Source organism: Sarcophilus harrisii, chromosome 2 (assembly GCF_902635505.1).
Source record: "Sarcophilus harrisii chromosome 2, mSarHar1.11, whole genome shotgun sequence".
Lineage (NCBI taxonomy): Eukaryota > Metazoa > Chordata > Mammalia > Dasyuromorphia > Dasyuridae > Sarcophilus > Sarcophilus harrisii.
Window position 1 is genome coordinate 99,226,494 of NC_045427.1, and position 144,179 is coordinate 99,370,672.

The following is a 144,179-nucleotide window of genomic DNA, read 5'->3' on the forward strand; positions in this document are numbered from 1 at the left end:
TCCTAGTATAAATGAATGTCAAATGAAACAAAAATATATCCCTATTTTCCAACTGTTTTGTTTGATTTCATTCTAGAAAATAAATTATGTAATAAGAGGATATATATAAAAGAGATGAACAATAACAAAGAAGAGAAAAATAATCAAATTTATATAGATAACATGATATAATTTTAAAAAATAAAACAATATATGAATCAGTGGTATTGTACAATTTTGGTGAAAGACAAAGTAATCCAAAAAAATTATCACCATTTCTATACCATTTCTGTGCATTTTTATACACATCTCAGGAAGAAATCACACAAGAATTTCAATCCTTTTTATTTTAATAGGCCTGAAATATCTAAGAATTAACTTTCCAAGACACATGTAAAGTTTATTTAAATAAAACTACAAAACGTTATAGAGGTAAAAGAAGTCAGTGCAAACCAAATATAATAAAGACGATACTAACCAAACTAATTAAGACATTCAGTTTTATATCAAATTATCAAATGGATACTTTATAGAACCAGAAATAATAACAAAATTCACTTGGAAGGACAAATTATCTAGAAGATCAAGGAAAATATCAAACATACTAGAGACAGATGAATATTTCTTCATTGAGCCATGCAATCTTTAGACTCACATCAATACATTTTTGGAAGAATTAAGCATGATTGAAGGATTTCATTCTTATTTTCCAGAGTTCATCAATATGAAAAAATTAGTATCCTAGAGCCTGTTATCATCATATCATCATCATCACCTTCACCCTCATCCACATCCTCATCCTCATCATAAGCAGCACCAGTAGTAACAGCAATTGTTATTTACATAGAGTGACACTATGCTAAATACTTTACAAATTGTCTTTTTTGATCCTCACAACAAGGAAGGTACTATTATTATTCCCAAATTACAGATAAGAAAACTGAAGTAATTTGTCTAAAGTCTTGTAGTTAGGGAGTATCTGAAGTTGAATTTGAATTCAGATCTTTCTGATTGAATGATTTTGATTCCAATCTGAGATCATTTAGCAAGCATTTTGTAAAGTGAACTGATTGCTATGCAAATAGGATGCAGGTTTTTTCTACCCAGACCTTCACCTGACCTCTCTTTTCTGTTTTCTAAACTTATATCCATATCCCAGTCATTAACTCCAGGTGTACTCTATTGCCCTGTCTTAGGCCCCCTTCTCCTTTATATCTGAACTCTCAGTGACTGCATCAGCTCCCAAGAGTTCAATTAAAATCTCTATGCAGAGACAATTTACTTTCAGATCTACTTTTTCAGTCTTAGACTCTCCCCAGAATTCCAGGACTACATCAGAAACTTCCCATTAAATAATTCGTACTAATATCCTAGAGGCATCTCAAACTCAACATGTTCAATACAGAATTAAATATTTTCACCCCAGATCTTCCCCTCTCCTGAACTACTCTTTTTCTATTGAGGGTTTTATTATCCTTATAGTTACCCAAGTATACAACCTGTTTTCCTTCCAGATCTTTCACTCTCATACCATATATTCAATCAATTTCCAAATCTTGTTATTTCTATTTCTATATTATTTCTCACCTTCACCTCTTTTCCACTTATATAATTACTGTATCCTCATTTAGGTCTTAAGTATTTTTCCATCTGTAATATGACTTGCTATTTGGTCTTCTCTACTTTTGATCATCAAAATGATTTTGTTCAAAATAAAAACTAGGTCATGTCATTTCCTTACTCTACCCCATTCAATAAATTCCATTTGCTCTGTTAACTCAAAGATCAAATCTAACCTTCTGGACCAGAAATTAAATTCTCTTCACAACCAGACTCCTTTCTACCCTCCCAGTTTTCTTATAATCATTTACTTTTGTGATTTAGCTAAATGTGCACTTTGTACACAGGATGCTTTCTCTTATAGCTCTGTGCTTTTCTTTGCATTGGCTTGTCTCAATACTTAGAAATGCCTTCCCTCCTTCCCTCTTGGATTCTCTGATCTCCTTTAAGACTCAGATCAAGTGTCACATCTGCATGATGCTTTTCCTGATTTTCCCTACCTGCAAGTATACTTTCTTCTAAATAAGTAAATATGATGATTTCTTGATTGAGTCCAGTGCCAAGGGCAATGCGGCACCACAGAAATGAGAAGCTTAAATCAAGTCCAAGCAGAAGAAAGAGAAGGTCATTGGTAAAACAATGAACTTTGGTCATTACTCTCATTTTTGATGATTAAAACATCTTTAATAAATGGAATCCAAAGCTAATTTTTGGCTTTCTACTATTATTATTGTTTAACTCTCCTAATTCTTGAGACCAGAGATAATTATATCATAGATCCTGAAATGGAAGAGACCTCAGAGGTCACTTAGTCCAATACCCTGTTTAAATATAAGCCTGTTTAAATATAAGAAACATGTCTTCATGTTTCTTCAATCCATCCTTTTCATATAAGCTAAAGTAAAAATGTGATAAAACATCTTTATGTCCAAGACCTTACTTTATGCACTGAAAAGTAGTGGTTTGGGAAGATACTGAAGTCAATTCAAATCAATGCCCTTCATTGAAATAAAATATTAAATTAACTGGGTCCATTAAATCTAGAATAATATGGACATGTCATAATCTAACAAACTAACTTAACTAAACTAACAAACTAAACTCTTAGACTCAAACTATGAATCTTTTGATTAATTATCAGATTAGGATCAAAGAGGCATATGCTACCTGAGGGAGGATAAACATTTCAATTTATTTCTGCAGTTTCCTATCTCCCCTATGATTTTACTATAAAAATGGGAATAAAATTTTATCAGCTCAAAAAATTATTTTGAAACAGAAGTTTATCAAATAGCTTGAAGCCTCACCTTAATTCCAAAACATTTTAAAAATTCCATGTAATACTTTGGTAGAATATTATTACTGAAGTAGTGACCATCAGATTGCTCTATGAATAAGTCATTTTATATTTAATGATAGCTACTTTAATCTTTAACTTTGAGGTCCCTTTCAGTTCTGGATCTATAAATTGGGGGTAATAAGAGCACAAACCCTTCAGGGGTTCAAAGGAGAAAATATTTGTGAACACTTAGCACAGTGTCTGGCATATATAGTAAGTATTATAAAAATACTAATTATTGTTATTTAATGATGATGATGGTGTTCAAAATTCATTGTTTGAAAGTATGCCTCTCCAGGCAACAACACCTACATAGCAATACTAGCTTAGCTGCAGGATTCAAGGTTGTCTTGATCTGGCTTTGAATCCTCCTTGAACTCCCCTAAAAATATCAGCTAGCAGACTGGCAAAGACTAAGAAGAATTAAGAATGAGTGTGTTGGGTGTGTATCATAAATCAGGATGGCAAGGAGGTGAAGTTGTTTCTATAGAGAATGCCTAGTTTCTACCAGTATACAAAACATTGTCCCTTTATGCACTGATTTATTTATCTGCTTTATGTTTCCTTAGTAATTTTGTGGTTTTAAGGCTTAGATATGGAGAGCATTGACACAATAAACGAAGAGTCTTGTCTTGACTATCTACACCGGTGTTTTCTGTCTTTTCTTGCTTTTATGGTCTCTGTAAGAGCTGATACAGTTAGTCTGTTATTGGCATTTCACAAAAAGCAGATAATGCAGTAGAGAAGAAAATGGTAAAACAAGTACTGAACTAATTGATAAAGGGAGAAATTTATCTTGAGGATTGTAGAGGTTGCCAGGACCTGGACTAAGTGGTAAAATTTGATAGAATGAATCTGAAAAGAATAGTTGTCAACACTTCTGGGCTCAGTGAGTAGAAGGTTAGAACAAAAGGTATCTCTAATACCAGAAAAGAAGGTCTTGGAAGAAGTCTGGATGACTTGGATGAAAGAGGTCTCTGTAAGTCAGAAAGTGAAAAGAACATGGGTGGAAGAGTTGTAAAATAAAAAGATATTTGTCAATTCATTGTTATCATATCTATTTGGCAGATAAGGAAAAAGGCTCCACGGTCACATTGCTAGTTAAAAAAAAAATTAGAACTCAGATCTTTCTGGCTTAATACCCAGCATATTGTTCAGTATTTTACCATACAGCTCACTTGTAGTATCAGTGGGTCCTGGATTTAAAACTGAATAACTACTTAGAGATTATCATTTAACATATACGGAAACTGGAGCCCACAGCCTCCAGAAGTCACATAGATATAATCTTTATGAGCCAGTATTTAAACCCAGATTCTCTAATTCTTCAAAGGCTACAAGTAATCTTTTATCTTTCCTTAGGTCACTTTCTTTTTCAATTTTCTAATATTTTAATTAGATAATCTATGCATTTTGTTTTGCAACTCTGCAAACTTCTAGTTTGCATTCTTAGTTTTAATGAAATAGGACATTGGAAATGTGGTAATGAGACTGCAGCCTATAAGTCATGTGACAGTAAATAAGCAAGGCTGTTTTATGATGATTTCCCAAGATTGCTAATAAAATGCCTTGTAGAGGTAACTCAAAAAAGCCTCCTCCCCTTATCTTCATTGGGATTATAACTGTTTAAATTATTCCCTACATAAACTCTTGAATAGGAAGTTGGGAAAAGGAAGGATTTGCATATTTGCTTTGTTTATCCTCTAGGAAGAATTAATTGGAGAAAACCTTTAAAAATGGATCAGAATGCAGTGAGTTAATATAGGAAGTCACAACTGAAAAGACTATGAATATTCATGCTTAGTTTAAACACTTCCAGTCCAAGATGGATCTTGGATGAAGGACTTGAATTCTGTTGATTTTATTTAAAGCCCAAACATGGTCACCACAAAGATATAAAAAAGGCATAATGATATTAGAGCTGCACTAAGTAACTTTTGTTTACAAGATAAAGCTTGAATGTGGGTGGCATAAATTCATAGGGAGAAAGTACATTATCATTTTAATGGTCTTACAGCACTGCTTGGAGCTGGGGTTTCTTCTGCTCATCTCTGGCCAGATTTTTCAGTTTTGAAGTAGGGAAGCAGTATGGTACTGCAGTTAGAAGTGCTCTCAAGAGTTAGGGACAGATCTGGATTCTCTGATTGAACTTAGGCAGGTTAGTATCAATTCCTCTAGCAATTATTTAAGTTTAAAAATTATAGAACAGTTGTTGATCTGGCTTAATAAAGGAAACTTGCTTCTTGGGAAATTTCTTCCTCAATGAAATCAGAGGTCGTTAAAAAAAATAAATAACCCACACAAACACATAAGAACAGGCAATATGTGTTGAAAGCTGCTGGTGACAATCACTGAAAACTAGTAGGAATTCAGGACTTTTAATAAACGATTATTAGAGGAAGTTATATGGTTTGGTGGATAGAGCACCAGCTGTGAAGTCAGGAGGACATGAGTTCAATATGGCCTTTGACACTTGACATTGACTGGCTATGTGAGCCTGTGCAAGTCACCTAATCATAATTGTCTTATCAATAAAAATAAATAAAATGTTTATTGAATTCTTTTGACTTGGTTTCATTATGATAAGTTATGGTTTGTAAAACTGAGACTTTCAAAATTGAGAGTGGAAAGACAGAGAACATAAGTTTAATCCTATCTCTGTATTTTTCAAGCTGATGGGCTATCACTCTGCACTCTGTTTCCTATTGTACCATAATTTTTTTTATTGTTTTGCCTCAGTTTCCCTAAATTGTTCTGCCTGCGTTCCTTGAATTTTTCTGCCTCAATTCCCCTGGTTGCAATCCTCCTTCCTGGACCATTAGGACTGAGATAATTAAGGCTAGGACCCCTAAACCATTAGCATTCCATAAAAACCATAAAAATACAACTGGATCATTTCAGATCTGGGAAATATCTCTTATTCTAGACTTCCTGTCTCTAATTTGACTACCCCCTTCACTCCCAATGTATCCGAATTTATGGTCCTACCCCCAACCTGTTAGAACAGATGGTCCCTTCCTGGAAATTCCTGCACACCAGTGTTCAGACTTCACCCTTGCCTTTGTCTCCCCTGATTGCTAAAGTCCTATAAAAATCATTGGAATCTCACATTTGATGCTGAATTCTTTGAGATGAAAGTCCATTTCAGCCCTGGGGCAAAATAGATTCTGCTCTGCCCTCAGACAATCTCTCCCTTTCAGAAACTCAAATAAAATATTAAAAACTCTCTAATTTCTATCTTGCCTCACTTTCTCTGGCATTACATTATATAAAATGAGAGGTTTGGCCTACAGGGCCTCTGAATTTTTTTTCTAGTTCTCTATCAGAAATCCTATGACACATGTAGTCCATACCATATCTGAAAAAGGTTCACATCCCCCCCACATTTGATCATTAATAACATTCAACTTTAATTCCTGCATCCAGATTAAATTTTGAAATCTCAGTGCATTTGAGTTGTGTAAAGAATGTGACATTAAGAACTGTTCCTTTTTTTTGGCATTTTCCTCCTTCCTCCTTTGCTATTCCCTTCCCCCAACATACTTTTAAATTAGCATCTGAATGAGTGTCAAGTATATAACTTCCAATCCAAAGCATTTAATTTTGCTCTCAATCATAATAAGGCATTATTTAATTATTTCTGAACTTAATATTGACTGAATTATGCTGTATTATGAGTGTGATTCTTTTTTTGAAGTTCTATTTCTCTCATTGTTTGGCACCTGGTTCCATTTTTTACCATGGACTTTAGCAGCATGATGACTTGTGAAAATGGCCTGAGTTTACACCCAACCTTGGTGTAAACTTCTGTGAAGCTTGATTAAATCATATTACCTCTGGGACTCAGTTTACTTCTGTGTAAAAAGGGTGGGGGGAAGAGTTCAGGTATTCATTTGGTAAATGTTTAATAAGTAATTCTCAAAAAAAACCACAAAGAAAGTATTTACAATATACTTTTTTTATTTTAGCTTTTCATTTACAAGATATATGCATAGGTAATTTTTCAGCATTGACAGTTGCAAATCCTTTTCTTCCAACTTTTTTCCTTCTTCCCCCCACCCTTTCCCCCAGATGGCAGATTGACCAATACATGTTAAATATGTTAAACTATAAGTTAAATACAATATATGTATACATGTCCAAACAGTTATTTTGCTGTACAAAAAGAGTTGAACTTTGAAATAGTGTACAATTGGCCTATGAAGGAAATCAAAAATGCAGATGGACAAAAATAGAGGGATTGGGAATTCTATGTAGTGGTTCTTGATCATCTCCCAGAGTTCTTTCGCTGGGTGTAGCTGGTTCAATTCATTACTGCTCTATTGGAACTGATTTGGTTCATCTCATTGCTGGGGATGGTCACGTCCATCAGAATTAATCATCATACAGTATCGTTGTTGAAGTACATAATGATCTCCTGGTTCTGCTCATCTCATTCAGCATTACTTCTCTAGGCCTTTCTGAAATCCTTCTGCTGGTAATTTCTTACAGAACAATATTATTCTGTAACATTCATATACCACAATTTATTCAGCCATTCTCCAATTGATGGGCATCCACTCAGTTTCCACTTTCTGGCCACTACAAAGAGGGCTGTCACAAACATTCTTGCACATACAGGTCCCTTTCCCTTCTTTAAAATCTCTTTGAGACATAAGCCCAGTAGTAACACTGCTGGTACGCACAGTTTGATAGCTTTTTGAGCATAGTTCCAAATTGCTCTCCAGAATGGCTGGATGTATTCACAATTCCACCAACAGTGTATCAATGTCCCAGTTTTCCCTCATCTCCTCCAACATTCAGCATTATCTTTCCCTGTCATTCTAGCCAGTCTGACAGGTGTGTAGTGGTATCTCAGAGTTGTCTTAATTAGCATTTCTCTGATTCATAATGACTTGGAGCATTTTTTCATATGGCTAGAAATAGTTTCAATTTCTTCGTCTGAGAATTGTCTGTTCATATTCTTTGACCATTTAGCAATTGGAGAATGGCTTGATTTCTTATAAATTACAGTCAATTCTCTATATATTTTAGAAATGAGGCCTTTATCAGAACCTTTAACTATAAAAATGTTTCCCCAGTTTTTTAGTTCCCTTCTAATCTTGTCTGCATTAGTTTTGTTTGTACAAAAACTTTTCAATTTGATATAATCAAATTTTTCTATTTTATGATCAATAATGATCTGCAATTCTTCTTTGGTCATAAATTCCTTCTTCTTCCACAGGTCTGAGAGGTAAACTATCCTATGCTCTTCCAATTTATTTATAATCTCATTCTTTATGCCTAGGTCATGAACCCATTTTGACTTTATCTTGGTGTACGGTGTTAAATGTGGGTCAATGTCTAGTTTCTGCCATACTAATTTCCAATTTTCCCAGCAATTTTTGTCAAATAGTGAGTTCTTATCCCAAATAAGATATACTTTTAAAGTTTAACATGTATTGTTCACATTTCAGAATCTTTTTCTTAAATTTAGACAACAACAACAAAAAATCCTTAATTTATACTAGTTGTTCATTTCTGAGAGGTAAATATACACACTAAAAATTTAACAACTGGTTCTTAAGAGATGATTTGAGCTGGCTTTAGCACATTCCTGGTAGAGCTGCACTAGACAACATTCATGGTACAATGAAAAGAGCCTCTGGAATCATATGAACCTTATTCATATCCTGCTCTAAAATATACTACCAGAATGACCTTGGGTAATTTACTTCTTCTTGGTACTACATTCTCTCCTCTGTAAAAATAAAGGGATTGTACTAGCTGGTCATAGAGGTTCCTTCAATGTTGAAATCTCTGATCCAATGATTCTTTAAATTTATTATCTTATGATTCTAGACCTATTAAATGATGCCCTTATAAGCAAGTTCCTGTTGTGTCTACTGCTCTTTCTTCAGTAGCCTGCTAAGTAAGCTAATAAACATCTCCTTGGAGGGTAAGAGTCTGCTTTCTCCACAAGTAAGAACATTAAAATCCCAAAATGAAGCATTCTGTGATTGTTTTTCAAAGAATAATAACTCACAAAGATATATCACTTTAGTTTTATAGTACTCTGTATTCACTAATTTGAGCCTCACAACAGCCCTATAAGAAAGGTAGAGAAACTGTTATTGCTACTATTTTACAAAGGATAAAACTGATATTGAGAAGTTAGGTAATTTTCAGAGTATCCCTTTTTATAAGGTGAATAAGAGGCTTAAAGACAGATTTTCTGATTCAAAATGCAATGCTTTTCTCATTGTATCATGCTGCTTTGGAATACTGGAAAAAGGGAAAAAATAATGAAAGATTTGCCCTATTATCTTTTATTATGTTGCAATAATTTGAGAGAATATTTTATGGTTGGTTGTTTTATGTGGTCAAAGGCTTTGCCATTCATTAATAGATCTTAACCATTTTTGTACAGGTATGCTATAAATAATTTTTTAAAGGATCATGATATAAAGACATTGTCATCGCATTCCTTTTGATCTGAACATCAGTTGATATCTTTAAAAAAGACTCTATGAGTCAAAGAATTCTAGAACAAGTGATTAACTATGCACTGAAAATAATTCTAATATGCAAAGTCAGCCATTTATACAGAATCAGTTTGAATGACCCCTTCTATTTAAAATCTTGCTTAAACTGGGTACATGAGCAACCAGTCTGCATGAGATGATGGTTGGAAATACCCTTGTACATATGAACTTAGACATGGGAGAAAAATCTGAAGTGCTATAAAACTCATCTTTTCATGATATGTGTACTAGTCAGCATATACAAAGGCTGTCTTTATACAGAGATTGTTTGCTTATGTCTATAAAAACCATGCAGTTTAAAATCTGAGCTGACCACACTCTAATTGCTCACTATCTTGCTAACGAATAGTTTTGCCCTTCTTTTCTTAAGTTTTTCTTATTGACCAGAGTGAGACTTGAATCAAGATTTCTTTCTTTTTTATCTCCTGAGGCAAGTGGGGGTAAGTGACTTGCCCAGGGTCACACAGTTAGGAAGTGTTAAGTGTCTAAAGTCAATTTGAACTCAGGTCCTCTTGACTTCAGGACTGGTGCTCTATCTACTGCACCAACTAGCTGCCTCCAAAACCAAGATTTCTTTTAGCACTAGATCATGTCCACAGTGAAATAAAATCAATAGCCACACAAGTTGCTAAATTAGGAGCAATTGGATAAATCAGAATTTATGAAATTACATAAGACTTATTTCTAAGTCTCCTGGGCTAGAACAATTTTTTTGCAGGATGCTTTTTCAATTTGTTGTGCCTGACTAAAATTAAAATGTATGAATTTTCCTTTTATTTTTAACGAATAAAACTTCTAAATAAGCAAAATGAATTCCTATAAGGTAATATTAAGTCTGGTGACATGGGAAAAAAACTAAAAAATAAAAATATTCTACCTTCTTTTTCCTCCAACTTTTCTCCCTCCACATTCCTTATATGTCACAAAATTCTACAAAACTGTTTATAAAGAAGTTTAACTTCTTTTTTTTAGGGCTTTAATTTTAGGGCTGAAGAATATTTTTAATCTTAATGAGAAGTTATATACCCTATAAATATTGACTTTTGTGGTTTAGAAGAATGAATTTTGTAAACTTCAGACTCCTCTAGTATCTAAATGAGATGATACTCATTGAGATAGGTAGAAAAAATTGCTCTTGATGGCACTGCTTGTTTGCCTAACAATCAGTCACCTGATAACATTTCGGGTGCCAGACAGAGGATAAAAAGTCTGAGAGTGTAAAGGATTCACATAATCTTTTACAAGGACTAATTACATGTACAGTAGCATCTGTTTTAACTTCTGTTCAAATGCTGATAATATCTCAAAGTAGGCCAACTGTAGCTTTTGATTAGTCTCATCACAAAGAAAAGGTGGTCTGAGAGCAGATGGGTTATGTCAGTGATAGGACTTTTGAGGAAAGAGAAGAGTTCTCAGGAGACTTCTGACATTCCAGGAGCCATCCATTGATTGTGATGAGTTTTATGGACCTTGGGAAGTGATACTTTGAAAATTTCAGAGATTGAAATTCTGTAATTCAACTCACACCAGCTCTTTCTAATTAAGAAAGATAAGCAGACCAATCCTTCTCAAACATAAGCCTGTGAGAATGTTTGATTTTTGTCTACAGGGGTATGAATAGTTGAAGAATTAATTGTGTCATGACATTTTCATACAGATGGGAATGGGGAGTGAAAAATTCAGTATTATGTGTTCAATGTTACTCTTTGTGCCATTAATTAATTCTAACCAGACTAGTAGATGAAACTGTGATTTGTTTATCCTGTAATTGTGTTGGAAGAATTAATCACTGAACAAGATTTGAAAGTGATAGTAGAGATCAATATACATCAAATGAGAATTTCTAGATAGTTTTCTTCCTTGGATTCTGAGGACACTTTTCTGTACTGGTTCTTTTTGTATAACTACTCTTTCTTAGGCTACTTTGTTGTATCACCTATTCCCATCCCTTTGGTGTGGTTAAGCCCCAAGACTATCCTATTGATGAGATTTTGATTATTGTCCCCAGTCCACCCCCAACCCTGAGCCTTATAGAAATCATTAGTCATTGGCTCACTGGAATAAAGAACAGGCCAGCATATAACCAAGTCAGCAGGTTACCGCATAATGGTGACTACAAAACATAACACAAAAATTAACCAACAAAAAACAGAGAACCAACAGGATGTGGAACAGGTCATTGAACTGCAAACCTCACTAAATCTTTTCCCCAATATTGTGCCTGCAGTTTCTCTTCTTTACTGCCCTCAGGTGCACCTATTCTAGTTACAATATGATTACCATACATTAATACCATCCTAAGTGAGCTTTTCTGTATGCATTCTGGGTAACGACAAGCACAGTTCCACCAAATTCTACTCATTAGCAAATTCCTACTATAATTTCATAGTTTACATAGCTTGTGATGTAATCGGCACCATTTACTCCATAAAAATCTTTGCCTTGCTTTGCTGAATTGTTGACTCCTTCCAGAGGCTTGGTCTGCTTACTAAATGTGTAAATGCCATTTAAATGCTTTTTTTTTTTTTGGGGGGGTGGGGGTGGTTGGAGACTGTCTGAACCAGAATTTTTTCAGAGGCAATAACCACAAAATATAACTCATTCCTCAACATTATGATGTCTTCTTTAATTTTCTACTCATTCCTGATAATCATGCTAAATTATTTTGGTTTAATTATCTTAATTAATGCTGATTATTACTGGATGGGGCACTTGATATGGAGTAATGAAAACTTGAGTTCAAATCCTGTCTTAGATGCTTAGAACTTTGTGACTTTGGGTATATTTCTTTATCTCTCTGAGTTTCTTTATCTAAAAGTGAGGATAGTGACACAAACTTGTTATGAGAATTAAATGAGATAATGGATGTAAACAGCTTTGCATATTTCAAAGTTCTATATAAATGTTACTTATTATTATTATAATTATATGATTAGTCTCTCTCTCATGAAGAACAATCGTATATGTTACCTATCACTTGCTGAACATCTCCCTGTGCATGTTCCACAGAAATTTCAAATTCAGTATGTGCAAAACAGATCTTACTATCTTTTCTCTACAATTAGTCCTTTTCCTGACTTCCCTATATTTCTACCAACTTCACTAGCATTCTGTAATTTTGCTGATTTGCTTTAAGTTTTTCCTCTTGCTCTTTTCTGAAAGGAGTGGTTCCCTGGGAAATGTTTTTGATGAAAAAATTAATGCTATCTATGTTTTTAGGAAGCCTGATGTGATACCTTATTGGCATATTTATTAATTTGTACCATGAATACAGTCATCATTTCAGAAATATAATAAGAAGGCAGAGCCAAGATGACAAAATAAAGGCTAACGTTCTCCCCCAAATATCTACAAATTCCTTTAAATAATGACTCTAAGCAAATTTTAGAGCATCAGAATCCATAAAAAAAGGAGTGAAACAATTTTCTGACCAAACAATTTAGAAGGTCAACAGGAAAGGTCTGTTTTGCCAGGGTGAGAGTAAGGTGTAATCTGGTGTAGGCAGCACCAGCATGGCCCCAGCAAACCAGAAATCCTGGGAACCTCTGAATCAGTAGCAGTGGTGATTACCTATAGAGGGCTGGAACTCTGGAAGAGTATAATTGAAACAAGGATACTTACAACAAGGTGTTAACTCAGTGAAATTAATGAGATGATGGTTCTCTAGTTCACATATATACTTAGTATGGTGATCTAATGGTTCTCTAGTTCACACATACATAGTATTCTGTAATGATGTAATTATATCAAGTTATTTAAGGGCTGAGAGGACTGGAAATGAGACATCACATTTTCTACCATCCTCCCAGTGACTCTCTTGCCTCCTACGTTCTTTCACTAAGATCGAGGCTGGTCCTGAGGTCCTCCAGAAAGCTAGCCCAAACATGACAGCTACCAGATCTCTCATTTCATAGATACCAAAGAAAGACAATTTAGAAAGTTGGCAGGAAATGTTTGTTGCACTAGGGTGAGGAGGAATCCCTGTAAACCAGTGGGAGCCACTGAATCAGCAGCAGCAACAGCAGCTTCTGGAGCTCTCAGACCACAGACATTTAAGGAGTTGAACATCTGGTAAGAAGGACATTACAGGAGTCTTTTTGCTAGTACTAAAGCAGAATTCTGTTGCTTTGCTCGTGCTCAGATCCTGGATGCAGTCCTGGTTTACAGTTCCACAGTAAGGAAGAGCACTAGTATGCTAGGACTTTTAGCCACATTAGATTAGGGATTCTCCTCACTGTTCCAGGGCAGAAAAGAGTACATATGGCCACTCAAGAACGTAGACCACTTTTCCTTGGATCACACTACCTTGGAAGAACTTGTGGGTTCCTTGAAGGAGCTCTGAATTAGTAGCACAAAATCACTGAAGTTTGGGATACTGAACACTCCACGTGGAAAATAAAACCCTACTTTAGCAGATTTAAAAATCAATTAATAGGCTGCAAATGAACAAACAATAGAAAAAGATTCTAATCATAGAAAATTACATGGGGACAAGGAAGATCAAAATGAATACTCAGAAGATAATAAAGTCAAAGGTCCTATATCCAAATCTTCCAAGAAAAATAAGAATTGGTCTAAGGCTATTGAAGTGGTCAAAAGAGATTTTGAAAATCAAATAAGAGAGGTAAAGGAAAAGTTGAGGAAAGAAATGAGAATGATACAAAAAGATGTACCAAAAAAAAACAGTAAGAAAAAGAATGCCTTATAAAGCAAAATTTGGCAAATGGAAAAAAAAAAAAAGGTACAGAAAGTCATTGAGGAAAAAATTCTTCAAAATCAGAATTGAACAAATAGAAACTAATGACTTTATGAGAAGTCAAGAAAAAATAAAACAAAACCAAAAGAATGGAAAAATAAAAAAACAATATAGATGAAGGGGAGATCATTTAAAAATTATTGGTCTATCTGAAAACTATGATTAAAAAAAAGAGCTTAGACATCATCTTTCAAGAAATTATCAAGGAAAACTGACTTGATATTCTAAACTAGAGGGTAAAATAGAAATTAAAAGAATCCATTGATAACCAACTGAAAGAGATCCCAAGATGGAAACTCCCAGCTATATGATAGCCAAATTCTAGAACTCCAAAGTCAAGGAGAAACTATTGTAAGCATTGAAAAACAAGTAAAGTATTGTGGAGCTGAAGTCAGGATAACTGACTTAGCAACTTTTACCTTAAAGGATGAGAGGGCTTGTCATATTATTCTGGAGAGTAAAGGAGCTAAGATTATAACCAAGAATCACCTATTTAGAAAACCTGAATATAATCCTTCAGGGGGAAATGGTCATTTAATGAAATAGAGGACTTCCATGCATTTTTAATGAAATGACCAGAGCTGAATAGAAAAATTGACTTTCAAATACAGGATTCAGGAAAAGCATAAGAACGTAATGAGGAAAGGGAAATCTGAAAGGATTTAATAAGGTTAATCTGTTTACATTTTTGCATGGGAGGATGATACATGTAAATCACAAGAACTTTATTATTAGATAAGGGAAAAGGTATGAGTTGAATATGAAGGGATAATATTTTAAAGAATATTAAAGTCATCTATAATTATAGGAAAAAATGTTCTAGATAACTGTTGATTAGAGAAATATAAATTAAAACAACTCTGAGGTACCACCTCATACCTCTGAGATTGGCTAAGATGAGAGGAAAAGATAATGAGGAACGTTGGAGGGGGGATGTGGGAAAACAGGGACATTGATACATTGTTGGTGGAGTTGTGAACTGATCCAACTATTCTGGAGAGCAATCTGGAATTATGCCCTTCGGGCTATCAAATTATACATACCCTTTGATCCAGTGACTCTGCTACTGGGTCTCAATCTCAAGGAAATCATAAAGGAGGGAAAAGGACTCACATATACAAACATGCTTGTAGCAGCTCTTTTGCAGTAGCAAAGAATTGGAAAAATGAGTGAATGACAATCAATTGGGGAATAGCTGAATAAATGGTACATGAAGATAATGGAATATTGCTGTTCTATGAAAAATGATGAACAAGCTGATTTTAGAGAGGCCTGAAAAGATTTATATGAACTGATACTGAGCAAAACAACCAGAAGCAGGAATATATTGTACACAATAACAGCAAGAATGTATGATGATCAACTATGAAAGACTTAATTCTTCTCAGAGGTTCAGTGATCCAAAGCAATCCTAATAGACTTTGGACAGAAAATTCCATCTGCATCCAGAAAAAAACAAACAAAAAATAAAACTATGGAGATCAAATGTAAAATGCTATGTTCACTTCTTTTTTTCCTGTTTTTTTTTCTTTTCTCTCTCATTCCCCCCCTTTCACTATGATTTTTCTCTCCTAACATGATGCATAAAGCAATGTGTATTAAAAATACATAAATTAAAAAATAACAGTTAAAAACTACCATAATAATATTTCAAAAAATTTTTAACAATGAAAAAAATAAAATGAGGTTAAAAAAGGAACAAAATTAAAGGATAAAAGAGGAATGTACTGGGAGAAAGGGAAAGGAAGAGTTGGAATGGTGTGATTTATCTGGCATAAAAGAGGCAAGAAAAAGATTTTACAATGGAGCTAGAGAAGGGGAAATGAATGAAAGTTACTTTCATCAGAATTGACTCAAAGAGGAAATAACATATATACTCAATAGAGTATAGAAACCTATCTTATCTTATAGGTAAGTAGGAGAAGAGAATACCAGAAGGTGGGAGAAAGATAGAAGGAAGTGTATTTTGGGGAGGAGCAGTCAGAAGCAAAACACTTTTGAAGAATGACAGGCTAAAAGGAGAGACAGAATAAAATAAATGGGGGATACAATTAGCAATAGTAATTATGAACAGAATTTTGATAGAACTTTCTCTAATAAAGGCCTCCTTTCTCAAACCTATAGGAAGCTGAGTCACATTTGTAAAAAAAATAAAAGGGCATTCCCCAACTGATAAATGATCAAAAGAAATGAACAGTTTTCAGATGAAGTAATCAAATTATTTGTAGCCATACCAAAAAAAAACAAACAAACCCTATTGATTAGAGAAATGCAGATTTAAAACAATTCTGAGGTTCCACTTTATACCTAGTAGATTAGCTAATAGACTAGTAAAAGAAAATGACAAATGGTGGAAGGACTGCAGGAAAAATGAGACATTCATGCATTGTTGGTGGAATTGTGAACTGATTCAACCAGTCTGTAGAGAAATTTGGAATTTATGGCCCAAAAGGCCATAAAATAATACATATTTAACAATACCACTACTAGGCATGTCTCCCAAAAAATTTTTTTAAAAAGAAGGAAAAAAGACCTATATGTACAAACATATTTAGAAGCAACTCTTCTCAAAGCAAAGAATTAGAAATTGAATGGATGTTCATTAATTGGGGAATGGCTGAATAAATTGTGGAATGTTGGAATACTATTGTGTTATAAGAAATGATAAACAGGATACTCAGAAAACCTGAAAAAAAAACTTCCATGAGCTTATGCAAAATGAAATGTACTGTGCCCAAAGTAACAACAATATTGTAAGATGATCAACTGTGAATGACTTTCCTATTCTCAGCAATACAATGATCCAAGACTACTCTGAAGAACTTTAGAATGAAAAATGCTATCCATACCCAGAGAAAGAACTGATTATATCTGAATACAGATTGAAGCATGCTTTATTTTTTATTTTTCCTGAGATTTCTGTTTTGATGGGGAAGGGGGGAATTTGTTTTTTTTTTTTTGTTTTGTTTTTTGTTTTTTGCAACATGACTTTTATGGAAATGCTTGGCAAACTTCACATGTGCCTTCTCAATGAGGGGGGTTAGGGAGAGAGAAAAAGAGAGAATCTGGAACTTAAAGTTTTAAAAACAAATATTAAAAAAATATTTTACCTGTAATTGGGGAAAATAAAATATTAAATAAAAAAACACAAAGAAAAGAGAAATATAACTAAATATTACTAATGTCTGACACAGTTCATGTTTCCTTGTCCTATCTCTAAGACTAATTATAGTGTAATACATAATATTAAATACATAATTAGTCAAATAGATTAGACTAATAATTGAAACAGAACCTTAAGCTAATCAGAGAATGAACTGAAAAGGAAGACTTTAGGTAAGAAATAATTAAGAAAATATGCTGAGGCTGAAGGGACCACGTAGTACGGTGGATAGAGCACTGGACTTGGAATCAGGAAGACTTATCTTCCTAAGTTCAAATCCAGTTACAGAAACTAGTTATGTAGTCCTGGACAAGTTTCTTTACCCTGTTTTCCTCAGTTTCCTCATCTGTAAAATGAACTTGAGAAAGAAGTGGCAAACCACTCCAGTATCTCTGCCACAAAAGAGTTGGACACTCCTGAAACAACTGAACAAATTAAGGCTGAAAAATCTGTTCAATGTTTTATTATCTACATATAATCATGGTGACCGTCTCTAACCCATAGTGATAGCACTTTCTATAAAAAAAAAAATCATCCTAGAATAAATAATGGTAAAAAAAAATTGTACTTTAAGGTTAAAAAAAGGAAAGTTTTCCTTTTTAACATACAGAAGTTTCATTTCATGACAGCTTTCTATGTAGAGCTAATTAAAAAATTAATATTTTTGTACCTGGAAAATTTTGGAAAAAACGAACTCCTAAATATTGCTGTGGAGTCTCTGATGGTAATGTGAGTTGATGTTATTTGTGAGAATAAACCTTCAAATCTTAAATAATCTTTGTCTTTCAAGGACAAAATTTTAGTATGCTATCCTCAAATGATTCGAATCAGCAAAATTTATTTATACAGCTTCTATCTTGTAAAATTTTAAAAAATGATAGAATATTGTCTACCTAAAATTGCTAACAGGTTTTTCTCCAAAAAAGTTTGCTTTATCCTTGGTATTTCAATGGGGGGAAAGTTATTCTAACCTCTTTCCAAAACTTCAAACACTTTATTTTACATTACCCTCCATTCATACTGTCAGTATAAAGGTACTCCACTTTTCTTTAACATTCTACTTATTTAAATTTCCTCTTGTAACTTTTTTCCCTTTTAGTGAACTTTGATTAAAGGCTTCCTGCTTCAAAATTGATCTTTCATTTACACTATGATTCCTCACTTCCCTTTACCTTCACAACTGTTCTTAAGTCCACTTCATTTTATTTTGCAGTCATACTCTATTTTAACATTCCACTTAATCTATCCTTTTCAGATTTCCTTATACAATATCAATTAACTTTTACTTTTACTTCTTAAGTTACATAGTCTATTTCAATATGAGAGATTTAGCTACTAATTTGACTAGCAATTAAGTTATATTAAATCATTTCAAATAAGCTTCAATTCTGTTCATTATCTAGTAGGTGAAATCTCTTTTACTAGAATAATACATCTATTACCCTCTAGGAAGGGAGACACGTGTGCTGTTTGGGTTAATCTTAATCCTAATTGAAAACTTCCTAATTCATCAAGATGTTTTACTAGTTATAAAAATCTTTAAACCATAATTTGAAAATTTTCAGCAATAATATTATTTCTTCTTTACAACTGTTAATCTACAGTTTATAATGCCACAAATGTAGACATATGAGTAAAAATATTCTGTTACTTTTCTTAATTTTATTTCAGCAATCTCCAAGTTGGCCAGGATTCTGAAGGCAGAAAGAAAGAAAAGATTCAGGCATTTTTCCTCCTCATCTCTCAGTGAAAACCTAATCAAAAAATCAGTGAGAATAAACCCCTGCTTAATACTGCAGATAGCTAGGAGAGTTGTTTTAGGTGTAAGGCTTCATTTGTTTTCTTCGCCCAATTCTTATGGGTGATGATGTGTTCTTTTTCAAAGCTTTCCACGGTAAACAAGACCTTGTAAACAAGACCTTTCTACATAGTTTCTGAAATGAGAGACCCAATTAAAATCCACCTCACTGTCTGCCAACTATAAATTTCTCTTAATAACCTAAGGCCATCCTAAATGAATGAAGGCATAATTAATGTTCACCAGGGTATCTGGAGATCTACTGGCCAATCACACACTGGGTGCATTGGGAAAGTTAAGGAGAAATCCAAGAAATGAAAGAGAGTAAAAAAGAAAAAGCTATACTCAAGGACCACTGGTCTAATTTTAACCAATTTTTTAGGTTATAGTAACTGTTTACCAAGCCACTGAGTGATCAAGTCAAGAAAATTACTTATTTGCTGATCAGGAAGGTCTGAGAGAACTTTAACCATGCTCAAGTCTTTTCCTGGACCAAGGGCAAATACAAAGCCCCTTAATTTTCTAGATGTCTGTGTTAAACTTGAACCCAGGGAATTTACCAGATTCTCTCTGGATTCAACAAGATCCTATGTTAGTAATCCCCACTCATGCTCAATCCTAGAAGCACAGAAATTTATTCAACTTCCATGAGGAGCCTTTGACTTTATTTAGGTGAATACTTCTGAAACCTTGGTGTTGTTCCCAAGAACTAATCACTAAAATAATTTTGGGGAAAAGATTAACTCAGTCATTTGGTAGAAGAGAGTGAGATAGAAAGGACTCAGTCATTTGGTAGAAAAGAGTGAGATGGAAAGGAAGTGTGACTCTCTCTCCCAGGTTCTGGATTTATAGGATTTTGACAAAGATATTCAAACATGAATCACACATGGATAATATGATAAAGATATTGCAAATGAATCATACATTAATCACATGAAGAGAATTAAAAACACAAGCCTGAATGGACCCAAAATGATTGATGAGTATGGACACCTGAAACAAGAATGCTTTGAGAGGCTCAGGACCTCATGGAACCCCATAGTCTTTATAGCCATCTCCAGTGTTCTGATCATCCAGAGATCAGAATAACATTGGAGTACAGTTTCCAAACATATAAAATTAATTTCAAACTATTAATAAATGATAAATAATAATCCACATCAGAAATGGGGACATATGTGTTTATATGTCTGAGAGTGGGAAGAGTAGAGAGAAACTAATAAGCAGATAGGTCATAGATTAATTTACCTGAGTATAGCTGCTAGTTTGTTCTATAGTAGCTTCCTTTTAAAAATAATTATTCTTTCTAACTAGGTGCTAAGCTCATGGGACAGCTAATAGTGCCAGTGCACTAGTCATTCCTCATTCTAATTTTAGCTCTTCATCTATATTTAGAACATGTATGTTATTGACATTTTTTACTAGCCTATCTTATTTAGGCTGTGCATTCCACAATCAGTGTTGAGTACTGGTTGGCCTAAGTCTGGGCTGATGAACCTGTATTAAACATTATCAATATTCATATGGAAATGTTACAAAGCATGCTTCCTATCACAGAAAGATTTCTCTTTGCTGTTTGGCAGATATTTCCAGAGGACTTCCTAGGAAAGTCTCTTCTCCAGTTCATGGCCTAGTCTGACATGTTACATTCTTCCATATTCAGAAGTTTTTCATGTTTCATTACCTTCTTCTCTGGAACAGAGCCATGTGTATGTTTAGGGTTTTCCATAGGGAGATATAAACAGGTGATTATATTGTTGTTTTTCCTTTGTTCTTGAAAAAAACCATGATATCAGGGAGATGATGCCATGAAATGCAAATGAATTGGTTTTAAATGAGGAAGGGATGTGCAAGGTCACCTGCCTCACTTTCCCCTATAGCAGTATCTGGATCCAATGACCAGATATAGATCAAGATGACTAGTGATAGCTCTAAATACCTTTGGGTATTTATGGGAGACCTTGACCTTTATAAACTAAGGTCTTCAATAGGTCTCAGTTTGACTGAAGCTAAACTCATTTTGAAGAGACTAGTCAGAGTGATGACTTGAGAGAAGGTGAAGAGACTATTTTATGCTTGTTGTGGTGTGTGCCACAGTTTCCTTTTATTGTCCTGCTTCAGTTTCCCTAATTGTCCTGCCTTAGTTTTCCTAATTGTTCTGCCTCAGTTTTCCTAAATTGTCCTGACTCAGTTTCCCTGGTTGCAATCCTCCTTTTCTGCCCATTAGAACTGATATAATTGGGGCTGTGGAGATCTGACATTCCAGAAAATAAGACTCCAGTTGTCTTATATCAGATATCTAAAAATTGGCATTGTTTATAACTCTAAGTTTCAGACTTCCTGGCTCTAAGCTCCAATTCCCAGTTTGTAAGAATTTATGGTCCTACCCCCCAACCTGTCAGAACTGGATTGATGGTCCCTGCTTGGAGATTCCAGCTCACCAGAGTTTGAATTCCACCCCCTGCCTTTGTTTAGCTAAGAGCTATAACTATGTCATTGAACACTCACATTGGCTCCTGGATGCTTTGGACATCAGTCCTGGGGGCATCATGCACCCAGCACAATCTGTCCCTCTTAGAAATCCAAATAAAATATTAAAAATTCTCTAATCTCTATCTTGCCTCAGTTTCTCTGGTATTACATTGGGAGAGAAGCTGGAGAAGACAAAATTAAAGAAAATAATTATGTCTTTCTTGACTATTTTAACCTTTATTTCACATTCAAAAAAGGATAGAGTTATTGAGAAGAGAGTTTGTTTTTGCTGTCTTGAGTGAACAAAACTTGAGGATTTGGTTTTCAGAATTTAGGAGGTCATTTGTAGTTATGATGACAATTTAAGTTGATTCTGACTATGAAATTTTTACAAACTATTATAAATTATTGTGTCTTTGTATTATTATGTGACTACAATGTTATTAAATATCATAATCAGTAACTTTAATTTTCATTTCATTGAAGATTACTTTTGATGGTTCATGCCATATATGAATATTGTTCTATTGATCTGAGAGCTATATGAATAACTGCTAATTAAAACATATCATGATTTAAACTTTTATTTTGCTTCATCAGATAAATATTTAATAAATCAGACCAAACTTAAATAATTAATGATAAAGATTGATGATAAAGATGATAAAAAATTAATAATAGTATACCATAGTCCTCATGATCCTGGAATTTGGGATGATGTGAATGAATGTGGTAATGTGTCAAGTTGTAGGCTGAATGAATACAGTTGACTGATAATCCAGTTATATTGTATTTTAATGGACTGTGTTCATGAGATCTTGATATAGTGGAGTTGGTTCTCTGTAGAAGTAGGTACATATGTTTAAATTCTGTAGATAGCATTTACTTAGTATATAATCAGTCAACAAGTAAACAATATAACAACTAGACATCAGTGTATAATAAATGTATAAAACATCTACCCAGTGTTGTAAGTACTAAAGGACATCCATTCTCAAGACTGGAAATATATCAGACCAAGGACTGAATTATATCGAGAAGTTCTGGGAAACCATCCATTAGCATCTTGACAGTTTGAGTCTGTTTAGTTTTCCACTCTGTTCCCCCTTCAAGCACACTAATATTAGAATGCCCATTCCAATGCTCAACTCATTAGACAAAGAAGCAAAAACTCTGGGTGACTTCTTGATGTGGGACTTGTGGCATATGGAGTAGACTTAGGACTTTGGATCCAGTCTGAAAGGGCAATTGGGTTGGCTTTAGGATCTTGACTTATTCAGTGGTAGGAAAGACAGCCCTGGCTATCTTATCACTGGTAACAGTCTCTAACCTCTTCCTGGCATAGCTAAGCCATCATGGTATGTGTGAACCGACTTAGCTATCATCCCTGGCAAGGAAGAACCCTTGAACTCCTAAATTCTGACATTTGTCAATTCTGATAGCCTCCTTACTCTAATCCTGAAATTTATTGCAGCATCCTCTGCAACAATTCTCTTTTCTCACTTTTTATTGCCATCTCAAATCAAATGATAATTAATAACATTATAAATGTGCATATTTTGTTTACTTTATTCTAGGCACCATACCAAATCTTTTACAATTTGATTCTTATAACAGTCCTAGGAGACAGATGTTATTATTTTCTTTATTTTACAGATGAGGAAAGTAAGACAAACAGGATTAAGTGACTATCACAGATAGCTAGTAAGTGAGACTAGAATTGCACTCTGGTCTTTTTGACTTCAGCATAGTGTTTTATCCACTGAGCCATTTAGCTAGCTACAAATCCTATTAATCTGTGCAAGAGGATAGGAGAAAAAGTGAAAGGAACTCTGTATACATACATTTTCTAATTGGTGATAGCAATTTTTTCTTTCTCTTCTTAGCTGTATGTGAGGCACTAAGACACTAAATGACTTGCTATAGATGAGTGTCTTAGATGAAATTGAAATTCAGTTGTTTTAATACTATTTGTATTCTCTTGACCTGGCAAAGTGAGAAAAATCTCACAGAAAATGAAGTCACAGGGTATAATTTCACATTCTGGCACTTTTATTTACCACCTGGCCTTGGACAAGTAATTTAAGTTCAATGAGCTGTGGTTGCCTTATATATAAAATGAAAGTGGTGGAATGGCTCTTGTCATTTTATTTGTCTTTCATTTTCAAAGAAGACCAATGACATCGAAGGTCCATATATTGACTTGCACATGAATTGGATTTAAGTGAAACAGGGTTGCCAAAGTTGTCAGCTTTATTTTTTACTTCCTGAATCACTGAAGTCCAGTGGCAGGAAAAAAAAATCAAGATGACTGTTAATGATTCAGGATATTGTGCATGATCTTGGTGTCTTCAATGTCTGGCCAAGCTCCACAGCACCAGATTAATACACAAAATTTATATGGTTCCCAGTCAGTCCTTAAAGAATTCATACAGAATTCCAGAGTAAAAAGAACATGAGGGAGAATTTAGGGCACTAAAAAGATTGCTTCATCAATCCCTATTTTCCCATATTCATCAGTTAACCAGCCTTTGTGAAATTAAACTAAAATAATGAAAGGTGCCTCTAATTACATCTAAGAATGTTTATGGACCTAGAATTATCATCCTATCATCACAGCATGCAAAATATTGACTAGCTTCTAAATACACTTCCATTTTAGGGCATCTTTTCTGAAGGCAGAAGGATTTCTTTTCCTGTACACCTCACACATAGGATAGTTTATTTTTTAATCATCCTACCTAATGCCTGTTCCCTTTAGTAGTCTAGACTTTTCATTTATTTCAGTCTCCCCAATCTGATAGAGCTGAAAGATAATTCTGAATAGCTACAGGAATTTTATCCTCTTTTAAAATATTAAATAGAGACTTGAATGAACTTAACCCAAAACAGACTTGAAGTTTAGATGATATGGAATTCATTGCTCTGTTTGTTTTATTTGGATGGTTGGATTTAGAATTAGAAGAGAGACTTGGAGCAGAAGCATAACAAGGGTAAATGTAGGACATATTTCCAACATGAATTTATTAGGATAAGAATCACATTGAATATTCTGCCTCAGATGTAGAATTAATTACTTACAATGATGCTTTTTAGATCAGCTAATCCAATTATGGGGTAGCTAAATGGTTCAGTGGATATAGTACTAAGCCTGGAGTCAAGAAAACTCATTTTCCTGAGTTCAAATCTGGCCCCCAATACCTACCAGCTAGGTGATCTTGGGCAAGTCACTTAATTCTGTTTGCCTCAGTTATTGCATATATAAAATGAGCCAGAAAAAGAAAGGCAAACCACTCAGTATCTTTGTCAAGAAAAACCTAAATGGGATTTCAAAGAGTTGGATGTGACTAAAAATGACTGAACAACAATATATCCAATCATAACATTTATCAGATGATGAAATTAAGGACCAGAGATAGTAAAGATCTGGCCATATGGACACACCTAGGGAGTGTCAGAATTTATGAACAAAATTCTCTTTTCTCTTAGCTTAGCACTCTTTACAGAATTCCATAGTACTTTTCGAAGGGGTGTGTCAGTTCATACTGATTCAAGAAAGCTGGTTGTTAAATTTTTAGTGTAAGTAGTTATACATTGGAAATTGGCAAATGCTACAAATTAGGACCTGAATTATTGTTTTCATTGATTACCTAATCTTAAAAAAGTGACAGAGAATAATGTTAATAATGCAGATTAAACCTGAAAGTGAATTGTAACAAAAGTGTTGAAGAGGAGTTAAAAGTAAAAAAGAAAATGAGTTTTAAAGGCCCATTCAGGGAAAAAAAAAAAAAAAAAAAACTATGACAACAACAGCAAGAAACAAACAAAAAAGCTACATACCAGGATACTGAAAGATCTGGGAAGCTGAGTGATTATACATTTCTTTTGAGAGAAAATAGACAGGGCAGCTAGATGGCTCAATTGATTGAACACTGATCCTCAAGTCAGGAGGACCTAAGTTGACTTCAGACACTTAATGTTTACTAGTTGGGTGACCCTGGGCAAGTCACTTAATTGCCTTGCCCTCTCCCAACACCCCCCCCCCCCCAATACAGGCTAAAAAGAGAAAATGGACAATAGAGATTGGGATAGAGTTTTTGTGGTTTACTAAATAGGATATGACAATGTGACCATCTTATGGCTAGCAAACTCTCTTATCTCTCATATCATCCTTCCTAGACCCCACATTTATATCTTTTCCTCCTTTGAGATTTATCTCATCCAGATTTATCATTACCCAGATTCTGTTTATGTTTATCTACTCCTTTTTCCTGTGTTAAATTTCTCTCTTTTCTGGCAGACTTCTGAATCTGGCTCCTAGATTTGTTCTATAATCTATCCCTGCCCTTACATTTGGTGACTTCAAATATATATATATATATATAAATATATATATATATATATATATATATATATACATATATATGTTGTTTTAAAATTTTTATTTTTGTTATTTTGAGCTCGACAAAAATTAAGAGTATTTCTTATACAAAGCAATCCAACTATATTGTACTCACCTTGTTCCTCCACCTCACTAGGCATGCTTGTATTGCTAATGTGGTTATCTTTCTACTCTTTAAAAAGTTAGTGAGATGTGTCAGAATATTTTCAATCATATCATCTGATAAATTTATTTATAAGAAAACCTTTCAAATTCGTATAATGGAAAATGAACATTTCCATCTATTGTTTTGGTCAAGAATTCACTCCCTAGTCATAGCCATAAAAAGTATCTTAACTGCTTCTTTTCTGATATTTTTGTGGGGTGATATTTAATATTCAGGTTCTATATGCCTTTTTAATTATTGTGGTATGTGTCATAAGATAGTCTAAACATAATTTTAGTTCAGCTGCTTTCCACTTTTCCCAGTAATTCTTGTCACAAAAGAGGCTTTTCTTCAACCATAAAAATGCTTCTACAGAAATAATTTGTGGGTCTTCTTTGTGTCAATAAGAAAATCATATTCCTTTAAATATCAACTGTTTACTTTTCCTGTATTGGCTTGAATTGAATCACTGGATGAAGCTCTATTACTTCTATCTATAACCAGAGAAGCGTGGCCTAAGCTTTCCTGTGGAGCACAGAATATAGAGGACTTGGAAATTAGAAGGAACACACTTTGGTAGATTCTGACAGTACTTACATTTTTTCTTAGCATCACAGGATGAGAAATTTAAAGCTGAAAATGACCTTCCTTCTTACATTTGAGGCAACTTATAATAAGAGAAATGTTTAATGATTTGCTCAGTTGGTGACCCTGGGAAAGTCACTTAATTAACACAGTTAAAAGTATGTGAATGACAGTAAATAAATGATTTTGACATGATTTCATCTTGTGTGTTTCTACTGACACTAGATTAATTTGATATTTAAACTTTCCCAGATCAAATTTTCTTGATCTAATTTTTTCCCTTTACTAAATGTTCAAGCTAAAATGAAGAAGGAAAACTGAGTGTTGAGAAAATATAATTTTTTTATTGACACAAACCCACTTTTCAACTAAAAGCTCTATGAAAATACTTATTAGATGAAATTTAGGTGAGCTCATAAAATCTGGTCATTCTCATTAGATTGTAAAATATCTACTCAAATAAATATTTGGGAGATTAAAAAAAAATTTCCAGTACATTTAGATGTTTTCTCCCATAGGAAGAAACGATTGTTTCAATTGTTAAATTGTTAAAACAATCAAAACAATAAGAAAAAATGTTCCAAAATTATGGAAATCCTAAAATGTAAATGGAACATTGCAACATGCCTTTTTATTATGCCACCATGAAAGGTGATATCTAAGAAATGTTGGTAAACATATTTTAGTGGCTTGAGAATTTGCCCAAGTTAAGTACCACTGAACCATTGAAGACCATAAAGCATTAATCAAGGCTAGACTTTTAAAAAAAATCACTTTTTTCAGAAAAGCTATGATCAACATTTATTGTAATAAAAATGTAGTTTGATCATGAAGTATTAAAGAATATTTATCAAAATTTTGTGAATGCAATATTAGATCCTGAAAGATCAGATCAAACAATTGATATTTAAAGGAGTATGATTTTCTTATTGACATAAAGAAAAAAAATGATTGCCAGTAAATGTGGGTATATGTTAGGAAGTTTTACAAATTTAAAAAAAGATGTGATACATACTGTAAATTATTTTCCTTTGCCCAAAGTAATTCAGAAACAATAAAAGTTTTTGACCCAGGTTTTCTTACTATGAGCACTTATACTATGATTTTATCATATCTCTTATCACTTCACTTCCAAGATCAGGTGTCTTCCATATACTTTTCAGTTGTAACTGAAATGATTATTCTACCTTCCTTTTTTGTAGAAACATAGGACTATCATGCTTTTAAAACTTAATAATTAAGCATCAAATGCTATTTTTTCTGTAAACAGACTCCATATTATTGCATAAAAAGTAATTTTATTTTCTGACTGCCTAAATTTTTATGATTGTTAGAATTCTATCATTTAAACACTGATAGAAAAAGAAACTTCTTAAGATAACTACCAAGTCATTTCTTTTCTTTAATTGATTATAAATGAGCCCCTATTAAGCAGACATTTGTCCACTAAATCCCAGGCCATTGCTAGTTGTCCTGACTTTTGTCTTGCCACCCGACTTAGATAATTCAGGAAGAGTGAGGCTGACAACTTTGCTCAGCTTTGCCTCACTTAAATCTAATTCATGCACAAGTCTAAGCATCATCCATGATGTCATTGCTCCTTTTTGAAAATGAAGAGTGCAACAATCTCCCAACCTAGTGCCCTATCCCCTTCACTGTGCTTCATAGAAACGATAGAATGTCCCACCAAAAAAAAAAAAAAAAAAAAAAAAAACTTAAAATAGAAAGTTGACAGATGGGTTAGGGGAACCCCTCTCCACCTTGCTTTGCTCCCAACTCATCCAACAACCTTCTCAGCAACAGACCCATGAAAGTGTTCAAGCATTTTTGGATCCTGGATTTGGTACAATGTTTACTCTTCTACTCTCTCTGAACACACACATATTACCTCTTGATTTAGCCTGGGGTTTATATGCTTTTCAGGGGAATACACATACACACTTATATACATACACAATAATCTAGTTAGGCTTTAATCTTTGGAGTACTTAGGCTTTGGGCAATGGAAATGCTGATTACAGAGGAAAATAATGCATAAAGAGGTTAGTCACACAATGAGAAAGGGGAATTGCCTGAAGATTTCAGCCAGCTAAGGAACTTGTTGATAAGTGCATGGGAGATGGATCTGAAGAAGCTGGTAGAAAAGCTTTGTAATTGATTACAATTTGAGTGGAAAATATGTACTATTGGCACTTTTTTCCAGCATGAATTCTATGGACAGTGCTATGGACAGACTTTCCACCCTGCTGTTGTGTGTACTGACTTCATTTTTGCCCTGGTCCTGGACAAGTTTATTCACACTATTTATTGTTATCTTCGCCTGTGTCAGCTATATTAATAAGACAATAGATCCCCATTGTTCTTACAGAGAGTAAAAGTTTTATTTTTCCCTCCAGCAAAATCTTTTATGACCTTTCTTGTGTCCTTTATTATGGAAGAAAAGGGGACACTAAAGAAATCCTAGCACTCTTATTTTTCTTATCACCTGTAGCCCAATAAGTATGTTCTGTTTGGGTCTTGCCAGAGCACAATAACAAGGCATAAAAATTTGCACAAATAAGCATAAGAACAGCACTAGTCTAAACCTTCTTGAAAATGATAAATACTATCATTGTCCTTTATATTTCCCCGTATGTGCTCCTCTAAAAAAACAAAACAAAAACAGCCCAAGCCACCATAATATTTTATTTACAATTCTAAATAATATGACAAAATTAAATGTTTTGAGTTTTTGTTTTGCTTTTTAAACCTTTATTGTATTGTAGAGATTGTTAAAGATAGGTTCATAATATAGCAGATGTAGAGGAAAGGAGCGTAAAAGTCATCTAAAAAACTCCCCTTATTTTGAGTAACTGATGCCCTAGAGTGAGGAAGTGATTAGTTTATGCTCACACAGGTAGTAAGAAACAGAACTTTCTCTGAGGCTCTCCGATATCCAGTCCAACATTCTTTTCATTGCATGATGTTGCCTTCTATACTTCAATAGGGCAGTGAAGGGAGTTATAAAATCCCAATTATTTTGAAATGTCATGGGTGTTCTAAAACAATTTCATTGGAAGATTACAAACTCTGAGGGGAGGAACTCTATCTTTTTTGATACCTAGTTTAGAGGCTCCTGAAAAGCACATTTGGTAGAATATTATACCTAGAATCTGAAAGACATGAATTCAAATTTGGCTTCAGATATTTGATAGCTATTTGACCATGGGCAAGTCACTTTGCTTCTGGCTCTTTTTCCTCAAGTATAAAATGGGGATAAAAACATCTGTCTCATAGAGTTGTTGTAAGGATTAATTAAGATAATATTTATAGAAACACTAAATATTGTGTTTTACAGATGGTATTATATGAATACTTATTTCTTCCTTCTTTGTCTACAGGTTCTTGAACATAGTAGGTATTTAAATATTTGTTGGATTGAACTTAAAGTAAGAGTTTTCTCTCAATAATGAACTTTTTATAGCTTGATTTGTCTCCCAAATTATTTTTATCTAATGAGGTCAAATGTAAAGGATTTTAAGTCTCCAACAAATATTCTATGGAAAGCTAAAGTGTAAAAAAATGATGTTTGATTAAAAAAAGGACACTTTACTGAATACTATGGAAGAGACTTTCAAGAGCATGACTATCCTATTATACTAAAAGTGGTATCTAAATTGTTACCTAGATTCTTAACTTTTGTAATAATGCTACAGAGCTGCTAAATTGGTAATCACAATCAGCATTCCCAAGAGCACAAGTTCTTATTGCTAACTTCTTTTGTACAATGGAAAGAACTTTGAATCTCTCTGGGTTCAGATCCTCTGACATTTAAGTGTGTGACTTTGGGCAAACCAATGCATTTCTCTGTCCCTCAGTTTTTTGATCTGTGAAATCTTCATTTAGACTGATTTAGACTGAGATGACTGGGGCCTTTTCTAGCTCCAGAAATTTGATCCTTTATCCTCTAAGAATGATATTCTTCTCTTCTTCTCAGTTCAATAAAAACAAGTGACATCATGAAATTTTGTATTCCTGCTTTATATACCTATAGACCTGAGGTTGCATAAAAATTTCTGGGTGAAAAGGGATCTCAAATGAAAAAATTTTGGAAGTTCTGTGGTAGATGACCCCTGATTATGTGGTAATGTCTAGCTGAGCAGTTATCTCTTACCATGGAACAAATCAGTCCGTAAGGGTCCTATTCTAGTGGAATGTCATACAACTGCATCATATCCTTAGTGCTAATTAGAAAGAAAGAAATCTCATTGAACTCATTGTGCTACTGTATCAAAAATTGAATCTACCATTAATATGCATGCAAATAAGTCAATAATTTCAATATTTCAGTAGGGAAGACATTGTTTTCTTCCTACACTGTTGTTTAACTTGGTGCTTCTCTGTCTTTTGTCAACTCATAGAATTGCATACCATTTCAGCTGGCAGATTCCATATGATGAAACTACTGTTGCATCCAATGGAGTCACTAATGGTGGCGTTTGGAAGATAAGAGTTCGAGGAAACTTGAGGGACCTTATCTATTTATGTCTGCTTTTTACATCAGCAATTAAGGGAAACTTAAGGTTGGTGTTTTAGAATAAATCATGATTTTTCTGAAGCTGAAATGAAAGAAGGTGACTACTAAAATACTTTCTGCAGAAGTGCTTTTGCTGAGATTAGAGCACAATATTCTGCTTTTCATAATGGCACTAAGCCACTAGATCATTTTAATTCAGTGAGGACAAATGCGATGAGGCAGCACTAAACCTCAGATCAAAGAAACAATAAATCACAAGCTACTGCAGGCCACCCACAACAATGATGGATGCAACCACTGGCTCCCAATGGCATTGTCTGAATGGGAGAGGCACTTGTGTATACTTATTCCTATATTCTACTCCATTTGTGGTTGCTGGTAATATTATAAAAAGCTAAATGGCACCCAAGGAGATAGTAGAAGCCACTTAATTGTGATATAAAGTAAAGGGAAGGTTCGCTTGAGTGGGCCAAATGCTAAGGATGTGAATTAGTCTAATCTTCCATGGCTTGCCATTTTATTGATAACTGGAATTTGCAAAATGTTTCAATTGGAAAGACTTATGGTCATTCCATATGGCATCAATTGTTGAGTTCTGGCTTAAATTTCCTCATTGTCTTTTTTTCAGTTTGTTTCTTGGTGTGATCATTTACTCCCAAAGTTCAGAACTGATAATTCTTGTTTTAAGAAATAAATTTTATATCTTCAACAATCCCAAAATTTTATTAGTCACCTGAGCATAGTAGTAACATAGCAAAATTCAGACAGACAATAGTCTCATTTCGTTTGATGTCATGTGCCATAAATATTAATGAACTATCTCTATTAGATTAAGATAATTTCTTAATTGGCAACTTTCAGTTTCTAAGAGGCTATGCAAATTAAAGCAGGTTATACTCTGATCATTATGGATGAATTTATTGTATCTGGTGATTGTTCTATGACTTTTAAAGAAAAAATTCTCCATTCTGGAATCAGCTTTATTCTGATCAAGTAGAAAACAAAACTGTCCTCAAAAAATGCAATTATAGGACTTAGTAAAATCATGAAATAAATGGAGACAATAAAGTCTAAAAAAAAGACAACAAAATGTGTTCATTTTTCATTTAAGTTTACACCGAGCTGATCTGTTCTTCACTACTTTACATCTAGTCAGTCAATAAATATTTATTAAATGCCTAATATGGACCAAGCCTTGTGCTAGGCACTGGGAATTAAAAAAAAAAAAAGACAAAAGAGAGTCCCTACTCTCAAAGAGCTCTTGGTAGGTAGACAACATGCAAACAACTATGAACAAGCAAGACACATATCTCAATCAATAAGGCCATCCGAAATGAAAAACCTTGTAAAATATCTTCTCTGGAAATCACACTTTAAAAAGAAAAAAATGATGCTTTCTGGGGTATGTTGAGGCTCTAGAAGGGTAGGAATGGATTTGTGTCATATAATGGTAAATTTGAAAGGGACTTCAGTGATTGTCTAGCTCAGATCTATCATTTTGTAGATCAGAGAACTAAGCTCTAAAGAGGTAAAAGAGCTAGTCCAAGATCATATAATGAGAGCCAAATTGTCTTTAATATTAACATTTTTCAAACTCTGCTGCAAGAAATCCTAAGACACTTCAAAGTTTCTTTTTAATGAATCATTATATTTGTTAATATTCATTAAAATGATCATTTTAGAGGATTTTACTGTAAAGGTTCTGCCAGTTTTATTTAAATTGAAGGGTTCTATCACTGTAGAAAGGTACCATTGCTTTATCTTATTCTCCAAATATTCTTATTTATATGTGTTTATCTGTCCATTAAAACCTTTATCTCCATGCTAACTTACTTCCTGCTAATATTCCAACCAGAAGCAGAGTACCAAGCAAAAGCATTACTTTGAATATGGAAGAACAAAATACAATTCTTCAAACAAGATTGAGACCACCTGTCTATTTGCCCTACAACTATACTCTGCAGCCTCTTCATTTGCCTTGTTGTTGATCTGTCCAAACTTTGTCTTATCAGTATAGGACACTGATCCTATTACAATCCTGAGAAGGGCTACTAAGCCTCTTTATCTTATTGTTTATTTCTAGAATTGTGAAATTAAATGTAAATTCTTAGAAAAGAATATCTGGCTTTCTTTTTAAATGTAGCAGAATGTATGATATACAGTAAGTTCATAAATACTTTCCCATTCATTTACATTTCTTTTCTGTTCAAAAATTTTCAGTGTTTCCCTTTTGCTTATTGAGTGAAACTCAGATCCTTTTATTGTCTTTGCAAAATTCTCCACAATTTGGCAAAACTTGCATTTAAAAAATTATTTTTTTTCAATTTACAAGATATATGCATGGGTAATTTTTCAGCATTGACAATTGCAAAACCTTTTGTTCCAATTTTTCCCCTCCTCCCTGCATCCCCTCCCCCAGATGGCAAGTTGACCAATACGTGTTAAATATGTTAAAGCATAAATACAATATATGTATTTATTTGGAACTATGCTCAAAAAGCTATCAAACTGAGCAAACTTTTGATCCAGCAGGGCTTATATCCCAAAGAGATCTTAAAGAAAGGAAAGGGACCTGTATGTGCAAGAATGTTTGTGGCAGCCCTGTTTGTAGTGGCCAGAAACTGGAAACTGAGTGAATGCCCATCAATTGGAGAATGACTGAATAAATTATGTCTGAATATTATGAAATATTATTGCTCTGTAAGAAATGATAAGCAGGATGATTTCAGAAAGGCCTGGAGAGACTACATGAACTGTTGCTTCCATACAGTTATTTTGCTGTACAAAAAGAATCAGACTTTGAAATAGTGTACAATTAACCTGTGAAGGAAATAAAAAATACAGGTGGACAAAAATAGAGGGATTGTATTACTTATACATAGGATTGCTAATGATATATATATATACAATGTATTTATTTTTATTCTACATCTTTCCAGGTTTTTTTTCTTAGTTAACTCCCCTTTTAAAGTACATCATATCATCTATAAAAACAATAAAGTTATGTCCTGTTGTTTATGTTTATTCCCTCATTTTTTCTTATTATTTATTTAGCTAGAATTTTTAGTGCTATATTCAACAACATTAGTGATAACAGTTATCTTTGATTTATTCCTTCTATATTTCCTTCTATAGTTAGATAAAATACTTACTATTTAAAAAAATCTATTTTTTCAGTGAGTTTTAGACTTTTTAATAGAAATAGTTGTTAAACGTTGTTAACATATTTTTCATCATCTATTTATATTATATTTTTATTTATGATATCATTAATATGATTTGTTACATTTATATTCTTCCATATTATTGAACTAATTCTATAGACCTGGTATAAACTCACATTGGTCATAAAGTATATTTTTAGAGGTATCTAGATAGCGCAGTATCTAGGTAGGTGTATCTAGAACACCAGTCCTGAAGTCAGGAGGACCTGGATTCAAATTTAACCTCAGATACTTAACACTTCCTAGCTGTGTAACTCTGGGCAAGTCACTTAACTCCAATTGCCTCAGCAAAAATAAGAAAAAAATAAAGTATACTTTTAAATATTATTATTGTAATACTTTAAATTTTATTTAATTTCTTTGGGTCATTTTTTAAGGGATATTTACCTGAAGATTTCTTTCTTCCTAGTTTAGGTATCAAGACCATATTTTATAGTAGAAAGAGATTGAAAAGAAGCTCACTTTTCTTATTACTACAAATAATTTATTTAGTTTGGGAATTAATAGTTCTTAAAATGATTGATAGAATTTATTCAGAAAACATATATATATATATGTATATATATATATATATAAAACTTTTTAATCTCTACCAGTATTTACCATAGTGCTCTGAACAAAGCGTTTACTTGCCAAGTTTAAATCATTGTAAAAATTAGAATGGAAATAATAGGAAGAAAGAAGATAAGAGAAATAAGGCTTATAAAGCAATTTTTAAATAAATAGTTTTTATATGTAACCACAGCAGATATTTAATATAACATGTATTATTCTAATGAAGTATTATATTTAATTGAACTACTATAAATGAAATCTTCAGAAAATTGGAAGAATGCTGAAGGAAAGAGAATTCAAAGTTCATAATAAGAAGACTTAGTCAGGACTGAAATTTTGGCACTACAATTAGGACTTCTGGGTAACATTGGCCAACCAATCTCACTTCTCTAAGACTAAGGTTTCTGATTTATAAAATTATAAAATTTATAAAATGATTACATGACTTCAAAGTTTTAGACAATTGTTAGAGTCATCGATTTATGAAAAGATCTTGAAAGGCCATAGTAATAAGCTAATTCTAATAGATGAAATTCAAAGTCTTATAAAAGTTTCTATGAATGTGTTTTCCCATTTAATAATATTTTTTCCATTTCCATTTACAGATAGTTTTCAACATTCATTTTTGTAAGATTTTTGAATTCCAACTTTTTCTCTTTTCCTTCTTTTCCTGCCCCCTTTCCAAGACAGCAAACAATTCAATATGGATTGTGCATGTACAATCATTTTAAACATATTTCCATATTTGTCATGTTTGTAATAAAAAGGAAAACTTCAAGAAAGAAAAATTAAAAAATAAATAAAAATAACAAAGTATGTTTTGATTTGCATTCAGTCTCCATAGTTCTTACTCTGAATGTGGATGGCATTTTCTATCCCAAGTCTATTGGAATTGTCCTGGATCACTATTTGCTGAGAAGAGCTAAGTGTATCAAAGTTCATCATCATACCGTGTTACTATTTCTGTGTACAATGTTCTCCTGGTTCTTCTCATTTCACTCAGCATCACTTCATGTAAGTCTTTCCAGGTTTATATGAAATATGCCTGCTCATTTTTTCTTTTAGAATAATAGAATTCCATTACATTCATACACTACAATTTATTCAGTCATTCCAATTGATAGGTATCCCTTCAATTTTCAATTCCTTACCAGCACACACACACACAAATATTACAAACATTTTTACATACATAGCCCCTTTCCCCCTTTTAATGATCTTTTTCAAGTAGTGACATTGCTGGATCAAAGGACATGCACAGTTTTATACCTTTGGGCATAGTTCCAAATTGCTCTCCAGAATTGTTAGATCAGTTCATAACTTCACCAATAGTGTATTAATATCCCAGTTTTCCCACATCTCCTCCAACATTTATCATTTTCTTTTTCTTCCATCTTAGCCAATATGATGGGTATGAGGGGGTACCACAGAGGTTTTTAATTTATTTTTTTCTTAATAATGATTTAGAGCATTTTTTCATATGACTATAAATGGCTTTAATTTCTTCATCTGAAAGTTGTCTGTTCATATCCTTTGATCATTTATCAATTGAGAAATGACTTATTTTTTATAAATATGACTCAGTTCTTTATATATTATAAAAATAAGGACTTTGTCAGAAACAATGGCAGTAAAAATTGTTTCTCAGTTTTCTGTTTCACCCCTAATCTTGGCTGCATTTTTTTGGTGCAAAACCTTTTTAATGTAATCAAAATTATCCATACAAAATGATAATTTTGGTTACATTAAAAACGTTTTGCACAAACAAAACTTATATGTGTATGTTTGTGTTTAACATCACTTAAGTATAGGACAGGGTAAATATTAGAGAAAAGATGGTTAAAAAAGATCTATGGGGGAAAGACTGATGCGATAATGTAAGTCAACTGTGTGAAGTGGAAGACAGAAAAACAGGAACTTAACAAAAACAAATAAATAAACAAACAAACAAACAACCCCCTCCTTCCCCCACAAAACCCTAATGCAATCTAGGGCTTTGTGAAGTCTAGGAATAAGAAATGGATAGTTTTGCTGTACTCTACTCTAGTCACACTACATCTAGAGTATTTTATCCGCTTCTGTTTGTCAAAATTCAAGAAGCATTAGTTGCTAACCTTTGTTCTCAGAGAGCCAAAATAATATCATATATTGGGTCCAAGGTACCCTGTGTCCAAATGTAATCAGGCCAACGTGAACTTGGAACACTCTACCACAGGTCAGGCACAAATAGTCCATCTAAATATTTAGAGCTGAGCTATCTCTAAATTTGTGCATTTCAGTGTCTTTTGAAGCACTGCTGTTTTGCTTTGCTCATAGAGCACCGCACCTTCTTTGATGCTGGCATGCCATGCTGGGCAGCCCTTTGCCAGTATCTCCCATGGCTTCTAATTGACTCAAGGTTCTTCAGAGAGATTTTGTGAGTGTCGCACTTCCTCTGACCTCCTCAAAAGCTCTTGTCTTGGGTGAATTCTTTATAAAACAATCTTTCAGGCAAACATACTTTTGCCATTCAAACAGTGTAGCCAAACCATCAGAGTTGTGGTCTCTGAATTTGTTTGAATGCTTGGAAGTTCAGTTCAAGAAAGGACCTCAGTGTCTGGTGACTTATCTTGCCAGGTGATCTTTGAATCTTCCTAAAACAATTCAAATGGAACTGATACAGGGTTTTCTTTTAAATTTTTTTCCCCCATGGTGCTGGGATACTGTCTATAGGCTTATAACAATGAGGTCAGCAGAGTGGCTTTTTATACCTTCAATTTGGTAGGCAGCCTAATACCACTTCTCTCCCACACCTTCCCCCACTTCTACCCCCAAGGAGATACAGCAGGATGTGACTAAACAAGAGAGTGTTCAGAGGAGGAAAACTAGGATATCCTTGTCAAATTCTGAAATAACTAAGGAAGTTTAGCCTGGAGAAAATAAATCTTGTTGGGGGTGAGAGGAAGAGAGAGGATATCTATCTTTATAGATTTGAAATGCTTCCATGCAGAGGGTGCACTATGCTTGTTTTGTTTGGCCCCACTGGGTAGAACCAGGAGCAGTGAGCAGAAAATGGAAAGAGGCAAATTTAGATTTGATCTCAGAGAAACTTCCTAAAATTAGAGCTGACCCAAAGTATAAAGTAATAATTTGAAAAGTTGTGAATCTTCCTTATGGAATTATATAACATTACCTAGAGGTCTTTAAGCAGAAATTGATTTATGACTTGTTAGGTATGTGAAGTTTGGGCATAGGTAGCTAGATGGTGCAGTGGAAAGAACATGGAATTTAGAGTTAGGAAGTCAAATTTTATTTTAGCCATTGATATTTAGTGACTGTAGGCCTTCAGAAATCATTTATTCTTAATAAGCCTCATTTTTCTCATCTGTTCAATGGTGATAACAATAACATCTACCTTATTGAGTTGTCGTGAAGATTAAATGAGACATATATAAAATGCTTTCAAAACCTAATGGGCTATTAGAATGAAGATGATGATGGTGATATATTTCATGATTGCTTCCTATCATAGATTTATGAAGCCCCTTTCAAATGTAAATTCCATGTTTTGTAATTACTAGCAATTTTAATATTTGAATGTACTCACTTTCTCATACATATGAACTGATTGCAACCTTATTGATAGATTTGTTAAATTGTTAAAGACCAAACTCAAATCTAGCCTTCTACAAGAACCCTTTATTTTTCTTTTTCTGCTGGTAATACCTTTCCTCTGAAATTAACTTCCATTTATATTGTATATATCTTGCAGTTCCATAGTTATTTTCATGCTATCTATTTATTATAACAGGACTTCTTTGATTTTCTCATTTAACTTTTCTTTGTGTTCTTAGAACTAGTACTAGGAAGATAGTAAAAACTTAAAAACTCCTTATTAACTTATTGACTGAGAGGAAGCTTTTTCAATAATCCAGTCAAGGAAAAATGAGAACCAAAATTAAAGTGGTGACCATATGGAGAGAAAAGAAAGCATACACGAAATGTTGTGGAAATATAATCAATAAGACTTGAAAAATTATTGAATTGTTGAGGGTGGAGGATGTTGAGGGCTTGAAGATTACTCCAAGTTTTCAGAGCTAGGTAATTATAAGGATGAAGTGGAATGCCCTAAACAGAACTAGGAAAGTTTAGAAGAATTGGTTTTGTGAAACAACTAATGAGTTGTCTGGGATATATTGAATATTTGATATCTATAGGAAATAAGTTTTTAAATGTCTACTGGATCATTCGTGATGAGTAATTGAAGCTCAGGTAAGAGGCTAAGGCTAAGACTATATATATATATATATATATATATATATATATATATATATATCCTCTGACAGAATAAAAGATAATGATATCAAAATAAAAGGAAATTTAGAGAAAGAAGAGGTCCCTGGAGGAATTTGGGTGGATATATTCTCCCTATTAAGGAACTTGATATAGATGATGGTCTACCAAAGGAGACTGTCAAGTGGTCAGAATGGTATAAGAAGCAACAAGTAGGTAATTCTATGAGACAGTTAATGATGTTTTCCATAACTTTGCATGTGCCTTCTCAATGCTAGGTGTGAGGAAGAAGAAAGAGAATTTTGACTTGAAGCTTTAAAAACAAATGGTAAAATTTTTCTTACATGCAACTGGGAAAAAATAAACCTGAGCTCTCCCAAATTTACCTTCAAACAACTATAAAATAATGCCTCAAAATGAATTTTTAGAGGTAGAACCAATAAAAAGATGGTGTAAAACAATTTTCCAGCCCAAGACAACTTAGAAAGTTAGCAGGAAAGGTCTGTTTCACTGGGGCAAAAAAGGAACGTACACCAGTATATGCAATATAGTCTAGTAATAGACTATCTCCCAGCAAGCCAGCAGCAAGATTGAGCTCTAAGCAATTCCAACAAGTTCCTGTAGCCCCCAGCACACCCCAGAAGTTAGATCCTATGGCCCCTGGACCTTAGTACAGACCAACAGAAAAGCTCCATGTCTCCATGCAAAAAGTTTGGGACGGTTCCTTCTCCAAAATAGGAGCAGAAAACAGCTTTAATATAAAGTTCAAAGTTATGAAATAGGCCAAAAGAAATGAACAAAACAAAAGCAAGAACAAAAAAGAACATGACTTTAGAAAGTTACTATGGTGACACAGAAAATCAAAACACAAGCTCAAAAGAGGATAATAATATCAAAATGCCTACTTGTGAGGCCCCAAAGCAAAATGGAAATCATTCTCATGTCCCAAAAGAACTCTTGAAAGAACTCAAAAAAGATAAAAAAAAAAAAAATAGAGAGGTAAAAGGAAAAATTGGGAAAAGAAACAAGTATAAGAGGCCTGGTCTCAGGTAGTAGGTGGCAAATAGTTTTGGTAAGACAACAAATAATGAGATTATCTGTTTATTGCATGAAAATCAAGTATTAACTCCCAGTGATCTCATCTCATTTTTGATTCTGGAATGAGGAAATAACAAGAGGAAAATAATCATATTGGGTCACATGCTGTTTCCTCAGTGTTTGAAAATGGTCCAAATACTTCTTATCATCCTCTTGCTCTTGGGGAAGCCTGGGTACAAGGGAAAGAATTTTGAGAGGGAAGAAGTATGAGGGCATAAGAATTCATGGCATCATTATCTCAGAAAATTATTGATTTTCCTTCCTTCTATCCAACTCCATTATGGTATAGTTTTGGGTAACGTCTGAGAATCCTGTACTCTGAGTTTCCTATACAAGATAAAGGGCCAGGAGAAAGTATTCATGGTGCATCAATTTATGGCAGATTTTGTTCACTCCTGATCTTTGCCTAGGGCAAAAATTCATCTTGCTCCACACTAGTTATTGCTTTAATATGATGTTTTTGAAGGGAATAATGTAGTTTAGTTTGAGTATAACAGAATACATAAAGCAGTAATACTAGATAAGCCTGGGGTAGTACCCAAATAGGGAAGAGTTTAAATGGTAGGGAAAGATTTAACTGAAGAGAACAGTGAGTGATTATATTTGAGTGCCTTGAGTATGAACTGTTCAGATATTCAATATATTTTTTTACTCATTGATGTCTTGACATTGTACTTTATCTGCTCTTTTAGTCTAATGTTGAACAGATGATGTATTCCTATTGTTCAACATTAGTTCTAACACAAGCAACACTTCTAGAAGCATATAAATAGCAGTCTTCTCCCTTTTTCTTTATTAGTTGATTTTATGTTAATTAAATATCTGTTTCCTTAAACTGGCAATAACCAGTCCTATATAGAGTATCAGCATTTAAATTTCTACTTTAGCTATCATGGAGTACTCCTCATTATGACTGCCTGACATGTTTTTCTGTAACACACAGTTGGTGGATTTCCCATATGATATGGATGTTGTTTTGTATTACATTGTTCAATTGTTTCACAAATAAAAACAATGTGCTTTTTAGCAGAGACTTGATCTGCTGAAACTTGACAATCTGAATTATTTATGGATGATTTGAATCATGGGATAATTTCCTGCTTGAATATTTCACTGCAAAATGAAAGCAGACAGAATTATAAGCTGCTTTTTTTTAGTCTGAAACAAATCTAGGCTCCTAGTTCTAACTTCTCTTGGGAATGCACGGGAAATGAGCAGGGTTGATTGCTGAGGGCTGTGACGAGGGTCTATACTTGGACGGTTTTATTATTTTCCATGTTTCACTGTGTGCTCCCAATGTATTTCCATTCTCCATCATTTAGAACCATCTGTCAGATATTGTGTTCCAAAAGATCAGCAAGACTGATCATATAGGAAAGATAAATCAATAATAAAGAGAACTTTATTTGACCAACATACATAATTTACTGGCATTTCAGAAACAAGATGCCCACCTTCCCTCTCTATATAAAGCTTAGTTATATAAAATTTCTCCAAAATGAAAAGTTACAATAACATATAAAAAGCCCAAAAATATCCTGGAGGAAAAATTTATTCAAAGACAAGGAACAATCAAATTGATGTAAAAAAAAAAAAAACTTCAAAATTTCCTGAATTAGACCTAGTCAGTAATTTAAACTAATGCCAAAGAGTTCCTTTTCTTACCTCAAATGACCTTGAAACTGTTGATAGCATTTTTTTGTTGTTGTTGTTGCTTTTTGCTTTTATTCAGAATCATCCTTTCCTCAATGAGATGACTCTCAGTGTGGGAATTTTCCTCCACTAAGACATCATGACCATTACTTGCAATATTGGAATTGATATTAGAATGTTTCTTTATACATATTTCAACTTGTTTTTCTTTCAGTAGAGTGTGAATACAGAAGAATGCCTACAGTAAATATGGCAGAAGAGGCAAAATTCAGGGTTTTTATTAAACTATAACAACAGCAGTAACAACTGACATATATGTAGCATTTATGGGATTACAAAATTCTTTACATATATTATCTTGTTTAAAAATGTGTACATGATGCCAAATACTGAGTTACAAGGTGAAAAATAGACCCATTTCCTTTACATTTTCATGTCAAATGAATAATTAATTGACTTTTTTTTTTTTTTTGATAGAACTTCCCTTCTTTTCTGTCACGTAGACAAAACCCTATGGGTACTGTTTTTTTAAAATATATAATATTATTTAAAACATGTTGTATTGGAAAGAATCCAATGTTTAGAGTCAGGTGACTAGAGTAGGAGACTCAGTCAAAGGACCTTAGGTGGAATTCTGGTTCTGCTACCTACAGTCTCTGAACTTATTTCTCTGATTTCATCTCTCTCAGCCTCAGTGTTCTTTCTGTAAGAGTAGAGGGCTTCTAAAGTCCTTTCCAATCCTTGTGGTTTGAATATAGGGTCTGTTGCATGTAACCTCTAAGTTATTGGGAAAGGCTCTTAATCTCTAGGGGCTTCACATGGGAGAAGACTGGAACTATTCCTCCATAACCCCAAGCCTTCACAATTTGGCTACGCATTGCCTTTCTAGTCTTTTACTATTTCATGAACTAAGTTACTCTTACTCACCATTCCTGTTTTACTATTTCCACATCTTCATTCAAAAAGTCCTTCATTCCTAAAATGGTAATTATTTTCATCATAATAATTATATGTAATGAGAGAGTCATCAGTATATAGTGGTGCCTCATGAGTTATAGGTATTCATATCTGATTTTAAGGAGGGAGAATAGATATTTCTGACCTATTCTTCCTCACTCTTCTTTAAGAAACACTAATTTTTGTCAGTATGGGAAGCTGGAGAGTGAAGCCTCTCTGCTCTGCTTAGATGGGGTACCAAGCTAGAATTTTATCTGTCTTCTGGCTTAAATTTTATTTGTTCAGGGAACATTATCAGGCTCAATCTGATTTCTAATCATTATGTCAACATTTTTGGTGAGAAGAATGACCCCAAGCTCTATAGCCAAGACTTGGCCTTTTTTCTACCTAATATCAGTTTTACAATGAACACACAAAATGAATAGCAAAGAAAACCTATTTAGTCAAATTGGTGCTATTATTTCCTCCATTGTACAGATGAGATTATGAGGCAAATTGCCCATGACCATCCAGCTCATTAATATTTGAGGTAGGATTCAAATTCAGTTCTTCCCAACTCCATGTTATTACTATGCTATTTCAATAATGATGACCTGACTCTGCTGAATAAATCAATTCAGAAAACAAAAGCATTTCTTGAATGCACTATATAAATGATTCTGAAAGTAGAAATTGTTAGTGGGCAGGTTCTGACCCATGGTCAATTTTAAGTTTTGTTTTAAATGAATGGGTCAGATCCCGAGCTTCTTACTACAAAATTCATAGCCACTAGACTACATAACATCCCTTAGGAATATGATAAGCAGGTGATGAATAGATTTAAATGATTAAATCTGTGCAGATAGTATAACTGAACAACTATATAGAGGTTCACAATATTATACAGGAAGCAACAACAAAAACCTTTCCAGATAAAGAGGAAGAAAGCAAAATGGGTTGTTTAGTGAGGCTTTACCAATAACTGAGGAAAGAAGGAAAGGGTAAGGGAAAAGGAAAGGAGGAAGAGAAAGATATACCCAACTGAATGCAGACTCTATGAGAATAGCAAAGAACATTATGAATGTTTTCTTAAATGAGAAATGCAAAGAAATAGAAAACAATAGAATGGAAAAGACAAGAGATCTCATCAAGAAAAGTAGAGCTATGCAAAAATGGAATAACAAAAGACAAAAAATGATGAGGCTTAATAGAAGCAGAAGAATACATAACAGCATTGATAACCATGATGATGAAGTTACTAATCCTGGAGAATATAAACAACTGGACCTTAGAAAGTATTACTAACAATAAGGATAATGGAGATGTAGAATTCCAAACAAGCTATATAAAATCCTAAAAGATGATGATATTAAAGTGCTGCATTCAATATGCCTATAAATTTGGAAAACTCAGCAATGGCCCCCAATCCTAAGGAAAGGTGATGTTCAAATTACTGAACAATTGTAATCATTTTACATACTATGAAGTTATCTTTAAGATTCTGAAAGCTAGACTATATCAATATGTGAACTAAGATTTACCATAAGAACAGACTGGTTTTTGTAGTTATAAAGGAATTAGAAACCAAATTTCCAACATTTGATGGATTATGAAGAAAGAAAAGGAGTTCCAGAAAAATATTTACTTCTGCTTCATTAACTAAAGCCTTTGTCTCTGGGGATCTCAAGAAAGTATGGCAAAGTAGTAAATTCTAAAATGGGATGGGATAGGAATACCAGATCATATTACTTGTCTTTTAAGGAACTATAAGTGAGCCAAAGAGCAATAGATAGAAATGAATATGAAATAGCTGATTGGTTTAAAATGGGAAAAAGTATAATGGCTACATTTTTTAAATTTAATTTTTACCTTATTTTTTAACTTAAATGCGGAATACATCATATTGAATCCTATGCTGGGCAAATCAAAAACCAAAATTAAGGTTGCTAGGGAAAATATCTTTCTCAGAAATGCAGAGGATACCATTCTTATAGCAAAAGTAGAAGAATTAAGAAGTCTCTTGATAAGGGTGAAGAAGAGTGTAAAAGCTGACTTGAAACTTAACACAAAAAAATAACATCTTGCTAACTGGTTTCATCCTTTTCTAGAAAATATAAGGAGAAATAGAAGTTTCAAATTTCAAATTCTTATCCCAAAGATCATTGCAGATGGTAACTGTAACCATGGAATTAAAACAAACAAAAAACTTGTTCCTTGGAAGGAAAGCAATGATCAATCTGGAGAGCATACTAAAAAGCAGACATCATTTTGCTGACATAAGTCTGTATGGTCAAAACTGGTTTTTCCAGTAACAATATATTAGCCATAAGAGTTGAACTATGAGGGAAGCTGAGCACTTCAATAATTGTGGCATTTGGAAAAGACTTACAGAAGGCGTTAAACAACAAGGAAGTCAAATCTGTCAATATATAAAGAAATTAATTCAGATTATTCACTGGAAGGCCAAATATTTAAATTGAAACTTACATATATTGGCAAAATAATGAGAATCCATAGCATCCACAGGAAAAGACTTTGATGTTGGGAAAGATGAAGGCAAAAGAATAAGGGAATGCTAGAAGATGAGATGGATAAATAGTGTTATGGAAACAAACATGAATGTGGATAGATTTTGAGATATAGTGGTATGTAGAAGGGCTTTGTATGCTATAGCCCATAGAAACACAAAGACATACAACTGAATGACTGAAGAACAACAGCAAAGGTTCTGCATCTCATAGTACCAGTTTGGAAATCAACATAACAATTTAGAGAGAAGAGATCTAGTTGGCTATCTAGTCCAATCCACACTTTGAAATGACTTTATTTGCAAGGTATCTGATGAACATTTTCTTGGCTTTCTTTGAAGACCTTTTCAGAGGGGAACCCATTGTCTCCAGAGGCAGACTTTAATTACTAGGATTGATTTTATTTTTTTCTTTTTAATTCCAAGTATCTGAGCATCTTTGACCCAATGCTCCTGCTTCTGCCTTATGGGACCAAAGAGAAAATACTTTAATTCTTCTTCTATTTGACAGTCCTTCAGATCCTTGAAGACTTGTGTTATTCCCCTAAAGTGTTCTCTTTTTGAAGCTGAACAATCCCAATTTCTTTAACTGACGCTTTTAATGGCATGATTTTAAATCCTGCCACAATTATGGTTAATCTTAGTTTCTTCATCTGCAATTATATGGGATTAATATGAGATCCCTTTCTACCCTAAAACAGAAGGTATTTAAAAATATTAAGTTTTATTTTCCCATTTTTAAATATTTACTTTTTTCTCCTTTCTACATCTTCCTGTCCTGATGGGAGAAATTATCATATTGGTCATGTCCAAAACTGGATGATTCATTATGCTATTAGCCTATCACCTTTCTGTCAGTAGGTGGGTAGTATTCTTCATCATCCATCATTTGGAATTGTATAAATCATAAAATAATTATGTGTGATACTGCCTGTCTTTGCTGAATTTTTAACAGCATCATAGATGTATATTTCTTCTTTTGGGTTGGTTACCTCAGATACATATTAATAAAATATATAATTCTATGGATAGAAAAAACAGATGCATTGATAGATTCATCCATCAATCCATATATAGTTGATACATAGAGAATTTATTAAATACTTGGAAATTTTGGATACAAACACAAGCAAACAAGATATTTTCTATTCTCCAGGAATTTAAATTTAAACGGGCAGAGACAACACATAAAGAAAATCTGGAAGGTGGAGGAGGAAGGATACCAATTTGAAGTGTGACCTTTGGATCAGAGCTGAGAAAACTGTTGAAAAATGGGATTATGAAGTCTAAACAATTAACAGAATCAGAAATAAAAACTACAGTTCATCAGTAGCAACCTTTGTAGTAGTTTGAAGGATGCAAAATTGATCATTCAAAATGATCTTCTTGTTGTGCCACAATTCCCTTTTATTGTTCTGCCTCAGTTTCCCTAATTACCCTGCCTCAGTTTCCCTAATTGTCCTCCCTCAGTTTCCCTAAATTGTTCTGCCTCAGTTTCCCTGAATTGTTCTGCCTCAGTTCCTTGAATTCCTCTGCCTCAACCCCCCTGGTTGCAACCCCTCTTTTCTGCTCATTAGGACTGTGGGGATCTGACATTCCAGAAGAGAAAACTCCAGATGTCCTATCTCAGATACCCAATTGGCATTGCCTTTATCTCTAAGTTTCAGACTTCCTGGCTGTAGTTGGACACCTCCTAAGTCCTCCCAATTTGTTTGAATTTATGGTTTTACCCTCAACCTGCCAGAACCGGATTGATGGTCCCCTTCTTGAAGATTCCTGCTCACCAGAATTTGGACTTCAAGCCCCGAGCTTGGAGCTAAGTGTATATGTCATTGAGAACTCACATTTGCTACTAGATGCTTTGAGACAACATGCCTCCAGCACTATCTCTCCCTCTCAAATAAAATATTAAAAACACTCTAATCTCTATCTTGACTCAGTTTCTCTGGCATTACATTCTTGACTTATTTCATTTAAATATCCACTTTTGGCATTTTTCTATGAAAAAATGAATAGTCCTGTTGAAATACAAGTTGTTTTTTTGAGATGATTATCACAATAATTAAATATTTACTTGTATCACTTTATCGTCCCTAAAAAATGTACCAGGAATTAGATTGTCAAATTATCTCTTGTAATTTAGAAAAACATTGAAGAAATCTTATCTACGACTGACATGTTATAATTCCAGTATAGTGGTGGAGAGAGGAATGGTTTGAGCAGTGAGCACAGGGTATCAAATATCTGAGAAAGGTAGAAAATGAGAGACATAGGTCTATGAAAAAAAATAATTTACTTCATAATTCTATCTAGAGTTGGATCTACTAAGACCTTGTTTTTCTCAAACATATTTAATCACTCCAAATGTGATAGTACTTCAGTAGATAGTACTAAAAAGATCTCACACTATTAAGAAGTACAAAGAATGCTAGTTAGTGAAAAAATAATTTAAAAAATATTGTGCCTTGGATTAGGTTACAAATGAAGAATTACATTACATTCTGAGTGACATATTTCAGGAAACACATTAGGAACCTGGATGGTACCCAGGGGAGGTCAACCAACATGGTGAAAGACTTCCATGCTATTCCTTTTTTTTTTTGGGTGAAATTTTGTTGGAGAATGTTTGATATGTAGAATGGATGACTAAGAGGAATCATGACAGCTGTTTTTAAAGAGCTATAAAGTGGAAAAGAGATTATATTTTTTCCCTTTGATCTAGGAAAATGAATAACATAGTGATAAACACAATGTAAATAAAAGGAATGGTAAGAACAAAACATTTAAAACTGAATGTTTCTATCTCTTCATAAAAAAGAGATAGGAAAAGAATCAGGAAAAGGCATTTCTCCTCTGCTGCTTTACTAAGATGGGAACAATGATTACAGAATATTATATTTGGTTTTTTTTTTCAATATGTGAGTTATGCAGTTTTTGCTTCTTTTTTACATTGGATTATCTCTTGAAGTTGGGAAGGAGTGTGTTATGGGCCAGAACTCTGAAACAAGGATTCTTACAAGGTGTTGTCAGTGGAATTGATGAGACAATGGTTATCTAATTTAGCATGGTGATTAATAGTTCTCTAAGTTCAGTATGATTGATTTAATCTTACAACAAATAATGGTTTCCTAGTGATATAATGATTGGTTTATACTCAGTGTAGAGCATATAAACTGGGACTCAGAGCCAGAGCCAGAGACAGAAGGGCTAGACACAGATTCAGAAGCAACCCAGAGACACATTCATTCCATTGTCCACCTTTGTGAGGGCTGGAAGCTAAAGCAAAAGCCTTCGGACTCAAAGAGATTCATTCCATCTTCATCAGCCTTGTGGTGGCTGGTCTCCTGCATTTCTGCAATGAGACCAACGCCCGTCTGAAAGGCCCCAAGAAAACTACCCTGGGCTCCAGGCAAGGAAACTAGATTGTGAAGGAGATAATAAAGGATTTGGACTTTAACACCTGGCTATTGTGGTGATTACTGAGATGAAGGCTGCTCCAAGACCTCCAGAAAAACTAAGAACACTACAGGGGAGTAAAAACCAAAATTATCAATAAAACTTTCTTTTTTTAAAGTAATTGTTCTGATTGTTTCCAGGGGAAAAGCAATAGATGAAAGTTTCAAAAATGTAACTGTAATCTTGATGGAAGGGAAAATTTCCTAATAATCCAATCCATCCAAAGTGGAATTGGGTTGCTTTGGGAATCAATGGTTTGAATCTCACTAGAGGTGTTCAAGTAATGGCCAGAAGTTTACTTGTTAGTGATGGTAAACAGAGACATTGTTCAAATTCTATTAGATGACTTCTTACAATCCTTAATATCTCTGGAGACATAGGTAGACAAGCACATTTGCTAAATGACTTGGTTATTCAGTTATCAAAATTAGCAAAATCAAAAAAATGACAAAAAAATTATCAAAATTCACTTTGCTGAAAGTATGTCTCCAAGGTTAATAAAAGTAGTCCCATTCACTTAAATTTACTGCATAGAAAATGCAAATTCACTGAGGGAATTAGAAATTTCATTTCTTCCAAATTGAGATATTTTAAGATTAACTTTGCCTCAAGTGCTAGAAGTACACTGGATTTCTACAACTGCTCTAATATTTTAGTTTTTCATTTATTTGACTTTGACATCTATATATCTCTCTGTAATCTTTTTTCCTTAACCCTAACTCCTGCCCCATAAATATAAAATGCTTGAGATTAGAGATCCTTTCATTTTTGCCCTTGTATCACCAGTGCATGGTACAATTACTTGAACATAATGGGCACTTAATAAATGTTTGATGAATTGGATTTCATTGACTGACTTTGCAACAAGAATGAAATAGTTAGAAACATCAGTATAATAACCAACCCTTTTAAGCTGCAAAAGGGTAGAATTAATGTTAGTTTCTTTGTTACTGACAGAAAAACTTGAAAGAGAAGCTCCTTGGTTTGATTTTTTTCCACCTTGAATATATGCACCATACAAATTGTGCTTCTGTTGACTTAAATGAAAATGTCCTTTAGGGACATATAATTAATGGTCAAAGTGAGCCTGAAAAATGTGCCTATAAATTTCAACATTGTTCTGGGAATTAAAAAGCTGATGATTTCATCCTTTGGGAATAGATCAGTCTTCACTCTCCCTTGACTTGTGTTCTCTGCTTTTCAGAAAAGACTGTTGATCACATTAATTATTTGTGAATCTCTGATTTTTCTGTGACCAAATACTCCAGTTTTTCTAGCTCTTTGTCAGATGTGTCACAGCTGAGTGAGCAATTTCTGACTTCCTGAACTTCCCTTTGGGCTGGAACTGTCAACATTCATGTTCATCAAGAAAACCTTTGACTTCAGAAAACAAATCAGCAGCTTTGGGGTCATAACTTCATATGTGATGCTTGTTGAAATGGAGAGAAACCAGAAAGTATAGCTTTATTTTTTGCTCACCCTTTTTAAATTTGGGAAGCTCCCTCTATGAATTAGCATGTCCTCATTTATTCTTAACCTTGGAGATACCCTTGATCAGCTATTTTTTTTTCTATCTTCCTTCTCCAACTATGTGAGGAACTACCCTGCCCTAAATTTTGTTGATTGCTTTGTCCTCTTAATCTATATTTCTCTTTAATTATTTGGTGGATATCATATTATTGCTTTACCTATGGTCATCAGTTTTTACTTTTGCCTCTACTCCAACTCCTACACCAATATTTGGTGTTTGGTATTTAATACCAAATAAATACAAGGTGGTCCAAAAGTCAGTGCAGTTTTAAATATTAAAGCTGCATGAACATTTTGGGGAAATCTTGTGTATCTCAGTCCTATTTTAGGAAAAGAATACTTTGAAAACCTTTAAAATCTTGGAAAAGTCCACTGTTAATAATATTAACCCAAGTCCTGACACTGAGAGATAGGGAGTTTTGCAAGGGACTGGAAATTTAACATTTGTAGACAGCATTTAAAGTAAGCCAGAAATAACTGAACTTAGCACTGAGTTATCAAGAGTAATTATCAGCTGATCAAATTTATTAAATGATAAGTCATTCAGTTAATAATTATTTATTAAGTACCTACTGTGTATAAGGCACTGATGCTACAAACTGGGATACAAATACAAAGAATGAAATATCCTTTTCTCTAAAGGAACTTATAATTCAGGATCCAGTGATCAAGTATATTTGGAAAAAAAACACAAGGAGTATAAATACATAAATACAAACAAATATAAGATAGCTGAATACAAAATAAGGCAAGAAGGCACTAGGAACTTGGGGAAAGAGAAAAGGCTCCATGTACAAGATAGTGATTGAGTCACATCCTAGACACAGTCAGTTAAAAGACAAAATGACCAAAATGACAAAAATAAATTGCCTCTGTGCTCTATGAGCTTACATTGTATTGGGAGTGACAGTATGACATTAATAGACTGGAGACATAGGTTCTGTCTCTCCCTGCCTCTTTGTGTACATGTATACCCACATATATACATCTTATGCTAGTTAAAATAGGAAAGTGAACTCTTCCTTCAGCCAAATAGCCAGACTCCAAGTAAACTCCTTCCCATCCCAGTTCCTATAAAACTGTCCTTTCTCCCCAACTAAATTAATCTTTTAAAGGTAATTTGTGTATACTTTTAAAGACCCTTTTCCTATTCATCAAAACTGCTCCTTATGGTTATTTTTAACTTCCTTTCTCATAAAATTGCTGTGATTAAAATTGAATAGCATGTTGTATGTAAAACCTCTTGGTAAAAGAAAATTATATAAATAAGACATTCAATTATTTGTTTCAGAAAAAGGACAGATGTAGGCAATACACACTGCCCTTTGCTAAGAGTTTTCTCCTGGAATCTAACCTTCAAATTATGTGGGCAATCTCACAATGGCAGTTGAGTTCCTAGGTGGAAAGGAAGACTCAGAACTGAGGACTAACTTGCTGGTGCTTTTGTAATGCCAGAGAAACTGAGGCAAGACTGAGATTAGGCTTTTAATATTTAATATCAATAGCTGAAACTAGATGGCTGAATGCAACTCTTGTCTCAAAGCATACAGCAGCAAGCAATTAATTCCAGAGACTTTTATAGGGCTCCAGCTATGAGGAAAACAAAGGCAAGGGGTGAAGAACACTGGGTGAGTGGACAAGCCATCATAATTTTAGTTCTGACAGATTAAGGGTCAAGAAGGTTGGGAGCAGGAGACAGGAGTCTGGGGCAAGAGATAGTGAGCAATACCCAGGCATTTGAAATAAGCCATCTGGTGTTTTATGACTCTTTCAAATGTGAGAGTTACCAGAGCTTAATGGGGTAAGGAAAAGGTGAATGGCCATAACATTTTATTCAGGATATAGCATAATAATTCAGGGAAACTGAGACAGGGAAACTGAGGCATTACAGTTTGGTGATTTCATTGATTCATTTAAATATTATAAATTCTATTCATTGATTTGTAAAAACCTGAATGTCATTTGTAAAAAGCAACTATTTTAATTAATGGGATTGGTTCTTTTTTTTAGTCAGTTATTCTCTCTAATTCAGTCTTGAGAATGCTAAGAAAAAAATGTTATATGTTGAACCCTTGAGACTCATGGGCCTTTCCACTTGCTCTGATAATGTACTTCTCAATTTGGGAGAGAGATCCTTAAGAACAGGGAACTGATAGGCTTTTCAATTTGCATTCCCAGCACTTAATAAGCATTTCATTCATTAACTCTCTTAGCATTGGGTTAAGCTACTTTTAATCTCTAAGTCTTTAGGTGAGCTTTTATATGCTTCCTCCATCATTGGTAAGCTTCTTTTAAAAAGTCAGTATAGCACTTAGTTACATGAAATCTAATTATATCAACAAGCTAATTATCTACTCTTTGTCAAGTGCATGCATCTTTTAGCTATATTTGACTATTTATTGAGTGACAAGGTCTTGTATTATAGAGAAAAACATGTAATAGTCAATGGTGTTCTTTATCCTTGATCTGAATGTTCCTGGGTCTTTGACTATTTTCAAAGTACTTTCCTATATTCTTAGAGCGACAGGGTGAATGTTCTACCTCCCTATTTTCTTGTGGATCCTAGCTTCAGCCTGTGTCTAGGAAGGAATTGTATTTTTTGGGGGAAAAGCTGGCAGATTCCCATGACAATAGATTTTGACACTTTCCTCCTTAGTGCTGAGGGAGGAGAAAAAACAAATTTTGAAATGTTACCCTATGAGTATATCACAGAAAACCTGGACTAAGCTCTGGCTGTGCTCCCAGACTGAAAAGGAGAGGGTGGCAATAGTGGTTACTTGCAAGAAATTTCTTTTGTCAAAGTAATTTCCTTTTTACAGTTACTAAACAAAGGCCTGCCTTTCTCAGTACTTAGAAAGAAATTAATGATGTGTTTGAATAACATTCCATGGTATATTATATTGAGTAGTGGTCATTCATTAATTAAACGTATTTTTGTGACTATTTTTGGAAAATTAGTATTTATTCTTTTTATGAATGGCAGGCTTATTTATCTGAGAATGTAAGCTCTTTGAGAACAGGCATTCCTACATTTGTGTGCATGTGTGTGTGTGTGTGTGTGTGTGTGTGTATGTTTATACATTTGTATTCCCAGCTCAGTGCCTTGTGTAAAGAAGTAATTTAATGTTTACTAAATTGAATTAAATTGTAACTACTTTTGTACAAATTAAACTGAAGAGGATCAATCTTTATAATCAGTGCAGAATTTGCTGTAGATTCAGCTGCCTATGTGGTTGGGTTTCAGGGGCACTAAAAAGCTTCCCACATCCTAAAACACATAAAGTTTTGGTTCAGATCTGTGATTTTTGTCATTGTGGGAGCTCTCTCCTCTAAGGCAATTGGCAACCTTATTGTTATTTGTGTGATATTTATGTGATGCCCAGGTAGATTTTGTGTGTCTACATGGGTTTGTATAGATGTGGCTCTCAGGGAGATATAAATAGATATCTCTGTGGTCTTCTTCACCTGCCTTTCTCCAAGGAAGACTTTGATTCCTGTTAAATAGGGAATTGAAGCTAGGAGGCTATCAGCTCTGATGTCTTTAAAGAGGGCATAACAGGATAGAATTATATCTCTTTATTCTCTAAGTATTGTTAGTCTAGGGGAAACAATTTTTAGTGCTCTTTGTCATTATCTTTTAATGGAACAGTGCCCTAAGCAATAGATAAACATTTGACTCCTTTCATGCTGACTACCCAGAGATTACCACATAAAGCAAATAGTAAATAAAACCATTTATCCAAGCTGATGGCAAGTAGGAATCAAAAAAGTTACACATGTGAACATATACTCAACAATGCATAATGTGAATGAACTCTCTCACTGGGACTGAGATATCTCATTTTAAATAAGAGAGCACCTGAGGTCATCTAACAAGAGATTCTCCAAGACCTCTAGAATGTCAGTTTGAAGTAGTAACGTGTTCTTCTATATGTCAGCTCCTTTGAAGAATCTTTCTTTTCCTTCAGGGACCTCTCTTTGAAGAGATCATTAAAACGATATGTATCCTCTCTAAAAACTTAGAGAATAAGATCTCTCCTCCCTCAAACTCTCTGCAACTCTGTCCCTTACACAGGCTTTAGTAATCATTTTCTATGCTAATGAGGAGTCATTTGCAAATGCCAGGCTTGAGCTCAAGGTTACAGTTGGTACATAGTCTTTAAGAGCTGCTGTGGCAGATAAAAGTCATCACCCTGAAGATTAGTGAATAATGAATCTCTCTGAATTTAACTAGGCTGACCATAAGAACCAGTGAGGAAATTAATAGCAAGAAAAATGAAATGATTCGTGCAAGATCACAAAGGAAGGAACTGGCAGACTGGAGATTTGAACCTAGGTCATTTGATTCAAAATCTCATGTTTTTTCCACTGTTCCATGTTACTTCTTGTACTTCCTCCCCATATCCCAATGTTTATGAGGACTAAACTTGAAGAATTGCCAGTTGGGCAAAATCTGCAAGAGTTTGTACTCCACTAGCTCACTAGAATAATTTTTGAAAACCCAAAGTCAATAAGGAAACATCAGAATGGGATTTTAATCAGTCGAGCAATCAGCATTTATTGAACATAGTCTTTGTTTCAGGCGTAGTAATAAGTGGTAGTGATAACAAAGAAAGGCAAAAACTTGGTCCCTATCCTTAAGAAGCTCACATTTTGTTGGGAAGAGCAACATGCAAACAGCTATGTATAGCCAATGTAAATAGTAGGTAATCTCAGAAGGAAGGCAGTAGGGAGGGGAAAGAATTCTTATAGAAAAGTTGAGGCTTGGGCAGCTAGGTGGCTCAGTGGATAGAGCACCAGCCCTGAGTTCAAATCTGGTCTCAGACACAACACTTTCTAGCTGTGTGACCCTGAGTTTAATCCCAATTGCCTCACCAAAAAAAGTAAAATAAAAAGAAAGAATTTGGTGAAAGATTGGGTATAAGTGTAACATAAATTGGTGCTGGATTGATTGCTTGAAGGCCAGATGGGATACTTTACTTCCTTTAAAACATTTTCTAGTATCCTAAAGCAACTGAGTATATTTCTTTTTGTCTTTTACTTTAACTTCTTTTAATTCTATTACTCCCTTTAGGAACCCAATAGTCAACACGCTAATTCTATACTACCATTTGGCATCAGATTAGTTTTTATGAAGAGATATTAGCAAAAACAAACAATCCAATATTTTCCCTAATACCTCTGGAACATAAATTCTCCTTCTCTGTCACCTGGTCTCTGTGTAGAGAAGAGGGATCAAGTTTACAATTTAGCTCAGTTCCTGTACAGCATTAGTAAAACCAAGTTTAAGTTCAAGTTCAAAATTGTAGTCTTTTAACTCAAATTTCCTTGTTGGGCTAGCTCCAACACTCAGTCTTGGATTCCTTGACTCAATGGTTCACAATACACTCACACACCAAAAATAGAAAAGCACAAATGAAAGGACCAAAGTCACAGATTCCAAGGTCACAGGACCTAAAGAAAGTAAAAGAAAGCATTCCTACCACAATTGTACTCCTTACCAGATGAGTTGTTTTGAGTGAAGGAGTCCTTTACATTCAGATACAAATGTAGGCAAAAAAGATTCAATTTTGCTCAGACTGTTTTAAAGATGCAGGCAAAACTGACTACTCATTCAGACAATGGAAAAAGACTATTTCCAATCACATATTAGGCATATGCTAGTCCTCCAGTCTCCTAGAAGCATATGTTCAGCTTCTATCACATTGAGGACCCCATTTTAGGTAATCTAAACAAATTTTTATTATACATTAATTGAAAGAAAAATAAAAGGATCAGAGCTATCATTTCTTAGACTTGAGGTACCAAAAAAAAAAAATGATAGAAGCATTAAGAATGAGAGTTGGAAAGTTCATAGTTGTCCATTTTACCTTTCATAATGCTCTCTAGTTCTTCTTTGGTCATAAATTCTTCCCTTGTCCAAAGATCTAATAGGTAAACTATCCACTGTCTTCCTAATTTGCTTATGATATCACACTTTATCCCAATCATGTACCCATTTTGACTTTATTTTGGTATGGGGTATGAGATGTAGGTCTATGCTGAGTTTCTGACATATTATTTTTCACTTTCCCCAGCAATTTTTGTCAAATAGAGAGTTCTTATCCCAGAAGCTGTAGTTTGGGGTTTTATCAAATACTAGATTACTATAGGTATTGATTATTATGTCATGTGTGGCTAACATAGTCCACTGATCTACAACTCTATTTCTGAGCTCATACCAAATAGTTTTGATGAGTGCTGTTTTATAATATAGCTTTAGATATGCTTCTGCTAAGCCCCCATTATTTTTATTTTTCATTAATTCCCTTAATATTCTTGACCTTTTATTCCTCCAGATGAATTTTAAAATTATATTTTCTAGTTCTACAAAATATTTTTGGCAGTTTGATTGATATGGCACTAAACAAGTAGACCAATTTAGGCATAATTGTCATTTTTTAAGTATATTAGCTTAGCCTAGCCATGAGCAATTGATTTATTTCTAGCTATTTAGATGTGACATTTTTTGTGTGAGAAGTATTTTGTAAGTGTGTTCATAAAATTCCTGGGTTTGTCTAGGCTGGTAGACCCCCAAGTATTTTATTTTGTCTACAGTAATTTTAAGCCGAATTTTTCTTTTTATCTTTTGCTGCTGGGCTTTGTCAGTAATATATAGAAATGCAGATGATTTGTGTGGGTTTATTTAAATCCTGCAACTTTGCTACAGCTGTGAATTGTTTCCAGTAGGTTTTTTGATAATTTTCTAGGATTTTCTAAGTATATCATCACATCATCTGTAAAGAGACCTTTATTTCCTCATTGCCTATTCTACTTCCTTTATTTATTTTTTTATTTTCTTATTGCTAAAGCCAAGATTTCTAGTACAATGTTGAATAATAGTGGTGTTAATGGGCATCCTTATTATATCTCTGATCTTGTTGGGAATGCATCTATCTTCTCTCCATTACAAATGATGCTTGCTGTTGGTTTAAGATAGGCTAGTGCTTATTCTATGTATGAAATATGAAGAGTATGAAGTACATACTCTTGAGATAGTGAGATTGTTATGCCTTGAATTGTTATGCCCTGAATAAAATTATCATGACCACATACACAGCCTTCCTTGTTATTAGGACTGGGAAGATTGAGTCAGGAAAAACTTTGACATTGTGTCATTGAGTCATAAGCTCCAGTTGCTTTATCTCAATCTTTGCTGGGATAATCCTCCCTCCTTTTGAGTATTGTCCCTTGCTTAGCTGTTGTCTGCTCTCAATCTTCTTATCTTATCAATATTCTTATCTTATCTATGGCTTGTCTGCCCAACTAGTGTCCTTGCTCTTCTTATCTGCCTTTGTTTCCCCCATAAAATTGTATATTCAGGTTATGTATCCAGTTTTAGCTAAAATCCTATAAAAATTCCCTGCCTCAGTTGGGGGCCAAATGATTTTGAACAGGAATTGCATTCGGTCAGTTAGTCTAAACTCTCCACATTAAAAGATTAAAACCCAATTTCTGTCTTGCCTCAGTTTCTCTGGCATTACAAGATCATGGAATATAAGTAGTCCATAGTACTATGCTAGCTACTGGGGACATACAAAGATACATAAATCATATCACCTTTTTATTTCTCAAGTAACAAGCATTTGAAATGTATCTGTTCCTCACATTCCTATTACCCTACATTGAGCATTATTTCTTTTTTGAAAAATTTAAAACATAGTCCTTAATACATACTCTGGTAAAGCAAATTCTCATATTAGCTATATCCAAAAATATACATCACCTTTCTGCATTCTAAGATTATGATTTCTCTTTCAACAACTGTTTAGCATATTTTATCTTTATTCTTTTGAAGCATGATGTATCCTTATATGTATCAGAGTTCTAAGTTTTTTTGAAGGCTTTTTTTCTGGAATCTTATTAGAATTGTCCTAATTCTGTTCATTTTGTTTGGCATTAGTTTATTAATATTTCTTATAGGACGACAATATTCCATTATTTAAATTTATCAAAATTTGTTTATCCAATTCCCAGTACAAAAACATTACCTTAGTTCTCAATTTTGACTACAATGAAAAGAGCTGTTCCAAATATTTTAATATAATGAGACTCTTTCTCTTTCTTTGACCTCTTTTGGTTATTGGCCTTGTGATTATGTGGCCAGATTAAAGGGTGTGCGTATTTTAGTAATTTTTTGGGGAGGGGGAGTATTAGTAATTTTGTATTTATTTTCTTTATAAATGCAAAGAAATTAAATATAAGGTGGTGTGGATGGGCAGTAGGAGGGATTAGACAAGGCTTCATGTAGAAGGTGATACTTAAACTGTGTTTCAAAAGACACTTCAAAAGAAGAAAGATTCTGTGAGGTAGAGGTGAGTAGGAAGTGAATTCCAGATATGGAAGATGGACTATGTTAAATCAGGAAAGTAGGAAATAGACTGCTGTTTGGGATGGTATTGTCCACAAAAATAATCAGAAACTCTCAGAATAAGAGAAAGCAAAAAGGGGTTTATTATGATCTCGCAAGAAAGGGCATTTCCCATCTGACAACGTGTCTGTTATTGGAGGGAGTGCAAAGCATAAACTGGGAAATAAGATTAAATAGGTCTCTGAACACAGAAACCTCTGAAATCCCCACTCCCCAAGCTGTCCTTTTCTCCCATTGTTTGGGGAAGTCGAGGCTTACATTCTAATCCTGGAAATCTAACCCAGAAACAAAAGAATACAAGTCAGTAATAATAAACTCTTAATTTAAGTTTCCCTAGAGAACTGATATATAAACAGAAATAGGATTCAAAACCATCATCACCTTTAAAAGAAGTACCTAAATGCTAATTAAGAGGTAGAGAGAAATAGGAAGGGACAATCACCTGCAACTTTTAGCTATAACTCTATTTGTTATTGTAAGGTCTCAAGTCACAATTAAAGTATAGTTTAAGGCTATATTCCCATGAGAGTATCTTCACTTAGTTAATTCCTCACACTGCTATATGTAAGAAATAGAGAAAAGGAAATTTGGTCAAATCATAAAATGTGTATAAGGAAAAACTAAATAATGAGGTTAGAAAAATAGATTGAAGCTAGGTTGAGAAGGGCTTTAAAAGCCAAATAAAACAGTTTTGATTTTACCTTAGATGCAATAGGGAACTACTGGCATTGAATAAATTGGGGAATGACATGACAGCAATGGATAAGATAGACTGTTATAGTGTAAACTTTGATGTAGTGAGCCCAATTAGTAGCTTATAGTAATCTAGTTGAGAAGTGCTGGGGGGACTGAAAAAGGTGGTAGCTGGATGAGTGAAGAATTACATTTGAGAGATGTTTTGTTGGAATAGAAATAGTATTTTTTGACCAATGATTGCTTATACAGGATGAGGAATATAATAATAAAACCAAGGTTTTGAATCTTCTATTGGGTTTATAATCCAGTTAAATACCTTAATCTTCTTCATATAAACTGTTATCTATTTTTCTTTTTTATCACATACCCTTAAAATTAATCTGAACTCAAGTTAAAGGATTTACATTTATCTTTATTGCATTTGGGCTTGTTAAATTTGGCCCAGCATTCTAACCTACTGAGAACATTTGGAATTCCAATTTTGTCATGTGGTATTTTTTCTATCTTTCATGGCTTTGTGTCATCTGTGAATTTGGTAAGCATGCCAACTTTATCTCTCCAAACTTAGCTAATCTGTCCCTCAGATGCCAGATATTCAACTCACTGAGGGGCCAAAATTTAAATAAAAGAGCACAAACTGGCAGAGATAGCTAACAAAATGAATGATAATGTAAAGCATTTTGACAGATTAGTGTATTAGGCTTAATCTAATAAAGATTAAATTGAGTTGAAGTCTCACATTTTGGTTCAGCAAATTAATTATATAGTTACAAGATGGGTAAGACATATTTACAAAGTAGCTGTTCTGGAAAAAAAAAAATCTTTTGAGCTTAATATATCATCAATGTGATATGACAGCCAAAAAATCAAGTATGTTCTGAGAGTGCTTTGGAAGAGATATATCTTAGAGGAATGGGGAGATAATAGTCCATATGTACTCTCCCCTTATCAGACCTCATCTGGATATTATGCTCAGTTTTAGGTGTCATGGTTTAAGAAGGTATATTGATAAAATGGAGAAAAGGGTAACAATGATAATAAAGGACCTCAAAACCATGTCATATGAAAGAATTGGGCAGAGTTAGCTTGAAGAAGAAAAGAGGATGGGAGAAGTGATATCTGTCTTCAAGTGTTTGAAGGATTCATGTAGAAGAGAAATAAGATTTTTCTATTTTGCCCTATAAGACAGAATAAGGAGTAATGGATAGAAATGATAAATTAAAACTAATTTAAGCTTGATATAAAGAAAAACTTCCTAACAATTAAAGCTATCCTTAAAGAGAAATACCTCAAGAGGTGACACATTTCATTTCCTTGGAGGTCTTCAGGCAGAGGCTAGACAATAATATATTAAATATGTTATATTTGGAGTCCTTTTGTTTATGGTGTGGACTGCTGAAGTCCTTTTCAATTTTCAAGTTATCTGACATTCCTTGAACCTTTTCTAGATTTTTCATTCCTGCCAGAGTTTTTACTTCCTTGGAATAGCCTTAGAGAACATAAGACTACCCACCTACCCACTCACTATATCAAAATATCAACGTTTCTTTTACTTTATATAAGTGAAACATTCCACAGACCTCTGTGTAAAGGTATGCATTTGACTCAGCACTTGGGGAAGGGAAAGAAGGAAGCAGGAAGGGGACCATCACTCCATGGAGTGAGGAGGCCAGCACAGAGTTCAAGAATATGTGGAGGCCAGATAAAGAGAAGTGAGAGCAAGAGGAGGAACACATAGGACCAGGACCAGCCACAGACAGGCTTGGACAGAACTAAGAGGAATAATATGGAGGAGAGGGACAGATACATGGGAGCCAGCCAGCCAGACAGATAGGAAAACCAGACACAGGCTCAGTGGGACCACACTCAATGGAAGTTCCTTTTTCTGCAGTGGAGATTAAGTTTAAGTCAAGCCAAAATCCATTAGCATTTATTCTTTTGGTTTCACTTAAAGTGTTTTTATTTTGTTTTAGAGTTGGTCTCTTTAGATTTTTTTGGTGGGGTGGGGGAAGATAGGGTATGCAGAGCAGAGGGGCAGGAGCAGAGAGAAAGAAAAATTGGTGTGTTTTGGAGTTTTTTTGGAATGCAAATTATAGAATTCTTTATGTAAAGTCAAATTTGTGAAATATGAATTTGCATAAAGCAAGAACTGTCTATAGTACTTTATTGAACATTTTCCAAAGAATAGACAATTACTGATTTTTTTGAATGAATGAATTATTAATGCACTTACATATATGACATATGTGAAGGTATAATATAATATCAATGTTTTCTTATAGTGTGAGAGGAAGTAAGAAGTCAGCACTAAAATAGTGGTAATTTTGTTATTTTGTTATAATAGTAGTAGCCATAAGATATGTATGCTATGTTTTTATCCATGTACAGATATCTCTGTAGCTGTGACTTGTATAGGGGTAAGAATATCTAAAAGTCTCCTTTCTCTAATGATCTCGAAAGGAGATTTTTATTCCTACTTGGGGTGGGAGACTGGCCACTGTATTCTCCTCATAGAGTATTGTGCTAGAATTATATCTAGCTGCTATAACAGATATTGTTAGACTAGAGAAAATAAATGTTAAATTCAAGCTGAGCTTGGGATTGCTATGCCTTAATGGGGAAAGGATGCCCCCAACTATATATCCAAAGCTTGATTTTCTTCTCACAAAATACAATGAACACATGCAACAAATATCAGATAAACCATTTATCCAAGCTAAAAAGAAACTTAAATGAAGTTAAACTGATGAGAATATATCCTGGATAATACATAATGCAAATCATCTCTTCCATTGAAGCAAGAAATCTCAGTTCAACTCAGAGAGAAAAAGTCTCAGACCTCACTCAGGAGGAAAATTTCCCAAAGTCTCTAGTGTAGTAAGCTGGGGATAGCTTCTACATGCCAGTTTCTTGCCAGAGTCTTTGTCACCTACAAAAACCTGAAGATAGTTTGGAGTCTTGTGTTTTCTTTTTCTAATCTGGAAATCTGAAGACTCTTCTGCCTTAAACTGTTGTTAACTTTGTCCCTCATGTAATTTTGGAGAATTAAAAAAATAATCCATCTCCATCAATGAACAAAGACTCAATACAAATGGTCTGTGAAGTGCTGCTTGCTCAGGGACATATAATTTTTTGAAGTTTACAAAGTTTATACACATATGTCATGCAGCTTATAAGTGTCTGCGGTAGAATTCAAAAACTGGTCTTTGTGATTCCAAATCCTGTGCTCTATCATATCTATCATTGACTATGTGTAATAGAACTAAAAAGCCTGACAGCCACTTTCATGAATGAGTATAAATTCTCCAAGTAAGTTAATTTTTTCCTCTAGAGAAGGAATATAAAAAGCTAATAACATCACTCAAAACCCTCTCATTAGTTTGCCTGACTTCATTAATAAGATAAAAAAGAAATTCCTCAAAAGTCAAAATCACTTTTGTATAAATACAAAGGCACTCTTCCCTCTATGTACCCTGCTTTCAAGCCAAGCTGACCTATATTTTGTCACCCAGATTATACTTTGCACTCTTCTTCCTCTTTACCTTTACTCATGCTATTACCTGGGACTATAATATTCTTCTTCCTTCTTTCTCTGGCCTTTGGTTTTAAAATCCATATAAATGCTAACTCTTCTAGTAAATTTCACCTGATCATAATCATGGGTAATGCACTGCTACTAAGGTCTCTTAGCATACTTTTATATATATGTATGTGATTGATATCTGTATCTAAGAATCATGAGGCTTAGAACCCAATCTCTTTGGGTTTGTAAAATCTTTCTAGTTTTACAGCATCTCATACCACCTTCTTCTTTTATTAACAGAAGAGGAAACTAAGATTCAGAAAAGGTAAAAATCTTGCTCAAAGTCATATAGATGGTAAGTGGAAGAAATGTTTCTTGACTCTAAGTTCTCAAATTCAGGGGAATTAGATGACCTAAAAGTCCCAATTTAAACCTATGATCCTAAGGAAAAAAATAACAGTCCTAAAAAGAGAAAATAATTCATTGTCCATATTGTGATCAGTATATTGTAAATTTGTTTAGGACAGGGTTTATCATATTGTTCATTCTGAATTTAGATGAAAAAATTTTTGGGACCTAAAACAGTTTGCCATTAGTATAACTATATATTAATGAATATTCTAATTCTCTAATATTTATCTACTTGATCTAGCAGAAAACTTTAGTTTCTCCCATTTCCTAAATGAAAGGAGGATATTGAGCCTGGAAGTAGGCTACTATGTTAGAAAGAGGAGCAGGGGTAGGCTGGGATTCGGAAAGGGCTAGTTACTTCTGCAAGATTCTGAAGTACAGAGCTACCCAGGCACCTGAATACTAGCACTGCCCTTGATAAAAATAGAAGTCCCAGTGATCTTTACAATACATAGAGTTAAAGCATCACCACCTACTTTGTGGCATCTAACCACATTTGGGGCATATGGGGTTTTTAGAGAGGATAAGAACCTCTAGTGTGAGGACTTGCTGAGCTCTTTTCAGGGCTGCTTATCCATCTTTGGTGTCCATCTTCACCCAACTTTCACCTGTGACTACAAGAAGCTGTAGCATGCACAGTGGCCACAGCTCAGTAAATTGTCTTAGTAGACAGGATAAATTACCAGGTCAAGTGTAAATAAGTCTCATATCAGTGAATCAGGAAGAGTTCTACCTCAAGCACGCAAAGATTTGCCCCAGTCGAATGGGCCAATAATAATAATGGAACAATTTGTTCTAATGGTCAGGAAGGTGTTATGGAGCATTTAAAGCTTGATCAGACATTGAAGATACTTAGGTCATCCACTGCAGTAAGGCCATCTTTATTTATCCTGACTTTTATTTTGCCATTGGACTTATTTATCTCTGGAAGAGAGAAGTTGATGACTTTGTACAACTCTGTCTCACTTAAATCCAATTCACATGCAACTCAAGACATCCTCTGGAATGACATTGGTCTTCTTTGAAAATAAAGGTCAAATAATAATAGCAATTTAGATATTGGTCATGACTGTCCATTCAGCCTTGTATTCTAGGCTGATATTACTGCTAAGATTACGAATGAGACTTTAAAGCAAAGACTTGGCCAAAGTATGTAAAAGCTACATAGAGTAAATGCCATAGGAAAGAGAATTAGGAGATCTCATAATTTGATGGATTGCTGATTAGATTGTCAAGAGGAGAGAGAAGATTTTGAATGATAGCCACAAGAGTCATTGTGAAGGAACCCAGACTTGGAGTATCTTCAATGCATTTATGTGGCTGCTGTCAAAATAAAGTAACCCAGAGAGCAAAATAAATCAATAGCTGAATGCCTATATTGATAAAGGAAATTTCCTCACCTGGGATTTCCCTCTGTCAATAGAATCATAGTCCTAATTATGAAACACTCTTGTATTATACATGCACATACAAATTTTAAATGATCTGCAATTTATCTTCTTCTATGAAGTAGGTCAGATTATAATAAATGGAAAATTTCCTTATTAATTTAAGTTTTTAAGGAGATCTTCTGTAATATAATTTAGGCTAAATGAATGGAAAGCTCAACTTTTAAAATGGGCAATATGAAAGTCAGACATAAAGAAGGTTGAGAAAGAAGACATTTTTCTTCAGAATCATGAATTGACTCCATTTATTTGTAGGATAATTAGATGTGAGCATTTTATGTTCCCTGAAGTTGATAATTGTCTCTTGGTTTGAGTCAACCTCAATACTGCGAAGCTATTTTATTATTTACATAAAAGTGATTTTCATAGTCCTGATCTCACCTGAAACTGGTATCCTTATGAGTGCTTCCATGGCTTATGCTCCTGATTCGAGCACTAATTTTAAGGCTTTTCTATTTACTTGAAAATTCATATGTAGTCATCAATTCCAGTCACTTCATTACTTTTGAAAAGATAGGTAGTTTGAAGAAATATTGACATTCTCAGAACTATATTTAGCAATTTTTGTAGCTGGGGCCAGCTGTATAGAATCTAACCTGAATAATCAGTAGGAAATATATCTTCAGATAAGGTTTGTTATTTGAAAATAATGTAAGAAGTAATTAACATAGATTCAGCTGCATAGGTTGAGGATTGAATTATTATGGTAACTTACAAATGGTTGTGTTGTATTATTTGTTCTAGCTTCTTATTTAATTATTTTTATTAATTGTTATAGGTACGAAACTCCAGATTTGTAACCAAGGGTTTCTATGCTTGTACAACTCTCCCTCACTTAAATTCAATTCACTTGCATGTCATGCTGCTGAGGAAACAAATGATTTAAATTTTACCTTGAAGTGAAGTGTTCATTACTTCTACCCTACTTATGACTCTGGACATATTGAAATATAGTAAAACCAGACTTATCTAAACTATGAGAGTTGCTTCCATAAGGAAATAGCACTTTCTATCCCCTCCAAAAAAACAAAATTCAGTCAGAGAACACTGGCAGGTCTATTCCAGAATTAGTTACATGACTTAGTGACTCAGGTCTTATTTCTTCATCTAGTATTCACCAGAATAATGGAAACTCCTTAGCTGTGGTTAGAGACACTATTAGGCTGAGATCTTATAGGATTACATCTTATGTAGTTTCTTACTTTCCTGATTCACTGACTTAACCCAGATAGTTTAAAAACTTCTTTTCTGTCAGCAATCAGTGTGTTATCACTAAATGTCTTTGAAAGCACAAAATTTTTAAAAGTTCAATAGTGTTTTATTTTTCCAATTAAATGTAAAGATATTTTCAACATTCATTTTTGTAAAATTTTGAGTTCCACGTTTTTTTCTCTTTACCTTACCTTCCCTCTCCCCAAGACACCAAGCACTATGTTATACATATATAATCATTTTAAACATATTTCTAAATCATATCATGAAAGAAAAAATCAGAACAAAAGGGAAAGACCACAAGGAAAAAAAAGCAAACAAAAAAGGTGAAAATAGTATATTGCAATCCTCATTTAGTTTCCACAATGCTCTCTATAGATGTGAATGGCATTTTCTATCCCAAATCTATTATAATTCTCTTGGATCGCTGTGTTGCTGAGAATAAATAAGTCTACCATAATTGATTATCACATAGTCTTGCTGTCACTGTGTACAATATTCTCCTCGTTCTGCTCAATGTTCTCCTGGTTTTACTCACTTCAATCAGCATCAGTTCATGTAAATGAAAACATAAATGTTGACATAGATCAAAAATCAACATGTTTATTTATAGTTCAAAGAACATAACCAGAGCTCCTGTCAGGCTAAATGCAAAGTAGGAGTATCCACCAGTAATCAATTCTCCCAAAATTCCTGTATATCTTTGGACAATTATGAATTATTTTTAAAAAATTATTAATGCTTATTGTTAATAACAGTAGCACCAGCATTGTCACCATCAGAAGAAGTAATTAAACTTTTCAACAAATGTTTATTAAACAACTACTATATGCAAGGCAGTATCATAGATGCTGAAGAATAGAGCACAATAGGACACAAAATAGCTAGAGATTAACATCTCAAAGAGTGTACAAAGATAAGGTCAAAATGGGAACATGATTTAGATATAAAGGTGTTATTATGAGCAAATTAGAAGAGCAAGAAATATTCTACCTGTCAAATCTATGAGAAAGGAAAATATATATAACCAAATAAGAGATAGGGAGTATTATGAAATATAAGATAGATAATTTTATTTCATCAAATAAAAAGGTTTTGTACAAACAAAACCAATCCAACCAAGATTAGAAGGAAAGTAGAAAGCGAGGAAATAATCTTTATAGCAACTGTCTCTGATAAAGGCCTCATTTCTCAAATATACGAAGAATTAATTTGTATTTATAAAAATATGTGCCATTCTCCAGTTGAAAAATTATCAAAGAAAATGAATAGGCACTTTTGATGAAGAAATCAAAACTATCTATAGGCATATAAAAAAGTGCTTTAGATCTTCTTTGATTAAAGAAATGCAAATTAAAATAACTATGTATTACCATTTTTACACCAGATTGGCTACTAGGATTAAAAAAAATGATAACTATTGGAAAAAATGTGGGAAAATTGGGACTCTAATGCACTTACTGGTGAAATTGTGAACTGATTCAATCATTTTAGAGAGCAATTTGAAACTATGCCCAAAGAACAACCAAACTGTGCATATACTTTGATCCAGCAAAGTCCTTATCCCAAAGAGATCATACAAAGGAAAAAGGATTGGCATGTGCATAAAATATTAATAAAAGACCTTTTAATGTCAATATTGGAAATTGAGGGAATGTTCATCAATTGAGCAATGGCTAAACAATGAATGTATATGAATGTAATGGAATACTATTGTGCAATAAGAAATGATGAACAGATTTTAGAAAAACCTGGAAAAACTTGAATGAACTTATGCAAAATGAAATGAGGAGAACCAGGAAAATATTGTACACAGTATCAGCAACATTATATGATGGTCAACTATGAATGATTTAGCTCTTCTCAACAACACAATGATCCAAGACAAGTACAAAAGGCTGATAAAGGAAAATGCTATATGCAGCCAGAGAAAGAACTGATGGACTTTGAGTACGGATCAAAGCATACATTTTTCATTTACTTTATTGTTTTTCATGTTTTCCCTTTTGAGTTGTTTTCTTCTTTCATAACTATGACTAACATGAAAATATGTTTTGTATGATAGCACATGTGATGTGGATTTTGAAACCAGCTTGTTCTTTTCACTTATTAGAAAGAAACCCACCTGGCCATTATCAGCCATAATCAAGTTCCATAGTGTCCTATTTTTATAGAGTGATGATAAATTGTGTCATACTCAGAATCTACATTATTCCTAGAAAAGTTTTGCAGCTAAGCCCTTTTAAAATGATGTATGATAGGCCACTCATTACCTTGCATATACTAGTGAACCCTGAACATCACCAGTTACTCCATTACTCACTGTATTTAGGACTGGTGCAAAATGCCTTGTTAATCCCAGACACTCACACCTTTCTGATCCCTGAAACTATGAATCCAGGAGATCAGGTATATCTCAAATCTTGAAGGTCTCCTGGCTCTGACCCCCTGGGTCCTAAGTGGAAGAGTCATCTTGACTATTTCTCATTGCTGTGAAACTTGAGGATCAGCTTATTTTCTCTCCTTATTAGGAAAGACTTCATCAATTTCCTTTGGCTCAATAATGTTAGGCTGACACACATTAATCAAGTCATCCATTCTAAGATTATCTCCCCAACTCCTCCCTGATTCCACCAAGCATCCTTGATCTATCTAACTCTTTCCTTGTTTCTTTTCTCTTCCTCCTGTCTATAAAAATCAATCCTTCCCAAAGAATATCCCAAAATCACCTTTGGATTTTGTTGTTGACCTTTTCTTGTAAATAAAGGTAACTTTTTGCAAAGAAAAAGCCATTGTAAATTCATCACATGTGCCTTTTACCTTGAACCTTGATTTTCAAATCAGTAATTGCTCTCCTGAACCTCATCACATGTATAATCTGTCACATTATTTACCATTTTTGGAAGAGGGGAAGGGAAGAAGAGAGGGAGAAAAAATTTGGAATTCAAAATCTGGTAAAAATGAATGTTAGAAATTGCCTTGATATATAATTGGAGTTAAAATGCTACTAAAAAAAAGAAGAAAAAAAAAGGAGTGAAAAGATTCACAAAACATAGAGAAGATAAAGTGAAGAGTAGATTTAGTGGGGAGAATTTAGTTTAATGTTAGAAAATTTGAGTTTCATGTGCTGTTGTAACATCCAATCAACATATGTTGTTTTCTTTTTAATAGATATAATTCTAGACCTCCATACCATAGGGAAAGAGAGACAAATATGGAACAGTCCTTGTCCTCTAGGATCTTACATGTTTTTAGGGAAGACAATGTGAATATTATAGCTTGAACAATAGTAATTTTCTACTGTTATTGCCACACCTGTTTTGCTGCTGCTTCTTTCAGAGATCACACTAAGCAGTCTTAAGGTGAAAGTCTGGAGAAGTGAATGGGACAAAGTGGAGCAGTTCAGTTAGTGCATTATATAGTCCATGGTGAGAGTATGTTCAGACTCATACTTTTACTGAAAGCCCAGCTTGAGGCTTCTCTTCCTTTCCTTTTTTGCCTTTGCTCTTCCTTGTCAGTGACTGGTTGAAGGGACATGAGTTAGACTGTTCCTTTTAGAAGGGCAGGAAAGTTATTTGGATTCCTTGATGACTGAAGCATAAAAAGGCTCCATCTAAGGGAAATTTATTGGAGTAAGCATTTTTATCTGGGCTCCTATTGCCTCAGGGGAATGCTTTCCTGACCTAGTGTGGCTGGTTGCCATGGTGATTATGGAGGTGGAGGAGAGTAGCAATTTATATTCTTTTCAACTTTTGAAATCATATTCTTTTAATTTTTTGTGATTAGTAAAGTTGGTTTTTATTGCATTTTAAGATCTAAAAGTGACTCATTGAACTTTAATCCCTTAACCAGAATCACTGGACCAGAATAGATTTATTCTGATTTGGAATATACACATATAAGCATAAATACGATATATACAAAATAAATTTAAAAATTATTTGGCAAGAATCAACAGTTAGGAGATCAATAGTCTCATGTAGAAGCTAGTATATGAGCTGAACTTTGAAGAGGTAAGTGGAAGGGGCAGTGTGAAGTACTGAGATAGTGCATGTTCAAGAAGATAAAGGATCTAAAAGAGAGGAGAGAAAGAGAGATAGACAGACAGACATACAGACAGATGGACAGAGAGAGAGAGAGACAAAGAGACACAGAGAGAGATGGAGAGACAGAGACAGAGAGACAGAAATGGAGAAATAAAGACACAGAGAGAGAGACAAAGAAACAGAGACAGAGACACACAGAGAGCCAGTGAGAGATAGAGAGAGAGAGACTGAGACAAAGGGAGACAGACACAGAAAGAGAGAGAGAGAGAAGGAAGGAGAGAAAAGGAGAAAGAGAGGGAGAGAGAAAAGATAGAGAAGGGGAGAAGAAAAGAGAAACTGTAGGAACATTTATTAATTACTTGCTTGGAAATGTAGTAAGCATTAGAGATATAAATATAAGCAAACAAGACAGTCCCTATGTGCCAACATCTCATAATTAAATAAGGTAAGACTATATATAAAGGGGACTTGAAAAATAGATAGAGGAGGCTGGCAAGAAAAAGAAGTGAAGAGAGTACATTCAGCTAGAAATAAAGTGAACATGGCTAGAGATCTTTCTAAAACGGTGATGGGACATGGAATTTACCAATCAAGTAGCCTGAACTATAACTAACTTAGAAACTCAACATATCCTAAAGAGTTAAACAATTAAAACATAATAAAACGAAGCATCATTACAAGACAAAAAAGACTTCTTAGATAACATAAGATTTTAACTGATAATTGAAGGAAGTATGGAAGACAGGAATTTAAGAGAAAGGAGAGAATTTGAGGCATAAGAATAGTCAGTGAAAGTGCTCAGAGTTAATAGATGAAATTTCTTGGTTCCAAATCCCACATCATAGATCATATTATGATGATATGTAGGTTGGGAGCATGGGGCGTTGGGAGGATCACAATGCCCTTAAGAATAATAGAGAAGTTTGAAAGAAGGGAGGATTTAGATAAAAGATCATATGTTCTATTTGAACACACTGAGTTTTAGTCTGAGATGTTGTTAGCTAGGCAGTAGAGATTAGCATTTACAGATAAGTAAATGTGTAAATCATTAGTATAGAGAAGACTATTGAACTGTGAGAACTGATAAGATCACAAGGGGAATGGCTATAGATCAAGAGTTGGGGAACGATGGCTCATGAGAAAAATTAAGTCTATTTTGTAAAGATAAGAATATTTTGGGTGTTTTGCATTTTTTTAATACTCTTTTACTTTGTAAAAAAACATTCTTAGATCCTGGGGCATTCAAAAACAGACACCATTGATTGCCTAGCCCTGGGAGGAAGAAGAAACAGGTCCCAGAATAGAGCACTAAAGGACACTTATCTTAAGCAAAGGTGTGAAAATTCATCAGTGGAGAATGAGAAGTAAGAAGAAGAATCAGGATAGAATAGTGTCACAAAACCTAGATAGGAGAGTATTAAGGAGAAAAGGGGGATCATAAGTGTCAAAAGATGCTGAAAGGTAAAGAAGGAGGACAACTGAAAAAAAAAAGGACCTAGCATTTGGCATTTTTGGAGATAGTTTTCAGTTGAATGACGAAGTCAGACTTTGAGTCCTAGGGAGTTAAAAAGAGTTAAAGGAAAGGAAATGGAAGTGATGAGGTCCTTGGTTCTTGGTAGCTAGGTGGGCATTAACAGAAAGAGCCCAAATTACTGTAAACAATCTGGAAGCCAAGCTACTCTCTGAGGGCAGGAAAGTATACTGATTCTATTATCTGTTTAAGTATTCCTTTTGATTTTGATTATGTCTTTTGTTATTTCAAATATGCCTTTATTGCAATAGGCCCTGTTTGAATTCCTAGTTAAATTCCTTGTAGAGAGCCATTCCCCCATAAAATTAGCGAATCCAACCAACAAAAGAACCTACTGGTAGTGTAATTCCCAGCCAAAGTACTTTTTTTTTTTTTTTTTTTTAAGGAATTTAGCCTGCCTTATTGATGTCTCAGGTTCATTAGGAACTTGCCATAATTTAATGACATCTTCCCCTTGAGTTAATTGTGATTTCTGCTAGGATTTCCTAGCTCATGGGTTTCCCCTTGTTAATAGCTAATCCACTTTTGGAATTTATCACACCACCCAATAGCATAATAATAAAATCTGGGTCTCTTGATTTGGATAAGGTCTAAGCTTTTAAAGTCTTTTGTGATATCATAATTCCAATATATTTCTGGGGTCCAAAACCACCTCTCATCATTGTACACGGCAACATCACTATTATTCGATGATCAATTCCGATGAACAGGACACTTTCCAACAATGAAATGATTGAGGCCAGTTCCAATTGAATGGGACTGATTGGATGAAGTTTTCTCAATTTGAGACTGAATGAGAGGAGGTGAGATCTTTCAAGACAGTTGTGAAAACTGAGTAAGGCTTCATCTACTTCAGAGTTTGAGTTGGCTGGAAGGACTTTGAGCATTGATCCAAGGGCATGCTTAAGTTTCTTTCCTGCTATACTCCCGTGACATCATTTTCTCCCTATTTCAATCAAATATGGGCAACTATGTACTTATTGGTCAAGTTCAATTTCTTGGGTAGTTTCCGCATTTCGAATGTAAGACCCTCAGTCAATGAGAATGAGGGTCAGTGGTGGGAGGGGGTATCTGCATTAGGGATTAAAATGTCAACCCTGCCCCCAGGAGGTGCTGACTCCCTCTAATCCTCTGTTTGATGGGTGAGACGCCCTTCTAGTGAGAATGTATAATAAACTTTGCTTTGCTTCTAGAGATCTCTCTCCAGCTTGTTTTTTAATATGGTGACCCCCCTCATCATTTCTGAGTCACACAAGACTTAAGTCACTATTCCCAGGCCTTGAACTCTGGGATGCAGGAAGTTAATGAAGTTTCAGGAAGTGATATGATCTATGAGAAGTGGGCAACATTGGTGACCGTTGGTCAAGGATGGTTACATTCTTTTAGTCTATCCAATGAGAAGACTCGAGTCTTTTGCTTTTAAACCCTACACAAGCCAGAAGCTGGCCAGGTTCCAGGAGTACATGGTGGAGTTGGGATGGCTCCCAGGTGTGTGTCTGGGCCTCTCCCTTCAGGAACTAAATAAATGCTTTCTCATTGTATCAGAAAATGTCTCTGATTAGTTAATTTGGGAAAAGAGGTCTGGCACCTGTCCCACACACAATGATCTTGTGATGAAGAGAGCCATCTATACCCAGAGAGAGAACTAGGGGAACTGAATGTGGATCACAACATAACGTTCTCACTCTTTTTGTGGTTGTTTGCTTGCATTTTGTTTTCTTACCCATTTTCTTTCCTTTTAGATCTGATTTTTCTTGTACAACAAGAGAATTGTATAAATATGTTTACACATTGGATTCAACATATTATTTTAACATATATAACATATATTGGATTGCTTGCCATCTAGGGGAAGGGGTGGGGGGAAAGAGGGGAAAATCTGAAACATCAATGTTGGAAACTTAGCTGTGCATACGTTTTGAAAATAAAAAAGCTTAAAAACAAAACAAAACAAACAAAAAAAACCTCTAATATTTTGTGAACCATACAGGGGAATCTTGAAACTACAGTATATTTTTGGGTTCAGCACTTCTGTACTCTTGTACCCCATCATTTGGTGGTCCTGTATAGGGAGAGCCTTCTTAGCAGGGATATAGCCAGACTAGAAGAGATTGAAGTGAGGGAGGTCATGATGCAGGCGGCAATCTGATGGAGGAAATGGGATGGAAAAGAATGACTTCTGTACCAGGTATAACTTGGTAAGGAGAATAGCCACATCCTTTTCCTGTGAGACTGGAAGAGGATGATAATGTTGTTGTTGATGGTGATGGCAAACCTTTACATAGTATTTTAATATTTTCAAAGTGATTTACATTCATTGTCTCATTTGCTTCAAAAATAAAATGTTCTTTGTTCCCAAAATTAGACAAAAGATAAGATTTCTGCCAATTTGGTTGCAAAAAATTAACATTGTGGCTAATTTTTGAAAGTTAAAATTTGGGTTTGTTTTCTCTCTGTGCATATTACCATTAGAAAACAAGGAAGGAATTGTGAGATCAGATCTGCAGTCATAAATCAAGCTGGAAATTTTTAACAAAAGCAGTTTGTATAGTGAGAATGAATGCATCAGTGGTGCTATATACTGACAACAGACTGTGGTTTTTTTTCCCCTCACTATTCTTTCCCTTCTTTGGACTGAAAGCATTTGTTGGATAACAATAAAAATAGGACTCTGAAGTCCTGAAAGACAGCCCTGCCTAAACTAGATAAGCATAGTAAATGCTTTTATCATCTTGACTAGTTTTATAAATTTAATTGTAATTCAAATGAAAAAGGCCTTGCTAAATGGCTGAGCTTTTGCATTCCCCCTCCCCATTCTTATACAAGCAATTCTATGCTAGGGTTTATGAACTGCAACCAACCTTCTCTTTTATAAGTTACTTTTCTTAGGGAAACTAATGTATTCAGGTAAGTGGGTATCCAGAGAGAGAAGAATCTCAAAAATATTTCCTTTCTTCCCAGTTCCTAAATGACACCAAGTATGCAACTAATAGGTATAAATAATAAAATCAATCAAATAAGGAAATTAATCAAATCAATATTTATTAAGCATGTAATAGAAGAGACACTAACATTCATAAAGTTTACAAATTGTTTTCTTTCCAGTAGTTAGTATAAGCATCATTGTCCCCATTTTTTCAGGAGAGTAAACTCCTTTAAGGGAGATTAAATGATTTTCTTCAGATATCATTACTTTTAAGTCTTAAGAGGTAGGACTGTAATTTACATTTTCTGATTCCAACTATCATTTAAATGCCTCAGTGTGGTGTTCTTCTTTTCTCTAAAATATGATGGTTCTCCTGGAGCAGGTTTCCTGGGGGAGCTTTTCTGGAGGCAGCCTTAGTTTCAGTTCCAAGTAATAATCACTCCAAAGACAGCCAGGAGTTAAAATCTAATTTTTATTGTCTCTTCCAAAATAGCCCAGTTAGCTTTCTTTGGTTCCTAGAGCTCTCATTGCTAGTCTTTTGCCTCTGCCAGCTTCTGCCTTTAGCTCAACTCTGACTCCTGGCAATCTTCCAAACTGAATTTCTTCACTGACTCAGCTCCTTTTATGCTCTTTTAGAGGTGTAAACTCAACGGTTGACTCCTCCTCTGAGAGTGGGATTATGGGAGTTGTAACTTGTGAATCTCCAGGACTTGTGAGCTCTAATGTGTAAACTCTCTTAAAGGTGTGAGCTCTAATGTGTGACCCATTTATATAAGCATTGTTTCCATCAACTTTAGTGACTTAACACTTTGTAAGGATTCTAACACCTCAGGTTGATGATATTATGTTCTAAGCACTGCAAAGGACACAAAGAAGAATGAAAAGTTGCTGCCTTCAAAGTACTTACTGAACAGCCATGAAAATAGCAAATATATATTATTATAAACATTATCTATCATTTTATACTGCCTGTCCAATATGCCTAGAATATATTCCTTTCACACCCACCTTGTTGTTGGGATTCAGAAAGGAGACCCCAAAAGGATGGGGACACAGACCAGTGTCATGAGGTCTCTCAAAAGAATTTGCAGGCTTGAACCCATTTCCAAGCCAAGGAGCAAAATTTATTATAATTGTAAGGCCAATTGAAATGGGCTAACTTCCAAAAAATTTTTGCAAAAAGATAAATTTATAGGAAAAAGATAGAAAGATTATTGATATGCTAATTTTACGGCTTAGAGGTAGAATTGAGGAGTGGTCTTAGAGATGTAGTTGAAAACTGACTTGGTATGCCCCTATTATCTTAGAAACTTTGTTATTACTGATCAACAGATTGTTATCTGACAGCCAGGATTGTTTGTGGAACTACAGCACTCCCAAGACCAGGTGGCCTTAGGGTTAAGGCTAAGTAGCTTTAGGGCTGCTGCTAGATCTCCCCTAGGAGTTTCACTCTATCATTGTCATCCTTCAAGATTTAGGTAATTGTGGGGTATGGGGATTAAACCCTAAAAGTATATTGGGGTTTTGAGGAAGTGTCATAAAGTGTCTCAAAAGAATTTGTAGGTTTAGATAATCTCCAAATCAAGAGGCAAAAGTTTTATTATTACATTTGTAAGAGACAAGCATCTTACTGTTATGCCCTGAATAAAATTATTATGGCCACCTCCCTTTCTTGCTATTAGGACTAAAAATTAGTTTTACATAACATTGTGACACAATGAAAGATAGAAAAGAAAAACAATGATCCAGGTGCCCGACACTCTGACTCCATTCTTGTCCAAAACTACTCTGGAATAGAATTGCTATCTTGCCTCCTGCCTAAAAACCTAAGTTACAGTCCATATTTGTCCAAGAATGGTTCTACTCCCTTGCCTGACAGGAAATGAGCCACAATCCAAGTCCTTCAATACTAGGTTAACTCCTCTCTCCCGGCTCTTTCTCTGAAGTAAAGACAACAGCTGTAAAATGTTAGACTAATTGCCTTCTCAGCTTCTGGATCCTGGTTGCAAACCCTAATTAGATAAAAACAAACAAAAAAACCCACTATGTAAGTTCCCTGCATCAGTTCCTCAGGCGAATGATTTTGAACATGAATTCCATTTGGTTGTCTAGTCTAAACTCTCCACATTAAAAGATTAAAAACTAATCTGTCTTGCCTCAGTTTTTCTGGCATTACATTACCAAGAACTCTATAGACCTGCTGATGAAACCAGAAAAGGATTTCATTTTACATTTTTGTAGAAGTGGATGGATGTCTAAGCTAGTAGACATACTTAAAAATCGATAAAACATGCCTTTTTATACCCTATTGCTGAAATACAAGTCCCTCCGCTGACCCCCATTGGCTGAGTACTATAGAAGTTGTAGCTTATCTGGAGAGCCTAATTTCCCCCTGTGAGTCTCCACTCCTAATTACATCTGCCCTTGGTGTTCACATTACTTGGACATAGTTCAGTTTTTCTCCTGATTCTTCATTGACTAGGTTAAAACCTATCCTAATTCCTCCTTGTAAGAGTGAGTCCCCATTCCTGATTATATTTCAAGGCATGTTTCTTATTCTAAATAATGTTTTCTCTCTAGAAGTTTGTAATCTTTGGTTTTCATTTCTTAGGTTTCAGTTTCATTTCTCTAATTTAAGTTTTCTAACTCTGTGGAAACTAAACCATTATTAAATTCTCAATAAGCCATTGACTGCCAGGTTAAGTTCCAAAGAGAAGTTTCAGCCATAAACAAGAGGAAAGATTTGGGCACCAAGTTCCTTAGTGAAACTCATAGTTAATGAGGGAAAAGATTCAAGAAAGCAGACAAAATCCTAATGAATTTCTTACCATAACGTGGGCAAGTTCCTAATGACCTGCAAAGTATTGATGAAATTACTCCATTGACTAGCAGGCTAATCGCAAAAGGACTTAGCCATTTATGTTTACTACATGGACTAACCCTAAAAGGAGTTAGTGGGAGATTGGGATATAGGTAGGTTTGGTTATAAGAAAGAAATAACCTGGGGACAGGGGTATTGACAACATAACTTGGCCTTCTGATTGGATACAGTAATTTTGGGGTTATGATAATTTTGTTAATGTAAGGAATTTGACAATGGAAAAAAGGTCCCCTTAAATGATAATCCTATCAGTATTCTTCCCTGTTTACCCCTGGGAGTAGCTTGGGTCTCCTGGATGTAATTCAATATCTTTCCTGTCAACACCCCTCCCTATGGCCTGCTCAGCAAGCAAAGATTATTCACATTCATCACTGGATTTTATACAGAGTCCTCTTAAGTAAGGTGATTTTGTAGTCCCCTGATTTCAGAGGGGCTCAGTTCTGGCAATCTAACTGATCCCAAAGTCCTCTGGCTCTCTCCCCTTACCCCCCTCCACCTGCCCTAACCTAGGAATGCTATTTTTCTGACAATGTTTTATTCTGAATACCACTTCTCAATTCTTTGGGGACTGTCTGATAGCTTCTGGCCTCAGAATAATCCCATGGACTAAACTCCTGAGACAATAGTAATAATTTGGTCAATAAGAACCAAATTCCTTCTTACTTATAAGTCATATAATTAGCATATCAATTGTAAAAAGCTAGTTAAATGTGTCTCCTTGCTTCTGTTTCTCTGCTGAATTCCCTTACAATTCTGTGCCCTTATAATGAATGGCTTTACAATTATAATAAAACTTTGCCCCTAGGCTAAGAAGATGGGTTCAAGCCTGCAAATTCTTTTGAGACATCTTGTGCCACCTGGGGTCCTCTCTTTCCCAACCTCAACACTCTCAGCTTCAAGTGCCTCCCATTGAACCCTAAGATTGCCTTGTATCTGTTTTTTATGTGAGGGTAAGATAGTTTATACACCCCAATTCAAAAAGGAAGTAAGACTTCTAGAATGAATCAAAGATTTAAACTAAGAATTAAGATCCATCAATTAATCACAAATATAGACCAGAGTTAAATACAAATCCTTCATTAATTTGGGAGAAATATGTGTTGGGATTGGTTGAAAGAATTAAAATCACTTCTGGATCCCTGCATTTTCCATCAAGCTGATTGGAAACTGCAGTCTTCTGCAATAATATTCTTGTAGGAATATTAGAACCTAGTTAGGTAGTTCAATGAATTGCATTTTGCAGGTAAGGTGAGATTGAGGGTTGAGTTCTCTCTTCTGATTTCTCATCATAGCTGTGTCTCTTGAATAACAGTGGCTGAAGTTAGGGACCTAGGCCACATTAGGCATACTGAGGAAAGGCAGCTTCAGGCCTTAAAGGGAAATTAAACACCAATAGGGGACTATGTCTAAGGGAAACTTTCTAGGAACTCCATGAAGGAAGAAAAGGACTTCTAGTGCTGAAGTAGCAGTGAGTCATTCTTTGAATCTTCTATATACATGAATGGGACACAACTGACAAAAGATGAATTTGTCTCAGGCTCCCTTAATTTCCCAGACCCCTAAATTGCCTAAGACTCACCAGACATTATCCTTCCTAACTTCTGACTATTTTGTAAAAGTCCTAAACTCTCCCCTTTGGGATTCCTGTGTTTTCTCTATGGGTCTTTAGCAGTTAAGCAAAACTTGTGGAACTGTGGAATATTCCAACTCCCTTGCACTTATAAACCCTTTCCCTCTCTCCAAATACTTTATAAGGACTCTGCACCCAGTCCTTTTAACAGGTTTTCTAACATATTCAGCTCCATGGAACCCCAATTGCAAGTATTGCCTGGAATAAGATCCTAATTTTTGCTATACTGGCTGTCTTCTCATTAATTCAGGTTGACACTTAATGTAGGAAAAACCCATGCTTGCATTTGCATGCTCAATGCTCTAGTCCAGCATATTTCCATATGGGGTACTTAGATGTGATATCTAAATTAAATACATGAGAAATATAACCCTTTAAGGCTAGGTTTCTCTCAAAAGGTGGAAGGGTAGAAATAATCACCATCTGTGAACCTGAACTATTGATGTGAATGAGAGTAACTTAAAATTCCATTTACTATTGGGGTATCTTGTATGCATGCAGGTGTATCATTTTCCCTGTTAGATTGGAAGTTCCTTAAAGGCTGGCAGGAACTGGTCCACTTTATCTTGGTTTCCCCAGATTTTACATCACTACAAGAAGGTGAGATTTGTGTGTGCATGTGCATGTATTCTTTGGTTAAAAGATTGATTAAAATGAATAGTATAAACAAAAAGTTTGAAAAGAGTTTGGAGAAAAGAATGATGTATAAATATTGTCAGGAAGACTCTGGGAAGGAACAAAAACTTGATTTTCATCTTGAAGAATGAGTAAAATTTAGGCTGTGGAGAGGCTGTATAAAGATCATGATAGAAAAAACCAGTTGCTTATGTTTAGAAAGTGTGGGTAGTAAATCTCTCCAATGGATGGTTCATGATGAATTACAGAGATGACTATCAAAGTATTATTTTAGAAAGATTAAGTTTAGCTTGGGGGATGATTTTAAGGGCCTCCATGTTCTTGGTTCCAGTTTTCTCCTTTTTGTTTCTTATCCGGTTTTTTTTTTTTATAACAGTGTTTATTGATCACCTGATACCTAGCATTCTTTTAAATTATCAATAATAACACTTCAAATTTCTTTTATTTCTGCTCTTTCTTCTTCATTTTCCTGATGGATAATTTCCCCTGTTCACAATGACTTTTTGCATCCATTTTGCTCCTCACACAGGGACTTGCACATGATAGCTTTAATAAATATTAATTTAAGAAATGATTAATTAACTGAGTTGAATTTAAAGCAATAGAATCCTGTGTTAAATAGCTAGAGACACTGAGCAGAAGGGCAACAATAGATATTAACCAATCACTATCTTGGAATGAAATGATGAGACCCTGAAAGTTTGGCTACTCTGAAATTCTTTATCTTTAGTTTAGAGAGAAGTTCATTTCCCTGACATAACCACTCTCCATTTAAAGACAATTTACACAAAATGCAACTACAGTATAACATCACCTTTTGAATCATCTCCTGAGGCTTCCTTAAGAGTTCTGCATTATGTGGGGTTTCTAGGAGTTGAGTTTTGGGCTTCAAGGCTTTATTTTTTTCAGAGTCAGATATAAGACAAGCTCATATTTCACAACCCTGATTCTAGAAGTATAAATGAAAGAGGCATCCACAGCTAGTTCTGGAAGTTTGTAAGTTTTTAATGCTTCCAAAGTGCTGGAATTCCAGGAAGAAATATAGTCTGATCTACTTCTATTTCTTATCCAGGAAGGGCCCCAGGTCCTTTTCAATCACAAGCATTATTGATCTGGATCCTACAACTGCTAGCATTCCTTTCCATCCTGGAAATGTAACTTGGAAATGCCTGTGGGCAATGGAAGTGCAAAGCATATGTGGTTCTGCATTCAGTGCCAGCATAGGGGTCCTCTGTAAGCTCCTTAGGACTAGTTTTTCTATCCTCTGCTTTATCTGGGATGAGAGTTCTTGAAGATATTCCTTTTGCCACCACCAACTCCTATCCCTGGTGGTGCATCCACTTGGACTCTGGGCCATGCTGCTGTTAAAGACCTCTCCTAAGCTCCTAAATTGTCATCAATTAGAAATATGTCTCATCCCAAACTTTGGTTGATTGCGCCACTTGAAAATTTGATTTGAGGCATTATTTTAGAGTTGTTTATGGGCAAATGTTGAGAGAATTGGGTTGTAGTATTTCCTCTATTCTGTCATTTTGGCTCTTCCACTTCATGAGTTAATTCTTCTTAAAGGGTTCTAGGGATTTTAAGAGGTAGAGTTACAAAAGTATTCCAAACATAGTGGAGAATATGTGACAGCACATGGCATTATTGACCACCCTGTTCCCTCATCTATTCATTTCTTCTGTTTCCTTTGCTAGATAGTTACCCCTAATTATTCCCTAACTGTAAGTAAACTCCAAAGTTCTGCCTCTGACATAGTTTCTTCTTTGTCTTGTTTCTTCTTTTCTGTCTTTGTCTTCTTGGTGACCTCATAATAACCTCGTATTTAAGTATCATCCCTGGGCACATGACTTCCAGATTTCTATAGCCATGCCTTGAGATACACCCATTTGGGTTACAAATATTTGCTTTAATAAAGATTATGATTTATAATCAGTTTCAGTTTATGAGGTATATTTTCATATTTATGAAAACCCGTATTTTTTTGAAACATAAAACTAAAGTGAGGGTTACAGTGAACTCATCTTCACAATTGTATTGTTGATGAGTGTTACCTAAATTGTTCTCTCAGGATAACTGGAGCCTACTAGTTAATTTTGTTCCAATTTTTCCCCTCCTTCCCCCGATGGCAGGTTGACCAATACATATTAAGTATGTTAGAGCATATATGTCCTAACAGTTATTTAGCTGTACAAAAAGAATCAGACTTTGAAAAAGTGTACTATTAGCCTGTGAAAGAAATAAAAAATGCAGGTGGACAAAAATAGAGGGGTTGGGAATTCTATGTAATGGTTCATAGTCATCTCCTAGAGTTCTTTTGCTGGCTGTAGCTGATTCAGTTCATTACTGCTCTATTGGAACTGATTTGGTTCATCTCATTACTGAGATGGCCACATCCATCAGAATTGATCATCATATAGTATTGTTGTTGAAGTATATAACGATCTCCTGGTCCTGTTCATTTCACTCAGCATGAGTTCATGTAAGTCTCTCCAGGCCTTTCTGAAATCATCCTGCTGGTCATTTCTTACCAAACAATAATATTCCATACCATTCATATACCACAATTTATTCAGCCATTGTCCAATTGATAGGCATCCACTCAGTTTCTAGTTTCTGGCCACTACAAAGAGACCACCCACAAGCATTCGTGCACATACATGTCTTTTTCCCTTCTTTAAGATTTCTTTGGGATATAAGCCCAGTAGAAACACTGCTAGATCAAAGGGTATGCACAGTTTGATAACTTTTTTGAGCATAGTTCCAAATTGCTCTCCAGAATGGCTTGATGTATTCACAATTCTACCAACAATGTATTAATGTCCTTGTTTTCCCTCATCCCCTCCAATAATTTGGTTTCCTCATTACCTACTCTAATTCCTTTAATCCATTCCACATTATCTTTCCCTGTCATTCTAGTCAATCTCACAGGTGTGTAGTGGCATCTCAGAGTTGTCTTAATTTGCATTTCTTTGATTAATAATGACTTGGAGCATCTTTTCATATGACTAGAAATAGTTTTGATTTCTTTGTCTGAGAATTGTCTGTTCATATCCTTTGACCATTTATCAATTGGAGAATGGCTTGATTTCTTACAAATTAGAGCCAATTCTCTATATATTTTGGAAATGAGGCCTTTATCAGAACATTTGACAGTAAAAATGTTTTCCTAGTTTATTGCTTCCCTTCTAATCTTGTCTGCATTAGTTTTGTTTGTACAAAAACTTTTTAATTTGATATAATTAAAATTTTCTATATTGTGATCAGTAATGATCTCTAGTTCTAATTTGGTCATAAATTCCTTCCTCTTCCACTAGGTCTAAGGTAAACTATCCTATGCTCTTCCAATTTATTTATAGTCTCATTCTTTATGCCTAGGTCATGAACCCATTTTGACCTTATCTTGCTGTACAGTGTGAAGTGTGGGTCAATGCCTAGTTTCTGCCATGCTAATTTCCAATTTTCCCAGCAATTTTTGTCAAATAATGAGTTCTTATTCTAAAACCTGGGGTCTTAGGGTTTGTCAAACACTAGATAATTAAAGTTATTGGCTGTTTTGTCCTTTGAACCAAACCTATTACATTGATCAGCTAGTCTACTTCTTAGCCAATACCAAATCGTTTTGGTAACTGCTACTTTATAATATAATTTTAGATCTGGTACAGCTGGGCCACCTTCATTAGATTTTTTTTTTGTCATTAATTTCCTTGAAATTCCTGACCTTTTGTTTTTCTATATGAACTTTGTTGTTATTTTTTCTAGGTCATTAAAATATTTTTTTGGGAGTCTGATTGGTATAGTGCTAAATAAATAGATTAGTTTAGGTAGTATTGTCATCTTTATTATATTTGCTCACCCTATCCAAGAGCATTTAATATTTTTCCAGTTGGTTAGATCAGACTTAATTTGTGTGGAAAGTGTTTTGTAGTTTTGCTCATAAAGTTTCTGATTTTTCTTTGGCAGATATATTCCTAAGTATTTTATATTTCAGTATTTGCTTTAAACGGAATTTCTCTTTTTAACTCTGTCTGTTGGATTTTATTAGTGACATATAAGAATGCTGATGACTTATGTGGGTTTATTTTATATCCTGCAACTTTGCTAAATGTGTGGATTATTTCTAATAACTTTTTAGTAGAATCTCTGGGGTTCTCTTAGTATACCATCATATCATCAGCAAAGAGTGATAATTTGGTTTCCTCATTACCTACTCTAATTCCTTTAATCTCTTTCTCAACTTTTATTACCAAAGCTAGCATTTCAGCATTGACAATTGCCAAACCTCTTGTTCCAATTTTTCCCCTATTTTCCCCCAGCCCCTCCCCCAGATGGCAGGATGACCAGTAGATGTTAAATATATTAAAATATAAATTAGATACACAATAAGTGTATAAGACCAAACTGTTATTTTGCTGTACAAAAAGAATCAGACTCTGAAATATTGTACAATTAGCTTGTGAAGGAAATCAAAAATGCAGGTGGGCAAAAATATAGGGATTGGGAATTCAATGTAATGGTTTTTAGTCATCTCCCAAAGTTCTTTCTCTGGGCGTAGCTAGTTCAGTTCATTACTGCTCCATTGGAAATGATTTGGTTGATCTCATTGCTGAGGCTGGCCAAGTCCATCAGAATTGATCATCATATAGTATTGTTGTTGAAGTATATAATGATCTCTTGACCCTGCTTGTTTCACTCAGCATCAGTTTGTGTAAGTCTCTCCAGGCCTTTCTGAAATCATCCTGTTGGTCATTTCTTACAGTAAAATAATGTTCCATAATATTCATATACCACAATTTATTCAGCCATTCTCCAACTGATGGGCATTCACTCAGTTTCCAGTTTCTAAAGCTAGCATTTCTAATATTATATTGAATAGTAACGGTGATAATGGGCAACCTTGTTTCACTCCTTATCTTATTGGGAATTGTTGCAGTTTGTCCCCATTACATATGATGCTTACTGATGGTTTTAAATATATGCTACTAATTATTTTAAGGAAAAGTTCATTTATTCCTATACTTTCAAGTGTTTTTAATATGAATGGATGTTGGATTTTATAAAATGCTTTTTCTGCATCTATTGAGATGATCATATGGTTTTTGTTACTTTGGTTATTAATATGGCCAATTATACCTATAGTTTTCCTAATACTGAACCAGCCCTGCATTCTTGGTATGAATCCTACTTGTTCATGGTGTATTATCCTGGAGATGATTTTCTGTAGTCTTTTTGCTAATATCTTATTTAAGATTTTAGCATCAATATTCATTAGGAAGATTGGTCTATAATTTTCTTTCTCTGTTTTCAACCTACCTAGTTTAGATATTAGTACTATATCTGTGTCATAAAAGGAATTTGGTAGGACTCCTTCATTCCCTATTTTTTCAAATAGTTTATATAGCATTGGGGCTAATTGTTCTTTAAATGTTTGGTAGAATTCACATGTAAATCCATCTGGTCCTGGGGATTTTCTTTTTAGACAGTTGATTAATAGCTTATTCTATTTCTTTTTCTGAAATGGGACTATTCAAGCAATTTACTTCATCCTCTGTTAATCTGGGAAGCCTATATTTTTGGAGGTAGTCCAAATTGGGGTTTTTTAATTTGGTCTTTTTCTAACTTTTTAAGTTGCAAGCTCAATTCATTGATCTTTTCTTTCCTTATTTTATTCAAGTAAGCCTCTAAGGATATAAAATTTCCCCTTATTACTGCTTTGGCTGCATCCCACAAATTTTGGTATGATGTCTCATCATTGTCATTATCTTGAGTGAAATTATTAATTGTGTCTATAATTTGCTGTTTCACCCAATCATTCTTTAAGAGGAGATTATTTAGTTTCCAATTACTTTTTGGTCTATTTACCCCTAACTTTTTGTTGAATATAGTTTTTATTGCATTGTGATCTGAAAAGAAAGCATTTACTATTTCTGCCTTCCTGAATTTAATTTTGAGGTCTTTATGTCCTAATATATGGTCAATTTTTGTGTAGGTTCCATGAGTTGCTTAGAAGAAAGTATACTCCTTTCTGTCACCATTCAGTTTTCTCCAAAGATCTAACATACCTAATTTTTCTAATATTTTATTTACTTCTTTAATTTCTTTTTTATTTGTTTTGTGGTTTGATTTATCTAATTCTGAGAGTGCAAGATGAAGATCTCTCACTATTATAGTTTTGCTGTCTATTTCTTCTTCCAACTCTCTTAACTTCTCCTTTAGGAAGTTAGATGCTATGCCACTTGGTGCATATATGTTTAATACTGATATTGCTTCATTGTTTATAGTACCCTTCAGCAAGATATAGTTTCCTTCCTTATCTCTTTTAATTACATCAATTTTGGCTTTTGCTTGATCTGAGATAAGGATGGCTACCCCTGCTTTTTTGATTTCACCTGAAGCATAATAGATTCTGCTCCAGCTTTTTACTTTTACTCTGTATATATCTCCCTGTTTTAAATTTGTTTCCTGTAAACAACGTATTGTAGGGGTTCTGACTTTTGATTCAGTCTGCTATCTGCCTCCACTTTATGGGAGAGTTCATCCCATTCTCATTTATGGTCAAAATTACTAATTCTGTATTTCCTGACATCATAATATCCCTGGATTGTGCTTTTCTTTTTTTCTTCCCTTTCCCCCCTTCCCTAGTATTAAAGTTATGGGCCCCACTTGTGTCACACGGCTCTCCCTCTTTAGGATCCCTCCCTCCTCCCTTTGAATCCCTTACCCTTTCTTCTATCCTTCCCTTATTACTTTTTTTCCTTTTCCCTTTTCCTCTCCCACTTTTTAATGAGGTGAGAGAAGATTCTCTGTAAAATAAATATGTCACTTATTTTCTCTTTGAGCCAAGTCTGATGAGAGTAAGATTCACACAATGTTCCTCCCTCTCTCTAAGTTCCCTCAGATATGATAGGTTTCCTTTGCCTCATCATGGGATGTAGTTTCCCTCTTTTTATTTCCCCTTTTCCCTTTTTCTGACACTATCCTCTTTCCATTTCTACTTCCCTTTTTTATGTTATATCAGTAAAATTAAATTATACATACTGTTTTTTTTTTTTTTTTTGTATATCCACGACAGAAATCCAGTTCTCAAGAGTTTCTTTTACCTTTGTCTGCTTCTCTAGAGTCCTATGGTTGGAGATCAAATTTTTTGTTTAACTCTGGCTTTTTCCTTAGAAACAAATGGAATTCCTCTGTTTCATTAAATGTCCATCTTCTTCCATGGAAAAAAAATGCTCAGCTTAGCTGGGTAGTTTATTCTTGGCTGCATTGCAAGTTCTTTTGCCTTTTGGAATATCAGATTCCAGGCCCTTTGATCCTTTAATATGGAGGCAACCTGATCTTGAGTGACCCTTATTGTGGCACCTCTGTATTTGAATTGTTTTTTCCTGGGTGCTTTTAATATTTTTTCTTTAGTCTGATAGTTCTGAAATCTGCCCACAATATTCCTTGGCATTTTTATTTTAGGGTCTTTTTTGGAAGGTGTTTGATAAATTCTTTCAAAGTCTATTTTACCTTCTGGTTCTATTACTTCTGGGCAGTTCTCTTTGATGATTTCCTGTAAAATAGTATCTAGGCTCTTTTTTTAAAATCATAATTTTTGGGAAGTCCAATGATCCTCAGGTTATCTCTCCTAGATCTATTTTCCAGGTCTGTTGTTTTTCCAAGTAAATATTTGATGTTTTTTTTTTCCCTAATCTTTTTTTTTTTTTTTTTGGTTTTGCTTGACCGATTCTTGATGTCTCAATGAATCAGTCATTTCTATTTCTTCAGTTCTGATTTTTAGTGAGTTATTTTCTTCATTAGCTTTTTTTTACTCCTTTTTCTATATGTCCAATTGAGTTTTTAAATGAGTTGTTTTGTTCTATGGAATTTTTTCCCATTTCATCAATTTTTTTTTTTTTTTTTTTTAGTGAGTTATTTTCTTTGTCCAATTCACAAACCCTACTTTCTTGGGAATTCTTAACCTTTTACAATTCATAAATTCTGTTTCCCTGCACTTCTTGGGAGTTTTTTACCTTTTCCAATTCATACTTCAGGAAGTTGTTGCTCTCTTGCATAGCTTCTCTTTCCTTTCCCCATTTTTCTTCTAGTTCTCTTTTAAGGTTTTTAATAGCTTTTCTAGGAGAGCTTTTTGTATTGGGGACCAACAATTGTCTGGAGACTGTCTGCTATTAGTCTCCTCAGGGTTGAAAAGCTGCTCTCTTTCTGTATAGAAGCTATTGATTGTCTTTTTGATTTTTTTGCTCATTTTGTTAAAGCCTGTAGGGTCTGCCTTCAGGGTCAGGAGGTTACCAGCTTCCTCTGAAGAGCAGTGATAAGTGTATGGATGGGTAGCTGTCCTGCTAGCTGGCTTCAAAAAGCAGTGAGGTACTGGAATGCTCAGGGAAAGAGTTCCCCACCTGGAAGTAACTCAGGCCTGCACTGTGGAGCTGGGGAAGTGTCCTGCAAAGAACCCTGCTGTGCAAGTTAAGGACTGCCCTGGGGCTAGAAGCTTGGCAGTGAAAGTTTTACTACCCCAAGCCAAAGCCTGCCTTGGGGCTGTGGGTATTAGAGACTGAGCAGGGAATGGCCCTGCAGGGAAGTGTTCCTGCCCAGGGAAGCACAATTGGCTGTGAAGGTTCTATTGCTCCAGGCCAAGCCCCACCCTGTGCAGATTAGAGGTTGCCCCAGGCTGTGTCCCCCTGCTGTGCAGATTTGTAACTGCCCCCAGAAAAGCCCCATGCTGCAGGATGTGACTACAGGGCTGTGTTACTCGTCTGCCTGAGTTACATCTGGTTTTGGATGATTATAGCCAGATCTTGTTAGGTTCTGGTGTTTTTTTAGAGCACCCTCTGTCTTTGGCTTTAATTTCTCTGCCAATTTACTGCTTTATAATTAAGGCAGAGCAGTTAGCCTATGGGAGAATTATCTCTATAACTTCTCTAGCCCCATAGATCACCCCTGCCCCTATCCTTTCCCGGATTCTAGTCTCTTCCTGCCTGTGCTGGTCTGTTCCTAGCCCCTCAGGACAAACCTTTCCTGGTGATCTTCCAGATTATCTTCGGCTGGTGAGCTTTTGTGCTTCTAATCTTCCTGGGTTTTACCAGTCAAGCACTATTTTTGAGGTTGAATTTAATGTTGGTCGTGAGGGCATGAGAGGAGCTTAGAAAGTTGTATGTGCCTTCTCTGCCATCTTGGCCCCTTCCCCCAGGACCTGATTTTACTATTTTTAAGAAAGGAAAAGACATTAACATGGGAGATGTCCTTGAATCAGCCATGTATAGTCAAACCATTGATTCATCAGAAATGAGTTAATCATTTGTTAAAAATCAAAGAAAAGATCCCCCGAGGGAGAAACTATGATTTAACCTTGAATTATTTAAACAAGTCATTGAAATTTTTTAAAATGGAAAATAAACAACAGAAATTGCATTGATTATAATTTTAACCAGAGTTCTTTATAGAATATCTTTATATACTTATACTCTTCTACAGATGTTAGAGGAATAAGCAGTATGCATATATTAAAAAAATATAATAACTTTGAAGTTAGAAGATCTAGCTTTACATTTTATATCTATTGCTTACTACCTGTATAGCTTCTGGTAAATCTCTTAATTTCTCACAGTCCCAGTTTCTTCATCTGTCAATTGATGGTTTTGGACTTGATGAACTTTAGGGCCTTTTCTAGTTCTTAATTGATTTTCCTGTTATGACTGAGTTCTCTTCAAAACAGCTAAAATCTTACCTTCAGAAAGAAGTTTTTCTTATTATTATCTATTATCCCAAGTCTTCTTCATTCCCCACTCCACCTTCCACATATATACCCTTAATTACCTTTTAGATGATATATCTCTTATGTATAGAACTATCTGTTTTCTTCCCCATTAGAATATGAGCTTCTTCAGAGCAAGAAACTTATTTCTGCCTTTCTTTGTATCTCACTCTACTTAGTTCACTGTCTAGCACACAGTATATATTTAATAAATACTAGATGATCATAATGCAATTGATGATATTGAAATATAGTTATCAAAATACATGAAGATTCTGAAATACCAGGTTAAGAACTTCTAACTAAGATGACATTAAAATAGCTCCTATAACTGTGATTTCTAAAGCCTTTATTCACGTTCCTTTATTGTCACTGAAAAATGTATAGTACCTATATAGTCTGGGTTATACTTTTTTTGTTGTTTGTTTCATGAGTTTGCAAAGTTAAGCAATTCTTTACCTAATTGCCAGTGTACTAGTAATATGTTATTCATCTTCATCAAGTTTTGAGTAGATAACCACAGTAATCTTGTGAATCTTTTCCTCCTTCTCTTCTTTCTCCTCCTTCTCCTTTTTCTTTTGGTGAGGCAATTGGGGTTAAGTAGCTTGCCTTGATTAACATAGCTAGTAAGTGTTGAGAGTTTGAGATTGGATTTGAATTCCTCCTGATTCCAGAATTTGTGCTCTATCAAATGTGCCATTTTATTGCTCCTGCAATAATCTTCTAATGTAATCTAAACTGGGGATTCTTAACGTGGTTTTGAACCTTATGAACCCTCACAATGTTAGTTTGATAGTTATATCTCAAAATAATTTGTTCTCTTTTTAATTCTAAGTATTTTATTCACTTAAATAGAGACCAAAAGGTCTCCAGGCTTTATCAAAATGTTGAAAGGGACCAAGGCATACAAAAGGTTAAGAATCTCTATTTTAAGTGGTTTTCTTTCTGGCTTGTATCCCTTCCAATCCACACCATAGTCCAATTATTTTTCCTATAATATTGACCTGAACCCCTTTAAAAATCTCCAATGCTCTTTAATGGTGTTAAGCTTCTTAGCCTAAGGTACGAAGGTCCTTAACAACTGGCTTATTCTCATTTCTTCAATTTTTTTTCTTCCAACAGCATTCTGCTTTAGCTAAACTAGACAATTCCCAAATATCTCTCCTGCTATGCCTCTGTCTGCTTCTTGATTTTAAGCCATTCCATCTTCATTGCCTGATCATTCTCTTCCTCCATCAATATTCTTTTTTTCTTTTGAGGGTTAACCAAAGTCCTCTATTTTCTATTTGAACTAGCTCACAAGACCTTGTTTTGTCTGGCTTTTTGTTCCCTTTATTTGTCCAGTCCTCTTCCCAGTTAGATTTAAGTCCCTTGAGGGTGGGGACAATATCTTTTTTTTTTATATTTCTTTATATCTTATACTTTGTATTTTAAAAATGAATGTAATAAAATCCTTTGTGATGCTTGTTTTCTTGATGAAGATATTGGAATATTTTGCTATTTCCTCCTCCAGCTCATTTTGCAGATAAGGAAACTGAGTTCATAGTTACTATGTACCTGAGACAGACTTGAACCCAGAAGATAAGTTTTCCTGACATCAGTGCCACCAAGTTGTCTTATAAGGAGATAGTAACCTTTAAATATTTTTGACTACAAAGTTCTAATAAGCATGAACTTCTTACAAAAACTCCTTATTCTTCTATATCTCCTTCCTCTCCCCACTTTGTACCATAGTGTTCTGCACAAAGGATTGTTGTAAACCTACTCTTTAAGCTTGTCTCCAATAGGAAAAACCCTCAATATGGAACCACAGAGCCTTGGTCCAAGATTGATTCATCAACTGACTACCTTATGTGATTGGAAGGAAGAAATTTAGCTTCTTCAGCTTTCAGATTCTCAATCTGTAAAAGCAACAGTTTGTTTTAAGTAATCCCTGAAAGTCCTTTTTAGCTCTGTGATTTTTCCTGTGATTCACCATCCTTCATGTTTTCATAATATATAAACTTCAAGTAAATTTTAGGAAAGGGTTACAATGCTCAAAGAATTGACTTGAAATTAGTGTATAGTTATTTTGATCCATCAACACAATATACCTTGAGTACTTACCCATACCTATCTTCTTCTTCTTTTTTTTTTATTATAGCTTTTTATTTACAAGATATATGCAAGGGTAATTTTTCAGCATTGATAATTGCAAAACCTTTTGTTCCCATATATATCTTCTTGAACAAGATTTAATTGTGAATAAATTCTCTAGATTGTATGATTACGTAGTTTTATACCTACTAAGAATAAAAGCTGAGCATTAGGTCCAATTTTTAACATTAAAATAAGACCAATATTGTGTTCCTAAGATTGAATAAACATTTCATTCTCATATTCTATAAGCTTCCATTGCTCTCTATTTTCTCTAGGATTGAATACAAACTATATTATTTTTATTATATATTATTCTGTACTTTTTGGGGGGTACAACTAAATTGGCCCTCTTGATGTTTCATTCACATGACACTCCATCTCCCATTTCTGATTTTTGTACATTCCCATATTTGAAATCTATTTCCCCTTTCCCTCTATTTCTTTGATTCCTATTTCCATGAAAGCACATAACAAGATATCTCCTGCATAAGGCTTTTCTGAACAGTAACCTGTCTCCAGATGCTAGTGCCACCAAAAATTATCTTATATACATAATTTGTAGGTGTGTATCACATACATGACCAGCTAGGTGGTATAGTGCATAGAGTTCTAGATTTGGAGTCAGGAAGACTCATCTTCATGAGTTCAAATCTAGCCTCAGGTACTTAAAAGTTGTATGATCCTGAGCAAGAAGTCACTTAAATCTGTTTGCCTTAGTTTCCTCATCTATAAATGAGCTGGAGAAGAAAACAGTAAAACAGTCCAGTATCTTTGCCAAGAAAAATCACAGTCATACACTATGATGACCGTGTATTTTAAAATCAGCTGGAGTCAGGAATTCAGGTTAAGGGAAAATCTTCAATCTTTATTCTCAGTAAAGATGAAGAAGGATCGGAGGTGAAGGGGGATCGGAGGTGAAGGGGGATTAACAATGTCAGCAGCCGCATCAAGAAGCCAGCCAGACCAGAAGCCAGCCAGACCAGTCTCCCCACCCCTCTGTCTCTACCCACCAAAATCATCATTTCCTATACAACACAACAAGACTTGCACAAAGAGTGGGCGGGGGCCATTCTTTCTCCAAAAATATATATTAATAGAGTATGGTCCAATTACTATTTAGCCTCATGTGCTTGGGACCTCAGTGCATCAACTCGAGCTTCAGCCCATTACAATACATAACTGAAAATGACTGAATAATCATGTCTTATAATATAATAATATGTAGATATTCTTATTATTTCAGTACATATTTTACATGGCAGCTGCTAGAATCCCTAAATTAAAAAAAAAAAAAAACTCCCCCCAAAAAAACCCAGCTTGTACTTTTTGTTTGTACAATTATTCCTGGAGACATGGGTATAAAAGAATGAATAGAAGGAACTGAATATAGTTTACTCCGGTAAAAAGATATCTTAGAGTGGACATTTTATCTGTCTTTTAGCATTGGAAGGACGATCATATGGAAAAAGCATTAGAATTGTTCTGCTTGGTCCCAGAGGAGAGAATTAGGAACAATAGGGGGAAGCTCCCAAGAAGAGAATTGAAGTTCCGCATCAAGAAAAACTTCCTTACACTTAGTGCTATCCAGAAGTGGAACTACTTGGACAGTGGCAGGGTCTCCATTTCTGGACATCTTTTATTATGGGCTGAATGATTACATGTTAGTGATGGTGGATAAGTGATTCTTATTGAAGACTGGGTTTGACATTGTCTCTGAGCATTCTTCTAGCTCTAAAATTGTGTGAGTGATTCCTAGTTCTGACATTTGTGGGACATTGCAAAAGTCACTTAAAATTTGTAAACTTTAGTTTAGTTTTCTTATTTGTAAAGTGATGGTAATGATAATTATATTACCTATCAACGAACTGTTGTGAGAAATGTGCCTTCTTTCTTCCTGACCCCATTTGAGTTTTTTTTTTTTTTTTTTTTTTTTTATTGGCAAAGTATTCGGAATGTTTTCCAATTCTCTCTCTCTCTCTCTCTCTCTCTCTCTCTCTCTGTCTCTCTTTTTCTCTTTCCCCACAACCTCTCTTTCTCTGTCTCTCTCTCTCTCTCTGTGTATGTGTGTGTGTATCTCTCTCTCTCTATATCTATATCTATCTATCTTTATATAATTTTCTTTCCTTTGTGTTTGTCTTTAATATTTCATTCAGATTCAGTTCTATGATTTCACATGTATGAGCAACTTCTCAGTGAAAAATTCTTTCACTAACACAGATCTACAATTTCTCTCTAATGTAAAATCTTAGTTCTCTGGGAGGCTCTGGGGCTAAAAGATCTATGCATTACCACGGAGCCAATATTTATCAGAAGCTAGACTAGAATCAGGTTTTTCTAACTCTAAAAACAGCCCTCTCTGCATTATCTCATAATGCCTTATTAGCTATGCCTATAAATAGACTATGTATCTGTATCTACATAGATATGATAATAATTGTAGTAATAAAAGCTGACATTTATGTGACACTTTTAGGTTTGCAAATCATTTTGCTTACATAATCTCATTATCTCATTTGACCAGCATGTTTTATTTACATAGACAAATAGATATAATTATCTATCTCTCATTTTCCCCCTTTCCTCCTCCCCTGTTCTTCTTTTCCTCTCTTTCCCTCCCTCCTCTCCTATCTTTTTTCAGGATTCAGTGTGTAATGTTGCTTCTGAGAATGGAAAAGGGGGGAAAGCCTGGCTCCTGATGAAGCAATAGAAAACAAGATTACTTGTTCAAAGTCAAAATAGTATGCCCTTTGGAAAGACTGTTTTTATTGTCTTGGTTAGGAAATGAGCAAGCATTCTCCTTTCTTAGGGCCCACGATGTTTTGGTTCTACCAGAGAACCAAATGTTATAATGGTCTCACTGCTGCTGTTGAACTAGAAATAGCAAGTTTAAGAAATTACATCACCCTTCTCTGTAACAGAGCCAACTACAGGATTCTAGTCATGTCAAAAGTCCTTGAGACTTTAGTTCAATGCCAGATACCTATGTATGTTAACCCTTCTCATCCATGTCAGTATAAGTCTGTACAAATGAATATTTGCACCTTTGTCCTTTACATCCATATGTTCCTTTCAGTCACCTCTTTTCTACTTCCGATCTAACCACCACAACATGTTAATGTTCTATATTTCTGATACCAAAACTTTTTTTTTTTTTTTTTTTTTTTGGCCCTAACTTTATTTCAGTCCTTCTTCTATCAACTATCAACTTTTCTAAAACACAAATCCCACCACCCCTCTCCTCCAATTTGATGATTCCCTTTTGCTTATAGGATCAAATATAAAATACTCTATTTTTTAAAGCACTTCATTACTGACCCCTCCCTAGAAAGAACATATTACACCTTACTCTCCTACATGTACTTCGAAAGACAGTAACCTTCTTGTGACTTTTTGCACACAACACTCTTTTATCTGTGAATTTTTCCTGGCTCTGCTTTATTCCAGGAATTCTTTCCATTCTCACTTCTGCTTCCTGGCTTTCTTAAAGTCTCAACTAAAATCCTTCTGCAAAAAACCTTCCCTGCAAAACAATCACTGGAATTTAACATTTCTCATCACAAATTGAAATGGGAGAGAACCTTTTGTCTAACTCATCTTGGATCCTGCTCCCCCTCCCTCCAAATAGTCACATTTCAAAGGCCATGGTATAATGTGAAATTCTGTGTTAATTTAGTTGATATAATTCATTTATTTTTAATAATGAGTCTTTTTCTCTCCCTCAGGCTTGTAGTGCCTTACTTACACATCCGATTCTTATATTGATCAGCATGATAGGTGTGACCTGCCCCATTTCTGATTTGGGCTAATTCACCTCTCCATAGATAAGTGGGAGAGGAAGTTCAGGTGTCAAGTACTGTGTTAAGCACTGACCATATGCTATACAAATCATATGGAACATTATTGGTTTAGCCTACTTCAACTCTAAATTCCCAAACTCAAGAATTCTGTGAACTTCAGGCTTCCGAGTAGTTGGGATTATAGGCCTGTAAAAACCTTCACACCAAGTTTAGTAAGAGCAGAGTTCTTAATAATTTCAAAACCTGCTAAAATGTTCAGTTCACAAATCTAAGAGTATATACCTTGTGGATTATGTATGTTTTGAATAATGTCTTATTGAATTAAGAATTTTCATAAGACTTAGGAATCATGGATGAAAAACTAGATGATATTTTAGAGACCATCTCATCTAATCTTTAAATTTTATAAATGAGAAAAATAAAGTCAAAGAAAATTAAGATTTGCTCAAAGTTAATATATATCAGAGACAAAATCTGAATACAGATTTAGAATTGAAGTTTTTTCCACTGTATCATTAGAGAATGTTAATATTGTTGGATGTAGTGATAGATCCTTTTTTATACTTATCCTTCTCCCTTTTCTTATTTGGACAAAAAGTGCAGAGTACAGATGGGGGAATAGCAGAAATGAAGGAGGGGGGAATATTAGTTGTTTTTCAAATTTTTTTTGAATTTTTTGTTTGTTTTATCCTTAGTGCTTAAATGATTCAATTTTTGCCTTTTCAAGTGTTATCCAGCACTTTGGAATAATATGTCCCAGAAAAGAGTTTCCACTTTATTTAAGTAGATTGAAGTTCCGGGATTCTGCTTTTTTTTTTTTTTTTTTTAATTTAAATTTTAAAAAATTGTATTATCTATAGATGATATCCTACTTCTATTGAATTAACACAAATTAACACAAATAATGATAAGAGCCCTTTGAGATTTTTCAGACTGCCAGGAAAGAAGGAATGACCATTGTTGGTGATGAAATGATGTCCTTTGTTTTGTGATCCATTTGTCATTTTCAGTAATTTAAGAATTCCTGAGGTAAGGTGGTGAAGTGGGTAGAACACTGGGCCTAAAGTCAGGGAAATCATGAGTTCAAGTGTGGCCTTCAGATACTATCTGTGTGATACTGGGGAATTCACTTAACCCTGTTTGCCTTAATCCTCTGGAAAAGGAAATGGCACACCACTCTATAGTGCTGCCAAGAAAATTCTAGGGACAGAATTGGTGTTATATGGTCCAAAGGGTCACAAAGAGTATGAAGTGACTGAATGACTGAACAACAACAATAAATATAATCACTGTTTGATAACATCATCACTGTTTCCTAGGTGAGGGATTCAGCAGTAGCTGGGGAATGGAGTACAATCATTACAGAATGTATATTTGTAACTATGAGAGACATTACGTAAGATTTAGAGGATAATAAACCTGAAAGATATATTTTGAGGTCTCATGGATAACTTTATTGATGTTAGGCAAAATACCACCTAAACCAACATTCTAGATAGTTAGAATGATGATAAGGTAGATAGATGTTAAAAATAGCAAGTGATTATTCTGTGTCAGCTACTGTGCTAAAGCACTGAGTATGCAAATATAACGAAATAAAATGCTCTCTACTCTCAAAGACCTTATAGTCTAATAATGAATGACAAAATCCAAAGGAAGTCTGGAAATTAGAGGGTTTGGAGTAAGATTTGATGAGGAGGAGGTGAAGTAGTGTGAAAATGAGTTGTTAGGAGAAAAGTGATGTTAGCTGGGCCCCTCATGAATAATTAGAAAAATAGAAATCAAAATAATCCCAAGGTCTCATTTCATATCCTACAAATTGACTAAAAATATTAATACTCAATATTGGAGGGATCTGGGAATGACAGACATTCATGCATTGTTCCTTGCATTGTGGAATGGTAGAATCATTTTTGTGCGGGACAGGTGCTAAATCCCCTTCCCCAAATTAAGTAATCAGAGATATCTTCAGGTACAAAGAGAAAACATTTATTTATTCCTGAAGGGAAAGGCCCAAGCACACAGGGAAGGCATCTTATCTGTAGATATTTCCTATCTGGGTTAGAGATCCCACCATCTGGGTTAGAGTTATCTACACTGACTCTAAGTGACAAGGTGGAATATTTGCTTTGTAACATGACATACTATTCTGTCCCATTATCATAAAATTCATAAAAGCCTCCCCACTTCCTCTTCTCCACTCCCAGGTCCTACCCTGTAATTCAGAGGGGCAGAGAAAATACTTGTTAGGGGAATAGATTGAGGAAATTTTAATTTAGCATTGAGTTTCTTGTTGCTCTCTTCAACCTTTTGGAGCCTGAAATGCATTACTTATGCAGATCAAACAGAGCTAGGTTTGTGTTCTAAGACTGCATACATTTTGTTTCTATTGTAAAGTGGGTTTGGATGACCCAGGGTCCACCAGACTGTATGGAGGAGGAGTATTTATTGAGGTCAATTAGAGCTTTTGGCATCATCTGGGAAAAGACTTACATTATTTAATTGAAGCACATTCAGGAGCAGGTATGCCAGGGCAACTGCTGAAATAGAGCAGAGAAAATAAAAATTTGAGTGGCATGGTGACCAGAAAATGAATCATTGCTAAATTAGAGACGTTGGCTGAAACAAAAATGGATAGCATAACATAAGAAATTTTATACCCTTTTATTCTCTTTTTCTTACTGGCTTTGTATTTTTCCCAATATTTTTTAGTCAGGGACACAAAATGTTCCTGGTTCCCAAAGTTATAACAAGTTGAATTTCCAATTGGCCAAGGCATTTTATTCTAAGACTCCATTTCACTGGAACTGGAGGAAGAAGATGGTATAGGCTTGTTATTTAAAAAAAAAATGCAATTAGGGAGAGGTATATAAATTATCTGCTTTGCTGAGTTTCCTATGGAGTAGAAAAAGAAACAGATACGTGGGTAAAGAGCATAGCACTGTGCTGTAGGCCAGCCAGGGGAAAAAAAAGGACTTTAATAATTCAGACTCATTGCTATATTTTAACCTACTTTGCTTGGGTGAAAGTTGTATGATCTTCCAAAATGAACAGGAATAGAAATCTATCCAATTTCGGGTCTATTTTTAATTTCATTTAAATGACAGGCATAACTTGAAAAGGAAAGTAACCCTTTCTAACTTCTGCCCTGAATGAGTCCAGTTCCACAGTAAACTTGGAACAGTGGTTATATTATGCCAATTTACACAGACAATGGGTCTATTTGCATACAGCTTTATTTAGGCCCCAGGCTGACTAAGAGCAATCCATTTTAAAAGCATGCTACTATTCACCTCCTGAATATCAGATGCTAGATGATCATGTTACTGCCTAAGTGGCTGTGTTCTTTTGTCGTGTGTTCTCTGGAAAGTGGAGTCATTGCCTACAGCACTCACCAGAATCACTACTGAAATCTCTCATTCATATTCCTTGAATATTGCTGCTGAGTCTACAGTTTCTATGGACTCCACTGGGGTGTCTCTGACCTTTGGAAAACTGGGCCTATTTACATGGGGTTTTTTCTTAGTAGATCAATTCTATTCTCTTACAATGGGGAATTTTGATTAAATGTCCTCATTTGCCTACTGTCTAAGATAAGAGTTTTTAACTTGGGTTTTGTGTTCCCCCAAGTAGTCAAATCTATGAACTTGAAGGGAAATATCTATATTTACCTACCTACCTATCTGTCTGTCTATATGTATATACCCAATATACAGAATATCTACATATATACATGCATACATACACATAGGCATATTTTTGCATGCATGTATATATGTATTTTATACACACACATATATATAGTCACATGCCTACATAAATCTTCCAACTCTAACTGAAATTTTTTCTTAATTATGAATTTAAAACAATATAAACATTATTCTAAGGAGGGGTTCTTAGACTTCATTAAACTGGTAAAGGGGTTCATGATATTAAAAAGGTTAATAATTCTTCATCTTGCATTTTAAAACTTAGTTTTTCAGAGAGAAAGTATGCTTCAAGTGTGAAATCACTGTGCTTTGTTTTGCTTTGAACCGTGCTATTGTTTCCTTTCTGGGATAGTATGGAATACTGGATCTTGCCTTGATGGTGTCTACAATTTTAAATTTTTAGCCAGAGGTTAATATCTTATATGCATTCTAAAAATCTCTCTGTCATTCCCTGCCGGGAAACTTTGTGGCTAATCATGTACTCTCTGCTGTACTCATAGTCTAAGAAACCAAATGTCAATAATAAAATAAAGGCAGGGGCAGCTAGGTGCAGTGGATAGAGCACCAATCCTGAAGTTAGTGGCACCTAATTTCAAATCTGACCTCAGACACTTAACATTTCCCACTTCCTAGCAGTGTGACCCTGGACAAGTCACTTAACCCCAATTGCCTCGGGGGGGGGGGGGCGGGGAATCAGTATTATCTGATTTTCAGTTCCATGTCCTTTCCTTCCCAGTTAAGATCTGTATTTAAAGTTTCTGTCACTTTCTGGCAGTAAGTCCTCACTAAAATCATCTGACCTCACTGCATTTCAGTTTCTTCACCTAAAAAATCAGAAATAAGCTGTTCATAATAATAGCCAATTTTGATATAGCACCTTGGCAATTTACAAATCTCTTTCCGCAGAAGAGTCTTGTGCAAGAAATGTCAAAATCATTCATATTTTATATGCTTCCATACTTCAAGAATGTGACTTAATTAGTACTGCTAGATCACAAATCTATCATAATTGTAAGTAGAATTTGTAAATGCCTGTAGCAAAATAAACAAACAAATAAATAATAATAAAAAGATAGACAAGTTATCCTTGGATGTTAGGAAAATAGGCAATATACAGTGTTATCAAACCTTTTCTCAGAACTTTTTTTAGTTTGGAAGTTACTTCCAACGTTGGTTTTCTGCTTTCAAAATCTTTAAATAAAAAAGCATCTACATGCCACAATAAGATATTGGAAGGAGGACTTGTATTTTAAAAATAAAGTTATTGATACTCAGAAAGCTTATTTGGCTTTTATCTAGTTCTGCAGCTAATAAGTGTCAGGGCCAGAAATGGTATTCAGGTCTTCTTGCTTCAAATTTTGAGTTACGTTTACTGTGCAACACTGTCTTGTTCTAAGGATAAAAGAAAAGAAGTATATAAATGAATTTTTAAAAGTAAATAAGGATTAAAGAAAAGAAGAAAATAGATGAATGTTTAAAGGTAATATATTATCTAAAAATATAGTATTTTTAGAATATTATGACTTTTAAAAATCTGATTGATATTGTTATCTATAATTGTTTTATTTGTACAGGTTTTCATTTTTTATACCAGGGTACTCGTTCAGAATATCTTCAAAGGCAATCATCAATAAATCTTTATTAAAGCTCTACTATCTTCAAGGCATTGTACTAAGTGTTGAGGCAAAGCAAGGCAAAAGACAGCTCCTGCTCTTGAGGAATTCAAAGTCTAATGGAAGAAATATCATGCAAGAACCTAAGTATAAGCAAGCTTTATATATGATAAATTTAAGACAGTCAATAGGAAAAAGACAAGAATTAAGAGGAATTGGGGAAGGGTTATTATAGAAAGTAAAATGTTTATTTACTTATTTTCATTGTAGTAATTTTATTTATTTTTAATACACATTGCTTGATGAAGCATGTTGGAAGAGAAAAATCAGAGCAAAAGGGAAAAACCATGGGGAAAATAAAAGAGAAAAAAGAAGTAACATAGCATGTTCTTCTTAGTTGTCTTCTTAGTAATATATACAAATGCTGATAATTTGTGTGGGTTTATTTTTATATCCTGCAGCTTTGCTAAAACTGTGAATTGTTTTTCAGTAGATTTTTGGATCATTTTTAAGGATTCTTTAATTATATCATCATATCATCTGCAAAGAGGGATAGTTTTATTTCCTCATTGCCTGTTCAAATTCCTTTAATTTCTTTTTCTTTTCTTTTTGCTAGCCAACATTTCTAGTACAATGTTGAATAATAGTGATGATAATTGGCATCCTTGTTTCATCCCTGATCTTATTGGGAATATGTCCAGCTTCTCTCCATTACAAATAATGTTTGCTATTGATTTTAGATAGCTAGTGCTTATTATTTTAAGGAAAGCTCCCTTTATCCCTATGCTCTGTATTTTTTTTTTTTTTAAAGGAATGGGTGGTGTATTTTGTCAAAAGTTTTTTCTGCTTCAATTGAAATTATCATGTGATTTCTATTGCTTTTGTTATTGATATGGTCAATTATGATAATAGTTTTCCTGATATTGAATCAGCCCTGCATTCCTGACATAATCCCCCCATGTTATAGTGTGTTATCTTGCTGAAAAGTTGCTGTAATCTCTTTGGTAATATTTTATTTAAATTTTTTGCATCAATATTAATTAGGGAGATTAGTCTGTAATTTTCTTTTTCTGTTTTGGCCCTTCCTGGTAGTAAAATTTTTAGCTGATACTTAAAATAATCCAGTGAAACAAGGAGGTAGAGATGAAAAAGGAGAAAGAATTCTAAGAATATGAGATAGTCAGTGGGTTCTCCAAAGAGTTCCATTCTTCATCTGTTAGGAATCTTCATTAATTCAGCAACCGCATAGTTAACAAATGAACCTGTCCAGATATTTAAATAGGTATGAGGTAGAAAATAAGTTGCTCCTTCATTGCTTGACCACATCACTACCTTGGTGCTATCCAATGCATCACAATTTGAAAGAATGACTTTCTGTTCATGCATAGGAAGCATTTCCTTGATCAAGAAATGTAGTCCTTATAATGGAAAAAATGCTATGTTCAAGAAAGGGAACTAATTAACTCTGAATTAAAGTATACTTTTTAAAATTTTTCTTTATTTTACTTATTTTTTCTGCCTTTTGTTACAACATGGGTGATTTAGAAATGTGTTTTGCATGTCTTCACATGACTATTTGATATCAAATTGCTTTCCTTCTGAGAAGAAGAAAGGGCATGAAAGAGGGAGCAGGTTTGGGAGTCAAATTTTTAAAAAATGTCAACTTTTAAAAAATGTAATTGGGAAATATTTAATGAAATTAAAAATATTTTAAAAAGATGATTCTCAATAAATCACTGGACTAGATTTGGGGAATATCTCTTTTTCTTTTTCTTTTTTTTTAAAAAATTTATTTAATAGCCTTTTATTTACAGGTTATATGTATGGGTAACTTTACAGCATTAACAATTGCCAAACCTCTTGTTCCAATTTTTCACCTCTTACCCCCCACTCCCTCCCCCAGATGGCAGGATGACCAGTAGATGTTAAATATATTAAAATATAAATTAGATATATAATAAGTATACATGACCAAACCGTTATTTTGCTGTACAAAAAGAATCAGACTCTGAAATATTGTACAATTAGCGTGTGAAGGAAATCAAAAATGCAGGTGGGCATAAATATAGGGATTGGGAATTCAATGTAATGATTTTTAGTCATCACCCAGAGTTCTTTCTCTGGGCGTAGCTGGTTCAGTTCATTACTGCTCCACTGGAAATGATTTGGTTGATCTCATTGCTGAGGATGGCCTGGTCCATCAGAACTGGTCATCATATAGTATTGTTGTTGAAGTATATAATGATCTCCTGGTCCTGCTCATTTCACTCAGCATCAGTTCATGTAAGTCTCTCCAGGCCTTTCTGAAATCATCCTGTTGGTCATTTCTTACAGAACAATAATATTCCCTAATATTCATATACCACAATTTATTTAGCCATTCTCCAACTGATGGACATCCATTCAGTTTCCAGTTTCTAGCCACTACAAAAAGGGCTGACACAAACATTTGTGCACATACAGGTCCCTTTCCCTTCTTTATAATCTCTTTGGGATATAATCCCAGTAGTAACCTGCTGGATCAAAGGGTATGCACAGTTTGATAACTTTTTGAGCATAGTTCCAAACTACTCTCCAGAATGGTTGGATTCGTTCACAACTCCACCAACAATGCATCAATGTCCCAGTTTTCCCGCATCCCCTCCAACAATCATCATTATTTTTTCCTGTCATCTTAGCCAATCTGACAGGTGTGTAGTGGTATCTTAGAGTTGTCTTAATTTGTATTTCTCTGATTAATAATGACTTGGAGCATCTTTTCATATGACTAGAAATAGTTTCAATTTCTTCATCTGAGAATTGTCTGTTCATATCCTTTGACCATTTTTCAATTGGAGAATGGCTTGATTTTTTTATAAATTAGAGTTAATTCTCTATAGAATATCTCTTTCTGATGTAACTTGGAATACAAAAAATCAGATATTGATTTCATCTTCGGAAGATCAAGTGAAGATCAATATTGAATCTCAGCAAGATCAAATATCACTAAGGCTATGTGACATGACTTGAGGCAGTAACAGTAAGTTGAAGGCCTTCAAAAATCCAGATATTTTGGAAATTTTCTCCGTTCCTTACTTTCCTCCCTTCTTATGTACCATGGCAATTTGGATTCCTTGATTCCAAGTTTTCAGTATTTTCCCTTTTGTTGAGCAGAGCTTTTGCCCTAATACCATGCTCTTCTTTTTTTTTTTTTTCCTTTCCCTCTTTTCCTTGAGTTGCTGAATTCAGACTAATCAATCAGAATTCACTTATCAAGTATCTACTATGTTATAGTCACAAACCTAAATTCTGTAGATATAAAAAAAGACAAAAAATTATTTCTCCTATGTAGGATTTTACAATCTAATGAGGGGGACAACATTCCAACAACTATATGTATATAAGTCATAAACAACCTAAATTGTAGGTAATCAACAGAATGAAGGCACTAGCAATGAGGACCACAGGATAGGCTCATTGCTGAAGGTATAATTTTAGCTGCTATTTGAAGGAAGTCACAAAAGTTAGAAAAACTATTAAGAATGATATTTCCTTTATATAGTCATTATTTTGGGGAAGATCTATGAGTTCTTCTGAACTAGGACAATCCCCCCTGATACTCCATGTCTTTAATAGTATTCTACTTGTGTTGGATCTGTATGTCGAATATTGAATTCAGCATTTCCCTTATACTTCATATGTTTCATGTTGCCCATTTAAAATATCTTCAGTAGTAAAATTATATCTTTGGGTTTTTTTGAGTTCAAGTTCTAAGCACTTTCATGATGAGTACTAAAATAGGGGCTCCAAAGCGATCCAGGAACAAGAATATCTGATAAAATAAATGAAGCATATGGCTTCCTTTAGTGTTTCCTTCTTTACTCATAAGCTCCATTTCCTTTTCAATAAAAAAAGTTAAAGTTCAAGATACTGGGTTTCTATAAGATATTTTAGAGTTGGTATATTATCTACCCAACCAAATTAATACTCCTTTCCATATCCAAGAATCATGGATCATAGAAGAGTAATTTCATTATTGTATGAAATAGATGCTTCCCAATATAAACAATATGTACTTGCTCTTATCTAAATTTCTTGTTGCATATTGTCTTCATTTTTCCCTCTATAGAATTTCATCATTCTGCATGAGTCTGCATAGGGGACAGCTTCCATAAATTCTTATTGTACCCTCATGTCTGTCAGACTTCCAGTCACAAGGTAATGCCTTATGCACCATCTTAAATTCCTTCTAACATCATAGTTAGAAAATCGTACAGCATGGACAAAAAGGGAGAATAACTCTTTACATATATCTGTTAAAAGGAAGCTGCATTCAGGGTAATGGGAAGAAATTAAATTCATTCAGATTCTCTTGATCGGTATCCTTCTCAATTTAGGAGGCTTTGCTTTTAAATTAGTCCTTCAGAATAGGGTTAGCAGTGTTTTCCAAGGACATTTAAAAAGGGGGAAAGAGAATAATGACTCTTTATCTATTTCATGGTACTTTTGTAAAATACTGATGACTTTCTGTGCCTCAGATATTGCTCTGAAAGGTATCTTGGCCAAATTATAAGTTCAAAAGGGTAATATGAATCAGGGAATAACTTTTTACATGGCAGAAAGAATTTCACATATTTTTCATCTATCAGATATGAAGCTGTCTGGAAAACATAAAGCAAAGATGTAAAGTAAAATAAAAATAAATTCATACTACAGCAATATGGTAATTAAAATAGGATTTACAGCAATCAGGAAATTCACCTTTCATGCAAGATACAGATAGATCTTTATTTGAAATTCATTTTGATTTAAGTCACAGGGATATATTCTGGTATATTTCTTGTGAATACAGTGGTAGTTTTGCAGAGTATGTGACTGCAATGTAATAAACCTAAGGGGGGGGGAAATGTTCCCTGGCGACAAATCACATTTTTTTTGACAGTTGAGCCATGAACATTGAGATCTGACAGATTTGAAGTCAGCATGTGGATGTGAAAAATATCATTGTGGTACATGCACTGGGAAACATTGTTTTGTCACACAATGAAGATCTATTGACAAAAGTAACCACTGTATCAAAAAGGCAGGACTCTTATGTTACACACATTGACTGGAGGCAGTGTTTGACAGCTGCATCATTTAGGAAAAATACCATTAATAGTGGAATTCTCAAAATTAAAGCTGCAACTGGCTCTGAAAGTCATATACAGGCCCCAATTCAGCTAATATTAGCACAAACATCCCCAAAGCTTTCCTTACCAGAGCTGCTTTACATAGTCCATGAAAGCAGCTGTATAATTTGACTTTATTCTCAGAACAGACTTTGATCAGAAATCATTGCTGTTAGAGTTGGGAAATGATTTTGTTAAGTTTTCTGACTTTCATGTTTGTGGTCTGATGATGGCTCATCCCTTTTGAATTACTACTGAAGTGATTAAGACCTCATGAGCAGCTAAATTGGTGCTTTCTTTTGTAAGTCCCTAAATCCCCTTTAAACCAAGATAATTTAGCACCCAAAGGAGATTTTTGAAACAAAGCATTAACAAATCATAATCCAGAATAACAAATTTTTATATGGAAACAACACTACCTATTTTTTAAGGAATTGCTGTTGAAATTGCATTTCTCGTGGGTTTTACTTTCTGGAGAAAAAAAAATTAGCTTCTGATTTCTTTTGCTCATTTTCTCCCCTCTTTCCCATAAGTACCATGAAAGCATTGATAAGAGGTGACAGGGAAAAAAAAGTCATATTGTTACTATTGAATGTGGTGTTCTATGATCTGCGGACTTTATTCTTTTACTATGTAACTTTTTTTTTTCTGGTGAGACCCAGTTTTTTGGTCATTCTTTGCACAGCTTGACCAAAAACTTATATATACATCACAAATTATGAAAAGTAAAGTCCTCCTCCACCATCATTTAATATTCTCCGCATCAGGCAGTTACTTTGTGATTTCCTACATTTTTGTCTTATAATAACTGATATTTACATAGCACTTTAAAGAATGCAAATATATTTATATATTACATGCTCTCATTTTGCAAACTCCCAGTATTTCAGAGCTAGGAACAATTTCCGTGACCCATTTTGTCCAATCTATACCTGAAATTGAATTCCTTGTATATAATACAGTCAATCTTCATCTTTTTCATGGGTAACATTCCTAGAAAACAGCAAAAATTAAAAATGTGAATATTGATAGATTGAACCTATAAGAAATAGGATGTTAGTTTCCCCACCAAAATCTCTTATAATTTGTTAGTGATTGCTGAAAATACACTTTTCTGAATAAAATTCTTTATAACAAAACGGTAACATGATAATATGCACTTTAAAAAAAACTCAGTAACCATGAAATAACCCATAAAATGCAGTACACAAAATAAAATTGATAACATAGAAAACATTTTCTTGCTACTAATTTTCAAGAATTCTATAACCTTTTGTGCTAAACACACAAAACATTCATTTTTCATAGCACATGGAATCTACCATACTATTAATATTATAGAGCAAATAAGTTTTCTTTGCTGCTGAGGCAATTGGGGTTAAGTGACTTGCCCAGGGTCATACAACTAGGAAGTGTTAAGTGTCTGAGGTCAGATTTGAACTCAGGCCCTCCTGACTTCAGGGCTATCCACTGTACCAACTAGCTGCCCTAAAATTCTTAAAATTAAAAATTATTTAGCCTGAAACCTTCCACTGGGTCAGACGGTAGAATGAAGACATTGTACTGTAAATTATAATGCAATAAATCTCTGTATTTTGGCCACCCTCTGAAAACCAAGGGAGAAGTTGCTGGGACTTTAGTTACTACTGCCACGAGAATGGTAAAGATTTCCTCTTGAACTCACCTTGGACACTGTCCTTCATGGCTAGAAGAAGTATTGTGGATGTTGTATCTTGAAATAATACATCAGCTATGTTTGCTTTCAAGATTCTTAAGAATCTGGGAGTATGGAAGTGTAGCAGGGGCAGAGTGAAGTTTAATCTGGAGGCTGCTATCAATGATGGGATTAGAAGCCTCTAGTCTGCTGGTCAATTAGGCCAGTAACTGCTGAAAAAATAACAGAGAAGTTTATCTAATACTTGTTTTTGTATTAAAAATCACATCATTGACTTTGCACATTAAAAGCTTAAAAATCAAAGGACTTTATTAGACTTTGGGAAATAATAGCAATGTAAAAGGCAAAAGATGAAAATATTCAACAAATACATGGGGAGCACTTTACCATACAATGAATGGTAAGTTGGACAAGATCAGTGAAGTGCCCAGTAGGATACCAGCTGCAACTTACATGTAATTTGTCTCACATGTTTTCTCTACTTCACATAACAAAATATGTTCATAGTTACTAAATTGAAAAGTGAAAACAAGGTTACTAATAAAATCATGGGAATGTTTAAAGTTGAAAAAATTTAAGGGAATATTGAGGACTGACTATTCATTTGGACTTTGTGTGAAGATTTCCACTGAATTTCCTTAGAGTCTTTTCTACATAGTGGTGTCTTCAGTTGTTAGAAAGTTTTTCTTTATTTGGATTCCAAATTTGTCTCTGGAATTCCCATTCCTTGCTTTTAGTTTGATTTTCTGCAACCATGCAGAACAAGTTTAATCCCTGTAAAACTTTCATATTTTCATGGTCTTCTTCAATCTAAACATTTCCAATTCCTTCAATGGATATTCCCACTTCATTAATTCAAAACTGTTTTTATTTTCATCTTTTCATATGTTTTGTTTTTTAAATACATGTACAAACAATTTAGCATTTCTTTTTTCATTATTCTGAGTTCCAAATTCTATACCCTCCCTTCCCTGTCTTTTCAATGATGAGGCAAGCAATTTGATATAGGTTATAAATGGGGCAGTTGAGTAGTTTAGTGAATAGAGCATTGGGCTTGGAATGAAGAAGACATCTTCATGGCTCCATGTTCTTGGATATGTTCTAGCTATATGACACTGAGCAAGTCACTAAACCTTATTTGCTTCAGTCCCTTATTTGTACAGTGAGATGGCAAAGGAAATGACAAATGACTACAGTATCTTTACCAAGAAAACCCAAAAGGGGGGTCACAAAAAATTGAACACAACTGAAAATAATTGAACAACAACAAAAATGGAAACATATAAATGGCCATATAAGACATATTTCCATGTTAGTCATGTTGCAAAAGAAAGCACAGACAAAAAAAAAAAAAAGTAAAAAGAAAGCAAAAAGCATGCTTTGAGAATGAGATTATAAATAAATTGGAAGAGGATAGGATAGTTTACCTCTCAGACCTGTGAAAGAAGAAGGAATTTATGACCCGAGAAGAACTAGAGATCATTATTGATTACAAAATAGAAAATTTGATTATACCAAATTGAAAAGTGTTTGTATAAACAAAACTAATTCAGACAAGATTAGAAGGGAAGCAATAAATTGGGAAAACATTTTTACAGTCAAAGGTTCTGATAAAGGCTTCATTTCCAAAACATATAGAGAATTGACTTTAATTTATAAGAAATCAAGCCATTCTCCAACTGATAAATGGTCAACGGATATGAACAGACAATTCTCAGATGAAGAAATTGAAACTATTTCTAGCCATATGAAAAGATGCTCCAAAGTCATTATTAATCAGAGAAATGCAAATTAGGACAACTCTGAGATACCACTATACACCTGTCAGACTGGCTAAAATGACAGGGAAAGAGAATGAGGAATGTTGAAGAGGATGAGGGAAAACAGGGACACTAATACATTGTTGGTGGAAGTGTGACTACATCCAGCCATTCTGGAGAGCAATTTGGAACTATGCTCAAAAAGTTATCAAACTGTGCATACCCTTTGATCCAGCAGTGTTACTACTGGGCTTATATCCCAAAGAAATCTTAAAGAAGGGAAAGGGACCAGTGTGTGCATGAATGTTTGTGGCAGGTCTCTTTGTACTGGCCAGAAACTGGAAACTGAGTGGATGCCCATCAGTTGGAGAATGGCTGAATAAATTGTGGTATATGAATATTATGGAATATTATTGTTCTGTAAGAAATGACCAGCAGGATGTTTTCAGAAAGGCCTGGAGAGACATGAACTCATGCTGAGTGAAATTAGCAGGAATAGGAGATCATTATACACTTCAACAACAATACTATATGATGATCAATTCTGATGGACGTGGCCATTTCCAGCAATGAGATGAACCAAATCAGTTTCAATAGAGAAGTAATGAATTGAACCAACTACACCCAGCAAAAGAACTCTGGGAGATGACTATGAGCCATTAAATAGAATTCCCAATCCCTCTATTTTTGTCCGCCTGCATTTTTGATTTCCTTCACAGACTTATAGTACACTATTTCAAAGTCTGATTCTTTTTGTACAGCAAAATAACAGTTTGGACATGTATGCTTATATTGTATTTAATTTATACTTTAACATATTTAACATGTATTGATCAATCTGCCATCAGGAGGAGGGGATGGGGGGAAGGAGGGGAAAAATTGGAACAAAAGGTTTGGCAATTGTCAATGGTGTAAAATTACCCATTCATATAACTTGTAAATAAAAGCTATTAAAACAAAAAAGCATGCTTTGATCATCATTTATACTTCATCAGTTGTTTGTAGACAGCATTTTTGATTATGTCATTCAGAAATGTCTTGGATCTTTGATGTATGTTGATTTTCTTATCAATATGACTAATTGTGCTGATTCTTTCCCTAACATTGAACCAATCCTGCATTTATTTTTTAATTTAATAGCCTTTTATTTACAGGTTATATGTATGGGTAACTTTACAGCATTAACAATTGCCAAACCTCTTGTTCCAATTTTTCACCTCTTACCCCATACCCCCTCCCCCAGATATCAGGATGACCAGTAGATGTTAAATATGTTAAAGTATAAATTAGATACACAATAAGTATACATGACCAAAACATTATTTTGCTGTACAAAAAGAATCAGACTCTGAAATATTGTACAATTAGCTTGTGAAGGAAATCAAAAATGCAGGTGGGCATAAATATAGGGATTGGGAATTCAATGTAATGGTTTTTAGTCATCTCCCAGAGTTCTTTCTCTGGGCATAGCTGGTTCAGTTCATTACTGCTCCATTGGAAATGATTTGGTTGATCTCATTGCTGAGGATGGCCAGGTCCATCAGAACTGGTCATCATATAGTATTGTTGTTGAAGTATATAATGATCTCCTGGTCCTGCTCATTTCACTCAGCATCAGTTCATGTAAGTCTCTCCAGGCCTTTCTGAAAGCATCCTGTTGGTCATTTCTTACAGAACAATAATATTCCCTAATATTCATATACCACAATTTATTCAGCCATTCTCCAACTTATGGGCATCCATTCAGTTTCCAGTTTCTAGCCGCTACAAACAGGACTGCCACAAACATTCGTGCACATACACGTCCCTTTCCTTCTTTTATATTCTTTGGGATATAAGCCCAGTAGTAACACTGTTGGATCAAAGGTTACGTTTGATAACTTTTTGAGCATAGTTCCAAACTACTCTCCAGAATGGTTGGATTCGTTCACAACTCCACCAACAATGCATCAATGTCCCAGTTTTCCTGCATCCCCTCCAACAATCATCATTATTTTTTCCTGTCATCAGCCAATCTGAAGGGTTAGTGGTATTTAGAGTTGTTTTTTCACTTATTAATAAGATTTAGATTTTTTTATATGATAGTAGTTTCTTTTTCATTGAAATTGTTGTTATTCCCCAAATTTTCAATTGGAGAATGGTTGATTTTTTAAAATTAGGTTAATTATTTTTTTTTAAAATGAGGTTTTATGAAACTTTTGATGTAAAATATTTTCCCGTTTATTCCCTTTTCAAATTTGTTGCATTAGTTTTTTTGTGAAAATTTAGTTTGTTAGTCTTTTTTTTTGTGTGTAATGATGTAGTTTTTTGGTAAAAGATTTTCCCAGGTTGAAGGGTTTATCCTGTGTTTTTTTAAATTTTTTTTTTCTGGTTGAACCATTTGATTTCTTGGTGTTGGTGTTGTGTGGTCTGCTAGTGTTTGCCATTTGTTTCCATTTTCCCATTTTTTATCAAACAGTGTTCATCCGTGGGTTTTGGGTTTGCAAACAAGGTTGTATGTTTTTTTTGGAAAACCTCCCTTTTTGATCCTAATTTTCTTCCCTCAAAGGTTTTTATGTTATAATATAATTTTAACTGTTTTGCTTTCTTTTTTTTTTTTTAATTTTGAAATTTTGTTTTTTTTTTCCAATAATTTTGGTTGTTTTTTTCCGTCTTTGTTTTTGGGAGTTTTTGATGTAAATAAATAGATTGTTTGGTTTTTCCTTTTTATTTTTCCGTTTCCAAGGATTTAATTTTTTTTGGTTAGGATGACTTTTTGTGGAAAATGGTTGAATTTTGTAAAAGTTTTGATTTTTTTGGGTGTTTAAATATTTTATTTTCGTGTTCTTTTAAATTTCTTTTGAATTCTGTTGGATTTGTTAGTGAAATAAAATGCATGACTTATGGGGTTTAAAACCCAAAATTTGTAAAGTTGTGTTTTAATTTTTTAGTAGCTTGGGGTTTTGGAACAATTTGTTGGCAAAGGTGTTTTGGTTTTCTTTTTTTTATTTTTTTCTTTTGCCTATTGCCAAAACTGCACTAAACAATATTAAATTAAAAGTGGGCAAATTTTTTCCTTGATTTTTGGGAATGGTTGGTTTGTTTTTTGGCTTCAGTGATTTTAAAAGATGGCAATTTTAGGGTCCATTTTTTTACTTCAAGTGTTTTTAATGGAATAGAAGTTGTATTTTTCAAATGTTTTTTGCATTTGAGTTTTTTTTTGTTAATTTTTTGGAATTTATTGTGTTTTTAATATTGGTTTTTCCTGGTTAAATTATTGCTGTGTTTTTGGAGTGATTTTTTTCTTTTTTAAATTCTTATTTAAGTTTTACAATTTCATTGGGAATTGGTAAATTTTCTTTTTGTTTCAACCTATGGGGATTTTTAATGTTTTATAGAAATTTTAATTTTTTCCCTGGTTTTTTTTAGGGAGTTGTTAGTTTTTTTATTTTTCTGAAATGGGATTTCAAAATTTCCCTTTTTTAGTTGGGAAGTTTTTTTGGAGGTGTCTCCTTTTTTAAGGACAAATTTATTTGATAAAGTTGGAAATTTCTTTTTTTTCTTTTCCTTTCTTGGTAGAAAGTTTTTTATTTTTAAAACTAATTATTTTTTCCTCCTTTTTTAAAGATTTCAAAATTTTTTTTTTTGGCTTTTTTTAGAAAATTTTGTTTAAATTGTTGATAGTTTTTTCTTTTTTTTAATTTCTTTTAATTTTGGGTTTCAAATTTGTATTTGATTGGGGGTTTTTTGGTTTTTTTGTTTTTTAGTTTAACTTAATTTTTCTTTGTTTTTTTGTGTTTGGTTTTTTTTATGGCTGATGATTTTGGGATGAGTTAATTTTTTTTGGGAAATTATTTTGTATTTTTTCTTCCCCAATCTTTTTTAAGATGAATTTTTGCTTTTTTGGCTTTTTAACTTTTTTTAATTGTTTTTTTAATGCCCAAAGGATTTTTTTCTGCTTTCTTGCTTTTTTTTGGGTTTTGTTTTTGGGAATTTTTTAATAGGTTCCATGAATGCTGAGAAGAAAGTATTTTTTTATTTCTTTTCTTTTCAAAGACAAATCTAATTTTTTTTTCTTTTATTTTTTTTTCTTTTTTTTGTTTTTTTGCAATTTGGGGGGGGTTTAATTTTACAGTTTTGTTTCTTTTCTTGAACTCTTTTCCTCCTGGGTTGGATGCCATCCATTTTTAAATTTTTTATTGATTTGGTTGTTTTAAACTTTTGGGATTGTTTTTTTTTTAATTAGAAATTTTTGCTGATTGGGGAAATATGGCACCCCTTTTTTGATTCATGAAGAAATGTTTTGTGCTTTTCTTTTATTGTATTTTTAAATGTGTTTTTGTAAAAAATATTTAGGGTTTTGATTTTGATAGTTGTTTGTTTTTGGGTGTTCCTTCCCTTTGGTTAGTTATAAATTTTTTCCGATCCTAAAGTTATGGGTTTTTTTTTGCCCCCAATTTTTTTTTGAAATTTAACTTGTAAGATGTTACCCTTTTTAGAATTTCCCTTTGAATTTTTCCCTTTTCCCTTTTATTTTTTTTTTTTTTCCCTTTTTAATGAAGAAGAGAAATTTTTTAAAAAAATGTCTTTTTTTTTTTGAGAACTTGATGAGAAAAGTTCCCAATGTTTTCTTAAATTTAGAATTGAAAGTTTTTTGCCCCTGGGAGTGGTTTTTTTTTTATTTTTTTTCTGCCATCTACTTTTTATTCTTTTTTTATGTTATATGTAAACAAATTTAATTATTTTTTTTTTTTCCCAAAGAAATTCTCAAGGTTTTTATTTTCGATTCTTGTGTTCTATGTTTGGAGATCAAAGTTTTTGTTGTTTTGTTTTTTCCTTTAGAAAAAATGGAATTTTTTTTTTTTAAATGTCCATCTTCTTCCTGGAAAAAATTAGCTTATGGGTAGTTTTTTTCTGATCCCAAGTTTTTGTTTTTGGAATATGATTCAGGCCCTTTTGATCCTTTAATTGGAGGCAGTCAGATCTTGGGTGATCCTTATTGTGGCACCTTTATTTAAATTGTTTTTTTGGCTGTTGTAAAAATTTTTTTCTTTAATCTGATAGTTCTGAAATTTCAAACAATATTCCTTTGGGTTTTTATTTTAGGGTCTCTTTCAGAAGGTGTTTGATGAATTCTTTCAAGCCTGTTTTGTTCTGTTTTTAATCTGGGCGTTGTTTTGATGATTTTTGTAAAATAGACAGGCTCTTTTTTTCATCATAGTTTTTGAAAGTCCAATCCTCAGATTATCTCTCCTAGATCTATTTTCCAAGTCTGTCGTTTTTGCAAGTAGATAATTTATTTTTTTTCCAGTTTGTCATTTTTTTGGTTTTGCTTGACTGATTCTCGTTGTCCAATGAATCTTTTTCATTTTTCAGTTCTAATTTTTAAAGAATTATTTTTCATTAGCTTTTTTTCTTTCTTTCTGTATAATGTCAATTAGTTTTTTAATGTATTGTTTTGCTCTGTGGAATTTTTTTCCATTTCACTAATTTTTTTTTTCTTTTAGTGAATTATTTTCTTTTTCCAATTCACAGATCCTACTTTCTTGAGAGTTCTTTGTCTTTTCCAATTCACAAATCCTACTTTCTAGTGAATTCTTTATTTTTTCCAATTCACAATTCTTCCTTTCTTGAGATTTTTTTACTTTTTCCAATTCACAAATTTTGTTTCCATGCACTTCCTGGGAATTTTTTATCTTTTCCAATTCGTATTTCAGGAAGTTGTTGCTCTCTTGTAAGCTTCTGTTTCCTTTCCCCATTTATCTTCTAACTCTCTTTTGAGACTTTTAATGGTCTCTTCTATGAGAGCATCATGTAAAAGGGGACAGGTATTGTCTGGTTCTTGTTTGCTATTAGTCTCTTCAGGTTTGTTAACCTGCTCTTTTTCTGTATAGAAGCTGTCAATTGTTCTTTTCATCTTTTTATTCATGTTTTAAAGCCTTTAGGGTATGCCTCCTAAGCAAGGGGGTTACCAGCTTCTTCTGCAGAATAGGAGAGTTGTAAACCGGTTTCTGACTCCGAGCTATGGGAGTGCTCTGAGTGAGAGTTTTCCCTTCTCCCAACAGGAGGTAGATTCAGCACTGGCCGAGCCATCAACGTGCCCAGTTTGGCTGTGTGGTTTAGCGATTGCCCTAGGCTAGAGACTAAGGGGTGAAAGTGTTACTGCCCCAGGCCGGAGCCTCTTGTGGGACTGTGTGTATTAGCAGCTGACCACAGACCGCAGACCGCTGGGAACTCTGCCCCAGCGTCTCTGCCTGATGCAAATCGGCCCTGTGAAAGCTCTATGGCCCCAAGCCAAGCTCCCCACTGCGCAGATTAGAGGCTAACCTGGGCTGTGCCCTCCTGCCCTGCAGGTTCGCAACTGCCCCAAGGAAAAGCCCTGTACTGTGGGTTTGGGCTGCGAGCATGTGCTGAGCTCTGTGCTCTCACTTTCAGTTTGAGGCTCTTCTTGGAAACTAATTTCTCTCCCAGTCTAAGCTGATCTCCCCACTAGCCCCGGATCAAACCTTTTTTGGTGAGACTGTGGATTTTCTTCAGCTGGTGAGTTGTTATACTTTTTATCTTTATGAATTGTAGCAGTCAAGACTATTTTTGAGGCTCGATATAATATTGATAAAGAGGCTAAGAGAAGAGCTTAGAAAGTCACGTGTGCCTTCTCCACCATCTTGGCTCCGCCCCCCAATCCTGCATTTTTTATAAAGGTTTTATAAAAATCTTATCTGTATCTGGTCATAATGTATGATAATTGTGATATATTTTAATAATCTTTTTATTTATATTTATTGAAAAGTTTTGCATCACTATTCACTAGGCAAATTGATATGTAGGTTTCCTTTCTCTGTTTTTGTTCTTCCTAATTATATATCAGCACCATCAGAAAGCCCTAGGTGAGAAGGAAATAACATGAGATGAGTGTAGAAACAGGGGACAGGGACATGGATGACTGTGAGTACTTGCAGGAGGTGGAGGTTTGGGTTTTGATTCCAAGTCAGAGAAAAGAGCTGAAGTGAAGCTACAAGCACCACACTCCCAAACCCACAATTAGAAGTGCTTACACTAATATCTCTCTTTCAAAAAAATGAACAGGCAAAGAAGAAACTAACCATAGAAACTTATTATGAGGATAGAGAAGACCTGGGTTCATCTTCAGATGAAGACAGTGAATTAAAAAAAAAAAAAAAAGTCTTCTTTCTCAAAGAACAACATTAAATGGATATCTGCCCAGAAAGAATTTTTAGAACTCAAAAAAGACTGTAACAATCAAGTGAGAGATATTGAGGAACAACTAAAAAAAAAGAAGAACCAACCAAGAAAAACAAAAAGATTATGGAAAAAACTAACCAACTAGAAAAGGAGATAGAGTCTTAAGAAAATAACTCTTTAAAAATTTGAATTAGGCTAGGGGAAGCTAATGAAAGTCTAAGAGATTAAGAAATAACAAAACAAAACATAAAGAATGAAAAATTAGAACAGAATTTGAAACATCTTGTAAAATAAGCAGCAGATCTGGAGAACAGATCAAGAAGAGAAAATTTAAGAATAATCTGACTACCAGAAAAAATACCACAAAAAAGAACCTTGACACAATAATGCAAGAAATAAAGTAAATTTCTTGAAGTGATAAAACTGTAGGGAAAAATAGAAATAGAAAAAATCCTCCAATCACCATTTCAATGAGATCCTTTTTGGAAACACACAGGAATATTATTACTTAATTTTCAAACCCTCAGATGAAAGAGAAAATTTTTGCAAAAAATAGACAAACAAAAACAATAACAATTCAAATGTGCTAGAACTATAATTAGAATTGTACAGGATTTATCAGCAGCCACAATAAAAGACCACAGATCCTGGAATAATATATACCAGCAATCAAAAGAACTAGGCCTGAGGCAAAAAATATCACTAATATTGATTATCTTTAATCCTTATTATCCTTAATATTGAATGAGAAAAAAATGAACATTCAATGAACTTGTAAATTTTCAGGACTTTCAATCAGCCAAACCCAAATTTAACATATAAGAATTAATATAAAAAATAATTTCAAGGAACCCAACATGGACAAATTGTTTGTCTTTTACATGGAGATGTATACTATATATTTAAGACTGACATCAGTAATTGGGTAGCTCAAAAGAAAGATTAGGGCAGAGTTGAGTATGATCTGAGTTCACAAAGCAAAACTATTTAGGAAAAAGCAAAAATAGTAACACTATATATATACCATGAAGGTATAGCACCCTCCAAAATCTTAAAAGAAATCAGGGAGGAGGGAATAGGTATGTTGGGGTATGTAGATTTTTGGCAGTGGGACATGGCATGTAGATTAATGGCAAGGGATAGAAGTTTAGATAGAGAATACAAGGATATGGAGAGTTATGGTAGTGGAGCAAAGTGTGTAGATTAATGAGAAGGGGATAAAGAGGGGGGAAAGGGTAGTATAGCATAAGGTACGATTCAGAAGGGTATTTAGATGAATAGGAATGGGATAAGGTATATAGATTAATCTGAATCAAGGGGAAGGAAAGGGTGGGGAGAGAAGATAAGGAAGGGGATCTATAGGTGGGGAGAGGTTAAGTAATAGCAAGGCAAAGTAAGGAGCAGAATTATAGCAGAAGATTTAGCAGGGATAGAAAATAATAAATATACACAAACACTACAACAAAGATCAGGAGTAGAATTTATTAGAAAAAAAATAAGGTTAGTAATCACTGATCAAAACTTAAACTTAAATTTTCAATCAAGAGAGAAATCTATATAATATGTCAGCCTTATTAATATTGTTTTATATGCATGTTTATAGATGGGTAAAATTATGTCTATGGAAAGATGCATTGTGGGTATAAGTAAACTCTAACATATTACCAGTCAACTAATACCTGAGAAATATATTTTGTTTTTCAGAGACATATTTCACCAGAAACAAATGATGTTTTGATCATGGGAGCAACATGTATAATACTAAATATAAAATGAGATAGATAAAACCTTGATTATAGAACTAATGCACAGATTAAAATTAGTTAGCATCTGTATCTGTTTAGGAAATGTTGTCACTAAGAAAATTTGAGATACAGTAGAATTTGTGTAGACTGTTGTCTTATGTGCTAAAATATAATTGGTGTTATAAGAGTTACCTTAAAACTCATCTAGTTTCTTTTCTTTATTTTGTATGTGAGGAAACAGGCCCAGAATGACTAAGTAACTTCTCCCCCACTACACAGTACAGTGATTACAGTGATGGTGAACAAATCTCTTTCCTACCCCACTGGTTTTTATGCTATAAGGAGATGAATATCTTAGTTTCAGCTCTAGGAACATGCCATAAAGGTCACAGCTTTGCTACACTCCAACCCCATCATTCTTATTAAGTGAAATTCTAGTGTAATTTGCATGTTAGAGCACTATTATCCAGGAAATAAAATTAATTTTTTTAACCCACACCAAATATCAGCTAAGATTGAAGGAGTTACTCCTAAGGGAAATAAAGTAAAATAGATAAAGCAATATTTACTCTATTGGCTAGTTATAGCAGAATAATTCTGACTCATAAAAGAGATAAAAATAAGTCTTGACTATGGGTTATATTTATAAAAAATAGCTATAATATTTCCTTGCAAGAAAAAGATTACTAAATAACACTTAGGGAAGAGTCAGAGAGTGCAATAGAGATGATCAACAATTGCTACTCTTCAGAGAAGAGTAGAAACTCTTCCGAGAAGCAACAACTGGTAGCTTCTAAAGCATATATTGATTCTTAGAATATATTTTCCTTCTGTAATCTGGGATCAAATCAGGAAGACATGAGTTCAAATTCAGTCTCAAATATTTATTAATTATATGATTCTGGGTAAATCATTTAACCTTTGTTTGTCTGTTTTCTCATCTTCATAAAATGGGAATAATGATAATAATAATACCTATTTCCCAGAGTTGTTTTGAGGACTAAATGAAATAAAACCTGTAAAAGCACTTAGCACAGTGAGACATAGTAGCATGTATTTTTATGTATATATATATATGTATATATATATATATATATATATGTATGTTTATATATATATTTACATATATGTGATATATATATGTATATATATTTAGCTGTTATTATTAAATGGGAGTTTGTGTGTGTCATTTCCAATAGTGGGGGGAGTACCTAGCTTTAGGAAAATTTGAATCTTTGAAATATTGAAGTAAGAAGCTTATCCTAAACAAGAAAAAAAAATATTTTCAGCACAAATACATGAAATCAAAATTGTTCTTGAATTAGGAATAGTTTAGATATCCTGCATTAACTTGGTCATCAGACACTGGTAAAAACTAGCAAGAATTAACAGTTCAGTTTTTGGTAGGTTAGTCTTTAATTGTTGATCTTAGAACTTTGATCTTAAAACTGTACAAATAAAAATATCCTTTTTTTGTTTCTTTTCTCATTATCCTTTCATTTAGTCCTTAACTCATTCCTTTTCTCATAAGCCACATGGTATAGATTGCTGTAGGTGAGAGAAATGTATACATGAGTCATAGAAATAAAAATTGAATTTTAGGGCAGTACATAAATTGGCTTTTTAAATGGATTTTTACCTTATAATATATCTTAAAGTTGTAGCTTGATGGATATTAGCTTATTATTCAAAAATGAAAATTAAAATACTTGGGAGCTTTGACTTCATGTTGTTTTCAAGGTCTATGCTTCAGGGTGCCCTTTTAGCTGTTATTGCCTTATAATAAAGTCCCCTTAGTACTTCATGAATTAAGCCAAGTGAATACTGTCATAATGAGATTTATCTTCATTTTCAAAAAGTGTATCTTTAAAGTCTTTCCTGATTGTTGGAAATAAAGATTGTTTTCCTCTAACATAACCTTGTCTAAATATTAATTCTTCTTTGTGCTCTTTATTTATCTCCCTAAGAATACAGTTTGCCTCTTTACATGAATGTAACACAAATTAAGTGTCTGATTATTAGTGCATCTGCACAAAATTTTAATTCAGCTAATAGAAGCACTTATCTACTGGGCCACTTCTGAAAATTTCTTATTGTTATTTTAGCACTTCTGGAACACAATAGAGAGCAACTCAAAACCTGGAAAATTTGTTGCTGCCAATATTCATTTAATGATGGTAGAGATTTTGAAGAGAGGACTTGAGATTGCAGGGGTCCTCAAACTTTTTAAATAGGGGGCCAGTTCACTGTCCCTCAGACTGTTGGAGGACCGGACTATAGTAAAAACAAAAACTTTGTTTTGTGGGCTTTTAAATGAAGAAACTCCATAGCCCTGGGTGAGGAGGATAAACCTCCTTAGCTGTTGCATCTGTCCCACAGGTCGTAGTTTGAGGACCTTTAGTAGAGTTTTGGAATAGGACTTCCACTAGTAATTTTAGTTCAATACTGGAACAAATTAGATTCACATGCTTCATTCAAAAGGAGAATTACTTATCTATCTGTAACAGAAGAGTATTCAACAAGGATAGACACTGAAGAACCTTCAAGTTTATTCAACTGAGTGAAACTCTTTGGTCTGGGTTAATAATAGCAATATCTAGCATTTATATAATGCTTACTATAATATGTGTCAGGCAGTGTGCTAAGACTTTTAGAATTCTTATCTTATTTGATTCTCATAATAACTCTGGGAGGCAGTTGTTATTTTCCCCATTTTACAAATGAGGAAACTGAGACAAACAGAGATTGAGTGACTTGTCCAGCATCCCACAATTAGTATCTGAGGCTGACTTTGAACACATGCCTTTCTAATTCCAAGCCATTATTCTGCACTAGCCACTTGGTTGCTCATTATTTTCCATCCAGCTGAGCATCAGAGGATTCCTGGAGCTGGCTTCTCTGTAGTTAGGTGACCAGGAAGTGAGTTTACAACTTGAAATTTTAGTCCTTTGGGATTACCAAGTCTCCAGGGTGGTTTCAAAACATTTTAAAGAAAATCTAGCTTAACTTGTATAGAATTCGGGATGGGAAAGGGTTAGGATACTACTTCTTCCACACTCCACTTCATAGTAGGGTCCTTATGCACCGTATTTTTAAAAAATTGACACATGTGTGTATGTGTACTTAAAGATATAATTAATGAGCCCTTACTAATGTGTTCATTTTTACAAATTAGGTAGAGGATATAAGTAGCTGAAAGAAAAGATATTTAGTAAAATAATAGTAAGAAAAGTATCAATAACACATTTCTTTCATAAACATGAGCCATGCTTTTGTAGAAATATGCCATTCATCAGTATGAAGAATGGAGACAGACAAAAATTAGGTATGAGGGACAGATGAAGTGAACATTTACGGTCAATATATATATGCATGGAATTGGATATACATACAAGATATATGTGGTCAGGACATACATAATAGGCTACTCATGTGGAGATTTTCTCACCAGGGTACAGATGTAATTAGTAATACATAAAGGGTACATGTGTGGTTATAACACAAATATGAAGTAAGATATTTATTCTTGCAGAGAGATTAAGGAAGAAAGGTAATATATTCAATTTTGGAAATGTTTAAAATATTTCTGGGATGTTCAATTTGAAATGTATATCAGACAGTTGATATTTGACTGACAGTCAGGAGAAAAAGTAGGCTAAATAATATAAATCTGGGATTCATTTATACAGAAATGATGATTAACCCTTTAAGAGCTGATGAAGTCAATGAAAGATCTTAGAGAAGAGACTTCCTAGAATCTAAACTTAGGAAATTCTCATTGTAAGGGGATATATTATAAATCATGAACCTTCAAAAGAAAAAAACTGAGAAGGGGTAGTTATATGTGTTACAGGTGCAGCCTGCTAGTGGCTGCTGGGGATCTAATTCTGATCAGCAGAATAGATCCCTTTATGTGAGAGGAGGATGATGATACAAGGAGTCTGAGAGACAGTTGCATTCTCTGACCTCTCTTCTCTTCCCTCTTGTCTCCAATTTATTTCATTCCCATTTCACAAGCCTCAGTAAAGGCTGATTTGCAACTCTTTCAAGTATGTTATCATTCATAGCTGCCAGGGGCCTTTGGAGAACTGACCCACCCTTTCACACTTAGGCATGGTCCTTAACAATATAGGTAGGAGGAGAACTAGGATGGGGTAGTGTTTTAAAATTCTACTAAGGAGAACATATCTAGGAGAAGAGGGTGATAAACATAAATGTGAATTAATCATTTTTGACTTTAACACCATAGATTCTATTTATGAACATTTTGTTGATTTATTTGGGTAACTGCCATGAAAATAAAGTGATTATAAGAATTGTTTCATTTCTTTCATTTGTGTGTATTTTTATTTATATCCCCAGCACTGGGTATGTCTTCTGGTATATAGTAGGTGCTTAATAAATATTAATTGATTGATCCACACTATCTTAGGTACCTTTTTAGAAGCTCTCTTTTCCTAAAATACTTTGGTCTCAGATGCCCAGAAAAGACTAGTGAACAATAGGGCATGTCCAAGTAGCTTCCATGAACTATTATTGCAGATATTTGGCCCAATTCAATGAGATCTCTGCCATTCTATCCCTGCCCTCTGTAGAGTTGAAGTTCAGTGCACTATGGTGTTTGCTGCCTTTACCCTGACTCTTGGCTTTTTCTTCTCTTTTTTTCTACCACTGATACTTGCTTCAGGCACTTTTGTCTGAAGTTTTGATTCCATTTTTCTGACATGTCTGGAATTCTAGGATTTTCTCATTAAATTCTAGCAGGTAGTCTGGCAATTCAATGCTACTGGATTTTTTTTTTTCTTTTCTTTTCCCCTTAACCATCTAAAGACATCTTTAAATTCTTTCTGATGACATTTGTCTTCCTAAAAATCCCTACTTAGTCTTTTTTGGTTACATGCCATAATAAGCCTATAATATTACATAAAAATGAATGCTTTCCTGTAAGGGTATATCTCCTCTTGCATTCCTCTTTCTCCTTTCACTTCACAAATGAGAAAGGCAAAAGGAAAAAAAAAGCTCATACAGATTTGTTAGATACAGATGTTTAGGTGAAACACAGAGAAAATAAATGATCTTTCCATGGCCACATGAATAATAAGTGGCTTAGCCAGATTGCAGATTTGAGAATTCACACTCTTATTGAAGATTCTGTAGCATATCAATTTTTTTTTCTCTCTCACTGAACCCTCAGCTTCTCATAAACTTACTCCTTCTTTCTAAATTTCATTGAATAATTTTTTCCCAGAGATCAGGGAGGTGATCGTTCTATTTTGTACCTTCTATTTTGAAGCATTATTTTGTGTTTAAATTAGTACCTTCTATTTTGAGGCATTATTTTGTGAGTTCAATTTAAAATGTTTTTATGAGAAAGGAAATTTGAACTCTGTTTAGACTGACACATATAACAAAGTGAGATCTGTTGAATCTGTCAATCTAGAACATTAAATCTAGAACATCCATAGTTAATGGATGGCATTTTGACTTCAACACCTACTATCTTATGACCCTAAAGATATGACTTAGTCTTTATGAGCCTCATTCTAATTCCTAAGACTTTTTTATTTTCAATTGGTCTTCATTTTCATTTGTGGAAGGAGTTGTGAAAAACAAGGGTTTCCCAGTGCTGATAAAATCACCTATCCTTTAAGTTTTAATGGGCTTAAAATTGCATTTAGAATTTTGGGACACTGTATTTGTTTATGCTTAACTTAAGAAATGACAAGCATTTACATAACAAAGACTGGGAAAAGGTAACTGTACACGAAATTATGTGTGTATAACCATTCTATACATGCTTTCTTTTATCAGTTCTTTCTCTAGGATTCAAATAGCATCTTCCTTCACATGTCCTTTGTATTTAATTTGAGTGTTTGTAATAATCAAAATAATTTACTCAAAATTGTTCTTAAATTGTATATTATATATAGCATGTCTGTATTTAAATATATATGTATATATATATATATACATATATGTATTTAAAGCCAGTTGTTCAAAATATTATGAAAGAGATTATAAGTAATTGAATGTGATGCATAAAAAAAAAAATCTGACAATTTCAAGAGACTGAATTGTTTCTAACTCAGTAGCACAGTAGTGATTACTTGATATATTCACATAGATAGTGTGCCTTTCACATTACCCCCAAATAATTGATTCTTAGCTACCACAAACTGAACAGCAGGTAGGAAATATGGCTATAGTTGCCAAAACATAATAGATCATTCAGTTGTTCTCTGAAAGTTTTAATACTTGTTTAGATGTTACTGAAAATCCTATTCAATAAAATATGGATTCAGACTGTTGTCCCACAATGGAAAACAAGTGGCAGAACCGCTTCTGTAATTGAGGGAAATACAGACTATGAGGAGTTTTCAAGACCTGCATTTTATGTTCTCATTCATTTCATAACATTTTCAGGGCTTTTGCCCTAAGGCAAAACTGGATATTCCTTGAGACATTAAAAATGTAGACTAAGAGACTTTGCTTGCTTAGCTCATTTATAACTCTCCTATCAACTCATTCTCTGACCTACCAGCCTCTCCCATCTACAGGTTCCCAGTAAAGTACTATTTCATCTATTTGTCCTTCAGAATGAGTGAGTATGCATTTTTATATGAGGAAGTGAGGGGAAAAGAGAAGTAAGAATTTATTAACTATCTGCTATGTTTCAGGAACTGTACTAAATGCTTAACAAATAGTATCTCATTTGAACCTCACAATAATCCTTTGAGGTATATGCTATTATTACTCCATTTGATAGTTGAAGAAAATGAAACATAGAAATTAAGTGCATTGTGTAGGTTTGCATAAGTAGGAAATGTTTAAAGCTGGATTTGAATTCAGGACTTATTGACTTCAGGCCCAGTGATGTAACCATTGAACAATCTAGATGTCTGGTTATGTATAGATTACTTCGTATGAGAATTACATAGTCTTTATGTGAAAACTATCCTTACAATCTTTCATAAAAGTTAATTCTGGGACAGACTTTTCTTTTCTTTTTTTCTTTTTCTTTTTTTTTTACTGAAATACACAATGATAGATAAAGTAGTGAACTTCTCAGCAAAATGGGAGTCATTTCTTTCTACTTTGATTATGGCACTGGACCCAACATTATTTCTCTACAAAACAGAATAAGATCAAGGAATTGCTGTTTTTCTTTTAAATTATAATGACCTACTGATGATCATGCTTCATTTCTACTACCTAGCAAGATCATAGAAGCAGTATCCAATCTAAAGGAACAGCTGAAGATATTTTACATTTTTTTTTAACATACCAGGGCTTTTTACATTTTTTCATTTACATTTACATCCCATTTTACATATGAGGCTCAGAGAGCATAAGTAACTTGCCATAGGTTACACACATATTAAATAGTAGAACAAATTCTCTCCTTGATTCCCTGGCTTCCTTCAAGCCCCAGATAAAATTCTGCTTTCTGCAAGTAGCTATTCCAAGTCTCCTTTGAAATTATCTTCAGTATATCTTGAATATCTTTTTGGGGCATAGTTATTTGCATACTATTTCCCCCAGTAGACTATGACCTACTTGAGAAATGTGACAAGGAAATTTCTTGCTCAGGCTTCTTACCCCCATTATACTAAGAAAAACACTCCCCCAGTCTCTATCTTGAACTTTCAGAAATTGTTATTAGAAACTAGAAATCATACTCCCTTTTAAATTCTGTAAAAATCAATTCTGGGAAACCAAATCACAACTTTAGTTTTAATTATCTAGTTCCTTGACCTTCCTTATTCAGACATCCTTATTTTGCCCTTCTTTTACTTGTTTCCACATGTGTATACTTTTTTCTTCCTTCTGACTTTTTTGGTTTTTTTGAAGTAACCCCAGTTAAATGACTTGCTCAGAGTCTCATAGCTAATATGTGTTTGAAACTGTATGTGAAGTCAGGTCCTCCTGACTCTAGGGAGTCACAGCTCCATCTACTTGTCACCCAGGTGTTCCTCCCTTCCTACTTTCTGTAAAATTCCATTATTCCCATGATGTTTATGTGTTCCCATTCTATTGCTAAGAGTGATGCTCAATAATGTTATTTTCAAAATTAATATCTCAGTATCATTGTTTTGGTAATTGAAAGAAATAACTAATTATATATATTTATATATAAAATATATAATTATATGATATTTAACATATATAATGGCATATAATATAATATAATAATAACTAATAAATGAATCTTCAGGTAATTTTTATTTTAAGAGTAACATCTGTTTGGGCTTTTATTATTATTTTTTCCCACTACTTAGCCCAGTGTCTGAAATATACTAAGCACTTAATAAATGCTTATTATTATTGTTCTTGTTGTAGTCTCTCAATACTAACCCAGTTAACCCAGTTCTTTGTTACATTATTTTGCCTTTTCTATATGTGATGTTACTTATGATAAAAACTGTCAAATTTAGATCCAATTCACAAACTCTTGAATATCAGAATTAGAAAATCTTTTAAAAATATTTAAAATTAAGTACAAAATAGAAAAAATAAACAGAAAGAAAAGAACTGTCATGGGCACAGGAGATCTTATGAGATCAAAATATGTAATGAATTTCTATTTCAGAAAGTATATATAATGATAGAATACATTGTATTCAGAACTGTCCATCTTTGCTTTCTTGTAGATTTTCTTTTGTTCTGTGCAGTGCATTTTTTACTTTATTCTTTTTTCCCTCTTTCTTCATATACTTCCCTCAAGCAGGCTACAGTTAAGAATGAATATATTTATGTTTACATACATACATACATACACACATATATACATACTTACACACATTCATATGCATTATTTCTTGTTTGTTCTTCCTGCTAACTTTTCTATTTTAATTCTACCTGTTAATTTACCATGCTATTATGTAACCTCCCCATACTCTTCCCAAAGATCCCTCCAATATCCTGTCTCCCCACTCTTTCCCCCCTCTTTATCTACTTCCTATTAATTTGAATTCTTTATTCCACTCTCTTAATCTATGCATCGTTCTATACTCTCTGCCTTCCCTATTCCCTCCCCCTCTTAATTTTTTAAATAGATTTTGGAGAATATTATATGCTTGTATATATTGTTTTCTCTTTATTTAACTCATTCCCCAAATAAGTAAAATTTGAGAACTATCAGCCCTCCTCTTTTGTTTCTTCTGGGTCTGTTCTTGCTTGAGCGCCTCATTCATATAGCATAATTATCATTTTTACCTTTTCCTACATGCTTTATCTTTTTAGAATCATATGATATTCAGCTCTACTCCAATCTTTCTTTAGGATTACATAATTACTGACAGTTTTAAACATATGGTTAACATTTCTACATATAAAACATTAACAGTTTGTACTTAATAAGTCCCTTGACAATTAGTCTTTAATGTTGACTCTTCTATGTCAAATTTTATATTGAGTTCTGATTTGTTTGCAGCTACATCCTGAATATCTGATAGTTCACTTAATGTTCATTTTCTTTCATTTGGCATTGTACTTAATTTTGCTGGATATAGTATTTTTAGCTTCAAACCTAGTTATTTTGATTGTTGATATATAGTATTCCAGGACCTCTGATCTTTCATTTATAGACACTTGTATGTTCTGGTTAGCTTTCTGGAGGTCTTGGGATAAGTCTTCCTTTCAGCTGAGTAATCACCACAAAAATAGCCAGGGATAAAGTTCAAATTCTTTACTGTCTTCTTCACAGTCTGTCTCCTTCACTTGGGGCTCAGCTAGCTTTCTGGAGGGCCTTCAGATGGGACTTGGTTTCAGTGGAGAAATGAAGGAGGACAGGCCATCCACCACAAAGGTGGGAGATGGAATGGATGTCTCTGGTCCAGTCCTTGTTGGCTGTTATATACTCTAGTATAAATACATCATTGTAGGTGTGAATTTTTCAGATCTTTGATAATTTCCAGATCAATAGGAGTGTGTCTTCTCCTTTCTTGACCTAAAGAGGCAAATTCTCAAATAACTTTTTTAACTCTTCTTTTTTAGCTTTAAATAGTGGCTTTTCTAATTGTGTAACAGGGGGTAAACAAAGCTCCTACATGGATGGTGCTGATGGTGTCACTTCCTCTCCCCCTCCTCCTTCTCTCTCCACCCATGAAAGGTTAATTAAGAGGGGGTAGGTCAGGGGATGGGGAAGCCCCTAATGGCTTTTGCTGTGAAGCATTACATTCCTTAATGTCATCAGCATTGTACTTAACTCCTTTCTTGTTTAATTCTTCATGCTTTTCACCACATACTTTTCAAAGTATTCCCCTTCTGCTCTTTTCCTTTTTCCTAATTCTAAAACTTATGTAATTCCTTAAAATCAATTGTATTAAGTTATATGTATAGAATGTTTCTTTAAGAATTGAATCAGGACAATTATCATTGTAACATTCCATTAATTGCTTTCCTACTAGTTTCCATTCGTCTGGCTCTAATTCTTCCTTAGAGAACCAAGGAAATGTGTATTTTAATGTTTCTAAGAGTTCAATGATCTGCTCCCAAGTTACAATCAAACCTTGATTTTTTATTAGTCTAACTAGGCTTTCTATATACTCTCCTTGTGGTGGAGAAGGCTGTTTTCTAAAGATTTTTCCCATTTCACCTGAAACACTAGTTTAGCCCTTAACAAAGTTCCCTTCTTGTCTATTTTTTGTACTCACCCTAATTTCTGGGTCACAGAGACTTTTCCACTGAATTTAGGATTGGAGACTTTCCCACTGAACTCAGGATCATGTCAGTCTGGACTGCTGAGTGTAAAATCCTTAGTCTCATGTTTAGGCACCAAAATGTAATGTTCTGGTTAGCTTTCTGGAGGTCTTGGGGCTAGCCTTCATTTCAGCTGCATAATTACCACAAGAATAGCCAGGGTTAAGTCCAAATTATTTGTTGTCTTCTTCACAGTCTGTTTCCTTCACTTGGGGCTCAGCTAGCTTTCTCAAGGGCTTTCAGACGGAACTTACTTGGTTTCAGTGGAGAAATGAAGGAAGACAAGCCAGCCACCACAAGGGTGGGAGATGAAGTGAATGTCTCTGGTCCAGTCCTTGTTGGCTGTTATATATTCTATTATAATTACATCATCATAGGTGTGAATCTTGTAGAATAGGTGTCAATCTTATAGAACTATATTAAGTACTAAATACATGTACTGAACTAGAGAACTATTAACTAACATGCTAAACTAGATAACCATTGTTTTATCAATTCCACTGAGTTAACACCTTATTGTAAGAATTTCTCCAGAATTCTGTACCATTACAGACACTGATAGCTCTTGTCTGATTCTAAGTGTAGCTTCAGCATACTTCAATTTTTAATTTTTTAATTTATTTACTTGTTTTTTCTCCATTTCTCTCATTTGATTTTAAAATCTTTTTTGAAGTTCTATGAATTTATTTTGGGCAGGTAAATATTTTAACAGGTAACTCCAGGTAACTCTGGGAGTGGAGAATTTTTTTTTTTTTTTTTTTTACTTCAGCATCTTTCATGAAAGATGAACTTTAGACTTCTCTGTTCCGAGAGCGACTTTCTATAGTTGGGTTTTTTCTCCTTTGCCTGCTCTTTTTTTTTTTTTTTTTTTTTTTTTTTTTTTTAATAAGAGTTTGTTAGTCTAATCACCTCTAATCATGGGGTAAGTGGGAGGGAGGTTTGGTGCCTCTAGCTTCAGGTATTCTTTTAGTTCTCTCCTCTGGACTGGAACCCCAAACCAAGAACTCCATTATCCTGTAAATGCCCAAGACCTGCAATTATCCTGCCCTACTGCTTCTGCACTCACCAGGTGTGCTGGTTCCTTTTTGCCCAGCATCTTCTCTCAACAGCAGAAATGGGCCTGACATTTCTTATCAGGAGAGGTTCCCTTAATCTTCCTGGATTAAGATTCCTCACACAGTCCAGGAAGTAAAAGTTCCTGTGACTGGGGCTGAGGCTACCTCTTGAACCTGGGCTGGATGCGTTTATACTTCACAAAGGTCAAAATTTTGTTCTAAGTATTTCTGCAGATCTTCTCTGCTTGTCCCAAGAAAACCCCTGTTCTGTCCCAACACTTGTTTTTCCTTGCTGTGTTCATCCTAAGGTGCAATTGTGTTTTGTTTGTGGGGGAAATCTGGAAAGTGTAGAATTTTTTGACCTATTCCACCATATTTCCAGAATCCTCTCTAGAGGAGATTGTGAGGCTCATTTTGTACAACCTTTAAATTTGACAAATGAGGTAACTGAGGCTCACAGAAGTGAAGGTGCTTTCCCCACTGTTACATAATTAAGTAGAGGCAAGACTCAGACCCATTTCATCTAATTCCAAATGCAGGATGGTTGTAATGCTGATTTGGTCTATAACTTTGTTTTTTCTTTTTTATTCATCTCTTTTTTTTTTCCATTCCCTTGCAAAGCCCATATAAGCCACAGTATATTTTCTTGGTCTATCTAGTTCTAAAACCTCTCCAACCTTTTCTCATTTCTCCCCAGAGTTCCTCATGCTGAGGTCATTAACAAGATACTGCACTTTGAAAGAAGAGAGATTGAATAAACAATCTAATCCCAGATGGTAGAGGTAGTAAATGTTTAAGAAAGGTCTAGAATCTGAAAGCTAAATAATTAGTGCCCATTAGAGAAGGAAAATTGAGGACACAGTCACAAAAAGAAAAGTACCACCAGTCCTGTGGAAGGTAGTACCTTGAATTTAGAAGTATTTCTCTGTAATTACATTGGAAAAACAAGATTGTTTTAGATGCTTTCCCTGGAATTATCTGAGATTTGCAAGGGAAGATTTGAATCTGCAACAATGGTAAAATTAGATCTTTATGTTCTCCTTAATGATGTAGGATTAGCTAAGTGGGAATTAATGCAAATAGAGAGCAAAGAAAATTAAGCTCTACTAATTGAATTCAATCTTTAAACCATTTGCTTTTGCTTTAGGTTAAAACTTTCTTGTACTATAGAAAAGAAGGGAAAAAGGTCAGTTAAGATCTATCTAGAGACTAGATTATTGACTTTGAAATATTTCTGACAACAAAAGATGAGGAAGACACTGGAATACTTATATTTTTAGGTAGACCAAGCAGAAAAAGACATTACTAATTCATACCTCTGTCTCTATGCTAAGTCAGCATTGTGGCATGGACTGCTATTCTCCAGGACAAAACACAGTTATAAAATCCCAGACTGATTTCTATTTGAAGGAATGTTTGCTCTGCTGAGGAGGCAACTCTCATGGCAAGAAATTAGATGATAAAATAAATGCCATATTAGCAAGAAAGGAATTAATCAACTGGAAATTATGCATATCAAATCATATTCAATACAATTCAGTTTACACAATACAGCAAACATTCATTGCTTTCTATGTGTTAGGGATCAACTTTAGATGAGATATGGATCTTGCCCTCAAGAGGATGAGCTGTAGTTGGAGGTGATAGCCAATAAAATTAGACATAATATACAAACAACACATGATTATTGTATTAAAAAGTATAAAACAAAATATATGAGATTTGTGGGAAGAGATAAATATTAAATGTGTCTCAAGAAGGTAAATATTAAAGGGATAATTATCTCAATACATATATTTGTTTATATAGATATTTATACGTAAATTACTCCTTTATAAATATATATACTAAGCATCTTACATGTATACATAAATATACATTCCTTTTATTTATATGTTTATAGTCATGGTGAAGAAGAATAAAATTGTCATGTGCCAATTTTCTTTAAGAAAAATGTCTGAATATTTGTTCATTGTCAAAATTCCATATTTTAAAAAGAGATACCATTGATATGTGGAACCCCTTAGAGGATGAGTCTAATCCTATTGTTAAGGTTGGGAAGAGGGAACCCCAAAAGTTTGGGGTCCTAGACCAGTGTACAGAGGTGTCTTAAAAGAATTTGAAGGCTTGAATCCATCTCCTAGTCAAGGGGAAAAGTTTTACTGCAATAGTAATTATAATGCCATCACAAAAAGCAGTAATTCTATGTGATCTCTAGAGATGACAGGGACCTCAGATGCCAACTAGTTCAACCCCCTCATTTTGTATATCCAATAAAATGAGAAATATTCAAATGTTATTACTTCTACTTTCATGACATTTACCTTCTAAATCTTTCTATCTGTTCACAGAGTCAGTTTCTTAATTTACAGTCTCATTTACTTTTCTATTTTTTCCAAAGCCTTTATATTTGCCTCAAATCTCTTCCCCCTTACAACTATTCTCCACCCACCTGCCAAAGGGATTTTTCTTAAGCACTTGTCACTCCCTACTCAGAAATACAAGCTTATCTGCTTGTCTTTTATAACCCTATCAAACCAAATAGCTGCAGATGGAAAGTGGACAATTACCCTGCATGGGAGCAGGCTGAGTTTCTCACTCTCCCCATGATTGCTTGATATTGTTCTTAAAATCTTAGTAACATCAATAAGATAAGAAAAATAAATTTAAGACAAATAAGTAGAGGAGGAATAACTTGAAAAAATCCTAGGGAATCAACAAAGATACTAATTGAAATAATTTTAAGTAATAAATTTAAATAACTTGGATAGCATTATCTTTTATTTTATTGGCACAGACCATCTATGAGCACTGAATATTCCTAACTGAATCTATACAAGGATTTTTTTTTTATTTGCTTTGGTGTATTAGTCTCCAGATATTTTACATATTTTGTAATTATATGGAGTGAAATTTCTCTTGCTGATATTGTATATTTGGAGTTTTATTATTATCATAAGAAATGTTGTTGATTTTTTGAGCATTTGTTTTTATTTATATTACATATTATATATTATATAAATTATTATATATTATATTATATATAAAAATTTATTTATATTGCTTTATTAAAGTATTTATAAAAACTTTATTTTATAAAGTTATGCAACTTTGCTGAAAAGTTTTTGTTCCAGTTTAGTTCAGTTTTGAATTGAAGGAGGAGACAGTCTTGGAATGGGAGAGAAAAATTTGGAACACAAAGTATTACAAAAATGAATCTTGAAAACTATCTTTACATGTATTTGGAAAAAAAATATAATACTGATGTAAGAGGATTCTGTGTTCCCCTGATCTTTATGGAGAGTGGGCCACTTGGCCTGGGGAAATTCCTAAAAATGATTCCCATCCACCTCAATCTCCTAGCTCTAGGAAAACTACCTGGTTCCCAGGGAGACTCCAGCCTCCAATTAATCTGGGAATCACTTTGGTGTGGGAAATAATCACCACCCTTATTGATTTGGAAATTAGTTTCTAATTGCTTCCTAAACCCAAATCACAGAAGGCTAAATTAAAAACAAGCCTCTGTACCCCAAACTTTGCTACCTTCCTAGTTAGGAAGAAACTATTTCTCTGTGAAATAAACCCATTTTTGCTAAAAATCTTGCTTGGAGATTGGGACTGCTAAATTTTTCTCAAAACCTGGGACACTGGCCTGGGGACCTCCATCGCTGTTTGGCTATCTTCACTCCTCAAGGATACTATTGAGGAAAAAAACAGACGAGAACAATTAACATTTAAAGGATTATGAGAAGAGAGTCACATTCTGTGATACTGATAGAATTGTGAATCAGTATAATCATTTTAAAAACAATTTGAAATTATGCAAATAAATGAATCGAATTATTTGTTCCTTGTCACCTGAATAATATACTACTAGACTTATACTCAAAGAAGACTATTGACAGAAAAAAAAGTCTCCATATAAAACTGAATGGATGTCCATCAGTTGGAGAATGGCTGAATAAATTGTGGTATATGAATATTATGGAATATTACTGTTCTGTAAGAAATGACCAACAGGATGATTTCAGAAAGGCCTGGAGAGACTTACATGAACTGATGCTGAGTGAAATGAGCAGGACCAGGAGATCATTATATACTTCAACAACAATACTATATGATGACCAGTTCTGATGGACCAGGCCATCCTCAGCAACGAGATCAACCAAATCATTTCCAATGGAGCAGTAATGAACTGAACCAGCTACGCCCAGAGAAAGAACTCTGGGAGATGACTAAAAACCATTACATTGAATTCCCAGTCCCTATATTTATGCCCACCTGCATTTTTGATTTCCTTCACAAGCTAATTGTATAATATTTCAAAGTCTGATTCTTTTTGTACAGCAAAATAACGTTTTGGTCATGTATACTTATTGTGTATCTAATTTATATTTTAATGTATTTAACATCTACTAGTCATCCTGCCATCTAGGGGAGGGGGTGGGGGGGTAAGGGGTGAGAAATTGGAACAAGAGGTTTAGCAATTGTTAATGCTGTAAAGTTACCCATACATATAACCTGTAAATAAAAGGCTATTAAATAAAAAAAAAAGTCTCCATATACATTAAATTTTTTTTTTTGTTAGCAGAGAATTGGAAATAAACATGTCCATCTTTGCCTAAGCAAATTGCTGCACATGAATTTAATTGAATCTATATTATTGAATTGATTTTTGTGCTGCAATAAATAATATACATGATAAAAACAGAAATATCAAAAAATCTACATGGACTGATGGAAAGTATAAGCAGAATAAAAAAATTATGCACAATTATTACAATAATGTAAATTTTTAAAACTTTGCTCTAAAAAACAATCAAAAGTGATATTGTAAAATTATGAAGGCAAAAACTGGCTCAAAACATCAGAAGACACACTCTATTCTACCCCTTGGTGGATGCAGGATATCAAAAAGCATATACTGACTTTGCGATTTTTTTTCTTTAGTGTTTTGATTAGTTATGTTGAGTTTTCCTGCATTTTTTCTTTTTGTTTAAAATAATATTTGTTGTATGAAATGGCTTTCTCATAAACTGAAAGGAGAATAATGAAATTAAATTATAGTCATGTTAAAAGTGAAAATACTTCAACAAAAATATATAACATTAATAAAATGAGGTACTATTTTAAGATGAAACTTATCCCAAGGTGGTTTAGAATCATGGAGGTAAACTATCGAACAGTAACTTCATTGACAACCCATTGACAATTTTACTAATTTAAAGTAACTGGAAAGACCTTGTGATTTTTCATTGGAGCAGACAACCATCATATAGGAGCCAAGTAATCCCTCCCTTTTTGGAACTCTTAAAGCATTCATTTTCAGTAATATTTATTTTACATTGACTCCATGCTTGTGCTCTTACTTATTTGTTAAAACTTAAAAGTCTAATCTTCTAATTTAAATCTTTGGGAATAAGAATTTATTCTTGTGATAATAAATACTCTTCTGTAGCATATGAGGAAAGCACGTATTTGTAATCAAATGACATGAGTTTGCATTCTCTGTCAGTATAGCTTTTGTGAAATTATGTAAGTCACTGTACTTCACTGAGTATTTCCTTATCATATGAGAAAAGAGTTGAACTTTTTGATATGTATGGTCCCTTTCAGCTTTAAATCTATCATTAATTAATTATAAATTACTCAATCCCAATTGCCAAGCTCCTAAATGGTACAGATTCTTTCTATCCTCAACATGACCTATAACTTATTGGAATGTTTAATTTTATAATTAACAGAGATTTATTAATTGTTCATTTTAATACAATATGAAAATCTAGAGAAGATTTAGAGTTATAAGAGATATTGCCACCAGCTGACTGACAAATCATACCTGGAACTCCTTCCTTTTTATAAAAATTAGTGTCTAGGGTCACAATTGGTTAAAGTTTTTTTTTTTTGGGGGGGGGAAGTAGGGGAGTGAATCTTTATCTTCAGTAAAGTGAATTAGAAAATATTCACAAGATTACAAGTTTCAAGCTGGAAAAGACCTCAAAGTTAAATCTATTTTAATCTCCTCATTTTACATTTGAGAAAACTGAAACCAACAGAATGTAAGTGATTTTTTGAAGTCATTTAATTGGTGAATGTCAGAAGTGGGGATTTGAACCCAGACTTTCTGACTCCAGAGATGGGGTTCTTTTCACAATAGCACAATACCTCCCATTATTCAGCTTAAAGTTTTGATATACTGCTCTCATATTTAACTAATTGCTAAAATATGACTAGATATGCAAATATGTTGGGGATATGTATGGAAAATTTTATTTTGACTATAGGGGCATATTATTATAAACAAGTATAAAAATGTGTTGTTAAAATCTAGTGCTCCAACATGGCAGCTTAATAATATAAGCTGTTTGATATTAGGTCATGAAAAAAAATACAACGTTATAGTTGAACCATTGTTTTTGCTTTTTGACAAAGGAAAGCAAATTGACATTGTTCTCCCCTTTCCATACATTTTATTCAAATTTGAGAGTCTTTATCTAAGACCCATAAAGCAATTTCTCAGCTGGTAATATTTTCATTTCCCAGCCTTCTGAAAAGTTATTCCAGTCCCCTTTATTGAGAACATTTATTCTAAAGCATATTCTATCAGATTAGGTCGTGCTTATGAATAAGTAGGGTTGGTTTATTTATGCATTCTGTAGATAACTCATTAATTTCACTTCTGCATAAAAGGCCATACCCTAGTTGAGGAGATCCAAGATTTCCCACTTCTCACAAGGCATAATGAGAAAATGCTGCAGTCATCTTGCTAATTATTGCTCAGAAACAACGTTTTAAAATATTACCCCTTTCAAATTTGAGAAATATCTCATTATTTCCATGTCATGGATTTTAAAAAAAGAAACAATGTAACTCTTTTGTACATCTATAATGTGACACTTGCTATTCTTTGAACCACAAAAAGGTAGTCTGATATTAAGAATTTCCTGAGTGCAGGAGGGTTTCTATCTTGACAAAATAAAGTAAATTACCTTGTAAATTACTCTCTCCATGCTATCTTGCACTTAAACAATGGAAAATAAAAGTCAAAGTTTGTTATCATCAGAAGGCTATTGGGAATAGTTAGAGAACACTGGTTTGGCTTCTAGAAGTAACCCTCCCTTAGAGATAACTAAGCAGAAATTTGGCCATTTGTGAAATAGCAGTGGAGAAACAGAAAAAAATCATGAAATAATAGATGTGTGTTTTTGCAGTTGCACTTTTCATTTTCTTTAACTCACCCTCCCCATGCTCCCTATAGTGCTACTTTCTTTCAGGTGCTCTTGGTACCTGCTTTCAATGAAGCATTTTATATCAATTGTTTTAATCTCAATATTACGAGAAGAATCAGCTTCTTATCTATATCTCTTCAAGGGATATATGCATTTTTAATTCCATGTCCAATGCTGTCCAACTGTTTCAGGCCAGGATTATCTTGGATAAGTGAGCAAGGAAGTAATTGAAGTCTAAGTATGCAAATGAAAGAGTAGTTTACTTGAAATATAAAAAGGATAAAGTTCTCCAGCAATATACAAGGACAAATACTGAATATAATAACTTCACTTGATCTTTTCATTTCCCTGTAAAGGCAAGATTGATGATAATAGATGAAGATGACCACATTGAAAGACAATTCCTTGAATCAATGCAGTGGTCAATCTTATATCAATAAGCCTAATTATGAAAAATAATACTTCCTGACAGAGAAGTATGAACTAATTATGAAAAGTAAGATTAAATTGTTGTACATGGCCAATTGGGGAATTTGATTAACTTGATTATGTATATTTGTTATGAGTTTTTTTCCCTTTTTTTTTTCAATGATAAGGGAAGGGGAGGAGGTGAGCAAAAAAGAAATGCTAATTAGCAGGAAAAAAATAATGTTAATAACTTTAAAATAATCTGTTACGTATGACAAGGTGATGAGCACTAGATATTGTGGTCCTTATATTCTTATTAAGAAGGCTTCATTATCAGAGAGTCATTTACCCAGGATCTGGGCCTTTGTTTTAGGTTATTTTCCTGGGATTAGTAATTTGTTGATTTATGCTGCTTTTATCATTTCTGTTGTCTAATCAAATTATGTAGCATAAGGCTGGTAGAGAAACTACTGGGTTTATAGTCAGGAAGATAAAGGTTTCTCTCCTACTTTTTATCCTTCTTGTTATATGACCCTGGACAAAGCAATGCTATGTATGTTCCTCATATATAAATCTATAGAACGTTTTTCCCAGTCTAATCATAGTTCAAATAATTCCCATATTGTAGAGTTCCCTAAGCTTACCAAATCAGAGATCCTTCAAAAGCATTTATTTGGCAAAGAAATTTTAAGCTGGAGGAAGCTCGAGGAAAGATATTAATGCCTATTCCTTAGGCACTGCCCCAATAATTTTCAAGCACTGTTGAAGGTATTTGGAATAAGGATATGAGCTGTCAAGACTGTTTAGTGTTATCCTTCAATGCCAGTGGCTTCATGTTCAGCAGCCACAGTATCTTTGAGGTCCCTGCCTCATAACTGGTTTCCAGCTGGGTTTTAACTCAGGTGTTCATTTCCACTATTAAAACAATGAAATATTTGTCTGTGACAATAACCATATGTCCAGTATTCTTGTAGCTGTCACTGTGAGGGTTTGTAGGACATGACAGGTGGTGTACCTGCATATGGGTTGCTCTGGCATGATAATTCATAATGACTCTCAGAGGGAGAGGGAACAATTTACATATCAAAGGGCGAGTGCATCCATTCTATGTCAGCAATATGAAATAGAGGAAAACAATATAAAATTGTATTCCTTTACCAAACCTGTGATTTTTTGGAATAGGAAACTCCAGATGAGTAAATTGTTTCTGCTAATGCAAATTGGTACCTGTTAAAGATTATTGTCTTATTTTCTGTATGTTCATAATTCCTTCAGAGAAAAATAGAAATATTAGTAATCACTTTGTCTCTTTAAATTATTGTACTAATAACAATCATCCAGATTCCATTAGAGGTTTTCTTCTTTAAAATTCAAAATAAAATCTTAACATTAAGGATTCATGTAGGTACTACTTGGGCTTCAAGGCTGTTCCTTAGACTTGTTTGAATTTAAAGGTCATAGAACAATTTTGTCCTTAAACAAATGTATTTGGTGATTACAAAAAAAATTATTGCCTTAGAGAGTTAAATATTTCCAATAAAATGTTAAAACTAGTATTTGAATGGAATGACATATATGGCTACATATTTTATACACACATATGTATATTTATAAACACATAAATACATATGCATTTGTATATATAATATACATATATATTTGTATACATATATAATCCCCACATTTGTCATTTTGGGAACACTTCCAACAAAGAATGCTTGTCATATTATTCTCCTAAACATTTGAAGATGATGGCATTGAACCAACATTAGTAAGATTTATGCTTTAATGTAATTTTTTTAGCAGTGGGGATTCATTATTAATTACACTTTCTCTAGTAACTATTATATCACTAGTATTTAATTCTATTAAGTATTTAGTGAACAATTATCTGCATTATAAGTGGTGCTAAGGAAGGTATAAAGATAAAACTAGTGGCAATGCAACCAGTTATTTGATTCTATTCAATAATAAGGAATAAATGCTGTCAACACAATATTCAATGTTAGAAGCTATATTCAATCCCCTGTGGTTATGTGAATCACTCAGAGGCTGGATTTAGGGTAATACCAATTTCTTCCTGACTCAGAGATCTTTCTCCCTTTGCTCTACTACTTTTGTGGTTGATATTGCTCAGCTTTTAAAAAGAACTTGGAATAGTTTTACCCATTCAGATTATGAGTCAACCTTCAACCTAATTCAGGAAAGTCTGATCTCTGATGCATTTCAATTTAGATAATTTTTGAAGATGTAACTGAATATAGCTCAAGGATGATAATCTTGATAATGATGTCAGGAAATTAGAAATATATAATGACCCAGAGTGGGCATTCCTTCCCAGCCTATATATTCTATTTTTAATAAGCAAACAAACTCCAAAGCCAGGGAGATCCATATTAATTAAAACCCAAATTCCTTAGCAAAATAAACAAATAAATAAAAATAAAAGTGTGGATGAAAGAATAAGCAGGTCCTTTTTTCTGAGTAGTAAGTGTTCTATATCTCACTTTTCAAGTTTAGTTTAATCATTCTTATAAATCACCCATGACTGTCACTATAAAGATTTTAGGGCAAGACTCACTACACATTTAGGTAGGTTAACATTAAATTAAGCACACATTTTTAAACATTTGTTCTAGCTATAAAAAGATAAATGACTTTGTACACTGCCCTCAGTGTACTTACAATATAATAACAATATAGTACACTGGGCAATTGAAAGAGGACTTAGTTGTTATAGAATATCGAAACAAGAATACTGAAAGATGATTCAATGAGAATCTAATTAAAAAAAAAATGCCTTCATTGTCAATTTGTCCTGTTTTACTCATGATGCTATTTATTTAGCTGTTTGGAATTAATTATTTGTATATATGTCATATATCCCTATCAAAGTTTATTAGGTATCAGAATATGCTATCAAAACTTATTTTTTACTTTGATAATCATTTAACATAGTGTTCTATATATATATATAATAGAATTCTGATCAATTTTTTAAAATTTAATAGCCTTTTATTTACAGGATATATACATGGGTAACTTTACAGCATTAATAATTGCCAAACCTCTTGTTCCAATTTTTCACCTCTTACCCCCCCCACCCCCCTCCCCTAGATGGCAGGATGACCAGTAGATGTTAAATATATTAAAATATAACTTAGATACACAATAAGTATACATGACCAAAACATTATTTTGCTGTACAAAAAGAATCAGACTCTGAAATATTGTACAATTAGCTTGTGAAGGAAATCAAAAATGCAGGTGTGCATAAATATAGGGACTGGGAATTCAATGTAATGGTTTTTAGTCATCTCCCAGAGTTCTTTTTCTGGGCATAGCTAGTTCAGTTCATTACTGCTCCATTAGAAATGATTTGGTTGATCTCGTTGCTGAGGATGGCCTGGTCCATCAGAACTGGTCATCATCTAGTATTGTTGTTGAAGTATATAATGATCTCCTGGTCCTGCTCATTTCACTCAGCATCAGTTCATGTAAGTCTCTCCAGGCCTTTCTGAAATCATCCTATTGGTCATTTCTTACAGAACAGTAATATTCCATAATATTCATATACCACAATTTATTCAGCCATTCTCCAACTGATGGACATCCATTCAGTTTCCAGTTTTTAGCCACTACAAAAAGGGCTGCCCCAAACATTTGTGCACATACAGGTCCCTTTCCCTTCTTTATAATCTCTTTGGGATATAATCCCAGTAGTAACACTGCTGGCTGATCAATTTTTTAAAAAAAAAATTAAATTATATTCCTGAATTGAGTAAGGTTTTTGATGTTAATAGTTCACAATCAGAGAAATAAAAGATGTAAAAATTCAAGATATAATAGAGGAAATTTCATCTATTGAAACTCCAAAACACTTTATCCAGTGTCATTAAACAATCAGCATGTATCTATTTATTGTTAAAGTAGAACAGGGCTCACTGTTTGCCTCCCACCTTAGGAGGGATTGATTGATTTCTATGTATCACATTCTCTATCCAGTTACAGTTCTTATTCAAAACTGTTCAAAACAAAGTTCTTTCTTGAGGTTATTTATTATTTATCACACACAACTCAAGTTATTCTATTCATTGCATCTTCCCTCTATAGTTAAGCATAGAATTCTTGTATCACTTCCCAAATTGTTGACTATTGTATTTGATTCCCATATTATTGATTTACTTTTCATGTCATCTCCAGTCATCATGACTTTCTTGCCATTGGTGTAGTCTTCTCTGAAAGAGAGAATGAAACCAATGACTTAATAAAGACCTGGAAACACTTATCATCAGTGTGCCAAAAGAGGACAAGTTTATAATTCTGGGTGACTTTAATGCTACAGTAGACTCAGATTACCAAAAATGACAGGAAGTCTTTGGGATAAATGGAATTGAAAACAGCAACAGTAATGGTCACTTACTACTGAAAATTTGTGCAAATCATGACTTTCTTATCACCAACAGTATATTTCATTTACCTAAACACAATCAAATTTCATAGATACAACTTTGCAGCAAACATTGGTATTTCATACACTTTGTGATTTTAAGGAAAAGGGACAGACAGGATGTGAAAAGGATGAAGGTAATGTGTGGTATAGAATGTTGGGCTGATCATAGATTTATCCATGGAAAGCTGAATATTCATTTTCAACAAAAGCTATGACCCCAAGACAAAAAGACAACCAGAGAAAGTAATGTCAACAGATTGGAACACTTCTCTGAGAGGGTACAATTTGTTGCTGATTTGGAGGATAAGTTGAGCCAACATATGGTTGGTAACAGTGGAACAGAAAAGGAGCAGAAAAGGCAGTTTTCAGAGATTTGGTGTACAGCACTGCATTTGGGTCAGAATACTAGCAAACATCAAGACTTGTTTGATGAAAATGATGGGGAAATTCAGAAGCTGCTAAATGATAAAACGAGAGGAGTTCCACAGAGTGTACCATGATAGTTTATCCATTTCTAAAGAGGTAGTATATTGAAACTCAGAGTGATGTAGCTTTCAGTAAGGAGGCAGATGAAATTCAGTTTTCTGCTAATACTAACAATCCAAAGCACTTTTATAATGCACTCAGGTTCTTTCTCAAATTAAACTGCCAATCATTCAAACTCCATTGCAAAGAGTGCAACTCCTTTGGGATGGCAACATTATTTTGAGTACAAATGTATGTTTGCCCAAAAGATTATTTTATGGGAATTCACACAGGGCACAGTCACAAGGTGGTCAGAAAAAATGATACAAGGATATTCTCAAGGTCTCTCTTAAGAACTTTAGAATTGATTGTATGGTATTGGAAACACTGGCACAGGATCTCCCAGTATAATGTGCTCTATGAGCAAAGCAGAATTGAATTAGCTCAGAAAAAATATGAGATATACAAAGTTAGAGAAGCCAGCCCAAATGTTCATAGGGACTATTTATGTCCAACCTGTGGCAGAGCATTCTGAACTTATATTGATCTGATCAGACTTGTCAGACACACTAATTTGATTCTAACATAGAGATTTCATTTTGGTCTTCGTTGAAAACAAAGGACATGTCTGAGTTAAGATTGGAATCCAGATCATTTTGACACAGAGTGTTATATCACATCTATTACAGATTGTTCCTTAATGGTGGATAAGAGACAAATATACATTATGGCTAAATCACATATCCTCTTGGAGCCTGTCCTTGTATATGGTGTGAGAATTGTTTTACACCTAATTACTTTCAGTCTACTTTCCAGTTTTCTTATTAAATTTTTAGTTGATTTAATTGATTAATTTGATTCATTAAACTTTTTACATTTAAATTTTCTTTTTAATTTATATAGCGAAAGAGTGCTTCCATAATATAGTACAATAAAAAAAAAAGATTGCATATGAAATTGTAAATCTACCATGTACAACTGGCTACTTTTTTCAAATATACAACAAAATTATTTAAATTTCTTACTTTTTTCTTCCTCCCCCACCCTATTTTATACATCTATACAATTCTTTCTCTGTATACAGACAGTATCTCTTTGTATGTCTTCTATAGATAATTTGAGTACTTCTAAAATAACTTATTCACTCAAAGTCATTTTAAAAACAATATTGCTGTTACTATATGTTCTCTCCCTCTCCCTCTTCCCTTCTTCCTTCACCTCCCTCACTCTGACATCACAGTCCTGGATCTGTTATCAGAGGAGGTAGAATGGGCACTAAGAGAACAAAAATGAGAAAAGCAGCTATCTGAGACCAAATGTACATAAACTGGGGTAGAAGTGACATAATTTATGAGACTATTTAGGGATAATTTACATATCTGGAGGAGAAGAAGCAAAAGAATTGAAAAAGAATAGATATTCCTAATATAAAAAGCCAATAAAAAAATACCAACTTGGGACAACTAGGTGGCATGGTAGATAGAGAATTGGCTCTGGAGTCCAGAG

The 144,179-nt window shown here is 34.0% G+C and overlaps 1 pseudogene; it reads left to right on the forward strand.

Moving 5' to 3' along the window:
• Positions 1-63,927: 63,927 nt before the first annotated feature.
• LOC116422055 lies at positions 63,928-64,028 on the forward strand (annotated as a pseudogene).
• Positions 64,029-144,179: the final 80,151 nt, after the last annotated feature.